A 141,109-nucleotide genomic window follows, 5' to 3' on the forward strand; every position below is an offset into this window, starting at 1 on the left:
AGTCCCCCATCAATGCTTGTGTTGGATCAATCAGATCAATTTTTTGGGGGAAAACAGAGTACCCGTCAAATAAAGGAGCATCAAGAGGAGTAAGCAAACATCCTGACAAAAAAAATAAAAAAGGACAAATATAGGTGTTAGGGAAGATTTACAAAATGGGGCGGGACTGCCTCGACAAGGGCCCGTAAATCCTAAATTCCCAACAACACAGGGCATTTGATACCCTTTACAAATGGATCGCTAATAATTCCTGGGATCACTGTTTGACTCAATAAAGTAGGCAGGCGATTAAAACTATTCCCAGGTGAGTTGTTGGCACTCAACCCCGAACCCCCACCCCCCAAGCCCTCCACCCAACCCCACCTTTCAACCCAAACAACCCGCCCCCCGCCCACCCCCCCTCCACACACAAACACCTCCCTCACTGAACGGCGGCCATAAAAAAAAAAGGCTGAGTGAAACTAGGAAAAAGGTTGTGAGTGGCTGTGGAGAGGAATGGAGTGACCAGTGGATGTCAGGTGGAGGTAGGAGAGGTGGGGCTGAGCCACCTCTGGAGGGGACACTTTATCTGACGGTGACTCCCAACTTCTCCAGCACGCGCATCCCCTTCTCCTGGTACTCTTCTCGCGTCAGCCAGAAGTTGTCCTTGTCTTTCATGATGTCTGCCAGCACAGCCCCGCCCAGGAACACCATGTGCTTGCGCCGAGGGGGGTCCTCAATCCGGATCTTGAATTTCTGCGAGGAGACGGAAAATAAAACGGGCGGTGTGTTAAGAGGAGGAGGAGAAAATGTCTATTAGTCCACCCCCTCTCCCTCTTACTAAAAATAGGTGCTAGATTGTCTTATAATTACAGGTTAGAAAGCCATCTCCCTGAACTAGAAGAAGGCCTTTCGTTGCAGATGCTGCAAATGGGCAATCATGGTGCCAAATCGAGTAAGAAGCGTCTTGGGGTGCCAGGAAAGCGGACAATGAGACATTATGTTTTCATCTCGTTGTCAAGCGCATGATTTAAAAAACGGTCCCATGACAAAGATAGTTACTCCTCACTGTTCGAGGCGAGTTCTTGACTCATAGCCCCCACTTGAGACAACACTGCCTCCTGGTGGCTCATCAAACCACTGCATCACACCCTTTCACAGACTTTCAGCCAAGTGTTCTGACAATCGCTATATACTGCAGACTGTAAATGCAGTACATACTCCGATGTACCTCAAACATGCCATCTTGAGATATACATGAGTAACATGGGTTTGGACAGGCGCTCGTGTTTGCCCTCGCATTCTCACCGAGAGCTTATCGACGTCTCCCTTCAGCACGCGCTCCAGGTACAGCTGTTTGAGCTCGCGCTCCAGTCGAGAGGGCAGGCCGGGGTACATGGTGGAGCCGCCGGACAGAACGATGTGTTTGTAGAACTCAGACCTGACGGAGGAAGCAGAAGAAGAAGGGGTGTTCACAAAACAATGCATCAACCAAAGAAGAATGTATAGGAGGACAAGATAAGAAAAAAGAAAAAGAAGAACAAGATCAGAGCAGAAGCATTGGGGGAGGCGTCGTTATTTCCACAGCCAATCGGAGGGCTGCGATATTTCCACATTAGCAACTGCTGACTTCTCCGACGGTCCAACAGAGGGGAACGGAGGCAGGGAGGTCAATCGCGAGATACCTGGTGTCGATATCGGCCGCCTGGATGGTGTTGAAGAGCAGCTCGGCCACTCCGACGCCCTCCACGTTGATGAGGTGGGGCTGGAACAGGGCCTCGGGGGCCTCAAACCGCTCACCTCCGACCTTTATCAGCCTGCCATCGGGGAGCTGGGGAAAGGAGGTGGACCACAGGGTCAGCCTACACGGCAACATCGCAACCTTACGCCTTCTTTTGCGTTCTCCTGCTTTCTATAAAGTCGATTTGTTTACCTTGAAGAGTAAACCAACACCCCGGTTTCACCTTAGCCCACGCTTTTATATTAGCAAAAAAATGCTTTCAGGTGAAAGGATGTGAGTAAGGCATTTTGTCATGAATATGCTCAAAGTGATTATCTCAATTATCGTACACAACCCTTACTTGTGATGAGGAAACAGTACCCTCAAAATGCACCACTATGTCCTGATTTCTTGTAACATTTTTAACCACTTGGGCCAAAAAGATATAGGATTTTACAACCATATATTTCAAGCAAATAATAATCAAAATCAAGACCAGGATCAATGTGTGGGAGTATTAAACATTAAACATAAGGTTTAAAAAAATAAATAAACATTTACAGGTGAAGTAAGCAAGACTGGTTTTAATGGACAGTGTTGTGGCTACCAAAGACAACTTTGGACTTAATTCCACCAATCTGAAGTGGCTTAAAAGTATGCCGGTAACGTATGTCTACGTTATCTGGCAAACGACAACAGACCAGGTTTGGACAATGGCTAGCTGGCTAGCGATAGTGAGGAGCTAGCCGAACTCTGTGGACGAAGCTCCTGACACAGAAGACCTTTTACAAAGCGTGACGGAACACTGTGGGAGGGGAGCATAAAGGACCCATTGACGGCTCTGAGTCTGGAGACCAGAGAAGGAAACAGAAACCAGTACAGCACGTGGCGTGGGAGTCTGGCCTGCACAGGAAATGATGTCAAGCCCGTGGATGGGCTGGGAGGGGCGGGTTGGGTAGAGCCTTTCTTCCAACGCTACAGTGGTGTTCCTTGTTCCGTCCCGCCTCGGCCCTGCGTCTCTAGACGATTTTGGTCAGGGGGGGGAAACGGGGAGGTGTGCTGGACCTCGCGTACGGAAAATTCCACTCCAATGGTTTACATCTCGGCGACTTGCGGCTCTCTTGCGGTTTACCTCGGAGTCGTGAAGGGATGTGTGCACGTGGTCGGGTATCCTGTGGGCTCCCAGAGCTCGCTGAAGGAGGTCCCTTCCCCACCCCTGGACAATGTGGTCTCCACTCCTCCCCATTTCCATTTTGACCCTCATCGTCAACCCATTGAGCCCAGGAGATGTCAACAGTTAACACCTAAACAAACTGCGTGTCAAGTATGAGGTGGTCCTCACCAGGGGAACAAATTGGAACGGCTACAAAGAGATTTTTTTGACCTCTCAACCTTTCCGAGGCTTCTACTGTAGATAAGTCGAGACAAGAATTTGAAAGTGGAAACCCCCCTTTATCTATGACCACCCCCCTGTTTGATAAGAGGACTGGGGGAGAAACCTAAGCAGTTAGGTGGGAAGGTGTGGGGTGGTGATACTGACCGTGTAGGACTCCACCAGCACGGTGGTCTCCAGGGCCAGCTTCTGCTCCTGCTCGATGTTGTAGCCCACGTAGCACAGCTTCTCCTTCATCATCCTCACCGTCTCAAAGTCAGCCGAATGGTTGAAGGCGTAGCCCCTCAACAACAGCAACTAGAGAGCAGTCGGATAAAAAGCCACAGGTCAGGAAAACTGAAAAGAAAAGGCCTTTCTTTGTGCTGCCTCGAAGAAATGACTAAGTGAAATTTGGTTGTCAGGGTTAGGTTTTAAAATGTTTCCATGTCGTTTTTTTTTTAATGAAACACGTGAAGGGAAGAGTGGCCAAGGAAGCCAAAAGGCGGCGACATTGAAGGCTGACCTTGATGAGGTAGCGTGTGATGTCCCTTCCTGCGATGTCCAGGCGTCTGGTCAAGTGGGGCAGCGAGAACCCTTCATACACGGGGCAGATGTGGGTGACGCCATCGCCGGAGTCCACCACCACACCAGTCAACAGACCTGAAGGACCACAACAACGGCCATGAGTACAACCCTAACCATCTTTCCCCCTTTATTCTGTACGATAACATTCACACAGAGTATTGCTCGGAGCCGATGACCATCGTGCGCAATAACATTCCCTTACACGACACATATTTTCCGTCGCAAAAACCAAGCACGCGTATTTATTATCAAACCGGTCTACTACACGACGATCGTGCACGAGGGGAAAATACGAGGTAGCTATTGGTGACTGCAAATTCTACTCTCGTGTCGCCGGTGAAAGGGTCATACATGAGGGTCACACACAGGCAGACTGTGTTCCTCCTGCAGCTGTGTCAGACAGAACCCCGTGCTGACAGACACGCACTCTAGTCAGCAGAGTCTTGGATCTTGGTAAAGAAAGATCACAACTCAATTGGTTATTTGATGAGGACGGAGGCTGAAGCTTCACTTTGGCTCACTTTGTAGTAGGCTCTTTAATATCTGCTCCACATAACTCAGGAAGGTCGCCTTTTGCGGTCTCCCGATAGGTTACCCGTCTTCCTTTTGGTGGCCTCGTTAGGCTTTCAATTGGTAAACCTACCTTGAGCGTAGAGCGTGAGCACAGCCTGGATGGCAATGTAAACTCCTGAGAACTGGTACGTCTCAAACATCACCTGCGGCAAGACAGAAAAAGTGTGTCAATTCATCGCAAAAAAAAAAAAATCAGTCAACTGCCATGGACACAAAAAGCATACACAAAAGGACAAATAACCCAGAAATCATAAACGTTCCTACAACATCTATTTTATACAGGTTTATAGTCTTTGAATGGGGTTCAAATGGTTGCCCAGGGCACCACGCATTGAGCTCCATATTGACATCCCTCTGAGGTTGGCCTGAATCATTTATAAACAGTGACTGACACCCACAGAGAGCGGTTGCTAGGGCTGTCTTAGTCAGAATACATGGCAGTTTGGAGATGTACCCTCCTAACCTATCTAGTGGGGTTTTGCCTAGTTGGCATCGAGAATGAGTGCAGTGAGTCCTTAATGTACCACACATTTCACTATACCCGTTAAAAGATTAAACACTTTGTAAATAAAAGAATAAATGCAGTGACAGAACACGTTTTAAGTGCCCACTGAGTGGTAAGTATATAGGGGTCATCCACCCAAGACATGGAATCACCGTTTTTGCTGATTCACTATTTAAGCTTCAAAATATCATTTTAGTTTTAGCACTAAAGGGTCTGGCTTGAGGAATTCGAGCGTTCCACAAAGTATTCCCCCCCAGCATGCACACTGATACATTTTGGGATTGCCGGTGCCATGTTCAAATGTCAAAAACCTTCCTCCATTTTGGGACGCTCGCGCCAATAAAAACGGTTCCGCGCGCTCACCTCGATGATCTTCTCCCTGTTCTTAGTGGGGTTCATCGGCGGCTCGGTGAGCAGGATCTTGCAGTTGCGCGAGTCGATGTTGAGCTTCTCGGGGCCAAAGGTGTAGTCCCACAGGTGTTTCATGTCGTCCCAGTTCCTGACGATGCCGTTCTCCATGGGATAGTTCACCTCCAGCATGGAGCGCAGCTCGCTGGCCTCGTCCCCTACCATCAGGTCCTGAAAGGAGCATGCGTCAAAGGTCAAGTTAGCCATAAAGGTTATGGCTTCGAAACGGTCTAAGAGACACAGAGAGTGGGCTGCAGACCGCGCTAGGCTCGACAGATGGATAGAGGATTAGAACACGGGGTTTGTCATGTTTGTACGTGCATCGCCTCAAAATACACTGCGGAACACACTTGACGCAATCCTTCAAAGAGGAACTAGATCCAAGCCTCAAAACTCACATGCCACAATACATGAAAGACTCAGGTCTTTTTGTGAATTGAAGTTAGTCAGCAAACTCAGCAAACTCCTACTTTAGTCCGACACCTCCTCACCTACAGGCAGGTCCCTCGTCTTGTGTTGTGTGGACATTAAGTATGTGATCGGTGTCATGAGGACAGTGGACTGATGCAAAGATTGTAAGGCTGTAAGAAACCATCATGATTTCCTTCTGCAATTACTGCTGTCCAAGCTGCAGCCCAAACTATTTCACATGTTCAAATGTGTTAGTCAAATGTTTAAAAGGAAATACAATTACAACAAATGGTTGGCACGACTGGGCGAGACGAACATAGAAGTAATGGTAATAGAAGTAAGTTAATGCAAAACAATCCACAGAGTAAAGAAAATCCGTTTAATTAGAGAGATGACAAGCTGGCTCCGCTCTGCCTCTAAAGAGCAGACAACAGAGCCTGAGAAACTGAAAAAACTCACACAAGCAAGCACACCCCATTCACACTTACCATCTTTCTGTTATTCTACCTCAACCATAGAGAGAGAGAGAGAGATAGGTGAAAAAAGGTCAAAAGATGGAGGAAGAACAGAGGCGCTGGGTCACCTGTGAAATATGTGGATGTGTGTGTTTGTGAAGCGTGCTCCACCTATTTGGAGATAAATATGCACTTAGCAAGTGAAACGTTTACGTGTAACAATATCCACCTCAAGGTCAGGTGCGAAATCTAGAATAAGTCAACAAATTGTGAAAACATTTCTTGTTCAGCGCGTGTTCCTGAGGACACCAACATTTGTGTCAAATACTTGACACAAATTATGGCTGTAGAAAGAATGATCAAATATAATTGTGAGGTGTATCAGAGTAACATGATGCATTAATCAAGTTGGTCTGAAAAGAAATCAACAGGGCATCTCTGGGTAGATGGTCGTTTTGTAGTCTAGCAGGTTTGTTCCAACATGAGTCCACGGGCAGACATTTGAGCACTTCCCTCCTCGTGGAGTCAGTACTCATGAATTGGGTACGTGTGAAATCAGAGATCAGCAAATTAATGACACTAAAACAATTTCCTTTCAAGGAAAAAATAACCCTGACTGACAGGAATGATGCAAGTAGACTTTAGATAATGGGTGCGAACACACTTTGGTTTTGAACACAGCTGGTTTGTAAGATCTGAAACACACACACACAGACATTTCTTCAAGTAGCCTATAGATGTAGCCTATGGATTCTTACCTTGATTTCAATGTTTCCCACTTTGGCTGTGGAGCGAATGATTGGCCTGCCAACCAACGCAGGGAATATGTGCTCTGGGAAGTTGGAGCCTGCATAGCCGCACTTGACAAACTATGATAGAAGGGAGAGAGACAACCATTAATAAAGTGTGATTGTCTTTGCTGTTTAAACTGCAGCAACCATGCACATTTGGATTGTCTTGGCCTTTGAATTATTTGATTGATTTACGGTTATATGTTAGGTCTACAAAAATATCCATTCCTTCCATCATTGACCAAACATCAGTGAATAAACAAGGAAAGGCAGAGGGAAAATTGCTGTCAACCTTTAGTCTTCATTATAACATCGCCTTTCAGACCCTTGACTCTGTGCCTAGACACATCAATAGTGCAGTAATGCTCCAGTCAAACTGGCCAGAAGTTACAAACCACTTTAAATGGCTGAGTGTCTAAAACTCTTTCAGGAAGGAGGGAGGTACAAAGCAGTGCTATCAGTTCCAAATCAATTCCAGATCTGCTTCATCTGCAGCATATCTGAGGGATTAGGTAAACCATACAACGCTTATATCCTGTATCTTCTAATGTATTGGTTATTAACTGCCTTTTCATATACTCAAATGTTTTAACATGTATATATTACTGCCCAAGAGGTATTGTGGACTTAATTATAAGTTATTAATTTAGTTTTAAAAGGATCAAGTTTAATTTACACAAGGATAAATGTTCGGTCATATCAATTTAGCTATAAATAGCCACCTGGTAGCTGCAAGATTTGAGCAAAAGGATGTAGACAAGACATTATGACAGCCCGTGTAGTTGGTGTCAATTTTGTATCCCAAAGGTGCTGACTATTACAACAAAAATATATATTGAGTTTACGTTTGGTTATTTTTATATTATTATTTGACAAAAGAAACCCCAATTGGAGTTAAAAATGAACCGCGACCGACATATTTATAAGCAATGTTCTGATAACTCCTTACATGGAAGAAAGATTTCTTACTTCCTCACTCTTGAAGTATAAGACATGCGCTCTACGATCTACAGCTTGAGACCACTTCATAGTAGCTCGTAATAGATAACACATGTGTCATATATTTCGCAGAGCAGACATTAAAATAACCCTTGTGTAAAGGTAACATTCTAACAATGTATAGGTTAATCAGATTGTATCCAAGTATTCAATTAAACGCCAAAGATGCTGTCAGACACTTCCTATAAGTTCAAAGGAGGTTCGACGAGGGCGGGGCTATTAAATCGACATCCTTTGTGAACAGTTGCTAGGTATTTATACTATAGGATGTCAGAAGTGTCTGTCGACGTTTTTATTTTAAAAAAATGCATTCGTTCTTTGTGTTCCTTAAAAATGTCTGTCCTTCACGTTGTATTGGTGAGCATTAAGCATGTGGTGACGGGCAAAGGTAGAAGCCTACGAGCTATATAGCTCGTGCTTCCGTTCTGAATAGCCACAAAGATACCACGAAGCCGTCCAGTTAATTCTACAATGTATCGACCATGGCACAATGGTGGCATTTAGGTGGAATTGATGGTGAGAATAGAATATAGTACTGTTTTGGGGGTGCCAACTACGATGGTTTATTTAAGGTATATCATCAGCTAGCCAGCTAGCTAGCAGGCTAACGTTAGCAGATTTCAGTTCGCAATGTCAGCAGGAGATAAAATCTTAATTGACAGCTACCCTTATTTGGATTTACAGTAGTTACAAAACAGTCTGATAGCTAACACTAATATGCATTTGGCCACATTCAACCTAAAACACAAACGCATATACATTCGTAGAGAATGCATAGCTAATTCAGCAGATGAAGCTGACAGACACATTCCTTTGACAACCCACCCAGTCAACACTAGCCACATAAGCTAGCTAGCCAACGATGAAATAGGCTAGTAAGCAATGTTACTTCCTGTTTCTGATCATTCTCATCTTCACTATCAAAATTGGCTGCAGATAAGCCGGTATCCACATATTATCATGACATACTGGGTTCTGCATAGGAACTTACCCCGGTTCCATTGTCGCAAACGACTACTTTTCTTCCCTGGCTGTCCATTTTTACGAATCCTAAAACCAGTAGCCCTCCTCTGCACAACTTTCTTCGTCAAGGCGGAAATCACCACCCGGCACTAAAGCAAAAGAGCTTCTTCCGGAATGTATGACACATGCCCATGTTGCACACCACCTGAGAGTAAAGTAGTGGCAACGCCTTTTTGTACACCTTTATGAATGTCTGCTTTCTTTGCCCAAATTTGATTACAAAAAGTACGCAATTTTGCCATTTCATTTATATATCTTAAATGTTTGTTTCACATTTTAAAACAGATTAGGCCTACTTCGAGGTGTTTTTTAAACAGAAACAGACAGAACATTTACGGTACCCAGTGAGTCAGTGGCGAACTGCTGTTTTTAACTTCTGCAGTCTCTCTATCCTTAAAACGGAGGGGATCAACGTCTTTACCATTTAACAAATAGTGCAATTTGTTTGGACAATTTGCCAACTGTAATACGTTTCTCACAACATATGGTTCCAAAACACTTTCTTATTATCTAACTTATTCCTTAAATATCCAGCAGCTTCTACAAGATACCCTAATTTGGGTTTACGTGTAGTAGGGCTGTGATTCTAAATCACACGATGTGACATTCATGACATTGTACTGACCCTGGCTGGTAAGAGACCAAGACCAAAGCACAGTTTCGTTCGATTGTGTCCCTGTGTAAGGACACTACAATATCCATGATCCTCTAAGTTTGGTATTTCCTGGTGAGCCTGGCAGCCATATTTGATTCGATTATGCTGTTCTCGCTGCGACAACCTAGCAAACTAGTTTAGTTGTTCTAGATTAAAGGCGTTCGTTTTCAGTGGATTATATATATATCAAGGTTATCAACGACAAAGCATAACAGTCCCTGAAGTAATAACTGATAATTGTGTTTAGTCAACGATGAATCCTGAATAGTAAGTGCCACTTTTTGGTGACGATGACAGCTTGGTTTTAGTGTAAGGTTGCTAGCTAGTGTAGCTCGCTAGCGTTTATGTAAAACCAACGTCAGCTGCTTTGTCTTTTTACAAAGATAATGTACACACTTAGCGATAGCAGCCATCTAATGTCATGCTAAATGTAGACCAATTTGACGTAGCCACATTAGAAGTAACGATTTCAGATTACTTTAATGCATTTTTATGTTAATACTTTGACCGATCAGTCGGAATTCGAGTACAAATGTTAGCTAGACCAGCTAGCTAACTACTAGCAAAAGACGCTCCTGTGCTAGCCTAGCATGTCCATAGCTATTGGTAAATCGACTTGCTTTGTTGATGTTTTGCTGTTAGCGGACTAGCCTAGTTTGCCAGCTGTCTGATGAAGTTGTTGACTGCTAACACAACTGGCTAGTCTAGCTAAGCTCAACTAAGTCATGGGTCTAAATAACTTAACATTTCAGGCTATTTAACACCACTACTCTAACTTTTACATCACATACGATAATAAATGTAAAATAAAGTGAGCTAGTTCTTAATCTATGTAGTTTTAGCTAGAAATTAAGCTCCAGGGGTAGAGCTCACTTTGTGACGTATTCGATTGACACACAGATCTCACTAATTTCTTATAATTGGACAGTTACCGTAGAATATAGACTATTTTAGCGAACATGATTAACTACTTTCATAATATATTGCGGTAACCTATTATGTAATACGCATAGAGTATACTTTATCCTGTATTTCTGTTTTAAATTATATTTGTTTGAAATGGTCATGGACACTTGGGTGACGAAATATGTGAATTATCTGCCCTGCTCTTTTAGTGACTATTTATTCAAGCTGCTTCTAATCGGCGATTCTGGCGTTGGAAAGTCATGCCTCCTTTTGCGGTTTGCCGTAAGTACTGCCTTACATGTTGTGTGTGTAACTAGCCTACGAAGTTCCACGAATAGATGAACTCATACTTTCGCTTTCCCCTCCAGGATGACACCTACACAGAGAGCTACATTAGTACTATTGGGGTGGATTTTAAGATAAGGACCATAGAGCTGGACGGGAAGACCATCAAACTTCAAATCGTAAGCAAACAAGGGAGTAGGGCACATTGATTGAGTTGTGTTCCCTTTAAATGACACATTTGGTTGTATTTTGTCTCATGGTGTGACTGATTTCCCTTTTCTTTAGTGGGATACAGCCGGCCAGGAACGGTTCCGCACCATCACATCTAGTTACTACAGAGGAGCACATGGCATTATTGTAGTTTATGATGTCACAGACCAGGTCAGTTGATCCTATTCTTTCTCTCACCCCCTCTCTCCCTTGCTCTCTTTCTCTGGCTATCTCTGTCTCTCTCCCTTCCTCCCTCTCTCTCCATCTGTGACGAGATATTATGATATTTTCCAAATATGTTTAGTAATGTGCATAGTATGCATGTTTACTACTATACATTGTGGATTTAGATGTTTAGGTGCTGAGTTGACATCTCATGTATTTCCCCCTTCATTTGGCGTCTCCAGGAGTCCTTCAACAATGTCAAACAGTGGCTACAGGAGATAGACCGTTATGCCAGTGAGAATGTCAACAAGTTGTTAGTAGGCAACAAATGTGACCTGACGACAAAGAAGGTGGTGGACTACACGACGGCCAAGGTATTGATCAAGCAGGCCGTAGGTGGAGGGGTCAGCATTTCCTGACACTTTTCCTTTGGTCTATTTATCCCTTCATCATCACCTTCCTTCCTTCATTCCTCTCTCTCTCTTTTCCCTCTCACCCTTTCTGGCGTTCTCAATGTCCTTCTTCTCCCCGTGTCCTTCGTCAGGAGTTTGCTGACAACCTGGGGATCCCCTTCCTCGAGACCAGCGCCAAGAGTGCCACTAATGTGGAGCAGGCCTTCATGACCATGGCGGCTGAGATCAAGAAGAGGATGGGCCCCGGTGCCACCGCCGGTGGCTCGGAGAAGTCCAACGTCAAGATCCAAAGCACGCCAGTCAAGACTTCCTCTGGGGGCTGCTGCTGAAGCCTCAACAACCCTAATGCTCTTCCACTCATCCCTCCCTCCTCCCTCCACCAACGCCCCCCACCCCCGCCCCACCACCCTTAACCTATCTCAAAAGTTAGCAAGCTCCACAGGGATAGAAAGAAAGAACAGAAATAGGGTAATAGAAAGTAAGTAAGTGAGAGAGAGGAAGAGGGAGAGAGGGAAGACTGAGTGACCTGGGTTGTAATTGTGTGTGCAGCCACAATACCAGAAAAAAAAGTCCCCCCACCTCCAGACAAGGTCAGCAATAGAACGGTAAGCCCATCCACAACTACATAAACGACTGGGCTTGTTTTGTTTTTTTACATACTAACCACGTACACACACATTCATACATATATACACACACATACATGGATACATATATACGTACAAATAATTCTGGCAACATTTGAATTCAAATTTTAAATGCTTATAAACAAATTATGAATGAAAGTTAAGTAAAACAATAATTTGCCCAACATGCTTCAGGTAGAAAAAGTCATTTTTCTAAGATGGTTATGTATTATTTCACCGTGATCAGCAGCATGACATGGACTGTATATCCTTCCAAGAAGAATTAGTAAGCACTTCAATTGTTAGCACATGCTTAACTAGCATCATGTATGTCGGCCCAACAGATCACTCACATAATGCATCTGAAATGCGCTCATGACGGAAGCCCATTTTGCGCACTGTCATCAGTCCAAATATCTTTTTGAGGGGCGGGGGGGAACATTAATGTCATTTGGTCCAGCGTCACAATGTTGCCCCCAATCGATGTGCCAGTGCCTTGTGTGGCAAGATACAATATGCCTTTGGCGCGCTGTGTGGTTGGCATATCCTTTATGCTTTATAGAATAGACTTACTAGCGACTTGCTCTTATTTCGTAGATGGGTTAATTTATGTGATACAGTAGTAGGAAACATTCCTGTATATATTAGCCAATGTGTTTTTCTTTGTCAGCTGACATCCATGATGCTACATTACCATGGGCTACGTTAGCGGTGTTGAATGCAGTTTGTTTTTTCCTTCGGCTAATGTGTCTCAACCAACAGCACAACAAAGATTCACTATCCAAACAACAACAAAAAAATCAAATCTTCAAACTGTATATATTTATACATATATGTAAGAGTTAACTAATCCTGTAGAGAAGCAAGTGAAATGAATGACATGACAAGTAGCTGGAATTCGTAATCTCCGCACGTGATCTGTGGCTGCGGACATGACATTTTTGTGGCACAATGTCTACTATTAAACAATGAAGGAGATCTTTGATAAACAATGGTCTCATTGGGGTTTCTTTCTATACACATACACACATTCTGAATGCACATTTCTCACATTGCGTAGTTTCTAAATGGAAAGTATTTTTAAACTGCAAGGTACAATGATCTTTGCCCTAGATATAGTCCCCACTAAAGGGTGCTGTTTCCAAGGTTTTTTTAATGTTTTTTTACTGGAACTTTTACTAGCCTGTTCCAACACATCTAAACTAAATGTTATTTTTACCTACAGTAACTTAACATTAATTAGTGGCTCAAACAATTATGAATAGATAACTAGTATACCAATGTTTCACTACACAAAACAAGCCAAGAGTTGTCAAACCATCTGGGAATCAGTTACTGCTGTGTGCCAATAGAGGTCACCATTAGCTCTTGTTGGCCTGCAGGCCTCAACATGTCTCTCATACTGCAGTTGCAGCACTTGAAATCTGACACTGAAGTTTACCTATTACTCAGTTATTCCGTTCCATCATCACACTTTGCAAACATCTTTTGGAAAGTACAGTGACTTTGCCATGTATCATTATTAACTTACTAATATATGAAGGTTTATGTTGAGATTACCATAAAGTGTTGCTGGTGGAAGTTATTGATACCCCCATAATCTGTACTGCATTTTAACCTTTGTGGAATTTGCATTGTAAAACAAACAAGTCTGCATGCCAGATCATCCCGAGATCGGTACACATTGTGTGCCAGTTTGATTAACATCTGGCGCACTCAACAGTGCAGTCGAGGTGGCGTGATGCCCGCTGCTCCAAATGTGCCCTGGTGTTACCCAACAGAGCCCCCTTAGACACAAGCACCCAGACTGAAGAAAAGGCACACTCTTAACTGCTTGGTGTGCTGCTTGTGCCCTCCCCCCACCAGCCCTCCATAATTATGTCAAGCAAGTATAGTGAAAAAAAAAAAAAAGCGATGTGAAGTCAGGTCCTTGTTCACCCACAGTCCTCTCTTTAGGCACAACCCCAATTTGCTTTTAAGTGAAAACAAAACATACATTCAGTCAGTCAGCGCAGACAAAGAGCTAGATGTTTTGGTGTGAGGTTTTAAGGGAGTGAGGGGGCGGAGAGAGGAGGGGTTAGGGAGATGGTTTGGAGCGAGAGGGGAGCGTGTGGGGGGTGGGGGGCAGTAGTTGGGCCTGTTTGCCGGCTTTATTTGTTCTCGGTTGCCGGGCAATGGAAGGGGGAAAGCATCTGTGACAGCTGTAGAGGCTGTAGCCTTTCACCCAATCTACTGAAGAAGCCCTGAAGGTAGAATACTAAAAGAGAAAAGGGAGGGTGAAGAGAAGGAGAAAGCAAAAAGGGGAGCTAGTGAGCCCATGTGTGAAGTTCAGTGAGAAGAGACAATACCCACTTAGCTGAAAAAGCAATCTGAGCTGGGTACATGTTTAAAAAAGATAGTCAAACCCCCATTATGTCAACGGTGACTTGTTCATCCCCTACTCAGCCAAGTAGCTTGTGCACTTGGTTAGAGCGTCGCCCAACAGTTTGTAGTTTAACATCCTCAGATTCTGTTGGAGGTGTCAGGGGGAAGGAGGGAGGGGGGGGGGGGGGGGGAGTGACACTGTGCCAAGTCCAACCAGTGAGAGTGCGCGCTGGCCCAGAAGGGTCCCATTTGGATGCTCGACACCCTCCCGAACAATAGCCAAGTGTGCAGCAAAGCACACAGTAAAGTCCTCTGTGGATGATTCAGTGTTGAGCAGGCTGCTCTGACAACAGCAGTCCGCGATGACTGCGTATGTTCCGGTCACAGTGGACAGCTCGGAGCATTATGCATCAAAACTGTGTTATTGTTCGACACTTTGGCCTAATGCTCAAGCACCCATGAATTTGAATCTGCATGACGAACGACGCCTGACTAATGTGAATGACACCTGTTCTTTTAAAACTAGGCTTCCTACTTATGTTTAATTCACACCTGTTTTTTGTTGTGTTTTTTTTTAGCTGATCTATATAGGTCGAGACAAGCAAACAAAAGAAACCTTACTTCTTGTGGTTCGTGATGGCACGAAGAGTGCTAAATGGTTTGACTTGAGTGTTTACTTAACCTACACATGCATATACATTCCCCCGGAGTAGTTACTCAGCCCGTAAACAAACATAACTCACTCCTGACTGTCACAATAGACTCAGTCATTATCTTGTCCTAGCTAATGCATAGCTAAACGGACTTGTAAAGTCACATCTCTACAGTGCGTCCTAGTTTGTTTTTAACTCAAATAAGTCGTCGTCTGTTTGCGCTGGAGATCTTTAACACTGTATTAAGCTAAGTAGTGAGCTCCAGGGAAAATATTTGTACTGTATTTCATGAACAATACATACTATCTAAATTACGGTCAAGTCTGTTTCGATTTTAATTTGGCTGCTAAACAAAAGACTGTTCTACTTTTAACCTTCATGCCCAACTTTCTAAAGATACACACTTTTATTTTCATTCCTTGGCCTGAATTCACAGCAGTTGCTTTGGTCAAACTAAATCAACAATAGGTGGTAGGACCAGGTAAAAGATAAAGAGAGAAAAAACACAAGGGGATTGATGGATGCTTGTCACACAGGAGCTAGGTTTAAAAAACACAGTCGCTCATTTTCTTATCCTTGTGTGGGCCCTTAAAATGTTCTCCCGGTGCAGGATGGAGAGGAGGGTGGGTGCAGGGGTTCTCAAGAGTTACACTTACATTTAGTCATTTAGCAGACGTTCTTATCCAGAGCGACTTACAGTAAGTATAGGAACATTACCCCCGAGGCATGTGGGGTGAAGTGCCTTGCCCAAGGACACGACATTTGGCCAGGAAATCGAACCGGCAACCTTCTGATTAATAGCCCGATTCCCTAACCTCTCAGCCATCTGACCCACTGAGTTAATTCCAAACCTCCGTGGCTCTTTTTTAATTGGAGTCTACATATCTGTACCAATGGAGGGGGAATTTGGGAAGGGAGCCTGCCTCGATTTCCGTGGCAACGTGATAAATAAAAAGAGTGCTTTGTGCCAGTCGAGCGTTTCTGTGTGGTAGAACAGGCACCAGAGGTCTCTGTGGCAGGGTCTCAAGCATTTACAGTCAAACTAACTCAGGACTTGTCGAAGATCAAACCAGTTCTATCTTGGGGAAATAAATTCACTCATGTTTTAGTCTAAAGTCCCCCCCCCCTCTCCTCATTTTCAGACTATGCTTAATTAAAGTTGCTTCCAGTTGCTTAATAGTACAACAAATCACAATCCACGTCTTTGTTATTGTATCCCCGTTCCTCCAGTCCAGTTGCGTACCACCAAAGTTGTTTTGATTCAATTGCTCTCGGATTGGTCGATTCAGAGGTATCCCCGAGACCTCCATTGATCCCTCAAGCCTATAAAGTCGTTTCCATGCGTAATTACAAGCCACGCGTAACAAGATGTCCATTTCCTGCAGTGGGACCTCTGATTGGGCCTGAGTTATGGTCCTAAAGCCCCTCTGTTCAGTCAGGTCTGTGGGTGGATGGTGAAACATGAGAAGGTGACCATGACCACGCGAGCCCCAGCAGAACTGTCTATCTGAACCGGTGCCAGGCCCAAAAATAGGAGAGAGGCTCTGGCTGTGGCAACCCCAATGCCCTCTCTCAAGACAGAGGATTCAGACCTGGCTGTTGCTTCTTTCCACCAGTGTCTGGCATTGTCACCTCAGCTGGTGTCCTTCACGAATTAGCAGGGGTAATTATCAAAGCACAGTTTGTAAGACAAGTCCAATTGCACAGTAGTTGCAAAAGCTAAACACTTCTGGCCTAGGGATTTGGTGGTACTTTCTTGTTACTCTGCACAAGCAAAACGAACAACCTTTGTCATCAAACTATTTTCCATCCAGCATGACTTAGACCTCAGGGAATTCCCAGCGGTTTCTATCATAAACGGTATTGCACGCTGTATCTTATGGGTTAGGATCTTGTATCTTCTGCCGTATGGGATGCCTCAAGAGCTGTGGATGATGTGTATCCTTGGTCACAGATGGAATCACCACATCTCCTACCTCTGTGAGGGGAATCAGCTGCTGGCTGGTGTTGGAAAATCCACTGCTTTTTATTCCTGCCATCTGGTGGCAATTATGTCATGCTCGGCCTAACTTGGGGGTAACCACCATACTACTGAACAGCTGCCTGAGAATGGAGTAGGATTATCACGTCATTCTTTCCAAACTGAAAAGTGTCCCCATACATTGTTTTTTTTTTATACGTGTAACCAGCCCTATTGAATGGCATTTCATTCTGTATTAGCTTCCATTGTTTCTAAGAAATGTAAAAAAAAAAAAAAAAAAAAAAAAAAACAGCGATATGTTGAATGATTCTGACTAGAGAAATGATATTAGACATGGGATGTCTCCTGATATTAGACATGGGATGTCTCCTGATATTTTGCTGTTTACAAGGCAAGTCTGTCTCCATAGGAGGAAGAATGGACCTTCTTCTATAGCCATGTTCAGTAATGATTTTAGTAAATGAGTTTAAATATCGATTTTGATGCCTGGATTTAGGTGCTACACAGGCATCTTGTAAATGACAATATGGTTATTCTTAAAGCATATAAGGCTTCAAGCTGACAAGGAGAGCTTGATTTTTAATACCAAGATGTCCAAAGTTAAATTGCTTGGATGCTTTGCATATTTGTGGTTGCACACTTGCAGTGGGTGTTGTTGGTAGGATAGCCTACTCGTAAGGAAGCCTTGATGACAAACGATTGTGCTGAATTACATGTTTCATATGTTTGGAAATATACGTTCTAAAGATCTTACACCGATTTCAGATTAAGCAACGAAAGATTCCAAGCAATTTTAATGCTTAAGGAAATATTTTTGTAAGTGAAGAAGAGGCGGATCTTATCGAAGTAAGCACAGTCGGTTGAGAACGTAACTTCACTTTACGTCATACTCAGTGCCTGCTGTTCTGTGAACGGTGGTGGTCGGTGACTGATCTCCTCGGCCTCCGGTAGCTCGCCATTGTGTCAAGATCCGCGACTGTCTGGAGAACACCGAGGATAATGCAAGTGTAGAGCGACAGGAAGAGTTCGATGTCCATCTTTCCTTTCCATATATATGTTCTTGGCGTCACATTGACCCCAATGCCGGATTTGAATCCCTTGCTGGAAGTACATGTGGTAAGTTAATGATTTCACTGCTTGTGCTACTGTTCACTCGAATGAAACATAGTTCGCCATAACGAAATGTTATATATGTTCAGGTCGCCTATATTTGAAGAAGTTAACACATTGGATTTTGTTTCTCAATTAACAAAAATATTTTGTCGCATTTTATCGCTGGGCTGTCTTGAGCATTCGTGTAACTGCACAAGCGCAGCTTTTGTCAGGTTTTACAGATATTGGCCACAATTACACATTATTACACTGTTAAAACATTTTCACACATCTGTGCGCCCGCAGTTTTCTCATTTCGAAACATTTTGTTAAGCATGGCCCCCAGTTCAGAGAGTGAACGTTTGAGTACTTTGTGGCAGGTGGCGGTGATATGGCGCCCCCCCATCACAGCCCATATCTGTGGCGTTTGGCTTTGGAGGTCGGGGGCAGCTGCTCTGACAGGTTTCGAGATGGGTCACCAGCAGTTCATGTTTTGAGATGATTAAGCTTGCCTTCGACAAAAATTCGAAACCGTCCGTTACGACATGCATACTAAGGCAGAAGTTAATAATGGATGTACAAGTGCAGACGGGTATTTGTGTGAATTACTGTATTTGTCTACTCACAGCCTTAGTCATTCCTGTTCACTGGAAGTATTTTTTTTTCTGACGGGGTGACAATGGTGACACCCACGCACACCGTAGTTTCGGTTTTTATAATGGACTCATGTTGGCCTACAACAACGACATGATAACTTGTTGGTGCCATTTAAACAAGGAATAGGAGGGGCCTATCACTAGTGCAACTTTGTTCACTGAGAACTGACGTCCATGTGGGTCTTAGTACAATTGCTACTTTGTGAGCATTATGTAAGGTAAGGCTGGGGGATGTTTTTTTCCCTCACATTTAAGACTTAACAATATGTCATAGTTGTAAGATATTGACAGACTTGTTGACAGTATTGCAGTATGAGTCGTCTTTTTTATGAGCCATGGATTCTGGAAGCGAAAGTATAAGGCTGAAAGTTATAGGGAACTTAAAAACCCACAAAAATAAAGGTTTACATAAGCCTATGTATGCATTCTCAAACTATTTGACACGCCTTACAGCAAAACAACTGTGGATCCTGCATTCTAACAGGAACTATTGACTTGAAAAGTGCCTTTTCCTTAGACTTTTGTAAAATTCAATTTTAATCTTTGGAAATATGGCATCTTTTTAACAACCTCAATCATTGTTAATTACTGACATTGTCAATGGAACATTACAAAGATGGCCAAATGACAATATACAGTAACTCTTAGCTAAGGGGAAGGAAAGCCTATTAAAGCATTCACTTTTAGTGACTAAAGTCCACCTTCCTTCAACCTCATGCTGGCTGCCCCAGTTTCCAGTAAACAGTGTTTGTTCCTTTTTTCATTTCTTAAAGACAAGAAAGGAAGTTGACCTAAACATTTCAGCCAAATTGGCTCTGAAAGCCCCTCCTTTCTGCAATCAATCAAACTAACTCACCATCTCCCAAACAAGTCCCAATAAATCAGGTCTACAAGCACCCACTTGCCTGCAGTAGCAACCTGGGCAAACAAAACCTAATGCCAGTCTGCCTGGCTTCTGACTGTGGTTTCTCGCATGACCAAAGCCTAACAGTGATCCTTGTCTTCTTTAACTGGTATGGATTATCCTCTTCCAGGAACCTTGGGGCACATTTAAAACAAAAATAAAATGCTTGCTCAGCCTACATGCAGGTAGTGTGGTAAAACGACTATTAAGCGTTGATGACTAATTCTCAGACTGTGCTGCACGGCTGTGTTCTGCGGGGTGCCACAGTCGCTTCGTAAATGTGCCATAAACAATTTCTTCGTCTTTGATCAAAGAGATCTACAGGCCACCTATTCTTGGTGACAAGGCCTGCAGGGCAAGAGATGGGTGGGGATACGGCGCTCCAACCTCCTTCTGGAGGAGAATCAAATGACACTTCACCGTCGTTCAGAACAGATGAAGCGTGCCAATGGAGCACTCCAGACGGGCTGCGTTAACGGCTGATTGTTGATATGGCGGTGTGTGAGAATGCACACGTTCCAGGGGTTCGAGGGACTTCACACAGGGACATTTGAAAGAGGTGTGCGAGTGCCACTGCTGTAAGCTGGATGAGGCCGAGCGTGGAGATGGGGCAGGGGACTCGCCATGTTGCAGTGATGGTGTTGTAATCGGACACCATTCCTTATTGTTTTGGTCAAAAGAAAGGTATGTGGCCTCCTTAGCTCTGATGCCGCTGCAGCCTTTCGCCCTATGGACAGCCAATGGCTGTCTTAACCTCAATCAGATTTTTCCCTTCTCTCTCTGTATCTGTATCTGTCTCTGTCTCTGTCTCTCTCTTTCTCTCTCTCTCTCTCTCTCTCTCTCTCTCTCTCTCTCTCTCTCTCTCTCTCTCTCTCTCTGTATCACTCTCTCTGTATCACTCTCTCTTTCACGTTCCCATCCTCACTTTCTTTGTTAGCCCTGTCCACTCTATTATCTCCATCCATCCTTCTATCTCCCCACCCATCGCCCATCCTCAGACAGTGTCAGCAGATGGCAACCTCGAAGGGCCCCACGTGTGAAAAGAATGAGTGAGCGGAGCAGTGGAGGGGGTTGGGGGGGGGGGGGGGTGGATGAATAATGCTTTGGGATCGGGGAGGTACATGGAAGATATGTCCCGATTTTTTGTATTTTTGTCAAGACGCCTACCGCTCCTCTCACACGCGCGTGTGGAACTCGCCCTCACCTTCACTTTCATCCCTAAGCTGCGGCACCAGCTATACCAGGCGGAATGGAGAAACAATTTGTTCTTTCTTGTCTCTCTACTCCAGCTCTCCCCCCTCCCCCTCATTCTCTCATCTGTCCATCCTCCCTCCTCCTTCCTTCCCTCCCTCCTTCCCTCCCTCCCTCCCTCCCTCACTGGCTCTCTGGATTCCCAGCTGACCATGTTCGTCATGGTAACAGGCGAGCGTGGATCTTGCCCCGGCAGCGCTTGCACTTCCTGTGTGTGTGTGTGTGTGTGGCCTAGGGGTATTTGGTGTGCCGTGCTCACAGTATTCAGAGTCCAAGATCAGTGTGTGAGTGAGGCTTTTAAATAGTCTCTCTTTCTCTCTCTCTCTCTCACACACACACACACACACACACACACACACGTTCACACTGAGATGTAGGTATGCAGCAGAAGAAAAATAGGCTTAGGAAACAGGAGTCCCGAATCTTGTCTTTTTCTCTGGCTTTCACAATGGCAGCACATTGCCCAACCAGTCAAGAGGCAAACTCTTAACAGCCTGCTCAGTTTGTGCAGTGGGATAGAATTACACATGGCTGAAACAAAGCTCTCCAGGAGAGGTGTGCTCCATCTTAGGTGACAGTTTAGCTTGGCCTAGTGTATGGTCTTGTGGGTTGTGCATCGGAGTATTATCTTTTACTATCTTCACTGTGGATTTCCCTCCTTTCTTTGCCTGAGGACACTTGACACAAAATGAGAGTGATAAATCACAGACAAAATGTGTTAAGTGTTGATTGGGGATGTTAAAAGGCTCCAGGAGGCAAGATGTATGATGTGATGAATGGAATCTTTATGGTGGTTTTTGGAGGAAATAAGATACAATAATCCATTGAGCAATGTTTTCACCTTACGTTAGACAGTCCACCTCTGGCGGCGCTGGTGTCTTTGAATATGCCCATATTTGACCAACAACTTTGAGGCGACGTCCATCGTTTGGACGGAAGCCGAACATTTCCTGTGCTGACATGTGTCCTGTGTTCTGATTGAGTCAAGTGTGTGTGTGTGGGGGGGGGGGGGGGGGGGGGCTGTGTCGGAGTCTGCCACCCACAAAGTCAGCTGACTCCACCTCACACGGGAGCCGGTCAGCTGATGTTCAAACCCACCTATCATCCCCCCCCACCCCCCAACACACACACGCAGTGTCAGCGGCTGTGCCTGCTCGACAGTCTCACTTTTTGTCACTTGTGTTGTTGAAGGAAACGGGCCCGACTTCCAGGAAACTTGTATGCCTCGCTATGAGGAACGTTAGATGTTTTAGTTCCACTAAAGCTGTTTTTACCGAAAAGGGCGCGTGAACAAAGGGGCTTTTCTCCTTGAGCTTCGTGTTGAACTGTCAAGATCTCTTTCCTATCAGTTTTCTCGGTAGCGTCTCACTTGTGGAAAACTCTTGAGGTTCCTGTAAATGACAACTTGAAATGTAACTTGACTTATATGCCACGTACTGTCTTATCTAAAGGAACGTTTTGATAATGAAGTGTCAGTATCAGTGACAATATCAATTTCAATAGTTTGTTGGTGTCTGGAAGGCAGCTGTAAATCAGACATGGGGTTAGGTCCTATTTGTCAAATTTAGTTGACTTCACTGTTAATTTCATAACATGAGGCCTTTATTTTTTATTCACATTATCCTGGGATGGCATATTCCCTTCCAGATCCCAATCATAACTTTGATCCAAAAAGTCACAAAAGGGTCAAAACACAAACTTTCCAAATGAGGCAAAATGTACAGCACTGTAGTGTATGTACTGTAGATATATATATTTTCCATTGTTACGAGTAAATGATAATTGTATCAAACTATATATTTGACTGACGATGCTCCTTTCTGGCCCACAGATATATGTTGGGTAACGGTGTGAAGCGCAAACTGGAAGAGGATGAGTTGGAGGACGGCAGGAATGTTCTGGCAGCGGGGGGTGGTGGACAATCTAGGGCGTCCTACACCCTCCAGCGGCAGACCGTCCTCAACATTTCCCTGATGAAGCTGTACGGGCCACGGACAGCGGCCGAACCGGGCCTCAAGCGCCGTGTCCTGATCAACAACATGATCCGCCGCATCCACAACGAGTTCAAGGAGGAGGGCGGCCTGAGGGCGCTGTTCTTCTCTGTGGCGCCCGCCACGCAGAGTGCCGCCATGGAGGAGGACGAAGGCTACCACGAAGCCCCGCACTCGCCCTTCGGCGTCCTCTCCTCATCGCTGCCCGGCCTGTCGCCGCTCGACTCCTGCCTGACCCCGGCCTCGCTCCTCGAGGACGACCCGCCTCTGTTTTTCGCCTTGCCGCCGCCCTCGCCCCACCCCGGCCTCCACCCCCACTCCTCTCCCAGGCCACCGCCCCTGCCGTCGCCCAAAGACAGCTTTGCCTCGGCCTTGGAAGAAATCGAGGAACTGTGTCCGACCTCGTTGACAACCTCCGCTACCTCCCCCTCCCTCCCCTCTCCCTCTGCTCCCTCACAGACTACCCGGGTATTGTCCGTGGGAACAAACATGAAGGATGAGGGGAAAGTCCTGAGCCCTCGGGATCCGAACCCGCTTATGCAGGAGGAAGGCAGCGCTGTGAAAGCCGCCGAGCCCCTTCCACCCAGCAATACAGACACATCGTCCTCCTCTGGGGCCTTCCTCACAGACTTTGCCCTGGACGACATTCTGTTCACGGACATCGACACCTCCATGTATGACTTCAACCTCGGCGGTTCAGCCCCAAACTCCAAAATGGCCCCCGTGGTGACTACAGATGACCTTGTCAAGACCATATCTACCTTTGGTGGGGGAGGGGGGAGTTCGCCCTCCCCTCTGTCCCAAAACCAGACGTTCAAAATGGACCTCGCTGAGCTGGACCACATCATGGAAGTGCTGGTGGGGTCTTGAGTGACAGTTTGATACACCAAAACAAAGGTCACCTTTCAAGGTTACAAAAAAAAGTCCCTCCCCCCTGTACAGTTTTATACTCATGTCCGTAAATTGTAAAAACAAAATATGTCATCATCTTTTCTTTTTTTTTTGGACTACACTGTGCATGCAAAACAACAAGCTTGCTTTCCGGAATGGAAAAACTGATTTTGAATGTATGGAACGCATTTCTTATTACTGTCTGAGTGCCTTGGAGTGTCAGAGTCCCACCATTCTGCTTTCAGTTTCTCAGCGACTTTTGTTTCCACAATGCAAACAAACACAGCTCACTTTGGAAATGCAGTATTTCTAATCGAGCAGTTGCATCCAAAATTCTAGGCTAAGGAGGGTGTTTTTGCATATGCAGTATGCATTATAACCTTGTAGCGCTTCAGTTAAACCAAGACAGTTTTAACGCACTTAATGCACTGCAAGCATGTGCGTAAGGCCGCTTAATATTTGAATTGGTTAATACATTTTGCAATATGGCTTAAATACTTCAATGTTGTCAATTCAACAGGCGAAAGAAATTGGTCATAACTTATATAAAAAAATATTTGATGAATATTTAGTCAGAAATAGATTTTATTAGTTGATACGATGCAAAATGTCAGACTGAATTCTCTTATCTTGATTGTTGAAGTGTTACTTTAACACTGAATGCTGTCGTCTACATTTTATCCATCGATTATTTTAAAAGTTCAGTTATTTAACTGAACTTTTGACACGGTTGTTGTCAGTCTATGCCTTATGTTTTTAATTCATTAGAATTTGATCAAAATAGGATTTCTACACTAGTCTCATTTTTTACAGTTCAGAATTGCCGCCAAGAAATTACAAATGGTTCATAAATTTTATTTGAAGTATTATGAAGTTATTTATTACCTTGCATTTACAGTGTACATATATTTATTCTAACATGACACTAACATTTTTGGGTTGTACAGAACATGGAACGTATTCAGCTAGAAATATAGACAAGCGTATAGTGTGTGTAATGACATGCTGTGGAACATTTTCTTATGTGGGAGAGAAATCAGGAATTCTTGGGCTTTACCGCTGACTTTGAATCTGTGCCTTGTTCTATGCAACATATATTCATTTGTCAAAAAAAATTATGTACAATGTGCATACTACCTTGATGCAATTACACTTTTGTAGTTTTATTTTCTACAATAAATTGAAAAGAAGGAATGTGTGCTGTAGTATTACTCCTGTGGAGGTGCAAATGGAACCACTCTCCCGATCCTTTGATTTAGCCAATATCTGAAGTTCACACTGTACTATGTTACCAAAACATGTATTTCATAGCTCAGTGATAATATTATTTTGAGTATGGTTTAGGGGTGTATGGTCTAACTTTACCACACCACTGAATTTCCCCATGTTGAGTTCCCAGAGGGAATTGTTGCCAACTCCATCTGTGTGTTATGTAGATGTTTTTGTGAAAGTGTCCCAGACACTTTGAAAAGTGTCATTGAATGCAAAACCGAGTTTACCTTGTCATAGTTGAATAACGACTGTTTGGTGGGTAAAATGGACATACAGTGAACCTCAAAGTCCATTGACACCTCTTTCCAATGCAAATCTCACAATTTGAAACTGCCGCTGTAAAATGGGCAGTTTCCAAAAAACACACAAGTTGATGTAAACTAACCAATCAGTGCGCAGCTCATCTAAATATTCATGAGCATGCCATAACAGGGAGAAAACCTAGTTTCATTTCAGGGCTATTTCAAAGGGTTGCTTTAGGGCATCCAGGCCCAGCACCCAGGCCATTTTCAGCCCAACCAATGTTACATACCCTATTAGGAGATCTTAAGGAACAGTGTTACATACCCTATTAGGAGATCTTAAGGAACAGTGTTACATACCCTATTAGGAGATCTTAAGGAACAGTGTTACATACCCTATTAGGAGATCTTAAGGAACAGTGTTACATACCCTATTAGGAGATCTTAAGGAACAGTGTTACATACCCTATTAGGAGATCTTAAGGAACAGTGTTACATACCCTATTAGGAGATCTTAAGGAACAGTGTGAAATACCCTATAAAATCATTATATGACCCCTTTAAAGATGTAAGATGGGAGATAACAAGAAATGCATAGCTGCTATAAATAGTCTAACGCAATGACAACAATGCCGTATTTCTCTTAAATTATTTTAATTTCTTGTGTACACTAAAAGTAAATTTACACACTTAAAGTCTGAAAAGAACCCGGGCATGCATGTTAACCTTTTTACAGGCTCATCACGTGATTCATTTTTTCCATAGGAATTTTCCCATACATTTTACAGTCCATAGTTTTACTGTACACAGTCTAAAGCCACAGTGAACTATGATTACATCCATTTCATCTTTACAATGTGCAAAATCCTCCTGGGAACAGGTTGAGTGGTACAACATAACAAATAGCAAGAGAAATAAAGAAAAGGGAATAGACAATGACAGCGAAACCACAAAAAGCACTTCATAACTGTAACTGAACACATGGAAGCAGAAATTGGTCCCATAATTCCCTTATGATGTACATCTACCTCCAATCAGCTACTGATGTCAGAATTCGTTCAGTGTTTTTTGTCAGTGGTTAAAACCATAAACATCCCTCTTTTCACCCCCCCAAAAAAGAATTTGAAGGAAAAAGGGAAACAAAAATTGATTATATAAAAAATACTAACACAAAATACAGCCAACTACCAATTTCATAGTTGTCGACTGACTGGTAATGGGAGGCTACAATTGAATCTCAAGTAACCAACAGGTGTACTGGGACAAACGCGCATTTTAGTGTTAGGTTAAGAAATATGGGTTAAAAATCTAGGCCCTATGTAAAATGACAAAAGAAAAACTAAGGCTATTAACACAATGGGGAAAACATTCAGCTGGATTTTGCAGGCAGTGTGGTTTCAAGTCATTATATATCTATGTATTTATATATATATATATATTTATATTTGTATAAGTATACATATCTATGTATTTATATATATATATTTATATTTGTATAAGTATACAAGTTGTATATATTCCATTTTAATTTATTTGACCTTTGCTTGAAGAACTTAAACCAGTGTTTCATTTTCCACACAAAGACAAACATGTATACACTCCCAGCACAAAAGAATAACGAAAAATCTCTAATAGTCCCTGATTACACATTATACATATATACAGATATACACATTGATTCTGCTATTATAAATGATACACCTTTTCTAGGACCTTGATCTATAAATTAACAAACAAACATCTCTGTAAATAATATTTTCACTCCTACTATTAATGCAGCTTGCTCACAGGCTTGGCCTGTTCCAGGTCTGACAAAGCCATTTCCCATATTGATGGACAATGTGATACAAAAAATTATGATTAAAAATCAACTGAAATAAAAAAAAGTTGAGAAAAAGGAACGACGGGTAAACGATGATGGCCACCGTAAAGTCAAAGAGCAAACGACAGGAAGCGACAAGGTGGTGATGGAGGAGGAGGAGGGCTTTTGAGGGAGTTTTGAGGGGGGAGGGGGGTCAGTCCGACATGGGTTCTGAGCAGCCCAGGGGTCTAAGCGTGGTGGGGAACATCAGGACTTTGGCCTGCATGAAGGACAGGTCAGGCAGACACGCAATCACCTTCGCCGCCTCCTCACTCAAGTTCTCCTCTTTCCGGGGTTTTCTGTTGAGAAAAGAAAACACGATTGTTGACCTGTGCTTCTAAACCATTTCTTTTTGATGCAAGCGATGATGTTATGGCCATGTTAAATAGATAAGTTATCTGGGCTTACAGGCTGAGATAGTGTAGGCTGGACTTTGGCCCTCCAGCTCAATGTAAATGTAATAGTAGTTAAAGTTAGGGGGTGCAAGATTGTGGATTTGGAAAAAAGGCTCCATCTAGTGTTTCAACATCTCAGCATAAAGATAGGGCATTTGTTTTGGCCATACAAAAACTATGCCTGACCCCTTTTCCAATAAAAAAAAAACCCCACACCTAAGCTACCACTGCATATCCCATATGCAAAGTCTGAGATAACTTGGACAGCAAATGTGAGGTATTAGACAACCAATCAAATCAATTCCATTGTACATTTCAGACCACTGATTGGTGATGTTCATTTCTCTCTTTGTCTACCGTAACGTTTCGCTATTCTAACGGACACCCACTTTGTTGAGGTGCTGGTTTTATCCATGGTGGACATAAGGCGGGCAAAGGCATCTGCCACTCGGCTTCCAGAGCCACTGGGGTCCATTTTGGCTGTGGTCAACTCATACAGCTCCGGGTCAACTCCTTTTCAAGCAAACACACAAACGCAGTAAATGTAATTAAAAAAACATTTGAGCAGATAAAATAACTTGTTGAAAGAAACTTTGTTTAAATTCCTTGCTCAGGATTAAATGAGTTGGCTACTGAAAGCCTCATGATCATGCCACCCCGTCATCCATGCATTTTCTTATTCCATCTGTTAGACCAACCGATAAAAACAGAATCGGCTCGATTTTGTAAAAAAAAAAAAAAGCAGGCAAAAGAAGAGTCAGTCCTTTGAAAAAACATTAATCATTAACAAGAGAAAACAGCAGAGAAAAGGAAAGGACTTCTGACCCAGCTCAAATACAACTTGCAAATACTTTGAAATATTTTCGGTGCTCGGTTTACCCAATCGGCACTGTCCAGAAAAATCTGCACGCGTGTGACAGACCCTCACGCACCTCAAATACTTTCAGGTATTAACACGTTATGTCATCCATGTATTTGACCCCGGCTGCCAGGGAAGAGAAATCCTGTGCTGCTGACCTGGGATGGAGGTGGAGCCGCTAGAGCCAGAGTCCTCCACGGGCCCAAAGAAATCGAGGTTGAGCAGAGAGGAGCCTCCGCTCGCTTGACATTCAACATGGCGGGCCGAGGCGGGAGAGGGTTAACAAACGGAGAAGAGTCAGAGAAGAGACACGCACATGAAGACATGCTGCTTGTCGAAGAGGGAGTTTAAGGAGGTGTTAATGGCGTGAAATGGAGCCTTGTTAATTACAAAAGTGAGTTCTGGAAGATTTATTGGGGGGGGATTGGTGACTCGCCGCGGATGGTAAAAATAACGAATGGTGATTTGTATTGCATAGTATGTCATTAAGAGGTTTTCAATATTTGACAAGTTCAAGTGAGAGAAAGGTAGAGGGAGTGAGATATGGTTTGGGGAAACAGCTGCTGTCAATGCAGTCATAAGGAAATGGTTGGATGAACAGTGGAGATGTCAAATTCATAGATGGATACTAACATCAATCAACTCAAAGGACTAATGCTCACCGTATATTACTAATTAAAACGTAGGCAATACTCCATCAAAAGTCACCCTTGGTTTTAATCACAAGCACGTCTCATTTTTTAATCGGTCTCTTTGATTAGACTCTTTATAACAATTTCATCAAGCACTCCACTTGACATTCATCATCTTTACCTTGAGTTACAGGAACTAATGAGCATAAGGAGTGACAACAAAATGGAGACTGGCAAATGACTGTGCTATGAAGATAAAGAAAAAGCCAGCACAGAAAGAAAATAAAGGAGTGGTGAAGAGAATAGACTGGTCGGACTCCTGTCAGGAGCCCGGGGGGAAACCCTTCAAGGCATGGGGCTGTGGAGGTGGTTCGAGGGGAGGGACCTACCATCCAGAGGGTTAGTAAGGCCACTGCTGCTCCAGTCAAACTGGACGGGCGGGAGTGTTTCCTGCTGACAAGAGGGGAATGGGTGTTGGCCGAGAGGAAGGTGGCGAGCGCTTGGTTATGGAACACAGCTAATCATCGACTTGTATATGTGCAGGGTATTGTGCAAATCTGATTTCCACTATAAATCCACTTTAAGATGAAGCTAAGCCTCACATAGAATGTGCTGTCAAAACTATCGTAAACGGGTTACTCTGTGAAAAGAACATACTGTACAGTATGTTAAATATACAGTATTTACACATGCCAACTTCCTTCACTTAGCCGTCATTTATATGTCATCATGGATCAACAATTCTAACATGCATGAGTTTGGCAGGTGAACTCAAATATCCTTCTCAACAGCGGGACCTTCGATCGTTTGGGCTACCTGCGCTGTATCCGGGGGACAGGTGCTTATCTCAGGGGCCACTGGAGGCGCTTGTGCTATGGATGCAATCATCTCAGCGGCCGAAATGGGTTTCACAGGTTCTTTGGTGGGTTCCAGCATGCCCTATGGTTTATAGAGAAAGACGGGGTTTAAAAATCAGGGTATTAAAAAGGGGTTAGGGAGTGGGGAGGACCAAAAAAAAAAAAAAAGAACAAAAGATTGTCATTTATTTTATTCATGCCAAAATGTTAGCAGACACAAATTATGCCATGCACTACTGGTGTTAACACACTAGGTATGAGGCCGGCTGAAGAAAAGTCATTTAATTAAATGATGGTTCCTTCCGCGAGATATATATGTAATTGAGCATTATATAACTTTGGTTAGTGAATATGTGTCCTACTGCAAAAGTGGGAGAAACAAACAGTTCATAGTCAGGCTCAACATACCGTTATTGGCCGGGTTTCCCAGATTCGTTCTAAGAACAACGCTCTTAGAGCGTTTTTAAGAAGCTCTTAGCGTTAGGAGCTTCTTACCGAATCTGGGAAACCCGGCCATTGTCAGTGACTGAAGTTAACGTTTTGAGATCAATAACTGATTAATTGACCCCTTGTTTTTGTCTTTCAATTCCGAGCAGGGAGAGTCTAGACACTGGGTTCAACTCACCAAGCTGGCAGCATACATGGGGACGATCACTGGCTGCTTCTTCTGACCTGTGAACAACTGTGGAGGAAACAAAAAAGAAAAAGGTACAGTACACATTACTAATAATCATCAATAACCTGCCACTAACCATAACCTTAGCGACTCTTTGATGTAGCCCAACAGAGTTGGTGTTTTAAATCGACAAAACCTTAAAAAAAGCCCACAGTTGCAAGGATTTATTTGGACAACGGGAGATTAAAACAATGCTCTTCTCGTTTAACTGATAAGTTACTACTTACACTGATGACTGATATTAAGATGTCCTTTCAGAATAGTTTTGGGCTGCACGCCAATGCTGAGACATTCATAAAATTAAACAAGGTCACAGGAAGGGCGGAGAGAGTGAATCTGATGACTGCCAGCACAACTCACAATGTTCCTGGTGTCGATGCCCAGAGAGCAGAGCAGGGTTTTGTTGCTGTGGGAGCCCCCCCACTGGTGCCTCAGACCGAAGGAATTGTGGATGTCCTGCAGCTGCCTCCACACGTCCCACAATCCCCTGCAGACGCGGGGCGGAAATCGGATTCGTCAGGATTCCAAAGCGATGGAGGACTAGTCAATACCGCCAACGTGACGACCCCAACTACAACTACCTCATACCCCTTTGTCACAAAGTCACAAACAACTTCCGACACGACCCGGAAATCGCACAACGCTGTGATTTGGACAGAGGTGATATCAAATGTTAACAGGGCTACCCGCGACGTGGATCGCGGGAAAAGATCTCGCTCACCTGTTATCTGTGGCGCTGCCCTTCCCATCCTCCTCCTGCTCTAACCTCTCAGGAGGCTCCAGACGGGTCTTCAGGGACAGCACCTCCTCCCCCACCTGAGGGACAGGTGTCTCTGGGAAGGTGGCCTGAAAGAGCTTCTCCAGTCGGCAGGACAACGACGCCTAATAATGGAACAGGCACACAGCATTTGGTCCTTTCTGAGACTTGACACGTTTGTCCTCTCCCATAGCCCCAATATGATCATATCTCCACAATGATTAGTGAGGATGGAGGCTTACGCAACGGGCAGAAATTGGCACTACTTTTAGTTAAGTGACCAAACATGCATTTCAATGATAAAGAGAAATTGTTTAATCTACTTGAGGGTGTGGAATACCCTGCCAGTTCACATTCCTAAGGGAGGGAAGGGGGGGAGAAGGAGGGCAGGTGTTGGCACTCTACTTCGGTTATAAACGTCATCAAGTGTGTCAGAAATTCCTTTCGAACACCCAGGAGCAAGGATGGTTGATTAAAGCTACATGAAACCTCAGCTTCAGTGAAAAGGAAGACGGTCCTCCCAGCGTTGCTCAAAAGCATTCCAGCTACGCAAGCCAAAAAACTCACCGACAGACTCTCCCTTCTACTGGCGTCATCCCTGATGGATGGAAAAGATGTCACAGCTCCGCTCTCTTGCCACTCGTCTTCGCTCTTCTCCGACGGCGCGGCGCTCTGCTCCCCCCCAAACGCAGCCCAGGAGTCTCCCTCCCCTTGACCTTGTTCTGGCTCGTGAAAGGCATTCCAGCCAGCGTCTGCGTCAGTGTCCCCGGCGACAGCGGCCGAGCTAAAATCGGCAAAACTGTCGCTGCCGGGGAAATCGGTGAACTCCTCCCTGTCCTCCGTGTCCTTGTCGACGGGAGGGTTGTGGGGGCTATCGAAATCGCCAAAGTCCTCATCGTCCCCCAGTTCCTGCGCGGGTACAGCGTTCGAGCCGGTCGAAACACAGTCTTCTTGCGTCTCGGGCTGTTCGAAATCGGCAAAACCCTGTCCGCCGAACGAGCCCACGTCCCCGAATTCTCCAAAGTCTTCGTCGTCCTCGGCCAGTTGACTGTGACCGACGGGGGTGGCCATCTCCTCCTGCAGGGGTGGTGACGGTACCGAACCTGTAGTGCTCATGTCCCCGTACTCCTCTAGGGCTTCGGTCGACAGCGGACGTCCGAACGACGTCTCCGTCTCCGTTTCGGTCTCCGTCTCGTTTCCGGAACTTTTCTCATCCGCTTGCTCTCCTTCCCTGTCTCCGCCGGTGTCTGGCGAAACTCCGTTCTCCTCGATAAGTGCCTCGTCTGACCCTTCGGAACCCATGCCATTCTGGGCAACAGGTTCCCTAGTGCAAAGTGCCTCTGAGCTTGAGGGCTCTGGTGCAAAGGCTATGTCCCTATCTTCAGTGTAGCCGTCCGTGTGAAAGACCCCGTCCCCATTGCTCAGTCGGTCAAGGGCCACGGCAGGATGAGAAATGGAATCAGGCCCCGGAGTGTCTGCGTTGGTTTCGTGGCAGTCTCTGACGATGTCCTCTGAGCCACTCTCCTGCCCCGTGTTTGAATTCCGTCGGTCGGCCCCTTCTGCTAGACAATCACCCCCCTCTGTGCAATCCGTGTTTTCACTCAGGTTGGTCGACTGGCTGAGGTGTCCTTGAATGTCTGCGTTCGAAAAAGCAGCGAAATCGGCAAAATCGTCTTCTTCCGGGCTAGGAGGGCACTCGTCTGGACTCTCTGTGGATGTTCCCTTCGGGTGAGGGTGGACAGCATGCTGTGAGGACAAGGGGATTTCCTGCACTTCGAAAGAGGCAAAGCCATTTGTTAGGACTTCCACGACACCGCCATTGCAATCCAAAGGTTTGTTGTCAGTTAGGGTATTCCTGTCAAGGTCCAGAGAATTCGAGTGATGGTTGGGTTGCGAGTGGTCAGCAAGCCTTTTCAGGTCCTCAGTGTTGACAGTTCGGTCAGAAGGACTGCCATCCCCTCCCGGCACAACCCCATTGGTCTTTGAGAGGTCTTCTGCAGGACCCCGACTTACAGAACCACAGCTAAGGTTAGATATAGCAACCACACCTCCGTTGTTGAGGAGCTCGGGCGGCGAGGTGGCGGTCAAGGCTTGGTTCTGGTTGAAGGTAGCTGGGGTGTCAAACTCTGTGAAGCTGACACTGTTGGGGACACCGGAAAACCCACCAAAGTCACCAAACTCATCGTCCTCTTCTTCGGCGCCGTCCTCCATAGGGGGTGGAGAAGATGAGTACATACGTATCACATCTGGCTCCATGGTCCTGAAGCAATCACACACGTCCTTGAGGTTACAAGTCCCGCTGTGAAGAGAGGGAGAATACACTTGTGTTAGTGTTCATATGATGGAGAACAGCTACAAGCAAAAATATCTTTAATTCCCTTACAGAATTTGGAAATGCAATAAAAAATAAAAATACACAATTTTACAGGTCAATTCTTGGAATACAATAAAGATACTGATACAAAAAGATATACCAATGACTAATCCATTGCAATCTGTGAGGTTTTGGAAGAGCAGAGGTCTCTTGATGGCACTCTTGGGACTTACCTATTACGCTTGTCTGTTGTGTTGCTAAGGGCTTAACTCAAATTAAATTACTAAGGCACTCTGGACTTAAAGTGGACATATTGTTTTCAAATGAACAGTAATCAAGTCCTAAGAGGGAAGTAGAAAACTTAGCAAGACCTAACAGAAAGTGATCCACTCTAACTGGTTTAAAGCAGAGAAAATAAGGTTTAAGGTTTTCTGAATAAAATCACATGCATCCGTTAATATGGGGTGATTGAATTTAACCCATAGAGGAATATTATAGTGGACCTTCTCTGTGGCTTTTCATGCAAATTCCAATGTTCCACTTCTGATCCTAAATACTATGGACTATGGAGCTTGATTATATTTAGTAAGTGCAACATTACCAGCTAGGCTACGTTTTGGAGAAGAAAAACAAATCAACGTATAAAAGGTTGCTGATACTGCGATTAAGCACCATATGTTTACCTGTCACACATTCAAATCCTTATCAGGTGCTAGAAAAAAAGAAGAACGAAATGAAACACTTATCCATCAGCTTTGGTGCCACCACTTGGTATGTTAGCTAGCTTAGCTATAATTAGTCAAGACTTCAAATTAAGGCCAATGGTCACGGTCTCCTGTCAGGTTGTTGTAATGTTTGACAGTTTCAGTTCAGACAGTAGCAAGCTAGAGCTAAATAGCTGGCTTTTGCTAGCTAGGGGAAGCTCCTACCTAGCATTCTGTGGTGTGCATTCGCAGTTATTACCTTTATCTAACTATGCATTTAAAATGTAGATTTAGCAACCTAAATAATCATATATTATTAAAATATTATCTCACTATTATTATGCTCACCATAAATGAAACCGGGTACTACAGCACCGTTAGAACTAGCTAGCTCGCAAGCTAGCCTGAACTGGCTAGCTTGTTTTCCAGCTAGGCCACGGAAAACACCTTACAGATCCAACACCAGCCCAGCCAGGATTGGACGAGGACAGCTAGTCTAGCTAGGCTATCTGAAACCTACTAGCTACAGCTATTATTACTGCTACTGCTAGCAAAAACACAACACAGGTCATCATTGCCCGCTCAACACACAGTTGGCTTCAGCTAGAGAGGTCGTCAGTCTATGGTTACAAATGTCAATTTCATTAATTAAGCCTACAACAAATTATGTCGTTATGTTTCTTAGAAAGGATTATACACTTTCTTAGCTATCCAATGCTAGTGCTAGCTACATTACCAAGTTTGCAGCCCAGTAACGTTAGCTAGCAGCTAGCTTTCAGGCTGTGTATCCGGGTTTGTTACTGCACACAAACACACAATTAATCATACCTTATTATCTTGACGCTTCATTTTCATGGCTCACATGAAGTAGACACTTGCTATAGAATGTAGATCATAGCCAGAGAAACATTACGTTGGGAAACGGTTTGCATTAAAGACAAAACTATTGTTGAGTCAGCCGGTTATGATGATCCTACTTTGCTTTCTCTCGTCAAATATTACCCAGCATGCAACAAGAGCTTTGGTGTGGCAGGCAGGACTCGCCCACTGCTTGCGAGGCATGAGACAAGGCAAGTCTTTATCGTTCAGAAATTGCAATTAAGGACCTAAAGAGTACCAGAGTGGTCTAAAGATCATACTACAAGGAGGGATTTCCAACTCTTTTGAATCATCATTAATCAAATCAACTTCACCTATTGCAGGTCAGTGTCTCATGTAATCAATTTAATTCGGGTTGCTGCAATATGTTCCACAAGAATTATTGCCAAATGCTTAAAAAAAAACTACTTACCTGCATTCTTAACGTAACGGATACAGCTCAAAATCCTACTCATTATCATGAGTTAAGAAGTAGCGATTAAACAGTGAAGACGACTGAATTACACATAACTATTTAATACAATTAAAATAAGACAAACAGATTGATGGGACAAGCCCCATGACAGTCACTTATTTATCTAATAAATAAACATTGAGGAAACACACCCAGTGATATATCATATCAAAGTCACACTATATTTAACTGTTTGCCTAACACTATTTTCTGACTGTCCATTGTTAGTCATCAACATGTTATCACAGTTGCTTACTTATTCATGAAAATACATAAATTGATTTAAGTCTCATTTGACCAGTAATTGCATTAAGGCATAACACAGACACAATAGCACCAGTACTCAGTACCGGTCCTAGCACATCTGGCGCCCTAGGCGACATGTATCAACATTTGGGTTAGCACACAATTAATGGATGCACTTGGGAAAATGCTGCCCCCCTCTTCATGCCGCCCTAGGCGGCTGCCTATGTCGCCTGTAGGAAGGACCGGCCCTGCCAGTATTTAAAAATGGATGATCTGGTTTGGACATTTTTAGTATGTACTTTCTGTCCAAGCCTTGTGAACTCAAGGCCATTCTGAATAAACAAAATCACACATAATTAGCTGCATGATTCAATGCTGTTTGAAGGGCTATTTGTTGTTGAAGTTTTATACTTTTAGTTTTGTCTCAAGATGCATAGGAAAACATTGCTTGCATGATCTTCACTCTAGTGAGGTCCATTCAATGCTGATTTTCTTTTTTTGATTCAACCCAGTTTGGTAATTCTAACACTCCCCTTGATCCATAATGTGTCAATTTCAGGGAGTTTTGGCACTCTGTGGTAAAAGTCAAAGAGCTGGTGTCCATCCACGAATATACGGAATCGCAGCTGTTCACAATGGATCTCGATCTGAGGTTAGAGAAGATAAAGTTTAAAGTCATTCTGTCTTTGACTTCTAAGAAATCCTCTGAAAACAGTTAATCTGGCAGTTTAGGTTTCCGCAACTACTTCTGTGTAAAAATTTTTTTTACAAGCAACAACTTTAATGTTGTCAAAGATTTTTGTTCTAACTTGTTTACTCCTCTCCTGTTTATTACAGGATTCGGAAACAGTGATGTAACAAAGGACACAAAGAAGTGTTTATACCCTGAACGGCTGATCCCCAATGAAAGGGAAGTAGGGGATGAGCCTCTCAGTGTCTCCCCAGGTGCCTGAGACGCGAGCCTGGCGCAGAAACTGGTGGTCCTTGAACCTGGCGCAGAGCTCCAGTGCAACGTTAGCGGGCATGTCCTCTGCTGTGCCACAGCCACATGTTAAACTGATGACAAACCTGAAGACCCACACAAGGTAAGTAGCTTATTATTGGGTGTGCAAGCTGTAAACAAGGCACAACCTATATTCTCTCTGTCGCATATATTTATATATTAATAGTATACAGTAGTAACTGGACAGGGATTTAATCTCAAAAGCCTGCCATAACTGCTTTCTATCTGGACTGCTTGGGAATCAATAGCGCTAGTAAAACGAGGTATATTCATATCATGACAATAGCCTACTGTTCGTATCTGACAATGAGTTAGACCTACTTGTTAGGGTGAGGATTCACAATTCCCATTACAATGATTTTCTTCCCTGGCCTCATTCCACCTCTGACACAACCTCTGAAAGGAACCGACTAGGCACAGACATATCACACACACACACTTTTTAAAATGTATTCCTTATAATCTATTGTGTATTGTCTAAATACAGAGTAGATATCTTGCCAGGATTTTCTCATCATATTCTTACCAGAAAATGTTTATCAGGAGAGATAGGTCTGCATTTATCCACTTTACTTCTGTGAGAATGTTCATCAGATACATTATTCTTTAGGAAATGAAAGAAAGTAAGAATACAACATTAGTTGGCCAACTTATTGATGTTTAGATAGTTATAAGCCTATTGGAAACTAAAATATTTGTTGCATTGGGTGGAAAGCACTTTTTACAGCTGGGACAATACACTGAGTCGAAGCATCTTTTATGTTTTTCAGATGGATAAACGCAAAGCTGCATCATCTGTAACACCTTTGCAAGCTATTCTAGCTACATATCCACATGATGTCCTGAGCCATAGCCTAACGGAATAATGACGGGAGGTAGGCTAGTTGTACTAAGTTGGACCACATTCCACTGAAAATGAGTGTCAAAGTAGCTTTGTCTCATCGGTGACTTTTGTTTTGAGCCCATGAGTTCCAAGGCACCTGTTTTTTAGACAGTTGTAATGGAAACCTTTAACAAATGTATCAGCTCTTTCAATAACATGGAATACGTTTAAACAAATATGACCTACTTACATTTGTGTCCTTCACTGTAAACCCTTCCGCCATCTTGACCAAGTGAATAGGCTAATTGCTCAGCTGAGCGGCGCTCAACGAGTTTGCGCTCAAGTCGGTCTCTTTAGATAAGTTTAAGCGCAGCTTGTTAGCCCAGGTAGGAAGGTGTGTCAGCAATGTGATGCTGGAATTTGGTATAGAATTGCGAAAGGAGGCTGTGTCTTGCCTGCTACCCACTTATTCTACTCCAAGTGCTGACGCAGTCAAACATTGTAATCCTCGTCGAGTCCCTACTATAACTAGCTCTGTTTGTTCTCTTTATTTTGTATTTTTTTCTCGGTCAATTACTGTGTAGATAGGCCTTGACCTCCAGCCCCGGCCATAACTTGGGAACAATTTGAGTACAAGCGAAAGAGGAAGCCATTATGGCAAAGCATAAAAGAAAGAAAATTAAAAATTAACATTATTTTGAAAACAAATATTGATGTTGTTAAACAATTTATCAGAGGAAACCTTGCAATCTCATTAATTACTTTTTTTTATATTGTCTCATCCCTTCAAAAAGAGGAATGGAGTCCAAATAATTAGGCTATAGCCTACGTGAAATAATTGAAATAATAACAGAGTTTCGGTATATTAATTTTATTAATAGGCCTTCTGAATTAATTAATATTTAGGAAAGATACCTGTAGGCCTATCTCTAAGTAAGTAGCCTATCCTATAATAGTAGAAGCTATATTGAAAATATCTGAAATATCAGGGCCTATTCGTCTGTTTTGACATAGATTGGTTTATGCAATTTCACTAAAAGAACACTAGATGGAACTATTTGTTAATTACGACATCCTGGCCCCATGCAGTAGGCCTACATTCGCACACAGCTATGCCTGCATGAATTATAAATGTGCTTGTCTCATTTATCCTCCTAACCATACAAGTAGTCCTTTATAATTAAGCAATGACAACCCTAAACAAATACAATATAGTGCAGGTGTAACCTTGGACAAATTACATTGGATCACACTTGTATAATAAACACATGCAGAGCGAAACGTCCTTCTGAACACAACATCTTAGATGGTCACTGTATTCAGTGACCTTGATGAGCCATGGATAAGATATCAGATAACAAGAGCACCTGGCTGATAGAAAGAGAGAGAAAGAGCAACAGAGAGACAGGCAGTCTGACAGACCAAGAAAGAGATGAAAAAGAAAGAAAATAAAGACACAAGGCAACCGGGCTGAGTTGTAGTCAAAGAAATCAGTCAATCAATACTCTGAAGATTGTATCTGCACATAACAAGATAAAGATGCAGATAGCAATGACAAACATAGAACCCACATATGTGGTTACTTTAAAAAGGCTGTTGCATTCTCAATGTCACTTTTGATAACGTTTCAATTTTGGGTCATAAATGAAACAGGTGTTTGGCTGGTCATTCAAAAAAAGGATTTGACAGTCAAACATATTGGTTCTTAACCAAAGTTGTGATAGTAACTTCTTTTTCTGACAAAACATATCTGGAATTGATATCAATTCACTTTTTGTCAATCTTGTCAGAAATGTAAGTAGGCTGCAGTTCTTCATCGTTGTGTCCCAGTGATGCTGTGTCAATAAGCAGTTAGTGTTAGGAAGAACCATTAAACACATAATTCTCCCTCTGCAACTTGAGCATGAGTAAAAGAGAACATTAAAAGGACATCCGGAACAGGTTATTAAACATCAGCATCATCCCGTTCAAATTGTGTCATAACCTACTTTTTTCCCCTTTCCTTTAACTCAACAAAGCTGTCATCACCCACACAATACAATTTCAACCCACATAGCCCCATGAAGAGGTTATTGTGCGGTGGATTCACTGGGATGACTATGCTAAAAAGCATATTATGCAGCTATTGTCTGCATTAGTTTTCCTCCCCCATCCATTCCAACTGTGCTGTTCAAAAATGAACTCTCGGGAACTTAGGCTACACCATTAGAACACCTTGTTTTTTGTTTGTAGGCCTACAGCACACCCAGGATATGTTCACGCACAAAGAATGTCTTGCATGCCTTTTGTGACACATCCACATTCACAATCCGCACTCACAGAACACACACCCTCATACACACGCATTCACACACTCTCATAGACTGAGGAATAGGCCACTATGGAGATGTTATTTGTGCCTTCCAAATTTGGGAGTTTAAACTGCGTAAACATAACACTGTTCATGGTTACGGTCTCCATGGCAGCATGACAACACTAGACATGGAACGGTCCAAACATTTGGCGGTCTGGAAATTCAGTTTTTGCTTGTCTTAGCAGTTCACAACATTTTTATTACGTAGCCTAATACCATGGAGCCAGCGCTGGATTATGTTCTTAAGGGTGTTCACAGGTTTGATATTGCTCTGTTAGTGCGGTTCATTTGAACAAGGTTGAACGCTGCCATCCGAACCTTGGTGCACACCAAACAATCGGACCTCTAGACTGCTTGAAACGTAGTGTCTTGGTCCACTTCCAAATGAATCATAAAAGCTGTCCAATCAGGTTGGGACCTTATCCTTACGCCTTATGTGTTTAGGGTCGGTGTTAACAATGAACCCTGAGCGAACCAGGAAAATGTAGCCTATACTTTTCTTTTTTGGTCCAGACCAAGAGAAAAAAGAGAACACGACCTTATAAGAACTCAACTCTGCGCTGTTGCTATTGGATAGCAAGGCCTATGTTTTTACGAGTCACACGCCGTGATCACCTCAATCAGGTTTGTGGACTGGGTGTGCAAAGCGCTTATTAAAAATAAAATAAATATTGAAATTAAATGTAGAAACGCTGGGTGCGCGGTTATGTGAAGGGTATGCACGCCGATGAACTAGGCATATCAGTGTGCCATGAGAGTTTATAAAATATCTAAATGCTGATGTAATTTAACTTACGCAAATGAAATACTGAAATACTGTTCACCTGCGTTCACAACAACTTTTGATTGTATTATTTATTTGCGCACACGTGCGTTTGCAAGTCTAACGAACTACAAAACCCATAGAGCGTTTCGAAGTGTTTAATGACGTAACCCAGTTTGCGGCGCCTGGCGCGTGTGTGTGTGTGTTTGTGTTTGTGTGTGTGTGTGTGTGTGTGTGTGTGAGAGAGAGAGAGAGAGAGAGAGAGAGAGAGAGAGAGAGAGAGAGAGAGAGAGAGAGAGAGAGAGAGAGAGAGAGAGAGAGAGAGAGAGAGAGAGAGAGAGAGAGAGAGAGAACGCGAGCTGAGCACCCATGCTACTGACTGTGTGATTGCTAGGTAAAGTAGAGTTTGAATCTGAATAGAACGCAAATTAATTGTCAGTTTATAATACATGCTGAACTATTGAGACTTAAAGTTGGAACACGCAGGAGCTGTTTTATGCTTTTTGTTAACCCCGGTGTTGGATAGCCCTAGTTCTGTTTCGTGCGAAACGATGCTTTCAGCCTGTTAGGTAAGTAGAGTTGGTGTTTAATTGTAGGGATTTCGTTTTCAATTTACGGGGAGCAAGTATATTGTGGGAATCCAATATGGTTTCTTTGTATGAATGCATACTTTTACCAATTATCATGTCCGTTTTATTCACTCGTAGACCAATTGAAAAATCATTGGTAAGTCAAAGAACAATGGCAATATTTCCCTTAGTCAGCAATAATGTTACTGATGTTGATTTTGTTTGATATCACATAGCACAGCCAAGCGATAACTTATAAGTATTTAACGACTTACTAATGCAATTGGTATGGTTGTCTTTGTTAGACCCATACAGCACTTTAAAATACGCGTTGAGCGCTGTTGGTTGTGTACTATAAAGGGGTCTCTCTTTCCCTTGTGCGGCTGACAAGCCGGTTTGGCTCGCTCAGGGAAAGCCCAGCTGGGGGCTATTGTTCCGAAAACATAAACTGATTTGCATGCATCATCTCGCTTGAGCATCTGGCTTCATGAGCCCCTCTTTTGTTCCCCGAAAATTTGCCCCATTTGTTCAACTGCCCAGTCACATTTATTGCAGGTTGTCGTTTGCAATTGTTGTGCTTTGTGTGTGCTTTATCATTCTCCATGACTTTCGTCTATACTGTATACTTCTGCTAGCATCGGTTGACGCTGCCTTCCAGTTGTCCTGAAACGCCTGACTGCTCCTTACTGTGGACTGCAACTGTGTCTGTTTATAAATAACAGCATCATATCACTATCCCCTGGTTTTCCATTCCTGAAATGGCCCAGATCTCCTCCTTTATTAAATCATGTCTGTGGTTGGAGTACTCAGAAAACCTGATAACATGCTCTCACCCCCTGGTATGACAGCATTTTCAGGAAGGATCATCTTTCACTGACATCAGTTATACAAGTGCATTTGTTTAAGGACCAAGCCTAGAGGATGGGTGTGTATTGCATGGCTTGATTGGGGAATAAAAACAATTGTGGGGTGACCGAAGGTTATTCAGTGTGAACAATGCAGGATTCCAGAGGACAACTATTGGATAGTATCAAGTTACAGTTCCTCGCTAAGGCAGTCAAAATGGGTACACGTTGAGTTAACAGCTTTACTTGAAGCACTAAAAAGCCACATTAGTACTCATTCATACTGTCAACAGTCTCACAAGGACCTACTTTGACTTACATTTATGAATGTTTATGTGCGACTTCTTGCCTCTATGGAGTGGTTCTGCGTATGTCCCAGTGCCTATAAAGGGGCTTCTATGTGTACAATGAGGGGTTTATTGTGCAGGTTCGTTCTCACAGTGTTTGGTTTGTAGGTTTCTGAGACTTGTTTGAGTATATGTGGAACAGAGAGTCACTGAACAAAAGATCCTGGACGTCAACTGACCGCTTAAACCTTCTCGTAATTAAGCTTGATGAATCAGCATGACGTTTTTGCTGGCATCCATTGCAGCTCTGTCCCAGAATAGGCCGTAATCCCGTCTACTTTCGAGGTCTGTCTCAGACTCAGGCTTTGCTAGAGTCAAGCAGCAAGCCCCTCTGAACTGTCTCTGGGGATACAAAGGCATTTTTAATTGTTCCTCTCCTCCCCACATTCCTTTCTCGGCTTCCGCCCCTCCTTTCTTCCCTCTCGTTATCAAGCTCTGGTCGATGTCTTTGACAGACTCATTCATGGGCAGCTCAAATCCACTGCCTGCTATCTCTGTCCCTCTCCGTCTCTCCTTGAACTTGGGACAGGGTCTGGCCCTTTCCGTTTCTGGGGTACAAGGAAAACACAGAGCTCGGGTGTTTGTTTAGTACCTCGGTTCACTCATTTGCACCAGGAAATTGCCCCCTTTGACAATTCTATTTAAGTAAAAAAAAAAAATAAAATTAAGAAAGAAGAGACATGACATCTTAACAATATAGAACCTTTTCCTTGAAATGCTTGTTTATATGTCTTTGGGTGTTGTGTGTGACTCTCAATAAATAATTAATGGGGGTGGCTGAAATTTCAACTACCATTATCCATCTGCTAGTTCGGCACAGTCCAGACGTTATTCCACGTAGTAAGACTAGCTGGCAGCTCTCCTTCTCCCCGCGATGCATACACTCGAAAAGCACGCCTCTCAGTTTAAATGAACTGGAAAGAGTCTGTCTCTCTCTTTCTCGATTTCCTTCTCTCTCTCCACTGCTCAAACACATTTTGTCCGTCTTCCTAAGCTTATTAGCTCAGGGTACTGACCCCTTTATGAATGGTAAGTATTGATGTGTGGTGTTTGGAACTGAGTTGGCCCCTTCCGTGATAATCTCTTTTTAGAGACGGAGGGACGGGCTGTAAAATTGGTCACTCACAGATGATAGTGACCCTTTTTCGATCATGAAACATATCACCTCCGACCTCTTCTAAATGTAGCTTTCGGACCTCAGTGAAGTGTTTGTAAGACCTACGCCTCATGGGACTTGGCCAGGATACATATCTGTGAAGAAAAGAACATTTGCCAACCAGCAAATACGGAAATGGGAACTTTGCTTTGTTAAGACTAGTTGTTTTTGGATTCACTGTCTTCCGGCACATGACACAGCTACGATTGCCTAGTTGTGTTTATGGGGGCTACTGAAGGATTTGTTAAGCATACACTTGCAGAGGCTAATGCAGGATTTGTGAAGCACCCTCTTGCAGAAAGAGCACTTGTTTTGTACACATTATTTTCCTTGTTGTAATGCTGCTTCTGAGTAAAACAGTTTGGTCGGGTTCTGTGATACCACAGACAGCCGTGAGGTTGATATTATTCATCCCAACAGTGGGACCGGAGGTTGTTACGTCTTAATCACGGGAGGCCTGGGGCGCACAAAAGTGCTTCTGTTGCGGAGAAGTGAAGTCACTTTAAAAGTCGTCCTCCTTGTCTCGTAGAGGGTGGGTCTGTACTAGCTGTTAAGCCTGCCCCATTATCCAGTTACAGGGCAGTGAATGGGCCTCTGTCCCCTGTAGTTAACTGGCTTTATTCATGGACGGGGAATACACAGAAAGTGTGACTTCGGAGGGTGACTCCTTATCGGTTATCCGGTTGGCATTATCTTGTCTTTGGATTATTTATTTAATTGCTTCTGTGGGGGACATGGTGTGTAGTGAGCAAAGGTGCCACATTGTTCACTGGTGACTAAAAGCGGTCTATTGACATATAGGCTGATCTGGTCTTGGAGCCTCCAATGCACAGGTGGCCAAGTCTCTGTGATGAGGAGGATGGTGAAGCGCTGGGTCATGTCATCATCTTGGTTAGCTCATTAAGACCACTGGTATGTGATCTGTGGTTATTCATAGTCTAGGAAACAATCTTGATACCATCCCTTAGCATGGTTGGTGAAATACATACGAGGATAGTAGATATAGGCCAGCTTGTGTACTCGGTTCCTGACTAGGTCTACCTACATAGAATAATCCAAACTGGCATAATTTGGGGTCTTTCTACCCAGCTACTAATGCTCATTCTCGGGAGACGACAGGTTTATTTTATCCCTGCTGCTAGTCTGATTCTGGCACGGCCTGCCGAAGGGGCGGAGCTGTGACATGGAACCTCAGAACAGTGGTGGTACTATCTCGCTCTTTGAGGTGTTGGCTGTTCCGTTTGGCACACAAGGTCACATTCACTGGCTGCCAGCTCTGTCTGACAGCCACGGGTGAGCACGGCGTGAGCCTCATAGGATTTATTGATCTAATAGCTCGCTCGGCAGGAAAGTCTTTGTTTGGTGTAAATAATAGCGGCTTGGTACTAGTTTGGATATTTTTTCGTTTGTGGAGCCTTCTAAACCTGTTTTTAACTCTGCAGTAGGTGGATTAATTGGTTAAATCAAGCACAATGTTTCATAACTGATATATTAAATATGCAGTTATTAGCCTAGCTAGTGCATAACTAGCAAGACAAGCGCTTTCTCAAACAGATGGAGAATGTCTCTGTTTAAAGTAAGAGAATGATATACAACCAATCTGAAAGAGAAAATGGTTGTTTAAATGTTGTTGAAACATTCTCATTTAGAAAAACTAAAAACGACTACATTGTGTCACCACTCAAGTAAGTGGCAGTACTGTCATAAACGCTCATCAGATTTGACCAGGAAGCATGAACTGTGATGAATGTAAAGGTGTAAGTGTTAGTTTATGGTGGCTCTGCAGTCTCTTCGTGTGTAGTTGCTCCACTGGTATGGTGGAGGTGTTTAACACCTGCAACAAATGTTGACAAACCAACCATACAAAGCCTGGCCATGATGAAACCTTAAGTGTGATTTTAGACGACCAAGAAGACGCCAAAAGAAGCTGATCTTCTGTTGATGGATCGACGCGCAACCTTCTTGGACGAGCGAACATAAGAGTGTGTCCAACATGTTGACAGCTTCAGAAAGGAACTGACGGCTAATTATTTTGAGTTTTGGAAGTATGAGGCTCACTTCCCCAAGAAACCCTCGCTCTCCTTCGATGAGATGGCCGTTTTCTCAGCTGGAACATCCTGGTCCTTGTTCCCCCAAGAAAATGGTACCCTCTTCAGCCCATAGCTAATGCCAAGCTTCCAGCATGTGGAGCGACTTTGAGAGGTACCCAAGTCATGAACTTTCAGAATGTTCTCCAGGAGCCTGACCTCGCCATTCCTGTGTGGGGCTTAGAGATATACGAGACCAGGAGCATGGCCAGTGAGAGACCAGGAATTGGATTGCTTTTCCTTCTTTGCTCTTTTATTGGCATTTCCGGCATTTCCTTTTTCTTTGTTCAGTCCTATTGCGGTCTCTGACCTTTTTGCATCAGATAATTGGTTAGACCTTTATCTAACTGTACCCCTACTATTAAGTCAGCCACTGGAAAGTATTTGCCATCTAATGACATCTGAATTGAAAATCTGTCAATATTGAATTATCCTGCATTTCAGAAGCACTAGACTAATGACGTAGAATGCAACACCGAATATGTCATTACTTACACAGGAAGAAGCATTCAATTAGCATGTCTTCACCTTTTACACCTGCATCTCAAATTATTCAGTTCTCACACTACTTTCACACACCATCATTTATAATTAGCAGGCAACAAAAAAAGAAAGAAATGGGAACTCTAAGACACACCCACAGATCTGTAACACACAGACAAGTATTGTCTTACTCAAGTGGGATATCTTTCTGCAGACACCCAAGGTGTTAGTTACCACCAGATGGTGGTTTCTGATTAAATCTAACAGACACATCTTCAAACGGTGATCTGTCATAACGAAATGAGGAGGACAGCCTGTTTCTTGGTTTCTTTTGCTGAAATGACTCGATTGTTATTTGTTGGCAGTAGTTTGACCTGTAATTGAGGCTGTTTGGGATCTTACATCTCTGTTGTTCTCTTTCCTTTTTAGTTTATTTAAACCTTTGTAGACACTTTTAAGATATTTTCCTCATTGCCTTTGCTGGCTGTAAAGAGTTGATAAAGTGTTTTAGTGTATTTTACACGTAACATCCCAAAATGCTCAACAATAACTTTCAAATGTCACTGGTTGGAGAGTAACCTTTTGTACCGCTAAAACGTTGTCCTGAATCAAAAGGCCGCAGAAGGCCAAATAACGAAAGCTGGGGTCACCTGAGGCCGATTTATGTGGGCCACACCTCCATAGCTGTCTGATAACTGTCTGGTCTGTATGCCAGGCGGCTGTGCTCACAGTAATCTCCAGATCTCCATGGTGACCTGAGGCCATAGCAGACCCTGAGAGGCAACAAGACCTATTAAGAAGCTGATTGTGGAAAGCATTTAAGCAGATGGCGGTCGAATTTCCATGGTACTTTCTGTGGAACTGTCTAGGCATTGACCATTTCTATTAGTCATTAAGATGTCTTAGCTCTTGAGTATTGTGTTGCTTACGGTTTAGTTTCAGCATCCTTCAAGTTTCAGGTCTTTTTGATCCCAAACATCAATACCCCTTTTCTTTTTCCTTTCCTCATGAAAAATGAAGGTAGCAAACAATCCTTCAACAATTGACTGATCACACACTCACCCAACCCCACTGGCCTGTTTGCCTTGCTCGCCCCTCACATGAACTCCACACCAGGTCCCAAAACAAAGCAGGGACGAGGGCTGTGTGTCCTACTTGTAAATACAAGTGTGTTTAAGCCTTTCTATGTTAGAGTGTGTTTGTGTTGGCGTGTCTCAACCAGCGGCGCGTTCCCGCAGGGCAATGAGTGGATTGGGATTGGTTCTGCAGGAGCGTATGGTCAGGGTCAGCAAGTACCTGGGGTCAGGGGAGCGGGGGGCACATCAAACCTCCACACACACACACACACAAAGCAACATTCAAAGACAGCCCTGTAGTATATCTGAGCTGAAAATGACAGGTGTTTGCACAAACATGTTTGCACCTCACAAACTTCCCGCCACAATGTGGAGAGCTTGCTCTCTGAACTCTCTTGGTTGTTGCAGAACTAAAGATTAGTAGTGAGCCTGTCTAGATGCGAGGGCTAAAGGCTTACCCTCCAGCGATAGACTTGAATGTCATCCTGTTCCTCCCAATCTGCTTCCTCCGTATTAGCAGTCTGTTGCTTCTGATACCAGTCCTTTAAAAAAGTAACTATGTGCGTTTGGTGACCATAAGAGTTAGCTTGTGTGTCTGTGGCACAGAGTCAGATTTGTGCATAGCACACACAGTTAGAAATCAATTTGTTTGTTGCTTCTGTTTAGTCAGTTAAGCCTTAATAACTAGCTTTTTCGTAAACTTGTTGAAGATGGGTGTTGTGTCTGCTGCCTGCCTTGGACGAATTTGCTGTTATGTTTTGTCTGCAGGTTGAGTGTGGCGTGAAAAGCGACAGGATGACTCGGCTGTGAGGATAGGAGACTGAGGACGTGTTAATTGTGGGAGAGCCCTCCTTCCGACAGCAGCACCAATGTTCTCCCCCGACCAAGAAAACATCTCCACCACGACAGCCTCCACCAAAGTGCCAGTCAAATATGGGGAGCTCATTGTTCTGGGGTAAGAGCAAATTCATTCCACATGGAGTTAAGTATGCAAGCTGAAAGCAAGAGTGAGATCCAAAAGAGGCAACATCTCTGAATTAGTGATTCAGGTGGGTTAAGTGACACTTAAAACCTCTTGTTACTTATGAAAGCTCTGAAAACACACAGAAACTGTGAAAACCTTTAGGATAAGACCTTTCATACGTTTATGAGTGGAATGTTCATGATTTTGTGTAAAACTAAAAAGTGAAAAACACTTTTATCTTTCTGTGTCAACCGCTCTTTGAAATTGAATGATCAATGACTTGACAAGCTCTACAGATCGTCATATTGTGAGAGGAGTTGTGGTACTGCAAAGAGTAGCATTGGCCTGATCTACATCATTTGATTTTGGGACTTGGTGTTTATTAGTTTTGAAAAGTGGAGCAACACCCCATCTAAATCCAGTTAAATGCACATAGACTTAACCACTGGGAGACTAAACAATCCACTGCTGCTGACTTCCTGATTTTAGAATGTTTATTCAAGCAAACGAGATTGTTTGGTTTGCTGTACAAAGGGAGGTTGTTAGCTAAATTGTGGCTTTCGTGGTGCTATAAGTATTCTTTTACTCTGACAAAGGCATTCCACAACAGAGTGATACAGTCTATGAAACCAAGTTTCTACTGTACATGGAAACTAAATAGCTGCAATTTTATTTTATTTTCGCTCTGGATTTAAAGATGCCAATTAGGGTGCAAAATGGCTCAAGAGCAGTTAACTGTTAATTCCCAGACCTCCGTATGCCTCTGTAGGTGGCTGGTGCATACTTTTATGAAACACAGGAAGCCCTTGTTTTCAAACATATCCCTGCTCAGTCAGCCACTCAGAGAGAAAAAAATATTTACATGGCCAGTTGCCAGCAGGGGTTGGTGACCAAAGATAACCTCATACTAGAAATGCTGATTGGGTGTAAGAGGATTGGGCATTGTTTTAACGGAGCTCCGCATGTAAATAAATGCAAAGCTGATGGTGAGTGTGACCCCATTCCATGAGGGGATTCATCCTTTCAGTGATAGACCAGGGATGAAGAGACCCACTTTTTGTCACGATTTGCTCTGAGAAATTACACTGCAGGAATGTAGCATGCATGTGTCTGTCCTAAATTAGACACAGACACAATTCTTCACATTTTTTTGTTTTATATATTTGGATTGATTATACTATATAAACATGCACACCCTCACGTAATACGAATATTTAATTCAAACATTTGAAAGATGACGGAACTCAGCTGCCCTCACTATATGCACTTGGACATAACTTTGGATACAAAATGTAAAAGCTAAATGTAATATAGGATGATATAATAAGATAGGAGGATCTGTGCCTGCATGGACGCTTGACTAAGAGGTGTGGTTGATCTTTTCTCCTCAGGTACAATGGCTCTCTACCCAACGGGGACAGAGGAAGGCGTAAAAGCCGTTTCTCTCTGTGCCGGAGACCAAAGGCCAATGGCGTGAAACCCAGCACAGTGCACGTAGCCTGCACACCTCAGGCAGCCAAGGTAACAAAGTGAATCCCAATAACACAGCGTTTCATGCATGGGCATATCTAGCCATTAGCCCTCCCAATTTTGTTTATAAAAAAAAAATCCTTTCTTATTCTAAATCTAAATGTGTTCATTTCTCTTTCTAAAACCCACTAGAGGACACTATTTAAAAGGACATTTTCACAAATTTATTCTGGGGGAACATGCCCCCAGACCCCCATAGGTTTGCTGGGTCACAGGAAAAATAATAGCCCCTCGTCAGCACTCGTCAACCCTTCTCGATTATAAACTCTGTAGTTGAGTGACAAAACACTGAAACAAAAGATGGTCCAGGTGTTCAATAGTAAAAAAATAAAATAAAGGATACATATGGTAACGACACAATTATTAATTATCGTCACACACATACATATTTTTCTCACTGTCTCCCTGCCTGTCATGATCAGTTTTTCACGTAAGCTCATACACCCACACACCCACACCAGCTCTTGTTTAGCTATTCCTTGCTCCCTAACACATATTCTTCTCTGCGTTTCTGCAGGCCATAAGCAACAAGGACCAGCACAGCATCTCCTACACACTGTCCAGGGCTCAGACGGTGGTGGTGGAGTATACTCACGACAGCAATACGGACATGTTCCAGGTCAGTGGACCCCTCAGTGACCACAAGGTTTGCACAGTCCACGTCTATGGGATTGTTCACTGGAGTCAACCCATTTTCAGGCAAATAGACTTCAATCTGTACTTCCATTCTGTGGCCGTGTTGCAGAATATTTGGAATACACTTGCTGTATTGACCTCCTTAATACTATACTGTATTCATGTTGGTGTCTCTTTTGTTTTGCACCTTATTTTGGGAATTGATTGTTAATTCTAAATCACCTCATCCTATGGAAAGGCATGTGTTTTGTCTCACTCAGCCAGAAGTTATGGCAAACAGATCTAACCAATTAGGTCTTAAGCTGGGGCTTCCCTTAACTGGTCCAGCAAGCAGTTTAGCCCACCATATGGGTGTCAGACATACACCATCACAGAATCTCGTCTTTTAGCTTCCACCACCCTGAGTTTCCCTCTGTCTCCTACCTCACCACACACACACACACACACACACACACACACGTACCCCATGCTGGATTCCTTAATTGATTTTGCCTTGTGTGTATAATTAGTCTTTCCACAATGCCATCACAATGACAACAATAGAACATCTTCTGTTCGCTCTCCTCTTTCTCCATCCCGTCTCCAAGTCTTAAGAGTTTTTCCAGCTATTACTTTAAATAAATTCTGTCCATAACGCCACTGCTAGCTGTGCTCCCATATTATTTTTATGCCTTTCTGCTTTTTGCCTATTTTACACACATCTTTTTATATGCTGCAGTGTATATGCTCACTTGGCTTATGGAGGACAAGAGTCAAGCCCAGTCGGACCCCAATGCTAGCTTTGGTTGTGGCATTATCCAGTTCATAGCCCTGCCCCAGTGGTCATCACTTGTTTCCTTCTACTAAAATCATGTACCTGATTATCCCTGACATAAAAGGTCTTGATAGGTTAAAGCACGAATAATGCAACCTTCAATGAGGTAAATTAAGGAATGACAAACTGGAAGTCATTCAAAGGGCAAAATGGAGATTGAATGTGCTCTGTGTTTCTCACAATTCAGATGACAAACTGGCATCAGTAGGTCTCAGGTTATCATTTCAGAAGAAAACAAAAATAACATATTTGTATCCAGCTAGATAGAAGCAGATACTAGAACGGATAGTTGGATAATACATTTTCTTTGGGGCGGCCCGGTAAATCACTGGGTAGGGCGCGTATCATAAGAGCCTGCAAGCAGCGTCCTGGGATTGATTCCTACTTGGGCCATTTCTACACGTCTTCTCCTTTCTCTCTCCCATACATCTCTAGCTGTCTCTGTCCAATAGGCCCCAAAAATAAATCCCAAAATGTATACATTCTTTCATTCTTTTTGTAAATATTTCTTTCAATCCTAAATGGAACGCAAGTTAAGTGAGACAAACGTTAACTAACAGCCTCCATTACCGTCTCTCAGATCGGGCGGTCGACGGAGAGCCCCATCGACTTTGTGGTGACAGATACTGTGCCTGGAGGTCAGAGCCACGGCGACAGCCAGTCGGTCCAGAGCACCATCTCCCGCTTCGCCTGCCGCATCATCTGCCAGAGGAGCCCCCCGTACACGGCACGCATCTACGCCGCAGGCTTCGACTCGTCCAAGAACATCTTCCTGGGGGTGAGGAACGCAAAGCGATGTGGAAACTGCTTGTTGTCCGTAGCTGTCGTTCCTTTTCGAGAGCGACTCTCTAGGGGCGAGACAGATGTTCCGGTTGCACACTTAAAATGCCTCGGTTTGTTGCATTTGAAAGGCAACAAACTTTGTTGTGGGTGTTTATTTCGAGTGGCTTGATGTGTTTTCCTCTGGAGAGAATTGTGAGCTTTTTTGGGCCCCTAAAACTCTGAAAACTCGTCCAGAACTTGGCTGATACACATCTCACTTGTCCTTCCAGGAGAAAGCAGCTAAGTGGAGGATGCAGGAAGGCCAGATGGACGGGCTGACGACCAATGGCGTGCTAGTGATGCACCCGCGCCATGGCTTCACGCAGGACTCCAAACCAGGCCTGTGGCGAGAGATCTCCGTCTGTGGCAACGTGTTCACTCTGAGGGAGACCCGATCTGCACAGCAACGGGGCAAGATGGTGGGTGGCTGGACGCGCACACAAACGAACATGTGTCCGTTCGGGTTTGCATGCATGGCCTGTATATGAGAAAGGGTTACAGAGTGTTTCACTCTATTCTGTTTCTTCGGCACAAACACGCATTTACGCAACTCATTTCGGTTACGCACACACACACATTTGCACAACTAATATTTGTGTGTGCAATCCATGCATGTAAAAAAGAGTTGGATATTGTCTAACTTGGCCACTATCTGTGGCTCATGACCTCAAGCACACAATAGTCTTGACTAGGTAGCTTATAGGTTTCCATTGTTACCGGTGGAGGACATTGAACTGCTCCCATGGGAAGGTGCAGTGCTGTGCTGAATAAATGAAACAAAATTGAATGAAACTAAGAGTTTCCACATTAACTTGCTGGCTAACACAGAATTGATGGTATGTAAACTTTTCAGCCTCATGAATTGATTTAATCGCAAAATAACATGCAATGTTATTTGACACATGACAAATCAAGTGCACCAAAGTATTTTGACTCTATTTGCACATAGGAACTGAGCCAGGACTCCCCTTGACTTTAGACTATACAGATACTTCTTGCAGTAGGGTTGCAACGGTCAATTAAATATGTTTACAGATTTTGGATAACAACTGAGAAATATGAACAGAAATGGATTTTCAGCAAATTACTCAATAATTTTTTGTAGTATGGTCTGAGTTTTGGCTATGCTGGTGGTCTATCGAGTTTCTCAGACGATGTATTTGTGTGTGTGTGTGTGAGAGAGAGAGAAGGAGAGAGAGAAAGGGGGGAGAGAGAGAAAGGGGGGAGAGAGAGAGCGCGAGAGCGAGAGCGAGAGAGAGAGAGAGAGAGAGAGAGAGAGAGAGAGAGAGAGAGAGAGAGAGAGAGAGAGAGAGAGAGAGAGAGAGAGAGAGAGAGAGAGAGAGAGAGAAATTAGAGAAATGAGAGAATGTGATGTCCTCATGATTTATATGATAGGTCTAGTGTGTCACTCGGTAATAACCCTGGAAGACTCAGACTGCAGAGCTTGAGTTCCCACCCTCTCACCTCCCCCTCACTGGAGACCACACAGTGAGCTTGGGAGAGCCAGTCTGGATAGGTTATATTCAGCCATGTTTCAAAGGAACCCCATTACTTAACTTCATTTTGGGTCCAAACTTGTGCACCACTTCACTTTGTCCGTTGACTTCGTAGAGTCCATCTATCTGTGCCTCTTCAACAACTCGGTCATTTATTCTCAGTAGTATGCGATCTGTAAGGAAATATAGTGTTAAGTAAATGAAGTGTGGTTTCTTCCCAAAATAAGAGGAACAGGAACAGACCCACACCCAACCGGGACACCCTGGAGCGAGAGAAGGAGGAAACGCTGGCAGCAGATAAGAAAGGGAGGGGGGGGGGATTTTGATGTTCAGCTGAGGTCAACGGGTTTAATCATTGCAGCTCTGCGCCTTCCACTCTGCTGTATGAAAACGTTGGGTAAACCACGGCTAAGACAACAAACCAAAGGCCTTTCGCACAAAACCCCACAGCGTCCACTAAGGCGTTTGTCACACACCCCAAACGAACAGCATTCCCACAGAAGCTGAATGGAGAACCTGTTAGTCTGGAGTTTTCTTCTCCTCTCTACCTCTCCCCCTCTCCCCCTCCCCCCATGTTCCCATCCCCCATCGCAAGATGTGGGTGGAAGGGAAAAGAACGTGTTAAGCGTTGCCATCTGCAGGACTGTGCCGGGTATTTTTACTGAGACAGAAATGAAGCGTCCTGCTCCATAGCGGGTGTTAGTAAAGACTTGCAGGTGTTTCAAGGTCTGACTGTCTGTTTATGTTTTTCCTCAGGTGGACAGCGAATCCCAGGAGCTGGTGGACGGCTCCCTTATCGACCTGTGCGGCGCCACCCTCCTGTGGCGCACGGCCGAGGGCCTCTCGCACACGCCCACCGTCAAACACCTGGAGGCGCTGCGCCAGGAGCTGAACGCCGGTCGCCCCCAGTGCCCCGTGGGCTTCAACACACTCGCCTTCCCCAGCCTGCGGCGCAAGGAGGTCCTGGACGAGAAGCAGCCGTGGGCCTACCTGCGCTGCGGACACGTCCACGGCTACCACGGGTGGGGCGGCCACCGCGACGCCGAGGAGGAGGACGCGGAGGAGGGTCGGGAGCGCGAGTGCCCCATGTGCAGGACAAAAGGCCCCTACGTGCCCCTCTGGTTGGGCTGTGAGGCAGCGTTCTACTTGGACGCCGCACCGCCCACTCATGCCTTCAGCCCCTGTGGTCACGTGTGCTCGGAGAAGACGGCAAGCTTCTGGAGCCAGATCCCGCTGCCGCACGGCACGCACACCTTCCACGCTGCCTGTCCATTCTGCGTCCAGCAGCTGGCTGGAGAGAGCGGTTATGTCAGACTCATCTTCCAAGGGCCCCTGGACTAGACTACTGGAAAGCCCATAGACTTCAAGGCTGTGATTTGACTCCCTAATCAAGCTATTGGTGGAAACCAGCACAAGCTTAGAATTTTCCGAATTTTCTTAACTTAAAATATTTTGGAGAGCTTTGGAATATTTTTGGGCTTCTACTTACAAATGAAGTGACCTTTCCAGAAGTGCTGTTACTTGTTTGAATACAGTTTAACTATATTTTCACAACATTATAACAATACAGAAAGCTACAGTACAATACAGGCTCAATTCTGAGGAAAAACATAATTAGCAATACAGTCTGAGGATGAATTGTGGGACTTTGTTAGTGTATTTCCAGTTAGAGCAGAGACTAGGCTACTTTGTAATGCTAGCTGCTAGTTTTTGAAGTGATATTGGTGAATCATAATGAAAATGTTTCACATAAGTAATACATTTTTGGGGTATGAGACATGAAAGTGCTTTATGTCTCCTGTTTCACATGAATTTCAACAAAGTGTCTTTACATCAGAATGTACTACTGTGCATAGCCTACGCATACAGAGAATGTTATACAAATTAAAGTGACATAGGCTTGCCCTCCAGGTATTTTATTCACGTTTGAAGTGAGGGGTGTGTCATAGGTGAAAGTGGAGTTAACCTTAATGATAATGATTACACTTATAAATGAGAAGAAATATGACATTATCCACATGTGCCGCTGATCAGAGCTAATGTACAGTATTTATGTGTCCACATTTTTTATCTAAACTGTCACCTTTATTTTAATGAAGCTTACTTTAAGCTATTCAGCTGTATCATTAGTGTGTTTTTTGACCAACTTGCACTTATATTGGTAAATTTCTTCCATTTTAATCATGCTTTACCATCTTCACACCCAGATACCTTGATGCAGGATGTTGAGTACTGAAACAGCCTACTATTGCAGCTGTTAAGCAGGATTGTGTACCAACTGGAAATAATAAAAGTTGTTTTCAATTGTTTACATTTGTACGAGTGACAGTTTTGTCCTTATTTATTAAAATGTTCTAAAAGGTCAGTGGTCAATGAAAAGGTATTTGCTGAAGTCTTCAGCCTAAAGAGTATCATATTCATGTGGATGAGGTCTAGATCAAGTATTTTTATGATTGGATTATATTTCAGAACAATGAATCTGGCTTTTACCAGTAGAGGGCAGTGGTAATTTAGATTGGTCACGATAGGCAGGGACAACCGCAAGGAAGAAGCCTTGCGCTGTGCATTATGGGCATGGAACCGGTGGCTTGATCGATTGTTTTTGCTTGTTCGTTCACAATGTTACCGTGATGGTGGATTGGAGTATCGAGAACTGCTGTGTTTCAAACAACAGGTACTATATATACATACGATTTGACTTGATATGTCAGTCTGGTGAAGAGGCCGGAGCTATCACTGCTGCAGTTTCTGTTTTGGTAGCTGTCAATGGCTAGTGAGCTAATGTTGGCTAGCTTGAGGTTAGCATCATTAGCGTCAATCAGTCTACGTGTAACCAGCTGGTGTAGGCCGCGTACTGCAAGTTTACCTAGGCAAGGTAATAGTTAGCTGGCTAATAACAATATTGCTAGGCTACATCAGACGCAGGCGTATTGAAGTGATCCTCGCGTTTGCGTTAACTAGAGCTAATATTGTTAGCGTAGGTTGCCAGTTAGAAAAGCGTTGACGGGTAGGTACTGTCTACTGTCTGTCTGTACTATGAAGAAGATTGCTGGCATAATCCCTTGTGCTTTTTCATCAACCCCAACATTACTGCCTGGGTTGGGACGGACAGTACAGAAGGCTAAAGGTAGCTGCACTAGTAGTAACGGAAGTTAACTTAGCTAACTAGCTTTGGTGATGATGATGGTGTACTCATCGACTTGTTACGCTCGGTAGTTTTCCAACTAAGCATTGATCATCAGATCAGTTGCATGGACCTTTGCCTAACCTCTTCGATCTATGTTTAGAAGGTGCCCGCCCACCTATCATCCTAATCCTCAGACTGATTACACAACAGACTGAGGGTCTTCACTCCCTAACACTAAGGCTTATCATAGTTTTAGTTAAATTGCAGCACTGTTTAGTCAAATCAGTCTTTTGGCCATGTGTGTTTCAGACATGCATTACATTTGACATTTAGTCATTTAGCAGACTTACAGTAAGTACAGGGACATTCCACCGAAACAAGTGGGGTGAAGTGCCTTGCCCAAGGACACGTCATTTAGCACAGCCGGGAATTGAACCGGCAACCTTCTGATTACTAGCCCGATTCCCTAACCGCTCAGCCACCTGACTCCCCTGCATGCAACCACAGTCCTTGTTTGAATTGTCAGGGAAATTACTTGTCGAATTGCAAGGTAAATGTCCCCAAGACTGTACTGCACACAGCGAGATAACCTCTAAGCTTCTAAGACACTAACACAAACAGCTGTACCTCTAACACCTGCTTATCCTTGCACTGATCAAACGTGTTTTTGCCACTTTTTAACTTCCGTCATCAAGTGTTTTTGACAAGTGAATGCAGCAGAAGGAACATCTTTATGTCCTCGTTTAAGTTTCCTTTAGTCTGAAGTCTTCAACTTCAACTGGGCGTATGCATACATTGATCAAACGCTAACTTGAGAAACAAGCCGTTTAAATCTGTCCTACCACAAAATAGTTGTGGATTCTAGCAGTGGGTAAGGATCTTTTTAAAAGCTAGCCTAATTCTAGTGTTGTGTTTATGCAAGCCTCCAAGTGTGGTCTGAAATCCTTGCTTTCAGTCGTTGACTTGACCCCTCTCAACCCCTCAGCTAGCCTCCCTGGAGGGGTGCCCCAATGACATGGCCTCCAGTCACAGCTCCTCCCCAGTGCCTCATCCCCGCGGTGGTGGCGGCAATGACGGGATTTACCGCAAGGACAAGGAGCCTTCCTCACGACACTACCGGCCCGTCCGCTCCCTCCCCGATGTGTGCCCCAAGGAGCCCACGGGTAGGTGGACCCAGCTACGTTTGCACTTGCTTTCAATAGCGTTACCTCTGACAACTGGCCCAGCAAGCTGGGTGTCTTATGTGAAGGCTGTTGACTTCACTTTCCATGTATTAGAAGCTTTTGTGGAGAAGAAAGGGGTTATTTTCTGTACTGTGTGTTCACAGTTGTGGATTGTCATGATGCTTACGTCATTTTTGTTTATGTATTGTTGCTCCCCTTTGTTTTGTATTGTTTGTTTAAGCCTCTTGTCTAAAGACAATGGGCCTCATTCTCGAACGCAGTTAAGAAGAATTTAAGAAGGAAATTCTTCTGAATTGGATTTAGGAGAACATTTGGCATTCATGAAAGTTTTCTCATTTGGGATTTGTTCTGAACTTCAGAAGACTTTCCGAACTCGAAATAGCAGTCGTAAATCGGCCAGAGTTGTCTCAAATGCGATTCCTTAAAAAACCACAAGGATCAAAGGAATCGCATTTAAGAAAACTCTCTGTGATTTAAGATTTAATAAAGTTATGAGAAATCTTTTGTGATCGCGTTCACATCAACTCTACAGACTATGGCAAACCGTTTGATCATTTAACCAATGAATTCTTGATATCCAAAATTTGAATTCTGAATATCAAGAATTGCATTTTGGATATCAAGAATTCAATTCTGGATATCAAGAATTCGAATTTTGGATATCAACAATTCATTGGTTAAATGATAAAACGGCCTGCCATAACAGACATCCTCGAATTTAAATAATTATAATAATTAACCTTGCTTAGTGTACAGTTGTACACTGTTAGATCCATTGGAGAACAATTCCATTGCTCATCTTACTAGTATGATGTTGCACCAATGCACCTGTGCACCGGTTGCTTTTCGCTTGGACATAACTTGCGTTCCTGTTGCTTTCCTAATTGTGTCGATTCTGACTGCACACGTTACTGCTGGTGCGTGCCCTTATAGGGAGCTGTTGGGGCGTGTATGTAATGTAAATTCAGGAGCACGAGGACGCGCTTTCAACTTAAGAAAACTCTTCCCGGGAAGCACATTTCCGAAAACGTGTGCTGCGTTGGAACACATTTTCAAGCGTTCATGAATTTGGCGGATGTCTTTTTCTTAAGTTGTTTTTCCGAAGCCCGTAAGAAACTATTCAGAAGAAACTTTAAAAAAAAGTTCGAGAATGAGGCCCAATGTTCTACCCCTATGGGGAACGACAATAAAGTTTTGAATTTTAAATATTTGAATTCCCCACATGCTCTTGCAGGTGAGGCCCGGGGGCTGTGTGAGGGCCCGTCGGTGGTGGCAGAGCACGACCGCTGGACAGTGTACAACTCTAAGGTCAACCTCCCCGCCGCCCTCAACGACCCTCGGTTGACCAAGAGGGAGTCCGACTTCTTCACCAAAACATGGGGCCTGGACTTTGCAGAGACCGAAGTCATGCCCTCCTTCTACCTCCCCAACATCACCAAGGAGCACTTTGGCCCCTACCTTCAGGAAACGGCTCAGGTAACAGGCGGCCAGGTTGAATTATTCAGTAGATTTGACAGAACCGGTCCAGCCTAGTCAGGTATCGGTTGCTCAACAGATTGACTGTTGTAATGTAGCTGGCTGTTGAAAATGCGTGGAATTTTCACTGTACTATTCAAGCTAGGATTCTTCCCTTCTTGGTTAGCTTATGTTTTTGAGATATCTTTTTTGGAAAATCTGAGATAAACATTGTGGTTTCCCTGACATGTAGAATGCATTTCATAGTGGACTGTTATTTTGACGGCACACTCGTAAGTGAACCACCGTTTTGTATCTCGACCAATCTTTAGAGGGAAAAAATCCATGAGCGATGCAGGAACATCTGTCCCAACAAGGATGACGTTGACGCAGTCCCGAGCATCACAAACAACCATGGTATGCATTATTGAACAGCGCCTCTGCCCCCGCCGCACCAACACACCACAAAATCCATCTCTTCTCTTCTGCTGAGTCATAGCTGTCTGCATGGGATCAGGTTTGGTCCCATACACTGAAATTACTTGATTCAACACCCCCCCCCCTCCCCTCCTTCCCCCTCTAGACAAATCAAGAACGGAGCTGGAGCAAGTTCCTAAGGTAAATGTCCCTTTTGTCACATTCAATGTCAACATTTGCCAAACCTTTCGCTAACCCAGCGCCTCACCGCTTGTTTGATTTGGGAAAATGACGTCTATCTCGCCCTTTACATCCGCAGCGACGCCCTTAGATTCTGTGATTTAGTCTGTATTTGCGGCAAGGTTTTGATGATTACCTAACCTTAATGAACGGTCTTTGAATAATAACGCGATTGATGCCTTCCAAAATGGCTTTTCATCCATTACTCGTTCACGATGTGTGATGTCATTCCCTTTCTCTACTTGCTTACCCATAATGCCTCGGTGAACCCCAGATCTTCATGAAGCCTGATTTTGCGCTGGGCGACCCCTCAACCTTCAACGCCGTCCTGCCGTGGTCGCACTTCAACAGTGCCGGCGGGAAGAACAGCCGCGACATGGCGTCGTCACGGTTACTTCAGGAAAAGGTGGGCTTGCTTATCTCGCCTTCTGGGGAAACTGGTTTCATAACCGAAAGGCCCATTGATGTTATATGTACACCACATACTATGTCATCTGGTGGAGAACATGTAGCCATGTTGGAGGACTTATCCGAGGTTGTACAGAGCTGCTGAGCAATTCTGATGTGAATTTCACTCCTCCTATCGCCTGTCTTGGGTCCTTTTGTCCCCCCTCTCATTATCTCTCATTCACATACACTCACTGACTCACTCACAATCTGTCTCTCTCTCTCCCTCTTCCTCTCTCTTCCCTTCCAGCTGAGCCACTACCTGGATGTGGTCGAAGTGAGCATCGCGCGCCAGATCTCGCTGCGCTCGGAGGCCTTCTTCCACGCCATGTCCTCCCAGCACGAGCTGCAGGACCGCCTGCAGGAGACGCAGCGCTCGGCGGCGGCGCTCCGCAAGCGCACCGCCGCCGTCCACCGCCTCATGTGCCAGGGCCCGCTGAGCGCCCTGCGCCAGGCGCTGTCCCGGGCCAACCACGTCAGGCTGCACAACAAGCTGAAGCTGATGGCCGCCGTGCACCAGACCCAGCCCACCGTGCAGCTGCTGCTGTCCACCTCGGAGTTCGTGGGGGCGCTGGAGCTCATCGCCACCACCAAGGAGGTCCTGCAGCAGGAGCTGCAGGGGATCCACAGCTTCAGGTCGGTCTCCTGGGGGAGGGGCTGGGGGACCTGGGGGAGGGGCTTGGGGACCGGGGGAGGGGCTGGGGACTGAGGGAGAATTGACAGGCCCCGTCAGGGTCATTCTGCAATAGGGTCTTCTCTGTAGGGGGACAAGTTCAGATATGGACATTCAAGTGTACCAAGTTCCACCCCCCCCCCCCTTGGCCACATTTCAACAGGAGTTGGATGTGTTTGGTATTGACCTGAAGGTGGAGTTCCTTTCGGTTGTCCTCTTGTCTGCATCTCTGTCTGTGTTGCTAGTGTCTCTTCTACTCTCTCTAATGTATGTTCTAACCCCCTCCCTACACACACACACACAGACACCTGGGCTCCCAGCTGTGTGAACTGGAGAAGCTGATTGACAAGATGATGATCGAGGACTTCAGCATGTACTCCAGGAGTGACCTCAGCCGCAGCCTGGAGGAGGAGGGGCAGGTGCTGGAGAAGGTAGGCCGATGCCCTGACTGTGCTCTAGATCAGACGCGCATGAGCCAAAATGGAGTCGCGCTGCCCCTTGCAATTCAACAAGTAAAAAAATGTCAACCTTTTTTAAATGTGGCCGTTGTCAAAGCACCAAAAGGATGTTGTGTTTGTCACAGGTGCCCAACAAAAACATGGTCTGTGTAAAGGTGGGTCGTTGAAACAGTCGCCTTGGGGTTTAGGAGTAAATCCATGAGTTCCAAACGATGACGGATGATTCTTGGTTGCCATTAGAAATAATTTAGTGGAGAAATCAATGTATCGATCCAAGTAATTGCCAAATAGCACTTGATTGTTTAAAATGATTCAACCACAAAATTACTCCAAGATCTTGCCCAAATTACTGGTAGAATCGTTCCTTATGGCTTTTTCTAACCCACTTCAGCTATTTAATTTAGCAGATGTTGCAGTATTCACAACTAATCTTTTTTTTGTGTGTTTGTCTGTGCTCATGGTACTGATATAGGACAGGCTAGAATCTCTGGTATTTGGCTTGCTGAGGCAGCGGAAGCTGGATTTTCTTGACATATACAGCGAAGAGATGATTCTGGCAGCCAAGAGCATTGTCACTCAGGTGAGAAAGCACAGCTTGTTCTACAACATATTTTGGCTTCACATATGTACATTTCGGAAAGTAAACGGTAGAAAGTGTATTGCGTAGCTATTATTTTTTATTGAAAACATTATTTGAGCCTTGTTTCAAACAACTACTCTCCAATTTCACAGTGCGTTATCGACTCAGTGTCTCATATTGAAGAAATTGACTCTGAAATTGTCAACAAGTGAGTACAAACATTTGCCTCTTGGCGTCCCTTACTATTTTCATGAATGCTCAAGCTGAAAGAAATGGCTCCATTCAGACTCTAAGGTGTGACCAAACAATGGCATACCATTTCAAATCATCCCTCAAGGAAAGTAAAACCTTAAAAACAAAAATTTGGGTGGAAAAAGAAAATGAGCTGGAATGCTTTCTTTTGTCACTCTCCCATTGTGCAAAGCGGTTAGACTTGATGGTGTTACGGCTTCCACGCATGTGCTTAGGGAAACATTTAGTGAATTTGTAATGTGCGAACGCGCTGGTTTTTCCAGGCTGGCTGACCAGATGCGCCTCATGACGTTCCCCCAGTGGTTTGAGCTGCTGCAGAGTGTTTTTGAGAACTTCATCCTCTTCTTGAAAAGAATCAAGGTGCACCTCCACTTTATTTAATTCCAATAGCCTGCAGGTAACCCATCAGGAATGCAGTGCGACACACAAATGGCTCCACCGATCATAAAATCCTCTTAAATATGTAACCAATGCTCAATGTATGCTAGTCTTTTGCATCTGTTTGAACCTAGTGGTGTGTTCCTGTGTGTTGGCTGGCAGGCGACACTGAGTGTGATCAGGAACGTGGTGCTGGAGGTGCTGGACAGTAATCAGAAGAGCCGTCTGCTAGAAAGGGGGGCGGGCGGGACGGCGGAGGCCCCGGGGGCCTTGCTCCTTCAGGGGGAGGCGGAGCTGGCCTACCTCACCCACGAGGGCATGTTCATCAGCGACGCCCTCAACCACACCCAGCAGTCGCTGGCCGCCGTGGGCCAGGAGCAGAGCTCTGCCGTGGGGCCCGGGTCCCAGGAGCAAAGCTCCGCCGTGGGGCCCAGGTCCCAGGAGCAGAGCTCCACCATGGGGCCCAGGTCCCAGCAGGGCCACTGTCGTACGGATGTGTGCGGAAGTGACTCGGCCTCTGGGACCACAGAGTCCTCCTCCAGCAGGGATCCCAGCTACCCTCCAGGAGGGGGCGCTGGAGTCACGTAGGTCTACACAAACACTCAAGTAGCAGTGTCACTGACTGACTTTGACCAATTTTACAACAATAATGGTCCCTGTAACACATGTGCCAAGGTCAACAATATTTAGTACCTGAATACTTTGTTTACTCACTGCCGGCTTTTTATTATTTAGCCTACTGAAACATGATCGTCTTCCCTCACCTTCCAGGTCTAACGAGGAGATGATGCCTACAGACCTGGAGCTAGGCAGGGTAGCCAATAACATCCAGGAACTGCTCTACACCGCCTCCGACGTCAGCCACGACCGCTGTGTCAAGGTCCTCATGGCCAGAGCCAAGGTAGGTCTAACCACTGGGGACGGTACAAACACACACCCAGCACGGCCCAGTGCACTCTGACCTACTGTCAGCTGAGGCTTTGACCGCGTTTTAGGGTCGGTTCCAATCCCTAATTGTCCTGCTTGGAAACAAGTTTTTCATTCGGTGGTCAGGAAAGAGTCAGGTTTCCCCACCATTTGCTTTAATGTAAATCAGATGGACAGGCGTAACCTTGCGCTCAGCTGCAAATCATTCTCGAAAACGTGTTTTTGTCGACTTAATTTTGATGGACTCAAGTGTTTAGTCTGCACCTTCCCTCCCATCTCTCTCCTTCCTTCCTCTCCTCCCCCCCCCTCCTCCCTCTCTCTCTCTCTCTCTAGGACGGCTCTCTGGAGCGCCTGAGCTCGGCCGAGTTTGTGTGCCTGTCCCGGGCGGTGGAGGGCTTCGTGAGGGACACGGAGGAGCTGTGCTGCCGGCGCAGCATGTCCTTGCGGGGGGCGCTGCAGAGTCAGGCCAACCGCTTCGTCCACCGCTTCCACGAGGAGCGCAAGACAAAGCTCAGGTGATGGAAGGTTTACGACCGCGAAGGAACGGGAAAACCGCTTTGGCTTCTGCACTAAGCTCACTGTGTGTGTGTGTGTGTGTGTGTGCGTGTGTCATCCTCAGTCTGCTGCTGGATAACGAGCGGTGGAAGCAGGCCGAGGTCCCAGCAGAGTTCCAGGACCTGGTGAACTCCATCTCCGACGGCAGGATAACACTACCGGAGCGCAAGCCCATAGGTACGCGGTGGAGTCCCTGTCGCATCATACTGGCTTCCAGTCTGTCTTGGAAGGGGGGGTTGAAGCAAACAGAGCGGGACATGACCAGACTAGCTTTTAATCTGTGTCCTTGCACTCCCCAGCCTCAGAAGACAGGAAGCCAAGTGAATACTTACACATTGACGGTCAGAAGTATGCCGTCGTCGGGTGAGTCCGTCTGTAGCTGACTCGACTTATTTGAACCCGGCCGACAGAAAAGTCATGATCGTTGCCGTTTTGAACTGTCACGTTCCTCTAACAAGTCTCTTTCGACCTTTGCCCGCCCCCCCAGGACTGTGTTGCTGCTGATCCGGATCTTTCTGGAGTACTGTCAGTGCGTCAACGACATCCCGTCCATCGCCACAGACATGCTAACCCGTCTCTCAGATCTCCTAAAGGTGAGATGCTACTCTACCGCAGGCTGCCGGCCTGTCTGTAAGCCACGGTTGTCGAGTCCACCATGAAAATGTAGCATGACCTAGCCTAGCAAACGAGAGAGCGCTGACTGTGGTGGTTTGCCGTCTGTGGCAGCACTTCAACTCCCGGAGCTGCCAGCTGGTCCTGGGGGCGGGAGCGCTGCAGGTGGTGGGGCTGAAGACGATCACCACTAAAAACCTGGGTAAGGAACCCACACGCTGTACTGTGTTCTAACCACCACACAGGCACACACAAAACATGCGAGTGCAGATTCCGAGAGGACAGTGTAGCGGCCAAGCTGAGGAGCATCCACACCAGAGCTGCAAAAACCAAACGAAAAATCTTCCGATTCAGAAAGCAGAAATTCGGTGTGTTCCACCCACCGAGTGAGTCCATTTCAAATCGCCCAGGTTTGCAAAATGAGCAGTTAATCGATCAGGCTGGCGACACCAGCCCGGCTCAGTGCCTAGGTGGGACTGACCCACGGCTAAACACTGACCCTGAACTGTTGACAGTTGTAGCAGCCCACTTCTTAGGCCTGAGGTGACGTCCCTCCCGTGTGCGTCTCTCCTCAGCACTGGCGTCCCGCTGCCTCCAGCTGGTGGTCCACTACATTCCAGTCATCAGAGCCCACTTTGAAACCAAGCTGCAGCCCAAACAGTACAGCGTCCTCAGGCACTTCGACCACATCACCAAGGTGGGCTGCAGTCCCAACAGCCGGGAACACACGCCGGCCTGGTTAGGTGGGAGAGGTCTGGGATTTCAGGGAGTGTGTCTTGCGTCTAAAATTGAATGGTGGTTTTACTCTTTCGGGCAGGATTACAACGATCACATAGCAGAGATCTCTGCCAAACTGGTGGCAATCATGGATAGCTTGTTTGAGAAGGTGCTATCAAGGGTAAGTTAAGACGCTGTGCTACGTGGACTATTATGATATTGACACTATTAATATGGCGATACGATATCAATAGTGATATTGAAATCTACACACTGTTCTACTCACTGGACCATTGTGATATCGGCATGTTTACCGTTGACTTTACATGTTTGTCGGTATGAATATTGACCCTTTTTTAAAAAATCTCCTGACAGTATGAAGTCAAGGCCCCCATGCCGTCTGTTTGCTTTCGCAACGTCTGCAAACAAATGGCCAAAATGCACGAGGCCATCTATGAGCTCCTGCCCGAGGAACAAACACAGGTAGTGGAGATTCGCCGCGTCGTCTCGCCGTACCCCCTGTAGGGGGAAAAAGCGTTCGAAGCGCACGTCGCAAACGCCTAACCACTTGCGCGTCTGCTTTGCACAGATGTTGTTCCTGCGGATCAACGCCAGTTTCAAAATGCACCTCAAGCGGCAGCTGGCTCGCCTCGGGGTGGTGAATGACGGCGGTCCACAACAGGGGTGAGTACTGTTATTGTAAGACTTGTGAGGAAGGGGGGGGGTCACTGTGCTTGTCAAGTGACTCCTCCATACCAAAGCCAAAAGGTTTAAATGTAATTCATGTCTTATCGAAGACACATATTTTCTCGATGGCGCGATCTTTCTTTGTCGTCGGACATTCAGCGACCACACTGACCGCCCCTGCTGTTGTCTCCTCTCCAGGCTGGTGGGAGTGGACATCGCCTTTTACACTGAGAACGTTCAGGCCCTGAGGACACTCGAGAAGCTGGACTTGAGCATGGCCGAGATCTGGGAACAGAAGAGGTGATGGCTTTCTGCCGCGTGCGAAATGACCAACCCGCTCCGACCACCACCACCACGCCGCCCGCCTTTGAGGGACTCAGTCAGCTCCTCAGGCGAAAAGAATCTGTACCAGTAGCTCACCCTCCTGGTCCTCCTCGCCTGCCTTAGGACCACGGACCTCACTGGCTGCAGGCCACCTGTAGAGGGCGCTGTCTGGGGGGTGGTGGGGTGGGTGGGGGGCGGGGAGAACTAGCAGAACTAGAACTAGACCGTCCTGCGACGTTGTGGGACCAAACCCAGAGATGTGCAAAGCTTGGGGGCTCCTCGCAGACTGTCTCTGGGGCCGAGAGACCTGGGATGCGTCACAGTGCCTCCTTTCCAACTGCTGTCACCTCATCTCACTGTGTGCAATTCAACGAGATGATTTATTATTACAGATGAATAAATTATGATTTACTGTCAAATGGGGAAGCTGGCAAGACACTCACCAGATTTTTTTTTGTTTTTTTTTTGTCAACTGCAGTAAACTGCGGGTGTCCTTGTAGCACTCGGCAACAAAAATGAAATACGTGGCCACTCCTTAAATGGGATTCAGACGTGTGTGAATAGAAATGCAAAGACTAATTTTAAAATGGCTGTAGTCAAGATTCTACTTGACAAGGCTCTCACTACTTAATCGCTTTAGAGAAGGTAGCATATTATCAAAGTTGACTAAGTATCTCTTAAAGTACCTGTCCTTAGTTGAGTTACATTGATCTTTCCACTTAATGGCTCAATTCAAAGCAAATCAAGCAGTCACTCTTGATTAAATAATTGAATTAGTCATCATGAACAATTCAAAATATAATATATATACACAGTATTACTCCGACAAAGCTGGATGCTTGAGCTACATCAAGCATGAAAATTGGCTGTGAATTCTATAAATTGAATTTGTGTTCCAAGTGACAACAATATAGTGATTCCTTAATGTTAATTGTATGCATGGACTTTTTGGTTCGTCTTTTCGAAGTAGCAAAGCTCCATCCCAAATAGTATCCTGTTTTCTGAACTGCCTGCCCCTGCACTGTGTTAGCATTGACACCTCATGCAAGAGGATCCAAGGGTATCAACAAAAAGCACCACCAACTAACTGCTGTCTTCTTCAAAAGTGCCTACTTTTGATAAATATCAAAGACGACACATCTGACTTCTTTACAACAGTGTACTGTTTGTTTTGAGTGCCTAATGTTCCTGTGTGCGTGCGTGAGAAAGCGTGAATGACTGGTGGGCCCTCATTGCTGCTCCGGTAAGAGATACATTACAAAGCGAGTGACAAACAATTCTGAGAGCATGCCTGAGAACTACAAATGTCTTGAATCCCAGAATCCTTTCTGAATAAAATATGAAACATGGAACTACTTTAGGATTGGCCTATTTTCTCAGCGGTCGTTCTTGTCCATCTGTTGCCTGAACTTCCAAAGCTGACAAGCTTTAGCCTGCCTCCTATTTTAGAACACGGTGTAACATTGGTAAGTTAAGTAGGCCTACAGTATATAGCTACAGTGCAGCTGTAACACGTAATAGTTGTGCTATTGTTTGTGCTAGAAATTTGAGTTGAGGCCATTTGTTTTCCTTTTGAGGCAACTTACAAACCCTAGAGACCACATAGGGAAAAACAGTTCTCACCGGAAGTTACCACAGAGATTTTTACTTAAACTATTGGCTACGGTTTTATTTTAAAAAATCATACTTGATGGGTTTGCTACATTGGTAACATGAGTTTAATATTAATGTGTTATGCACTGCCAAATTTCAACATGTGGCCAGTTAACAGGGTTATGAAGGTTTAACTGATGGGAGTGATCTATTTACAAAATGGGTGCAATGACTGCATTTTACAACACTGCCAAATTCTAATAAGACCAGTAATCTGACCTCTAATCATTGTCAATGATCCATGATTCATTGATTGTAGAGCGTCTGGAGTTTTTGTAACCTGTAAAGACAACATTGATCTAATTGTCCTTCAGTAAATTACAATTTACAACTAATGAAGCTTGATAAGGTGCACTTTCACAATATTTGACTTCATGCTTGACTATTTTAATCAGTTTGCATGTACACGGTGCAGTTTCTCAATTGATTATTATTTAGTTTGAAAAAAAGCCTGGACGGTCTACATTTCAACAAAATATAGATGACTGCTTACATTCTGTTCCGCAAGACAAGCAAGAATGTGTTCCACTGAAGATGGACACATCTTTAGCTTCAAATAAAAGCAATAATACATACCAAATGTTTAATCTGAAGAGGGTCTTTTGAAGTCCAGCTAGTCCTCACACATGCAATTAGATTGCACCTGTTCAGAATTAAGCACGTTTGCCTAACATAACACACAACGTATTACCATATCCAGAATATACATAGTTTCTAGCGTCATTCATTTTGAAGTACATGTATTATGTTGTGAGGCGCGTTTAAAAATGTAGGATTACAAATACAGAATATTCAAATGAATCAAATGCACTTTTATTATCATTGGAGACAGAGTGGTAAGTCAAACGTTGAAGCTCAGAACTGAATCACACAACCATGTAACAGCCTTAGAAGTGTAGCGTGTGATGTTGTACCCAAGCACAGCATTTGAGAGAAAGAACCAGTCCCCTTTAATGGGCCGAGACTAGGATAATTGTGTCAAACACGGATAATTCTTTGAAATCTGTAGGTCTCTCTTTCTGTAACAGTCTTTGCATTTGTTACAAACAAGCTCGCCCGTAGCCATGAGTCTTGTGTCTGAAAAGGTTCTGAAGACCTCAGTGGTCAAGGATGCGCAGGTTGCCAGATACAATCTTGTTTTCCAGCAATGCTCCGGCAGGAATATCAATCCTATCTCCATGATTGGCGATGATGATAACCGTGCCCTGTGAGAGTTAAAGACGTTCAATAAGTTGGTTGGTAAATGACTACACTATCACAGTATTACACAGATATATCCCACCTTACTCACGGTGAACCGGGAGACAATCTTTACCTTGAGAGAGACTTGCTTTCCAAAGGTGACGTCTCCTGACACTGTGAGATGGTCCAGTTCCAGCATGTCGGGGATGCTCTCGAATCTGGTCAGGTAGTCGTGGACCTATAAGCATAAAATAACAAAGTAAACATCGAAACTTGGCACGCAATCGATGACTGTGCGCAACCCATATCCAGGTACTCGGTAGCGAAGGCTACCTTGGTGAAGGAGCTGCCCAGTTTGACGTGGGGCGTGCTGGGGAACTCTCTCTTCTTGCTCATGGTGAGCGAGCCGGCGTCGAGGCTGTAGAGGTTGGACATGACCAGGAGCAGGTCGGAGGAGGTCTTGACGGGCAGGAAACGGCTGCGGGGCACGTTGACGCCCAGGGCGTTGTCGAAGCTCTTGATGGCGGCGCCAACGGCAGTCTCCAGCTGGATCACATTCAGGCCTCCGTCTAGAGTCTGAACAGGAGGATGCCGTCATATCACAGTTGTTTTGGGAGGGCTAGTCGGACGTGTGACGTACGCCCAATGAAGTTAACGGGCATCTAGGCTAACTGAGATATGCTAGGATGACCTCTTTGTCGCAATGGAATACAATGGAACCGAGAATGACAGGCTTTTAGTTCGCTGTATTTAAACTAACATCTATTGTCAGTCTTTGCCACTGTGGTTGTTGATAAGACTCAAATATATTCGTCCCCTCTCACCTTGGGATTGACGATGATCTCCATGTCCATGGCGTTCTGCTCGTGCAGCCTCTTGATGGCGTTCAGTGAGATCCACAGGTTGTTGGTGTTGAAGATCTTGAACTTGGTGACCGATTTGAACTCGTCCACGTGGGCCTTGGGCACCTGGGAGATCTCAAGGAGTCTCAGCTTGCCGTCATACTGGGTAAGAGTTCCGCCCTGTGGGGTACAAAGGGATGACAAAAGACGTGAAACAAACGGACTCTTTTACCCTCTGCAGGAACTCCCCAGACTGCTCCCACAGAGTTCAAGCATCTTTGCCACCCCAAATGGAAATAGAAACATCTGCAGGCATGTATTCAAGAGTGTTAACTTGATTTCCCTAAAGGCACAATCTCCTAGTCATTTTTCAGTATCCCTCAGTCCAAACTGATATCCTTCAATGGTTTGTCTCCTATCGTCTTTTAAACACCTGTAGTTCCTACGGTAGATCCACCTCCCCCTCTCAATCACCTTGACATCAGCCCTGGTCTTGTCCGTGACCTCCATGACGAACTCGCAGCGCTTGTCGGCTGGCTGGCTCATCAGGTGGTTGAGGATGAACAGGTCCACCGTGGCCCCCAGGTTGTCGATGTTGGACACAAAGATGTACTCCTTGCCCTCCGCTATGAGCTTGTCCAGCAGGCCGGAGTTGTAGAAGCTAGCGTAGATGTCGCCGTGACCTGGAGGGTACCAGGCCTCGCTGTTCTCCCCGGTCATGCTCATATCTTTGGCGATGGGCAACAGGGACTCCTTGTTGATGCGGGGATACCTGCAGGGCAGCCAGTAGAGAGGGCAAGGTGTGAAGGGAAGTGGGCACGTGTCAATGAGGAAAGAGTAGTCAGAGATATTACAATCCCCAGAGATTACAATTCGAGATTTATAAGAAAGTGTGTAGTAGTACAGCATAATGTTGGTCTTAAACACCCAAACAAATGAATGGGCCATATTCAAATATCCATACAGATGTGTGTAGATCTATGTACATGTATGTTTGTGGACGCATACACGTCACCTGCTCTGATTGAAGGTGTGGATCTTCACCCTGTGATGTGCGTATTTCTGCAGGATCTTCTTGGTGTCCTCGTCCGTATTGAAGGAGTTCATCAGGACCAAAGGCACTTCAGTGTTGAAGGTCTTGTTCAAGTGCTGAGGGAGGGAGACCGGAATAGATACACAACTTAACGTGTCATCGAATCGTTTTGCTGCAATACATCAATGTTTCGGGATCTGCTTACGCAGGAAGGGAAGATTCAAGGGTCAATCTGAGTGATTAAGGGTGCCTTTTTGAGCACACTACTCCCGAGCAGATGTTGGCGTCAGAGCTGGGATGGGGTGCTCTCTCGGGTTTCGAGCGTACCTCAATCTGCTGGACGGTGAGGTCCAGGAAGGTGTTTTCGTTGCGGACGCTGATGAGACTCTTGGGGCCCTTGCATCCCATGCTGGTCCCCAAGCCTCCATTGAGCTTGACCACCACCAGCTTGTTAAGACTGGCTGCCACGCTGTCTGGCAAACCCTTGGATTTGATATCTTCATAGGGCTGGATCTGGACAAGGGAAGACATTTCGTTGAAATGTTGGCAAAAAGGAAAAATAATTGACGGTTTTAATTATTCACCAAAGCACAAGGGGGCAAATCCTGTTTCAGCGATTGGGGTTTGAGAATTTTAAGTGTATTATTTAAGTGGTTATGCTAACCTTGATTAGGACACTGGGCTCAAATTGGGATACTTCTGTCAGTAAAACAGAAAAACATCCAGCATGAGTCCATGTCTTTGTGCATGCTGGAATTAAATAGAGGGCACCAAAGTTAGTTCTGAATAGAGTTTATGTGTGTGTGTGTGGATGGGGGAAGGGTTGGGGACACACTGGCTCCTGACTCTATTATGCAGCATTGCTACGCAGTGCAGCCATGGCGACAGCTGTCTAAACCAAGAGCTTGTGGAATTAAGCACAGTTTTTTTACTTGGAGACTAAGGCCCCCTGAATCACTCCTCGAGAAAGAGAGAGGCTGCAACACAGGCTCAAGTAATGTGTTTTGGACCTACAGCTATGTCCATTGTATCAAAGTAGACTTTATAATAGTAGTAGTAGTAGTAGTAGTTGTAGTCTTTGGCTAAATAACAGAGAAGACAAATGTGAGTCTGTTCAGGCAACTCTTACGCAAGGCTGTTTTCCCATGCTTACGTCGTTAAATAGCTAGCTGAGTTAGTGAATAAGTTGAAATAAAATGAAAATGTTTGTCTCTAAAGAACACTTCTCCAAAGGCCTATGTGTTATGTAACGTTCATCATTATCATCTGTGCGCAACATAACAAAAGGACCTTTCTGAAAGAGCGATTTGATGCTCAAAGTAAGTAACACAAGAACACATCATACAGATAAACATGAATTTCCTCCTCAATGGGAAAACAAGCATTTGTTTCATACAGCTGCCAAAATTCCCAGTCTTCACAAAGTACAGCTACAATACGGAGGTCCCTTTAGGGGGGTCACCCTGGGACAAGGAGAAGGGACATTGAAACCTTTGGCCTTTTCAAGCCCTGAGCAGCCTACCACTGAAAGGCTGACAGATTTGCAACATGGGGGACAAAACGAGACAGGGGTGAATATAGCCTATGTGCGTTTTACATTCACAACCTTACCTCTTCCGGCATCCAGTCATGGGAGCAACACACAATCACTCTGCTCCTCAAACGTTGACCCCTTCACTGCCTTGCGTCATCCCACCCCACTCTCTTCCTCTAACTCCTTCCCATTTACCAACCTTATCACATGCAGATAAATGTGTGAATAAGCGCACACATACACACACCTCTCCACGCCACACTTTCTGAGCTGTTGGAGAGAGTTGTGTTGTCAGCGTTGGCATGGTAACAAGCAGACCTGATCTTCCTCCAGGATAAAACCTTTTCATAAGTATAAACTGAAAAAAACCCTATCCCTCTCAATGTCACAGGTGGGAACTGAATGTACACTGGTTCTTCAATTCATCTCTGCATATTCCATAAAAAAAAGTATTTGTTTAAAATCAAGTGAAGTACCCAAAGGATTCCCTTGGTTGCTCTAGCTGTTGAGAATGGCTTCCTGGGAGCCTTGGTCATCCACTGGGACTTTCATTGCTTCTGAATACGTGATAAAACACTTGAACTCCTTAACTACAAGCAATAAGCCCAAAGCCTTCTTAAAGTGGACCAAAGGAAATCATGATACATAGAACACGATTGTGTTCATTTGTACCAGTTACAAGGCTGGTATTTAAATATAGGTGTAACATTATTTTCCTCGTCTGTGTGTTTCCTGGCAACATCATAATTAACTAAAAGTATTAAATAGCCTAAAAATAGGGTTAGGGTAACTTTTTTTAACATTAATTATATACTGGACTAGAGAGTGTGGTTTCATTGCAGTCATCACTCTTGCATCCCACTTAACGTTTTTGAGTCTTATTATCTGTACATGGAGATTATATTTATCAAAGCCGTTCAAAATAACAATAGAGGCTACAAAAAGGCGCCACGAGAGAAAAAAAGCACTGCTCCAAACAGACTAAGATTGCTTGGAACTCAATGATGGTACCTTTCCCCATAAGCAATCCTGTCAAGATGTTCAAGATAAGGTTTTGAAATTGCCAAACTCATGACCCAAATCGAACTCTGACCCGTGTCCCCTGAAAAACGATGGCACTGTTACGTTGCAGACGCCCCCCAGCAGTGTAACATACTAAGGTTGTAGTGCACACTACCAGAGAATACAAATGTCAGCCAAGCCCAACTCCCACACCCTCAAGGCTGGCGTTCCAATGCTGGGGGGGGGGGGTCAGGCTATTCATAGGGTTAACCTTCTGTGTGCTGGGTATTTTGGGAACCATGGGGTAGAAATGGTGTATGGGGGGGGGGGGGGGGTGAGACTTAGAGGTAGTGAAATGTCAATCACGTGATAAATGGCTTGGCACAGTCTTTATACACTCTGTTCTTGTATCTGGTTACCTAGATTGGTTCGGATTTAGAGGTCCTGCTTTCTATCCCTGTTACAGGCTCATGGGGGTTACAAACAAACTGGCACAGAACAAGTGACCATTCATACATAGACCCACATACAGTACATAGCCTGCTGTGGGCCTCAGGCCATCCGTGTGCGTTAATACATCTTTGATCTGGATATCTGCGGCTTTTTGGTATTGGGAAAGATTCATCGGACTTCAGGGTAGCTGGTTCATTCCTCTGCTATATGTCCTTTCCCTCAAACCCATACTGTTTCAAATGGCACACACTAGCTCAAACCGCTATCGGTGCTACTGTGTGTCCTTTGACACTGAAGCTTGAAACAGCCACCCTGACCCTCTTAGCTATGCCAATTTTCACCACATGCACCAATCATCACATCCGACCAGCATAACTCTCTTTTGTCTCACCATCACGCTCAGAGTTTGTTTCCAACTCACATGGTCCACTCAGCTGGGGGCTGATGGGAGGGGGGGGGTCAGTGGGGCCTATTCTGGCTGCGTGCCCGGAAAAGGGAACCCAACACTGGGCTCTCTGTCCAGGTCTCTCCCCAGGCAGACAGGACCACAGCACCCCCCCAGCACTCACCCCGGGGCGAGTGTCACATGACTACTCCCTGGACAGGCCCTCTGACCTGTCTATCTCAACTGGCTCAAAGACACCGCGCTGTTCCCCATCTGCTCAGCTGGGGAGTGGGGGGGAAGGGGGGCGGGCTGACTAAGAACAGAGCCATTTGGCCCAGAGATGCAACGACATACTGTTTCATACAGATAAAGACAGAGTGAGGTATGTGACCTAAAACAGTTTCTCTAAACTGTGTTCTCCTTGGATGAGTTATGACGATTCATGATTCATCCCTTGCACAAGGATAAACCTTAGGGTTGGAATCAAGTGTTGAAACTTCCTCGCGCTAGTATGACCTGAGACAGTCATGTCGTAGTATGATTAACGGCATAGATTGTTGGTATGTTATGGTATTTGGTGTAAAGTGACTCACCGAACCCTCTGGGGGTCTGTGGATCTTGGCCCAGTCGACTGAGGGTCCCTTTGCCTGGAGGAATCTGTGGAAGAGGTTTCTGAAACCCTCAAAGTCCTTTTTGGATATCTGTAACAGCAAGGTCAAAAGATCGGTTAAGAGTATAGACAAAACACATTCCAAGCCCCTTTAAATAGACATGGCCTCCTTATTGCATGTCTTTAGGATTTGTTACCTAGGAAGAGTCTTGATAAACAACACAGCCTAGTACAAGACAAAAACAGTGACTGAAGTCAAAACATCATTAAAAATGCCTTTTAAAAAGTCATCCAGTGTGGTTTAATAGATTTTAAAGTGGCCAACTTGGGAAATAACTGTGGAACCAGACTAAATAATCTCATAATGATGTTCACTGTCTTATCTTGTCTGTAACTGAGCGTGTCTGCTTTCATGCAACCGCCTGGCCTTTAATCTTCTCCTGCCCACTCCCAGAATCAAAACTACTGCCACCACCCTCCATTTGACCTCCATTTAATGGCTTTGCTGTGCGTTGCACCCCACAGCATTGGTAAACACCGCCAGGATAATGATTAGCACTCCTACCCAGTTGATGTGCTCTACCTGTTCCTGTGGCCTCTGGGCTTCATCTTGTGTTTAATTGCACAGCCCCCCCCCCTCTACATCTACAGAGAGAGATGGAAGCCTAACTTTTAATTGCTTTTACTCAGGGTGCAGGGTGACATTAAAGTCGGAGTGAACTACCCACACCTTCTGCCGAGAAATGGCTGGCTCAAACCTGTGATTGGTGCTGCTGTTTTATTCTTTTTTGCATGCATCAGCAACCTAAATACAGCCGTTTAACTGCTTACAGAGGCAGATGATGAAGTTTGTTCCATTCAAACAAATGAGGTGTTTGTAAATAGCACTTCTTGGATTGGTAATTGGAGTACGGCTCACAAACTGGGAAAGATCCTATTGCTTTTTGACAGCCGTGAGAAAAGTATGGACGTAACTGAAAACCTCCTGTGCAGAATAAACACGATGGGGTAACAAGACAAACAGCTGGGAGGGAACCCAACAGCAAGGCAGAGTCCAAGTTGAGAAATCGAAACGTATGTAAGTATATGAGAGAGACCCATGAAGAGACCCATTGGTCATTCACCTTCTCAAGGGTACATTCCAGGGACCAGAGCACATCCTCCCTTTTAGCAGACGTTGAGTGCTACACGTACCCAACCGAGCCCACCCCCAAAACACTACATTGTAGCACTAAGTCCTCTCTCCGCTACTGAGCTCTCATCGAAGACAGCCCTCTTCGGTCACATGTTAATGCGATTGAACAATAAAGTTTTCTGAGTCGTAAGAGATCCCCAGACTAGCCCACCTCTGCCTCGGCACCCTTGGTGGTGGCCCCTAGCTTTTCCAGCTCCTTGTGCATGGAGCTCTCCAGCTGTTGACGCATCTGCTCCTGGAACTCGGACATGGCTCCTTTACTGAGATCTGTCGTGAGGGAGGGAGGTGTGAACGTGAGAGGACAAAAGTGGGAGGAAATGGGAAGGATTTCGTTTAGTTTCCCAACATAAGAAACAGGACAGGAGAAAGACATTTTCAGTTGTGTGTTTACGCAATCTATCTTATTAATGGCTTTTTGTTTCATTTAGGAGGACGTTTTTGAGTCTGTTTATAGCGTGTAAATGCAAAGCATGAATAAAACTTGTACAATTATGTAAATTGTTATCTCCACTATGTGATTATGTCTGTGCTATATTTTGCATCCCTTTAAGAATCCACTCGAGTCCTTGAAGATGTTTTTCATTTCACATAGTTTGTTGGTAAACCTTTTCCTTGTGCCATTTCCGAACTTAAAAGTTGACTTAAATACACATTGACTCAAAGGCTCAACTCAACACAATAACAGTAAACTTGATTACAGAATACAAGCAAGCACTTGACAGCTTTGTGTGGATGAAATGCAATTTCCATTAAATTGCCAATCATGGTGTTGTGTGACAGTGAGAAAACAATCAGTATTCGTCTCACGACACAAAGGATGGAAAAAGCTGGAAACTAAATTAAAGTCTGAATTAAATAACTTTGTCTGTAAATGTCAAATAGAATAAATTGTTATGCGTCTGTCTACCAAAAACATATACATTGAATAGTTACTCTTATAATGCATAAATAATACTACCCAATAGAACTTACCAGCGGCGGTAAGTGACATCTTGGGATATTAAGATAAAATCTTAACCGTAAATGTTTTCTCGTAAAAACACCACACAAAAAAAGTCCTGACAATCTTCGTATTACAGTGTAATATTGGGAATAGAGCAAATCATTCCGAATGAGATGCCCAGAAATAAGTAGTCCACGAAACAATTCGTCACTCCATCAGTTGCAGAAATGTAACGTTTGCCCACGTCTCCTAGGGGTGGACTGATGCACCTATGCAAAGCATTGCCAATTTGTTTGCAGTTTGCGCTGTTTGGTCGGTATTATTTGGAAGGCAGGAGGCAAAAGGGGGTAATCATATAAATACATATTTTATTTATAAAGCACGCCCCCCCAACACGTCACAAATATAAAGGCATAAACTGTATTTGACGATTGTATGGGGTTCCACAGCACTGTTGCATTGCCTACGTGAAAATGATCCACCCCTTAATGACAATGCTGTTCGGCCGTTCCATGTTGACTTTCTTCATTGTCAAAGGGGCGGTAGCCTCGGCCATACTTAAACAGTACAATCAGCACACTCCAACACAAGGTGCAATGGGTTGCCATGCTGTTCTCTGCAAGATAATGTGGCATGGGTTGTCAAGCCAGAATATGTTGCTTTTAACAACTTTCCTTTACATGGCAGCATATTTCCACAAGAAGCACGTTCTCAAGCAACATACAAGTCAGCGGCCGTTAAATTGCATTGGCTACCCACCTTACACAATTATTGATGTCCTTAAAACTCCAAGGACAAGGTGCTTGGTTACTTTACCTAGTTTGTTTTCAGACAGTATTCTGTCAGACAAATTAATAATTTAAAAAGTGCGATTTCCTCGCTTTTCTCGTTCGTATTTTTCTCTTTTACACAGGCTCCTTGGACCACTTCTAGAGGTTATGGCAAGCATTTATACGCCCAATTAAACACGGAAATGTCGTACTTGGATTTTTGACGTGCCGGTGAGAGACAGCATGGATTGGTAATCGTGTTAACCAATCAAATAATGTAAAACCATGTTTTGTCCAATCAGAATGTAATTCAGGTGGGTGGAGCTAGAGTCGGTAATCGGTCGGTAAACTTTTTTGAAAGTTGTAAAGCTGAAATTGTCATCTCATCAATGTAATTACTAAAATAATCGATTATTAATTTATTTGCAGACATTACAGGCTTGGGTTGTCTTTAAACCGTTCACTACTTGTTGCCCATTTTTATGTTTACTTAACATTGCCCCCGTGTGGTGACATATCACTGCGCGTTACCTGTAGTGGAAAGTTCAAGCCTAACTACGAATGTTTATTTAATGCACAGCAAACATCTTAAATACTAAATATAATACCTAACAAAAGGGCAATTACCTTTCAAAGGGAAAAAAATATTTGCATTTCAAGTGTCTTGTTAAGTTCACTCTACAGAATATGCTGACAGTTTTGTAGATAAAATGCAGAAATCTGAGGGGCTTGAACACTAAATGATCAACATATATATTACTCTTATTTTCAACATCAAATACTTAAGCAACACCATTAATTAACTACAAATCAAGGCTAAATTATTCACAATTACATAGGAGTTTCTTGTCTTCGTGTATAGATGGATATAGGTAATTTATTAATCCCCTAGAAAAATGTGTTGTTTTACTTATTTATTGTTGACTACAGTAGTTATTGTTTCAATAGCTTAAACTTAAGACCACTTAAAAAGCTTGAAAATTGAAGTTTAAAGACACGGCATCAATGATCCACCAATAACCACAGCAAGTTTTGTCTTTGTTTTATTGTTGGATAGAACGTTCCAATACACGTTCTGGACAACTATTGTGCGTTGCCATCTACCGAAAGGACATTCTTCAAGTGTCTTCCTACAAAGCCAAGTTGCGAATGTAGTAATTACATGAGTTAATCTCCAACTGTTGGACCACACACACAAACACACATACATACTGGGGAGGAAAACACACAAGAGGCATGTAACGGGACACAACAGTGGAAGGACGATGAGGTTGTTTTTTTGTTTTTTTTACAGCCGCGAGTCAGGAGGTTTCTGGGTGTCTAAGTGCTGCTGCTGTGCGTCTTCGGGTGGTGCCAGTCACTGGGACAGGAAGGACAGGGCGGTGTCTCTCTCCTCCACCAGCTCGGCGGCGGTGGCATCCATCTTGGCGCGGGAGAAGTCGTTGATGGGGAGCCCATCCTCCACTGTCCAGCTCTTGTTCTGTGGAGAAGAGGACGGGAGGGTTGAAGAGGGGAAATATTAAAGGAATCCATTCCTGGTAGGTTGTGGTTGCAGACATGAAATAACTGTTTTCAGCTTATAAAGATTTGGCACTATACATTTCATTCGCACTACTTCAGCGCAGTGTTAAAATTGTTGTCCCCCTACTAGTCATTTGAAGCCTACCTTGATGTGGATAGGGAATGAGTAAATGAGATCTTCAGGGATTCCGTAGGAGTTTCCACCAGCATACACTCCCATGGAGATGAACTCGCCCTGTTTGACAATTATTTACATCAGAAAACTGTTCATTCCGCTGATGAAAATTCAATAGAATTCAATTTCGGCATCATATACGATTTATGTAGTAAAAACTAGAACAAAGCACCCGTTTATACTGTTTTTGAAAGTATACCTATATTTAAGTAAATAAAATGTCTTCTTATAACCACAATTCATATTTTTCAAAACCAATCACAGATTGGTTCTTCTTCGCGCTGGGTGTGTCAACTTCTGGTCTTTGTTATACCAAAATGCTACCACACCACATGCCTTTACCCCAACTTAACCACTCTACCCAAACTTCCAACCCCAACCCGGCCCCCTGACTGACCTCACGAGTGCCAAACCAAATGTCCCTCATGTGGTCACAGATGGCCTTGGCCGCAGACATGGCGCTGGACAGCTTCCTGGCCTTGATGACGGCGGCGCCGCGCAGCTGCACTGTCTGCAGTCCAGGAGAGGAGGAGGAGAAAACATGGAGTGAAAAGGGAGGAGGGTGGAAGGACCAGGGAGACAAAAAAAGGAGAGGGGAAGGAGGATGTGAATAGGGGGTGAAGAAAGGCAGAGGAGAGAGAGAAAGGAAAAAAACGAGGGGAGACGACAAACCACAAAGGGACAGGATAGAGAGAAGATAAGAGAGAAAGCGTATCAGTGACTCCCATCGTTACAAACTACAAAGAGAACATGACCCTGGACCATGATCGCTCATGACCTCCCCTCACAGCGAAAGCCCAAAGTTCAGATCAAGAGACGAGTGATAATGAGGCAAGAGTAAACACGTGAGTGATAAGATACGCAGGTCTCTGAGGAAAACATCAACATGTCACCTACGGGACCTCGTTGCACCAGTTAAACATTTCAATTGTTTGCATCTTATTCATTTAGCAGATGCAATTATCCAAAGTGATGTACAAATAGTGCGTACAGAATGTACAGTAGAAGATCAAGATTCAAAAGGTGCATCGTTCTAAAATATTTCAGAAGAACGGACTCGTTTTGATCATCAGATACTGTAAGTATAACAAAGAATACTGTGATGCTTTAGATAGGTAGAGCATTTTCCCCACGTACACAGTGGTCTGGTCTAGCCAGAACTAGACTTAACCCGACAAACTAGGCCAGTCAATGATGTGAAACTCACCGAGATGAAGTCTCCCTTCAGCCAACTGTCGTCCTTGACCGCGTCAAAGGCGGACACCTCCTTGCCATGGATGTTGACTTTAGCGTGGTGGACATCGGGATACTGGGTGGACGAGTGGTTTCCCCAGATGATGACGTTCTTCACCTTGTCAGCAGACACACTGCAGCGCATCGCCACCTACAGGCAGGGACATGTGCAGCTGTTATACCTTCTTTTTCACGTTTTTTATTTATTTTTTTAACCGACATACATGAAACTATCCTTAAATATTTACATTTTCTGTGCAGAAAACAGGCATAAATCAGTGTGTGTGACCCATATGTACCTGGGAAGTGGCCCTGTTGTGGTCCAGGCGGGTGAGGCAGGAGAAGTTCTCCTTGGGAATGGAGGGAGCAGACTTGGAGGCAACCAGGCAGTTGGTGTTGGCTGGGTTCCCCACCACCAGGACCTGAGGGAGAGCAAGGGGAGGGCAGAGGTTTGAGGGAGAGACTGAGGAATTGTTCTTTCACAACAGCATCTATGTCCTCTTATCATGGAAGAGAGCAGATATAGATACAATATCTTGACAAACAAACCAGATTTAGAGCCATGTATTCTTGTGCACTGTGTGGATTTAGACTGTACAAGGTACACTGGTTTATCCACACGTTAGAGTGTAACTGAATTATTTGTGATTTTTTTTGTGCAAATAAAATATGGCACTAACATTGCCATGGAAAATGTCGTTTTCCTGACAGATCCTGCCTTTAAAATAGCCTAAATAGCAGTCACATAGACGGACCACATTCCGCTATAAATCAAGGTCAAGCAAGAGATCAATTTAAAGGGATTGCTGGGTCTATGTCTGGCTGTGTCTCCAACAATCGCACACCATGCTCATGTGCCAAGGAGACTTGGCACCAAAGGCACTTAGAACAGTTATCGGTTGTCCATGTTCTCTTAACTGTCTTTGAAAAATTCCTAAAAAGAAAAATGTCTATCCTTAGCCTCAGAGAAGGTGGAGAGGAAGCCTTGTTGGTCACGTGACGTAGGGTTGCGTGGAGGACCATGTGACACAACTGAAAGTATGTACACACTACACATTCAGAAACTTTGATCCCCGGCTTTGCAATCTAGCCGTTGCTCACTAGCTTACAGCTCTGCTATGAGGGAAAATCTGCCTCGATATGTATGCTAGTGGACGGGTGTGCATTGTAACATCATGAAAAGGCCTGGAACCAAATCTTGAACCATGTCAATTTGGTTCGGAAAAGCAGCCAAAGCGGTTCATACTTTATGGTCATCTTAGGAGAGATGTGGAATCCATTTCACTTCCTCTGGGTGCATTCTCAGCACTAAACTCATCAAAACTCTCAGATTCCAACCAAGCCCTGACCTTAAAAGCAAGAAAAGATGAAGAAACCTTTAGCCTCACTAAAATGCTTCAATGATCCCTTAAGGCCTTTGATAACCATAGCTTCCGGCTAAACCTGTTCTTTGTGGTACTGTTGTGCCTTCATGTCCTTCGAATATTTATTGACCGTCTCAGCAAAACACAGGTGCAGCGGCCGCAATGCTGCAGTAACGTCTGGGCACACAAGAGGCAGGCTGACAGACAGGCGGTCACCTTGACAGTCTTCTTGGCATACTTCTCCAGGGCGGCTCCCTGGGTCTTAAAGATGGCCACGTTGGCCTTGAGGAGATCCTTCCTCTCCATGCCCTCCTTCCTGGGCATGGAACCCACCAAGATGGCGGCGTCCAGGTCCTTGAAGCCCACCTCCACCTTGTCGGTGGGGATGACCTCTGTGGGAAAAGGTGGGGTGCGGAAGAAGGGGAAAACTTGTCAGATTTTCGATATATGAGTTGTATTGAGAAGTCCTGCATTGCGTTTGACACGCATTGCCCTTCTACTCCCATAACCCCTCTAAAGGAAGGATGAGGGGTGTGTATGAGACTCTTGAGTATGTTGACAATGCCATTCTTAACATATTACATTACAACCTATTTACACAACGAGTCGACTAGAAAGTAATTTAAGACTGAATAGAGAATAGAGTCATGCTTTAGTCAAAGCAGAGTATAAATGTTGAAGGTTACCTCTATTGAGCCTAATGGTAATCTAAATGCAGTATAATCACGGAGGTGAATTAATGAGATGGGATCTCTCTTGGCAGGAAGCCATGTTAAGGCAATATTCCACATTAGGCCTACGTAAGGCATACTAGTATCAGGGGAATTCAGTGTGTTGTTAACTTAACACACTCAGTTCAGTAGATTTAGTTGATAAGTGATGTTGGAACTACGGCCACTTTTTTAAATTATTACCATCATCATCAGAATGAACTTCAGTCGGTTGCTACTCATTGGTGCAAGTGATACCAGGAAAACACCGCCCCCCTATTGTTGTCCCACCACTTCCAGCATTGGTTGGAAATTCCTAAAGGGCCTTGAAAATAGACCAATAGGAGGCCTTCTTGCCGACACTCCCACAAACTTCCACTCCATCCATAGCATTTTTAAAATGGTACAGATGGGGTGAGATGATCCACTACAGAAATCATGCCCCCCCCCCCCCCCCCCCCCCCAAAAAAAGAACTTTATGTTCCATGTTTAAGAAGTGCATGTGTTCTCACTCAACAAACTAGAACAGAGTTACACACACACACACAACTCACCCTTCAGGAGGGGGAGAGCACAGTCCTGCAGCTCCATCACAACCCCCTCCAGGACTGGCAACATGGGAGGGATGTCCAACAGGACCAGGATGATAGGCTAGGGATAGATGATGCAAAACCAGTGATGACTGTGCAATGGAAGTTTAAACCCCCCCAGTGTTGGGCAGCAAATGCATCCATGTATTATTCAGGCTCGTTCTTATGTAACAAAGTTAGAGCATACATATTACAACATCCATCTGCTTGGTTTCTGGAGGAAAGCTGGTTTGCTTGCAGTGTGTGCTAGCGGTTTATATAACTGTAAATCAAGCTTACCTGGTCCTTGCCGAAGACATCTCCCTTGGCAATGCTGTACAGAAGAGAGTAGGCAATCTGTCCTGCAGCGCCAGTCACCAGAACACGGATTGGGTCGGCCTGCAAAAAAAGGACATTGGAAGGAAATTGCACCATCCGAATGTCACACACTGCGGTGTTGACCTACATTGCTGTAACTACCTAATGAAGCGGCAGTAACTGCATCAGACCGCTTTGTTGATTATGTATTTTTGGTATACAATTTAAACACCCACACTGGTCGACAGTTGCACTTAGCACAATGGTGCATTAGCCTACAACAGCATTATCACTCCCCTGTTTTGTAAATATATTAATATAATGGGTGTAGCATTTAAATTGCAGTTTTTATTTTTAGTAGCTATAATTCTCGAGAGTCCATGCAACTTGAATGAATAAATGTATCAAAGATGACGATGCAATCTGTAGCGCATACCACGCGCCACTGTTCATTGTTTGTAGCTAACAAAGGTGACAACCGTAAAAACAGCAAGCGTGAAACAGTGGAAACATAATCGGTTATTTTGTAGTACGTGAAAAGCCAACTGCTGATAGATTCAACCATCACATCGAATTCTCACTACGCAGTCAACTAGCATCATTAGTTCCTTCGAATATAGCTGGACAAAAGACAGATATCTGGCCTTCAAAAATGTATGAAGGGTAGTGCTACTACTAGGAAGCCAAATAGCTTCAATAAAAACCGGTACAGTAAAGCGATGATTCTAGCAAGCTAGCTGCGCTCTTTCCAATGTCAAACATTAACTAAAAACAGCAAATTGGTAGACACAAAGGAACAATAGTTTCGTGAATTGCCTCTTTTTTTTATTTTGGCCCTCTGAATACACCTTTAAAATAAGTATCATTAATGCATCCATCTTACCATATTTAGCTTAAGACAGAAGATCTTCCACGACAACAGAAACTACTCTCCCTCTTTGGACTAGACAGAAGGGTCACCTCTGTGCTTGCCTTGAAATATCGTTCGAGAGCAGCACTGGATGTTAGCCTAGCCTGGGATCTGTAGTTGAATGCTTACAAATGCAGGTCTTTTTGTCCACCCTACTCGAGAAATAGAACACATTGCCCATAAAGACCCGCTTCAGCGCTGTCGCTTAACCACGCCCAATGTTACCATCTAAGGAAGAAGGTTCTAAAAACTGAAGAAAAAAAAGAAAAGGGCATCGTTCAAAATATTAACATGCATCCTTTACTGACGCTTAGGGTTGTTCAAACAGCATAAAATATCAATCCACATATTGGTTACTCATAGCCTGTTAAGTTAGAGGGAAAATATATTTAACACAACTTTTCGATCAGCCACAAAAAAAAGTGGCATTAACATGTAAAGATAGTTTTTTTCAATAGGATTTACATTTACATTTACATTTATTCATTTAGCAGACGCTTTTATCCAAAGCGACTTCCAAGAGAGAGCTTTACAAAGTGCATAGGTCACTGATAATAACAACAAGATAGCACCACAGCATTGCGGGTAGTCAAAAACAAGAAGTACATATTGTGAACAACCAAAAAATAGTGCTAAAGGGAAGAAACCATAAGAGCATGTAGTTAAACAAGTTAAAATTACACAACATTAATCTCTAAGTGCAGGTGTACCAGTAGGAAAGCAATAAAAATAGGATTAACTAAAATAGAATACAACAGTTTAAATCAGCTACCACTAACCAACAAGAGCAACAGTCTAAGCAAGAGTCATTGTGATCCTTGAGGAAACTAGCGTTGGGTTCAGCAAACCATTCCTAAGTACCATTGTACTCCCGGAACAAGTGCGTCTTGAGCCTTCTCTTGAAGGTGGAGAGACAGTCTGTGTCTCTAATGGAGGTGGGGAGTTGATTCCACCACTGGGGTGCCAGGCAGGAGAAGAGCTTGTGCTGGGACCGGGCGGTCTTGAGAGGTGGGACCACCAGGCGGTTGTCTGAGGAAGACCGTAGGTGGCGGGTGGGAGTGTAAGGCTGCAGGAGAGACTTGATGTAGGCCTATTCCATCTAAACAATAACAATCCAACTAAGAACAGATACAAAATTACAATGCTATTAATGGTGACCTCACCCTCATTGTTACTGTAACTGGTATTTGTTCCTCCACATTCCCTTATCTTATTTTTTTTTTTTACCAATCCCTCCCACCCCCAAGGTTGAGCTGTACACATCTGCCAGGTCACCAGTCTGCCAACATTGGACCTAGTCTCCAAAGTCTCCTATGATGGACCAAGCAGAGTTCCCAGTCCTTTTCTGCCCATACCTTGTCGACCTGTGGTGTTGTGCTGTTCATATGCTTTCCAGCCCTATGGCGGACCACTGCCTAAACTGGCTGGCGCTAATGCGGGGGGCATACTCTTGATATCTGTTTCACCATCCATTTGTAAATGTAATTTCCATTTCTGCTCTGCGCTGCATAACCTTATAACATAACATTGTGTCCAGTCTATGGTCTGCACCACTCTGTGTCACCAACCGTCTCTGGAGGAGGGGATCCCTCATTGCATTGCTCCTCCAAAGGTTTCTTCCATTTTTCTCCCTGAGTTTGTCCTTGTCCTCTTCTTTGAAGGTTTTTTTGCAGTTCTATGGGTGTATGTAAAGCTCTCTTTTCATTTAAAAAGGGCTATACAAATAAAACTTAATTTGATTAATTCTCCATAAAACACTCCTACTGAAGATGCCAGATCATTGGTTCTTGCAATGTGCAATAAGTGACCTTAACAGAAATGGTCTACTTACTGCAACATTTATTCCATGCTAGGAAGAGATGCTTGTTGCCCACCTTTTACACATAGCTGATTGAGATAAGAAAAGGTGGAATCCACTTGTATACATAGAATTGCATTTATGCCTAACTTTGTCACCATGAGTTAACATTATGCATATCTAGGGAGCGAAAACTGTTGACTCCCCCCTTGTGGTTGCACCCCTAGGGTGCACGGAGCTGTCCATGGTGCTAATCTGCAATAGGCACCCCTGTCCTCAACCAAACACTATCCGACCAGTTGGGGTAGTCCATGAATTAATGATGATAAGGTCACACTGCACCGCTGTGGACGTCCGTATACATAATGAATCAGAGGGCTTAGAGCTTGATACCTTAAATGCCGACTGTGATATATGTATTTTAATCTACGCAATATGCATTCGAATGCAAATGTGATCTAACAAAGTGTCTAAATAATGCTTTATAAAATGTTATGTTAAGTGTTTACAAAAAGAAAACAATGCGTATGACATGTTGACTTTCAGACAGGTCTATGCTCGAGTAGTCAAGGAGGACAGTCTTACCTGCGATGACGCCGCTTGCACCACCAAATACATTCCTGTCAACAAAGTTAACATTGTGAGGACTTGTGTCGCTCCTCCTGTGTTATGAGTTCAGTCGAATGTTTGAGGGTAGCCAGCCAGGCAAGTCAGAGACTCGGGTACCGTGAAAACGGTGCGATAACGTCAAGAAACGTGAGCCCCGAGGACAGAAAACGATCAGCGCTATGCAGTTATACCTGCATCCGGTCTCGATCACTCTCACCCGGGGAGTCACCCACCCCGCTCAGTCACAAGCAGCGCAGTCTAGTCCGCTAATAAGCTTTAGTGTACAAAAATAGAATGACTGCACTGTAATCTTGTGGTGATTGATCATAGCACATACAATGTAGTAACCAAGACTGGACATGGGGTGGGGGAGACATGTTTGGTGACATCGCTACACCCGTAAGCAGTGTATGAGTCACATGAGGACATGATGATGGCATATACAATTGCAGTTGCAGTAAGCCTAGGCATGCTTGTACGATGCGCCAAATGTTTTATCTCGACACATACTGATATCCGTCAAACAGTGGCGGAAATCTGCTATCAATTTTGGGGGGAAAAATTATATGACACTTTCTCAAGAGCAATTCCTGAGGGGGACACCAACGTTACTGCTGTAACACATAGCCTACATTGTAATATGTTAAATTTATAGAATTAATATTATTCAAATTTCCTTATGTTTACAGTGATTTATTGGGGGGACATATCATATTTTTCCCAGGATGGGGGGGGGGGGGGGGGGGGGGGGGGGATCATGTCGCCCCTGTCCCCCCCCGGGATTTCCGCCTATGCCTTCAGATCACAATCCGTTCATGACAGAACTGTTGATGGAACTGTTGTTGATACTGTTGTTCTGTTTAGCGTTTTCTATCTAACTCATTGGTGCTCGTTATTCAATGTGGTTATTTAGTATGATCAGTGTCCATAGAAAAATGACTAGGCATACTAATGAATGATGTCAGATTGAGAATCGAAGCATGATCTGAAACCAGACAGCTGGTCTGATCACCTGTCAGTCACCCGCTCGATTTCAACAGTGTACCAGCAGAGGGCGCTACTTGCATGATAAAAAGTGGATCACCCTGAAACGGCTGTAAATGAAGTGAAGAGCCTATAATTCATCTGTCAAGGCCAATCTGGAAAAGTTTGCTTTTATCAAAATTCAGGATATTTCTGATGACAAAATGCACGTGAATACACTCTTACCTGTAAACTATCCTGACATATTTTATCTTCCAACAACAAAGTAAAGACATTTAGGTCATATGATGCAAAGGAAATGCAGCTGACAAAATCAGCATGTCTTTACTTGTTATGTCTGAATTCACATGGGGTTGACTGTGAGTCTTGACTGGAAGGTGAATTTTGGCATTCCTTCCACAGTCATTATTTGCCCTGACAATGCATGATTAGGCAGCCTTGAGTAGTTTGCTCAGCGGGTTTCAACCTGCCAACCATCAGTCAGTCAGTCATTGTGTGTGTAATACGCTACACACACAAATACAAACACACACTCAAGCCTATTCATAGGCAGAAACCACTCCAATCACTCATCAATATGGTGGAAATATTAATTGTGAGTTGTTTTTAATGAGTGGGTTTTTCCTCCTTGGCCTCCTCTCCAGTGTTGGCAACTGATGTGTTAACAAAGCACCATTTCAAAATGACTGACAAGTCATGTTACCTGTAGAACGACGATAGAGGCATGGCCTGGCTTGTTTACCACATCTCTCATTACTCCCTGTATTGTTTGCCCTCCAAAACCCCGGTTTGACCTGTCAGTCAATGAGACAAGCCCGAGGAGAACTGTGGCCTCAGTTGTAACCTCCCATTCACTCACGCACATATCCACACACACGCACACATACACACACTCACACGCAGCAATGTACAAACAGATGCACAGGATTTCTGACATACGCAAGTAAATATTATGCACCAAACACGTTGACCTACATACAGACACGCTCATGCGCCTTAAAGAAAAAACAAGTTTGTGAAGTAACAATTTCCTGTGGCCTCCACTGGCGGTAATTACCCCACTCAGTGAAGAAGTCTTTCAGCAGCAAGCTTAAGCTGACAGAGTAGGGGTGGAATTTGAGGAATGTGGTTTTCTGACCACTGCACTGGATATTAGCACAAGCTTTCATTGCTCGACAGTTGAACTTATATGGACAAACAAGACTTTTAGCAAAGTCAAACCAAACTAGGACTGTTTACGGGTGCAACTGGAGGCTAATTCTTCTTTTGACAGTTGTTTGTTATGTCTTACAAGCCTTTTTATGTGGGGATTAAGAATATTTTTGGGCCTCTAAACGCCACAACAATGCCAAAAAGATATGCCAGACAACAGACAAGGAGGGCGATTGCATCAACAGAGACAGTTACCCTGGGTAAGAGCTTTGGGTGTTAGGTACTACTAAGACATGGTGCATTGTGGGAGTTTCTCTTGACTCTGGGTTGAACTGTGGCGTCGGTGATCTCACCTGCGATGGCCGGTTATCTCCACCCCTGAGTGACTCAGATAGCAGTTCCACAACAACTGCCAGGACAGGACAGTCAATGTCTTCAACGCCGCCCCTATCAACCCAACACGGGTCCGCCATTTCGGGGCCTCCCCAGATAGTCACACCATGGCTGCAGAAACTCTTATGCAACATGGAGGCGGCTGGCTTTGTGTGCTGTCTCCATGGGGTGACTGTGAAGTAGTCAGTGACCATTGCCATTAATGCAACAGTCGATCCATATCTCGGCGAGAGTAACAAGAACATGGAAACATTCCGAGGGGGATTTGGAGAGTGGATCTGGGAAACAAATCGAAACCAAGGATTAAAAGTGCGGGGACATTCAGATGGTCTGATAGGCAACCTGGACAAGCAGACACGGTCTACCACCTCGGTCCTGGTTGTATTGCCTCACTGCGAGTTTCTGTTGTATGTCCTGAGCACTTGCGGGTGATGCATTTGTGGCATGTTTTATTAGGATGGCAGCGAAGGCCGCCCACACCCATTTTTCCAGAAAAGCATTAGTCACTTAGCAGTTGTCATCTGAAACCCTGACGAGCACCTCACTGGCTCCTCAACCGAGCTGGCAACCTGTCACTCGACGAAGAAAAACCTTGTCGGCGTTCCAACGCTTGGCAACCCTATCGGATAATTAAGAGCGGTCACGCCCCACAAACCCCTCCCCACCCCCTCAACCCCCATCCCACCCCCACCCCTCTCGCCTTCCTTGGCAACTGTATCCTCTCCGTCGCCTCGTCTTCCTCTTCTTCTGCCAATCACACTTATTCCACCATCTGCCTGGGATGGCGCTGATAGAAAGTGCCCTTAAGTGCTGGTGGCGAGCCAGCCTTGTTGTCTATATGGCCTCTAATGGTTAAAGGTTTGGATGAGAGTCTAAGGGGAACAGATTCTTCCACTAGGTGTTCTTCAGCCCAGAGCATCTTTGACACAGAGTCCGTGTGCACTGAGACAAAAGTGAAGCAATGTGAGGAATTCCGGGTCTGTCGGACTGAATCAGAACTTTGCGTCGGTTGGAGCGTGTGTGTTCGTGAATGGTGTGTGAGTTCTGACCTTGCTCAAGCATTGGGAAATTCGATGTTTCTAAATCCGATGACATCTTCTTTGATGGGAATTTAAATGTTGCTTTATCTCGAGTTTGGAGATGTTGCAATGATTATGCAGACCTGAGATGACATTGGGAATAGGATTAATGGGGTTTGATAGGGCAGTCTACAAAGCACACAGCTTGCTGGTACTATCAATTTAGTGACATTATTTAAGCATTACTGAACTAAAACTATTACGGCACATCAATAACATGTTTTTGTAGAGGGTACAAAGCTCTTTTATAAAGCTAAACCTACAGTCTATTATTACAGTCTTTATTGATTGTTTACTGTAAAAAGCAGTGGTCAAGCTTTTGGACACAGACTAATATACATCTCGTGTTCACAAAATATCTACATTATGGATTAAATGTGCATATCTATTGACAATATAGAAGAAAAATTATCTACACATATTTATCCCAAATTAAATAAAATATTTACTTCCATTGTAGTATTCAGGATGGCCTGCTATTGTCAATATAGAAGAAAAATAATCTACACATGTTTATCCAAAATTAAATTAAATATTTACTTACATTGTAGTTTTCAGAAGGGCCTGCTCTGTGATGGCATAGTGTAATACTATACCATAATACACATCTGCAGAAGGACTCAATTTTATTTTGTCAATTAATCACTAAACAAGGAGTGGAAGGGAGTCTCCAGTTAAATTAGGAAATTGTTCTGTGTGTCTTTGAATTTTAATTATCTAGCAACATACCAACATTGCACACATAGCCAAAAGGACATTGCACCAAAGTCACCGACAAGGGTTTAAGTGTTAGTTGACAGTTGACCCTGTATAGACTTTTGCAATTACGGTGTAAAAAAGGAAAAAGAGAGGGCTAAAACTGTTTCCTTGTGGGACCCCACAACAAAATCCTTGTCTCTATCAGTTAGAGTTAGGGTTAGCAGGTACAGCTAAAATTAAATATAGTGCTATGGTATCAAAATACTTGAAGATTTTGTTAACCTAGCATGTACACTATTTATGTACAATTGTGTACAATGTGAATCCACTCCACAAAAACTGAAACAGCAAACTTTGCAAACACAAAATGTACAATCACAGGAAATTAATAAAAATATACATATTGTCCTACACAAGAAAGATAAAACAGTGACTCTGTTAATCCTACAACCACCTCTCAGAAGGGAAGGTTTTAGTACTACTATTATTTTGTCTTCTGTCACCTGGCCCTGACTAATCCTCTTTTGTGTTCCTACCTCCGGAATGAACTTTTCAACCCTTCAACTCTGATTCTCTTCTGAGGGACAAGGCCAGTCCTTCAGGGGTTCTCAGCCTCAATGACATTTCTAGACAGTTGTTTTTCTAACACACACACACATGCAGACACACCCACACACACACACCTATACTGTCATGTCACCTCATGCTTAGCCCCGTGGCCATGTTGGTTATGTAGACTGTCAATGAACTCTGTAGATGACAGACGCGTATGTCCACTCTTTCATACAGGGTTCACAGAGTCAACAAGGATAGTCAACAAGGACATAACAATTCAGCAATTTAGCAATCTTCGGCATGCGTTAGTTTGGTTCAAGCGGATGCTTCTAGAGATATCGTGCGTTGAGCTGAATCAGGGAATCACTCGCTTACACGCACGCACACATGACCTTATGAACTGCGTGGCGCTTATGTCTACCTATTGCTGTCATTCAGACACACATTCTTTTCGCTTTCCCTCCTCCCTTCCCCCCTCTCTCACTGTCTGTCTGTCTGTCTGTCTGATTGTGACGGTGTCCGCCCAGAGCCCTGGCGCCACTCTGTCCCCGTCCCCCACCTCAATGGGAGCCCTGCGCCACCACGACTGTCTCCTCCGGAGAGCATTGTGTCCCCCTCTGCTCCTCCTCAGCCTCTACTTTCTCTCCTTTATGTCGCCTTTCTTCTCCGCTCTCAATGGGCGGCTACCCCGAGGGCCACAGCGACAGCGAGAGGTGAAGAGAGAGGGAGAGAGAGAGATAGAGAGAAAGAGAGAGAGAGAGAGGAACAGAAAAAGAAAGGAACAAAAAGAGAGAGGAACAGTGATGTGTAGGAGAGAGGGAGGAACAGAAAGGGAAGGGAAATAGAGAGAAGGACAAACAGAGAGAGAGAGAGAGAGAGAGAGAGAGAGAGAGAGAGAGAGAGAGAGAGAGAGAGAGAGCACTGTAACTTTAAACTAGGAATTAGTGTGACGCAAATTGGGGTTAGATGTCAGGTATATCTCTGTTATGGACCAAAAAAGTACATACATCATTGCTGCCAGGTATAGACCATTTATAGAGGACATTTTGGTAAAGATTATTTGTATGTCAGTCAAAGCTTGTTGGCTAAATTATGCTGCAGGCACGCAACAAGAACACACATAGGTGGCCTAGAAGGATCCGCCTGGGCTAGGTCGGTCTATCAAACCTAAATGCATATGTCATCCGTCTTCGTCAGACTGTTTATGTGTAGCATTATCGTTCAAAGATCCAGCATTCCTTTAGGGTATGTACCAAAGGTCCATCAAAAAAAGAATTGTTTGATGATGAGTGGCAGTTAGACTGGGCATTCTACAGTACTGTCTGCCCCTTGGCTCATCAGTATTCATTTTGATAGGAAACATTGAGTTTGCTTTGGTAAACGTTGGTATCGCGAAAACAAGAACGAATTTGCCAATGGTTGAGGATGTGTGTCAAAGAAGGAAAGGAACTGTTTGAACTTGTCTGACTATACAGACTCTTGCATCGTAAAAAATATATTAACTTTCCCTGTTTTAAGTCTGACAGACAAATAACAATCAAGTAAAAGTCAAATAACATTGGTATTGTATTGGCAATGGTATTGGCTTTTATATGTGTCTACTTTGCCCCCCATGTCTCTTTATACCCGTTGTGCTTTAAAAAGAGAATGTACACAGTTAGTATTCCACTTTATGGACTCGTTTACTCGGCTGTGGAGAACCACAAAGACCCAGGCCTGAAAAAAACAGGAAGAGTTAACAGAAGGGAGTGCAAGAGGAATCCGTTCACTTGAGAGTGCATTGATTCATAGTTACCACTAGAGGGAGTTCCTGGCACTCACATTGGCACACGACACCGACTGGGGTCCCCCAATCCTGAACAGGTGCCCCTTCAAAGTCACAATGACTCTCTGTGCAATCCTTTGTACTAACCAAACTACACCATTGCTTGCCTTAGCATACCTGAACACCACTTATGTCCACTGTACACCACAGACTGGTGCTTACCATTTGAATTCTTCAATGTGGGGATTGTTGAGAAATGTAGTCATGTTAATAACGTTGATCTTGGTGTCAACAACTTTTTGGACCAATCCATGTATGAGCCAATCAGGCCAGAGAGATCTTATACAACATGTGCGTGTACCAACCCACACTGCATCCCTGCACAAGCTTGCTCGTTCACAAACACGCTCATACAAATACACACTGCCGTCTAACTCCCCCTCACAACACACAAGCGTCTTTTGTATTCCATGCAGCCCCTCCAACAGCAAGGTAATCCCAGTCATAACCAAGTCCTTGCCCTGGCCCAGAACTATTTTCTGAACTAGACTGCTTTCTACTGAGCAATTCTTCTCATCATTGCAATCCACTGCAAGTTCTTCACAGTTGTCCTTGTGCCACAATCAGGAGTGTCTCGTTGCGGAAGAAGAACATTGTGGAATCATGCCAACATCGAAGAACTATTTAAACAACAAGGACATTTCGATGCAACAATATATGCCTTGTTACTCACAATGGAAAAATGTGCTTTCCTGGGAACCTTTTCTGTTTCCAGATTACCAACCAGATTATTCCAGATTATTTCTGACACGAGATTACCAACCGTCTCGGACGAGGGCTCGGGTCGTCATTCCAAGGAGAGGCAGCATCATTCTATCTATCCTTCCCACACAAGTTTAGGGGTTAAAGGGCAACCAAATGCAGGGAGGCTCTCTCTCTCACCTCCATACATCCACTCAGCAGTGTGCGATGACAGACAGGAGGGTAGACGGCCCAGGTGAAGGGCGGGGTCAAGCCTGCTCAGCATCTGAGAGGCACAGAGCCGTCTCTTTCGTCAGGCTATAATATACATATCACACCCACAGCCGACGCATCCTCATGCACGGCCACGACCCAGCCCATTGTACGGAATGGGGGACTATGAGGAAATGAACCTAATTTAATGGGGGATGGATGGATAAAAAGAGAGAGAGAGAGAGAGAGAGAGAGAGAGAATGGCTGGAAATCAGCTCACGCTCATCCTAATTAATACATAAAGGCGCGGGTCGGGGCCCTTAACGTCCCATCAGAGTCGGAGCATTATGGCGGCGTAGTTGGGCCTTTGTTGTGCCACAGACGGGGGAATATGAAAGCAATCTGTCCTGTAGCGAGGCTGGCTGCAGAAGCCCGGCCCTGATAAGGAGACCCCCTGGCCTCCCCGCTAGTGTTTGGTCCAACGGGCTAAGCTTCGCCTTTCTAATCCCCTCCCAAGAAAAAGAAAAAAAAGTGCTTTGATTATTTGCTGACCAATAAAGCTGGAACTGGGGTAGAGGTGTCAGGGAGGTTGGCTGGTTGAATGTATGGGGGGAGGGAGGGAGGGCCGAGGGAAGTGTTGATTGGGGCGTTTATTGGGTTTGCGTTTATCAGTTTCCGTGATCTGGCCATCGGTTAATAACGTGCGAATCGAGTCCGGGTGTCCATACTGCCTTTGGTTCTTTGTGTCGGTCGTTTCTTTTCACTCTCTTTCACTTTGTCTCTCTCGCTCTCTTTGCTTTTATCAGCGTAAAACAACTACTTCAAAATGGAGGGAGTCTGAAAGGGCCTAATCCTGGCGTTCGGAGAGGTTAGGTTCAAAGGCTCTGGAGGTGCCACTCAGATTCGGGTGGTTGGCAAGCATGACTGAGAGCAGCAGGTAAACACATCCATGACTGGACTGTAACCATTGCCCCAAAACCTATACTAATGATATGGCATCACAAAAATTCACAATGCAAATGACTATTTGGGTTTAGGAGAGATATCATTTCCCCCTTTAACTATGCAAAATTATTCCCCCTTTCCCAATGTGGAAGTGGAAAAAAATAATAAGATGTGAAAAGTAAAAGAGAGGAAGAACAAATTAATATATTTTGGCATCCTGCTGTATATTTAGCCTGTCTGGGAAGCACTGGGGATTTATTACAGTCTATCACCTTTTTCTTCACTTCAGGAACATTAAAGTCCCCTACCCTGCATCTTCCTCTAATTAAAGTGTTTGTTGTCACACTCAGATCCGTGGTGTGAAATCAAGTTAGCAGTTTATGTAAGAGCCATGGAGAAAATCAAACACTTTGTTCATCAGAAAGACAGGGACTTCAATCACTCGGAGCTCGTATATATGTTCCCATTGTTGAGTTTGCTATCTGCATGCTAAGCCAATTTTCTACTTAAGTCTCCCGGCTTTAAAAAAATGTTATTTGGTTCCATATGTGGTCTTAATTCTTACCCCTCACTGATAAGCACAGCCATGGCAGACAGAGAAAATATATGCCCAATTATAGAGGAATTTAAATTCCAAATCGTTCTTGGGAGGACCAAATAATAATGTTAATAAAAAGTAAAGGGAAAATGTATTTTGAGGTGCGATGGTCCATTCCAAATGCCAGAACCCTGTTCCCTGGGGACCACTGGGCTCAATGATTCAATGTGTTTAATACTCAAACTCTAGAGCTTGGAGACAAAGAGTGAGAAAAATGAGAAAATTGAATGCGTCAGTTCACTCGTGACAAAATCAGAGGATTTTCTCCACATCTATGACTATTTTGTTAATCCGCACATTTCCAGCATTTACACTTTTGAATGTGACTTTAAGCCATGAAACATGCTGGCATAAGGGGTTACCAGAAAACAAAAGTCGGTTTGGTTAATATAGGCCATTGATATCACTAAATACCACTATCAAGTACATCATCCAGCTGGGTCGAGGCCTGTGCATATGTAGCCAGTTGGTGTAGTAGGCAACAATGGTTCAAGACCCAGGGATCCGGACAGGGGCCCAAGCCAGCTGCAGCTGGCCAAGCCAAGGCTGGGGCTCTGTGTCAGGGGCAGGTGTGGCTCGATGTGGACCTGTCTGGTGCTCTCGTGTCAGAGGGGGTAGGCAGACCTGGCAGAGGCCTGGTTCTCTGTGGTTGCCGTCAACATAGTGCCACCTGGCCCCGTAACCCCCCTTCCAACCCCCCTGGGGGGCCACAGGATCTGGTCCAGGGGGATAACAGAGGAGGAAAAGAATCCAATTCCTTATCCCGCCTGGCAACTGACTTAATTCCATTTTTGGCAGCCTACGACGAGGCTGTCGCTTTTTTCCTGCACTGCCTGCAGCTTTCCTCCGGCACCCGGGAACGTCTGGTTTTAGGATAGACGCATTTCTTCGAAAAGGAATTCCCGTTTAAGGAACATTTCACAAAGTTCCGTGTGATAACTTCTCTAAGGGTTTGGAGGGAGGGGGCGAGGGGGGTGGCTCCTGAGGGGGGCCTTTCCGGGACCCTGTCATGACCGTCCACCGATCACAAGGTGTCTCCTCTGTCACCCCCCGCCCCCCCCCCCTACTCCCCTTCCTCCAACTTCAGCCCCCCTCCCCCCAACTGCAGTCACCAAGCCCACATCACAGGACATCACAAAGATAGCAACAGTTCCAGTCCACTCCCCCTCTAAGGGCCACCGCCGAGCAGGCCAAATTGAAAAGGTGGGGCCGGGGCCCTGGACCATGAAAGAGGATAGAAGGGGAAGAAGAGGGAGAGAGAGAGAAAGAGAAAAGAATGGAGAGACAAGAGACAGAGGGGCAGCCGGCCTTAAAAGGACCCCATCCCGATCACTTAAGAGACATGAGAGGGGAGAGGGGGAGAGAGTGACGAGGGGAGAAAAAAAGAACAGAGAGACAAATTATTAACACTCCCGCGGCCACTTTTAAGACAACAAGGGGGTCGGGGAGGGGGGGGGGGGGGAGCAGCGAGAGGGGCGCGGTGGTGCAGAGGGCAGAGAGGGAGGAGAGCACTGACGTTTCACCCAGTGGGCTGCCCTCTCCTTTAATTAGCCACCGGGCTAAATGAACCCCCCCCACCCCACCCCCCCAGAGACCAGGGTAGACCAGGGGAGAGGAGAGGGAGGGGGGAAAGGGTGACCCCATTCTTGCACTGTCACATCTCCTCTCAAATACTGCGCAGGGTCGGTTAGGTAAACCCAAAGGGTTGCCCCCATGCGGAGTCGCCTAGTATGCCCAGTCCTTCATCCGATTCTGTTGTTTTCATAATGAGACAATCCAAGGAAGTGTTTTCTGCTGAAGCGACACCGTTCTTTTGGCGAGATGAAAAGGGGGACCGAACGGAGTTACCGGAAAGCAGTGTGTGTAAGGGTGGATGGTTTGTCCCTTACGACTTTCCTCAGACTCGGACTAACGATGACATCCCATCACGTGAATGACGTGATGGAGACCGAGACCTACTTAGTGGCTCGGACTGGAATCAGTCCTTCAGAGAGAATGCGCGCCATGTAACAACATCTTTTCTTTCATCCCTTTTCATTCACTAGTGGCTTGTGCCTGCGGGCAATGACACCGCGTCATAGTGAAGGTCAGACATAAAAGGACTGTATTGCTGAGTCAAGGGCATTTGTCCTTGATATGAAACGTGTGCGTGTGTGTCTTTTTGCATCTGCATATGTGGGCCTGTCCATGCATCATGTCGTATCCCGTGGTGAAGTCCATATGTCACTGCACTCTTTCAAATGGATTCAATTGAACTGAGATCTCATCTAGATTGTGGGCCTCGAGACTTTAATTCTTTATTTTATAATTTGCTCTTAATCGCCTTCCTCTAAACTAATGATAAGAGCAGATCTCTCCTTAGGCTAAAGCCCCTCATTGTGAGCCCTTAAAGCTCTTAAATAAATAAGATTAGTGCATATCCCGTGTTACATTTGTGAATAAAACCAGTCATATCTGATCTGCTTATGAGCTGCATTATCGGCGTCCTCTCTAAATGGTCCGAATCGTGCCCATCTCATCTCTCCTCTCCTCTGTTCTTCCATCACTCCATCTCTATCTTTCTCACATCCACTGGTGTCGGTGTATTCAGTAGAGAGCACATGGATCAACTGCAATGCGACTGATCATTCTAGTGGGAGATGGATGGCAAATAAAGTATCACGTCCCAGGGGTCTTAGAAAGAGTAGACTTGTACCTTCCCTGGTATTTTTGGACTTACTCAGTAGCACCATACAACACTCTCTAAATCTGAACTCTAAGGCTAAATAAACTCCCATGGAGAAATGAACTGACTAAAACATGACTTCCCTGAGTGAAAATATCCAACGAGGCCATATAAAGGCCGTCAAATGTATTTTGGACATATTAGCTGCTGTCTTTGGTGCCTGGCCTTAAAACGCCCGTGTTTATTTATGCTTGGCCAGTGTTAATCCCAGGTGCATTGTGTTGCGCTGAGCTGTCCGTCAAACTGTGACAGCAACACCGAAGGGCACCTCAAACCTGGGCTCTCGCACGCGTGTGGGGACATGCCACAAAACACCACAACAAAGTCTACCACAAACAAATAGATTCCTTTCTTTGCCACAATTAGTCATATATCATCAAAGTGATGGTAGAGCTTGCGCACCAAACCGAACGAGATACTGCCTCAAGATTTAGGGAGAATGTGTCATTATTTACTATAAACATTACCTTCTTGGATGAAACTGGTGTCAGTTAAGACAAGTCCAAACTTCCCTTGAGCTGTATATTTGAAATTCTAGCTTCTTCATCGTTCAGATTAGTATTAATTTTATTCTATTTATCTTTTATCCACAGCAACAAACAAATACTTAAATAGCTTGAGATGGCTAGTTTTGAGAAATTAGTACAATATATAGTACTTACTCAAGGACCTATCCTCGACATCTCTGCTAACAAGCGAAATACGCCACACGTGAATACGTATGTAGAGTTCTGTGTAAGCCTGAGTGAAGGCCCCCTGCATGAATCTATCTAGCCTATTCATTGACGGAACAAGAAATTGTGTTGGCTGAAAATAAACAGGTGTCTTTTTTTCAAGCAATAGCCAAGGTGTATCAATGTTTGGAAATGGACTTCAATGCACAGCTCAGCAACATTTAGAGTGCTCACATTCCCCATAGCACTCCAAGACTCAAGTTAATGGGGATCGCCTGTAAGGCACTGGTATTGAAAATGTTTTTTTCTTTCCTTAAGTGTTAATCCTTGGGAAACTTCCACCCGTATCGGTTTGTTTGAACCGAGCCACTGGCTATCCAACTAAGCACGGCCCCCAGTCATCTGAATCATTAGATTAGGCTTAGGCACGGCCCAACAAAGAGATTCCCTATCGCCATTTGTTTCAAGGAGAGGCCCTGGTTTAGCTCCCAGATCCTCAGAAGTAAGAGCCACTTGGAGGCATTACTTCCACGCAGGGTCTCCTCCATGATCCACTGACTCCTGTGCGTTAAACTTTACATGCTGCATTCAGTAACAGCTGGCCAGATATCTGTGGTCAAGGGGATGTTGACTTGGAAGCCCTCGGATCTCATCCAAGCGACATCCAAACCATGAGTAACTTGTGTTTCCATTTCGATAACGTTTTTTAACACCCTGAAACACAACATGGGCAACTCGCAGTGTCCCCTATTGTCCTCATGCAATCTCTCATCCTCGCTTTTTTCTTTCACAATGCTTTTTCCGTCGCTGGCTGACTTGACTCGTTCTCGAGGAATAACGAGTTGGGGAATATTCATGGCGGAAACCTCCAGATTTGCTTTTTAAGTAGCGGAGAAGCCATTTTGTATGAGAAGGAGTCCTGGACATGTCAGGGCTGTTGACAGTCTGTGCTCAGGATTAGCGAGACCGCGGCACGGCGATCCCTAATCCCCCACTGTATCGTAATCTATTTACCCACCATGCAAAGGGGATTTCCATATGAAAATATACACAAGGAGCTGTATACTGGAAGTGCACAATATCAGAAGCCATGATTTGGCTTTTCCACCCTTTATGTGTTTTTTTTTTTTTCATCTCTAAAGCAACACTGCTGGGTGGTTGTGTTTGTGTTTAGAGAGTTGTGGGGGAAACGGGATGGTCCTTTGGGGCCTCTCTTAGAAAAACATATTAGAAGTGTAGAGGATCTTGTCAATGATCAGCATTTGGTTCTGACAAGAGCTTAACAATGACATGGTGGTTGAAAAGGAAAACAACGTACTCTAGTTCAGGCCTGCAGGACGTAGGCCTATTTATGTTCAGAGATTTATCATCTTTTCACAGCGATTGCCTCTAAAGAAGCACAAAAACGTAAATTTCTTCTCATACCATAACGTATTGTCCTTATTTACTCTTGACTTAAAATCCACTTCTGAACCGGTCACACTATTTAGCTTTTTATGGGGCACAAAAAATATATTATATTCATGCAAAAGAAAATGAAGTTATTTCCAGGCCTATTTGTGGTGTGAAGTACAACGCTTCTGAGAACCACCCCAAAAAAGTGAAACGTTGACGATTCACCGATGCCTGATGGCGGCCTACAAACTCATGGCCCTAAATCTGTTGTTGCTGTTATTCGAGGGATGACTGTTGGCTACAACCCGTATACCCATCCCATTTCTCCAACCAGACGGCCCTCCTTCACACTCAGCCTGACAGACAACATCTACACATGCAAAAAGGTTAGACGGCTGTCACGGTTCAGGTCGCGGACGCCTCCGCGGGCAGGTCACCAACAGGTTTCGATGCAATCAAGGAAGTAGCTTTGTTCGCATTGGCCACGTCCCCACGGTGAATAATTTAGGTGTGGGACAGGAGCCGGGCCAAAGTGCCTTGTTCTTATACGTACATGAGTGCCTACTTGAGAGGTTATTTTGAAGTATTTCTGGAGCATAGGCCTGCTCCTTATTAGGAAAAGGAAGCGTATCTGTCGGAATGAACTTTAGCCAAGGGCCTGAGGTTTGAAATGTATCGTGCAAGTCGAAGGAGATGTTTTTACATGTGCAGAAAGCAAAATGCACGGGAACACGTTCATCATGCTTTGAAAGTGTGTTCCACTCCGATTTACTGTCCAGGATGATGCCATAAAACATATAAATACAAAAATGTACCTTTGATATACTTGATGCACATTTTAAGTCTATCAAAAGATATGATAATCAAATTTGGCTCATGAAGTAGATCTCAATTTAATTATGTTATCCTATGTCTCTCATGGGCCAAAAAGATACACCTAAACAATTTCAATTCACAGCGCAACACACAAGTTTTCAAACAGCATATGGAACTGCCCACCCAAAGGAGCTGCTGTCGTGGTAACGGGACATCGAAAAACAGATGTTTGGGAGATGAGTGTTCAGCAAAATGAGCAGCCTTGATTGCCTGAACATGGTCATAAATTAGCTCTTCCTTGTTCAATGCAAATGTGATAAATCCCAGACCTGTTTGCGGGAGGAGGGGAGAGGAAGGGAGGCTGCACACTGGCGCTGCCCAGTGGGATACAACCCGGGCAAACACACGCCGTGTAGGCTGCTCCCGGGCGCCATGTTTACCTAAACCTGTTTGTCCAGCTGGTACACACGGGTGTGGAACACCGCAAGAGACGAGATGGCTGTTAATTAAAAGCGTGATTTTGTCCCTTTTTTCTCTTAGATCAACAAAATTATACATTACTGTCAACATGCAAACATAAATGCTGGGATTCCAATGTACATGTTTGCTAACCTGACCAGCTCTGATTGAAGCTCTGTGGGGGTTTGCCCACTGAGATTATATCACAGGAGAATGCAACCTGAGCAGGAAAATAGCTGGACTTTCCTGCATATGATTTGCCATAAGCTTCTATATTGCATCAAATAGTTGGACACGCCAACAGACAATTGAAATTATGTTAATTAAAAGTACAAAACAAATCAGTGCATTTTCTCTGGAAAAGAACCCATATCTTATAAAACAACTTGTATTTTAAAAACGAGAGTGCCTCAAGCACGTGCTTTAAAAAAATATATTGTTGGCCTATTACTTATCGACATGGATCTGGACTTGGATGTAGGGTAGAGAGATGCCAGTTCTTAAATAGGAGAGTGATTGCAATGAGTGGATTCCAATTCCCGTGCTTGATGCAGGGGCATGCAAAATGAACAGGTCAATTAAAGAAAGTTTAGTCTTGTTCAAAAACAATTTGCTTCAAAGTATAAAGTCTTCTTGAATTAGATGTATGTAAATAGGAAAGTGCAAAATCAAGCGTTCAAAGTTTTCTGGGGAGCAACCACAGAAACTTTAATGAATCCCATGTTCGTTCTCATGTCTTGCAAAACATGACAACAAAAAACTTTGCAACGAAGTGTTCAATCGTGTTTTCAGCGAATCTTTATTATAAAGACACGAATGTACATTTGAAATCTCAATGGAATACTGACATTGCGTGTCTAATTCACATTTCTTTGTAAAGAACAATAGCAAAATATTTGACCTTATAAACAAGTGCTGCAATTAAACTTCCAAAATACAACACTACAGTCCGGACAACGAGTTATGAACAATATCCAAGTTGAATTCAACATAAATTGGAATATCAGCAAAATGAAGAAAAAAAAACAATAGCAGCGTCATGATTTATTAATGTCAAGTCTGATATGGGTGAATCACAATTGTGATTATTTCACTAGACGTTTTATGACAAATTGTGATGCTCTACTAATTGAGGGTCAATAAGAGTATTTAAGCAAAATCCAAAACACGCAGTTCCTGCTCCAACGCAGAATAAGGGGAGGGAGTAAGGCCTACATGAGTGGAGCTCAATAGTGGCTCATTGTTTCAAAAATATTCCTTGTTGCCCCAACTATGGGTATCTGATTCAAATTTACCAGTAAGGTTGTTCTAGCTATAGATGATTTATTTCTAATGGCAAAATAAAACACAAGGCCAAATGGACATGTCATGTTATCTGTTTTCTTACACGTTAACTTAAAAGGGTCCTGGTAATTGTCTCTACATAACTTCTCAACGTTCGGAAGAGAATGCTCTTCAAAAGAATACAACAAAAACAAGAACACTTCTTTGAAAGGGAAAAAAAGAACAAGTCACAAGACTTGGAATCGCCAGGAGGCCTGGTCTTTGTAGTCCAAGCAGTCTGAGGCATTGAAGTTGAGTTTCCACGAGGAGGCCGCTGCGGCCGCCGCTGTTTGTTCTTTGTAATCCAGACAGTCTGAGGAGTTGAAGGCCAGGCTTGGCGCACTGTAGGCCTGGTGGTGGTGGGGGTGATGGTGGTGGTGCCCTGAGGTCTGGCCTATGTGATGATGCGGGTGGCCAGACATGGAGGAGCCCGTCATGGGACTGAGCTGGTGCGGGTGGTGGGGGTGGTGGTGAGAGTGCATGGGGGCCAGGTAGGAGCTGCATTCCACCCCTCCGAAGTAGGAGCCTGAGGCTGCGGCCGGGTAGCCCTGACCGTAGGCCGCTGCCGTCTGGCTGTAGGACACCGGGTATGAGGTGGTTCCTCCACTGGCCGATACGGACCTCTGCATGCAGGAGGCGCTTGTGGGGGGAGTGGGGTCAGGCACCGGGGGAGGTGCAGGGGCCGGGGAGATGGGCGCGGGGCTCCAGATGGAGGACACAGGGGCAGTGACGGAGGAAGAAGCGCTCAGGCCTTGGCCTCCGTGGCCCGACGTGTTGGAGCCGGACGAAGCCGAGGAAGAGGAGGAGGAAGAAGAGCCGGTGCTGGACACAGCCGGAGGTGTGAACTGGCCACTGCTCTCTGACCCGGTGCTCTCCCTTGCCGGAGATGACTTCTTCTTTGCTGGTCGAACCTTGGCGCTGTTCCCGCTCTGCTGCTGCTGGCGGCACTTGGCTCTTCGGTTTTTAAACCACACCTGAGGGACAAAGGCATAGAGGTCACCTTCAGAACATTTCATGTGAGACAGGTCAACGTCACAATCCAGATTTATAATAACATGTAACCTCTTTGAAGTTTAACTTGCAGGAGAACAAATTGACCTTTTGGTTTTTAAATTACAGTAAAATGCCAGCACAGAGGTAAAAAGGATCAGTAATTAATCAAAAGAGAATTCTCGATTTGAATTCGGGAGTTTTACATTCCAAGGTCATGCCAGTAAATTGTAGTGATGATCTCATTGACAGCCTCTACCTGGGCTGGGTGCCTACTGCCCTGTCTACTGTGTACATTTCTCAGCTAAATTGCTGAAACTGTAGAGGGAACGGCCATAATTGCCATATAAGCCCGGGAGAGGGGCGCTAAAGCTGGTTACATAAAGGCTCTCACGCCAGTTTCAAAAGAGGATTCAAAAGTTCAAAGGATTGTCCTTTTAAGTGATTACTTTTGTAAATTATTTTCTAAATAATAAGTTATATGTAAATGATCATAGACCTCGAGTCCAGTAATATAACTAGCTAATGCCATAACGAAATAACTTTTCACATAATGTGATATTTGGTTCTTAAATAGAGCTTTTTAATAATAAAAGGCAAACAAATTTCACTACAAACCTGTACTCTAGACTCTGGCAGATTTATTTTCAATGCAACCTCTTCTCTCATGAATATGTCCGGATAGCGCGTCTTTGCAAAAAGGGACTCCAAAATGTCCAACTGAGTACGCGTAAAAGTTGTTCTTTCTCTCCGCTGTTTCCTGGGATTACCTGCAAAGGAACACACTGTCAATTAAAAGTTCTCAAAGCATTTCGGTCCTACAACATCTCACGAATAAATATAGTAGGCTAATATTTGTCAACTGACGATCCTAACTAAATGCTTTATAAATTATTGGTTAAGGGATATTTCAGAAATGGTCAGTTCTTCTTAAGTCTTCAAAGAATATGTATTTTTCTTTGTGCAGACTTATGTGTCCAAACTTTTGACTGGTAGAGGAGTACTCCAATACCAGGCTGTGGGCCTAGTTCGACAGACTATGTGTATTTCCCTTACTCCTTGCTTACCTGGATAACCCACGGATGGATGCAGAAGGTCCATAGTCGCTCCACTGAGCCCCAGTCCGTTCATGCCGTACGGGGCTTGTTTGAGGTATGACATCATGCTAGAAACGGACACGGGGAAACCAACGTCAGCGCGAAAAAAATCGATTTCCCCGATGTTGCAGTCCGTCGAAAGGTCCCTGTGTGGAGAGGCATGATGAGTATAGGCCATAAAATCACTTGTTGAATTAAGATACAGTGCAGCCTTAACATGCTAACCAGGGCAAATCTAGTAACTTAAAAGGTTTTCGAAATGCGTCAGGAGTAGATGTAAAAATAAGACTATTAGACTAAGACTAAGATCACAGGACATGAAGATCACAAGACATGATTTTTCTTACATCTGGAGTATCAACAAGCAAAAGGAAAAGCCTATTCTGGCAACTATTTAAAAAAAAAACTTGACACAAGTAGCCGCAAAAACGTTACTGATAATTATTTGGAAATAATACATATAAAGTTATCACGCCCCATAATGGCAAACAAAATGACACATAGCCAATTGTGTGGCACGTTAATCACAATTTCTCCTAATTAATCGAAAATGGATTCTTTGAACAAAGAAATCGGTTGGTTACCAAAATCCCAAACAAAGTATGACATGACGCGTTAACATGGCTAAACGATATCCAATTATAAACTCGGGTTGCAGTCATCCATCACTACGGTAAAGAAATAATTACGGGTGAAATCTGTCGGTAGTCGTGTGTTAATGCCATTTGACACATGACTTATTATGGCCAAATTAGAAACCCTTGTTTTGATGATGGCATTTAGCTTTAAAAACAAACAGCCTACATTAGGCATCATGTATTAATTATTGGACAATTAATTACTTGGATCAATAGGAATTGCCCCAATTGAGTAACATTTTAAGGGAATGCTTCAGTCACGGCGGCTTACATAAATCAGGTCATCAAGGACTTTCCAAATAATTAAACTACTAATTTAGCACATTTTATGGCATTAGCAAATATTTTTCTACTAAGTGAGGAAGTCCAAATATTTTGGCCTTTATTACATCAACTTATTTCGATGCTATGGGAGCGTTTAAGACGTATCCTAAATGGTATACTTTTTACCATGTTGTTTGATATTCCAAATGTTGGGCCATAGGCTATTGTGGGCCTATACACTGGTAAATCACATCTTGCCAACCCGAATATAAAAACCTATATGGAGATCTTGCACTCTGCAATTGTGCCATATTAAATATGTGTTTTCAACTAGTACCGCTTTATGTAGCTATATATGGTATTATACGATGATATTATACAATGTATAAGCCTACAGTGACACATTGTAAAGTTTTGATTTTTTTCTCTCTCCACCAAGCAGCCCCTGATGGCATACACACAATCTATCTGAATAAGCATTTACATAATAGGTGGGGGTCGTTTAGATAGTTATTATGTAAAAGTTGAGACAAATAGGTTTGGTTATTCACTTCATTGGGTAGCAACAATCAATATATACCGCCTTTAAATAGACCTACTTGGGCCCACGCTGAGGACACGGACCGGCTGATGGATTTTTATTGAGGCGTAAATACGTGGCTGTATTTCCATAACCGCAGGAAGGAGTTTAAGCAAATGTAAATGGTTAAAACTCTGTGCAAATGAACTCCATTACAATTCAGATTAGACCTCCAGGGAGACAATTAACAGAGCAGGTCTTATCAGCAAAATAAATTAACAACACCCCAAACACACATTTGGTCCCCATTTTTCCAAGGCCTCAGAGCTTTGCCCTCCCAAATCAAAGTGCGCCAACCAAACTTGAAGTGTTACTTGCATCATGTCTACAATATACGAATAAAATGTTCAGTAACTTATAAGATAATTCTCGCATTAAATCTATAGTATACTCTTAAAACGAGGACGACTGTTTTGAATGAATAATTTACCGATCATTTGGAAAGGATCCTACCTTGCGTAATTACGCAAAGCACGCCAAAGTTAAAGATCACAAATAATAGAGGACAATTTCACAACAAGTATGGTTTGACAATCCAAGCACTATCAGGTGATTTACATAGGCAACATGTAGGTAAGGTAACATGTAGGTAAAATAAAAAAAATATCAATAGAACCCATAAAAAATATCGAAGAACTCACCTTATCTTTCGTTTTTCGTCGTTTGTATTCCCTGTCTATGTGTTCAAGTCGAGAAGATCCCGTGTATTAAAAATATCCACATTAAGAAAAGTCTTGAAAACGAGACAACCAAGGTGCGTACACAAATGGACGAGTTCGTGCCTGTATATGCACACTTAAAATCAAGTATATTGCAACTGAATGCCCTTTGTAATTCGAAATTAATGATTCGTCTTAGAGGAAAACTTCTGCTTTGAAAATCCAAAACAAAATCAAATCAATTGCATCTTTGCGTCTTGCACTATGGTAAGTTGGTTGCCAATGTTGACGGATTGAGATTGATCACACTCTCATACCCTACCCTTCTATGAGCGGTGAGATACATGCCGAACCGCCCACTTCATCCAATCCCAGCGCCTGTACGTCCTTACAGGCGACAGGAATATCCAGTCAATTGCGAGGGTTGCAAGAAGGCCCCTCCCCTGCAAAAGATAAAGTAATACTATACCACGTGAGCGCATGTAATTGATGAAAGTCGTTCTTAGCATAGATAAAAATACGAAACTTTCACTTTGTTTTCTGCTTCAATTAGATCTTTACTTTATTTTTGCTCATTTTGTTTTGCATAAACGAAACAAATCAAAGAACAGTTTACTGCATCTGGACAATGGAGAAGAAAACCGGCCTGCTTCTCATGTTTATAGACTTTTAGAAAAAAAATTGGCAACCATTCTAAGAAATTATGCACGTCATAAAAATGTGAATATATATATATATATATTTTGTTTTACAATGCTGCAGACTACAGGACAATCAAACCTAATGGAAATGTGTAAAATGCAAGCTTGTGCCATTGATTGCAACAACGACAAGTCTTGATCAATAAAAGCCGCATGTTTCATATAGGCCTACTGCACAACTTGAAGTAGTCTTACAAATTTGTAGCTTTTCTAAACACTTTCTGGAGGCTCTGATTTAACCGTGTAATATATGTTCATGAATATTAATGATGAGATAATCCTAACTATGATTTCTATTGCAAAATAGAAGAAGAGTTCAGTCTAACTGGGCCAATCTCTCAAGAAAGCTCTGACATAAATGTTACGATCAATTTCAGTGCCCTCAATCAATGTTCTATTATAGTCCTGTGTAATGGTGTAAATAAGTTCTATTAACTGTTGACAATTCACATTCACAATTATTTTCTGTGAAAACATTTCTGTACCCAGCTGCTTGGTCAAAAACTGTTCCATTTGTTGATGTCTGAAAATCAAATCAATCAGAGAGCTGTTAGAACCTGAACAATCGCTGTGAAACAAACATTTTAGAAGAAAATAAATGTATATAAGTCAAAGCAAAATATTTAAGAAGCATACTTTAACGTTTTAAATTGCCCCCTACATAATGTTATGAACGTTTTACAACATTCCAAATAATTTGGGTTTAGAAAGCTGATAGCTGACATTTTAACAGAGAGTCAAAAAAGTTTGAAATTGGAGCAATGGCACGGCGCGTAGGCCTTTGAAACAATACAAACTCTTATTTCCTTGGCTAATCTCACAAATTTGCGACAACCTTTGTAAGGTTCGGCCACCACACAGGCCTGTCAAAGGGGATGTGATCGATTGCATGTATCAAGATATCAAATAACAACGCCATTGTTGTAAAGGTATTGGGGTCTAATCCCAAATTGCAGTAGAATTTTCTTAATACTAAGCCCGTAAATCCAGGGATCAGCGCGTCTGAAGAGGTGGGGGTGAACATTTTGTCTTTTTAGCTTCTAGGATTGGAGAGGGTCGTGTATGTTGTCGGTGCTTATTAAAACGATGATGCATAAAGTCCCAAGCTGTCAGAAAGCTTAAACTGGAGTTGGTACTCTCTCGGCCTTTTTTAAACACTCAACTGCTGTGTCAGGTTGTCCAAAAATCCTTGTGATCAACACCTGTGCAGTATTAGCGACTGACTTCAAAGTATGAACATCTGCAGTGTACAAGGCAATCCACCCTGAGAGAAACGTGCCCAGGTAGGCTGTGTCTAGCAACACGACAACACCAGCACTTGACTCTGTGTTAAGATAACGCTATTTGTTGTGTACTTTTTTTGTTTTGTTTTATATTGACTTCATCAAGGATAACAGACGCTAAAAGGATTTTTTCTTCTTTGGATGCAACAAAACGTGTTGCATTGCCCAGCGCTGGAAATATTTGTATATATAGGCACGTACTGCGGAATTGGGAGGTCGAAGACGCACTTTGGAATAATAAAAAAGGGTTTGTTATGCACGATTTTACAATTATTATTTTCAGTTTTGTGAAAATTGTAGCCTATTATACAAAAATAGTATGTCCATGATTGCAGATCCTGTTACCTTATTTAAAAATGGGAAAATAATGGCTTCAATTGTTTTTTCTTTTCTTCTATTGATTCATGTAATTTAAAAACAGTATTCAAAATCTACGCGTACATCTAATAATATCTAGCCAACTACTGTATGTGAATATGGCATTCAGGCCATTCCAGAAACATTGCCAAAAGTTGTAATTAATACACTTTTCATTGAGGCAGGGCAAGGAAAATTCATCCGATTTCCTCAATTCATAACTGCATTGTTGATATACATATGGACCCGTGCCACAGTTTCTGTCACAGCTAACCAGAGAGAAGACTACACATGTCAAAACGTCTTTGAATATGATATCTTATGCATGAGAGTGCTGTTATGCATTGTAGCCATCTGTGCCATCTAAAATTATTTTACATTTTGGTAGAAAATTGTGACCTTTCTAGGACCATCTTAAACCACAAAATCTCAATCTGTTCACTTAATAAGCAAAAAAATATCTTATCTTTAAATCTTAAATCCTTAAACCACTTGGTTTAAATATTGACATAGGACAATACACATTTCAATATATTATAATCCTGAATATTTCAAATTACACTTAATCTCTCCATTAAAGTTAAACCAAATATGAACATTCACAAATGTGGAACTTCAAAAACAATTATGGGCATAAAAAATAAAATGCATTTTATGGCATTTTGTATTCAACTTGCTCATGTAGTATTGTCCCTTTATGACTCAAGGATGTTGAAAATTCAAAGCACTATTGCTTTGGTTAATTGGTTTATTACACAGTAATAGCATGTCTAAAAGCAAACAAGCACTTTTAAGTTAAAATAACAACAAATTAAAGGCTCTGATGTCTGTCTCACATTTGTCCCTTGTGCAGAAACATTATAAAATGAATCCAAGTAAATGATCAATTATTGCTTAACCCTTCAAACTAAGCATTTAAAAAGCACATTTAAGACGAACAAATAACCTATCATCTTCCCAACTAAAATGAGCAAAACATTGTAAATAAAACGTGAACCACGTGACCAGCACTGCTGTTACTAGGGTTGACGTGTGGCTGGTGACTGTAAACATGTGGAGCTCCAGCATGCATGGGGATGTACTGTACCTTACACAGAGCTTGTGTTTGGGTCTGTAATATCACCTGGCTCCTGTACAATGGAGGTACAAGCATCAAGTCCCCACTAAAGACTCTGAGAGACGCCACCTCTCACGGGTGCACTGGGAGGTCACGTGCTGACAGGTAGGCCTGCTAAAGATACAGCTGTTCTCCACACTGCCCTGAAGCACAGAGCAAAGAGGATCTCAAACGGCCAAAGACAGATTGAGACATTGTTGGTGTACATCTGACCTCAATATGGATGTACTGGGTCTGGAAAGGATAAACCACATCTAGGTATAGACCACATATAGGGGAATAGCCCACATGAGACTTGTGGTTAATAATTGATGAGGGGCAGAGGTTCACATGTCAGTCTGCAATAAGTACAGTTTGTATTTCCAGTATTGTTATCTTATGTAGTTTGTTATTCAGTGTAGTCCAAATGACACTAATGTTTGGGACGTCATACGTACAATTCCCCGCCATAATCTCCACGTCCTTTCCGTTTATTTGATTTTATTGTAGATAACTAAAACAGCCAATGAACTACTTAACTAACCTAATTACCTATTAATTAATCGTATCTGGTATGTTATCAAAGAATGTGTCTCCACTCTCCAGCCTCAGAATGAGACCGATTTCCATTTCAAGTGTGAAGATGGAATAAATAATCGATCGAGTCTTTGATTTTGCGACAGCTAGAGTGGATGAACAGGAAGAGGAAATTAAAATAGGATTATTAGTCACTCAGTCAGTGTCAAGTGCAGAGCACTAAAAACAATGCATAACAGTACATGTGTAAAGTCAGACAGAGCTAGAAAAGAGACAGATGTGGGGAAGTGAGAGAGAGAGAGAGGGAGGGAGAGAGATAAGCCAGGGAACAGAGGGGAGCATGTAGCTGTCCGTCAGAGGCCAGGCCGCCCCGCCCCTCTCATTAGGAGGGTAGACAATGAGGAGGAATGATGAGAGACACGGCAGAACAAATGAGGAGCAGGAGGGAGAAATCAGACACCAGCTTTGAGATGCCACAGCCACTCACCCAACCGACCCGACCCAAGCCACCACACCGCTCCACCTCCCTCCCCCCCCCCCGCACCCCCCGCCCCCCCCCCCCATTGCAACCCCCCCCAAAACAGAGGAGAGAGGGGAGGGGGCGGCTGAGCAAAGAGTAAGGCAACTTCCAATCCTTTTAGGATTATGCCCCCCCCCCACCCTCCCCCCACCCCTCCTCTCCCTCACTCTGTGTCTTGCTCTTTCACTCTACTGCCCCCGGGCAATCACGTTAAAACTTGCATGGCCAGTGCTCATTCAGATATCCCTAACAATGCGCACCAGTGGTAACCATGTGAGCGTTGGCAAGCCACACAAGAATGCACAGGTTCAGTTCCCCGTGACCCTTCATACGTGGAAAAAAAGAGGAGAAAAAATATATATTGAGGGCGACACGGCATTTCTCAGTTGCTTGGCGGAGGGGAGAAAAAGAGTCTTTAAGGACTTATTTTGACGAACATAAAACTAGGTTAAATCTACTCGTAAGTGTTTTGGAATGGGCTCCGTAATGATGCATATTCAACTTGGCTTGTCACTACCCAGGAAGCATGGAAGCCTGTGTATTTTAGATGTATTGTCATGTTCCAGATACCGATCATAACACATGCTGTATAATTCGTTTTTTATTCCAATTTGAAATGTTTAAAGATGGCTTTGTGAGTTCTGTGATTGGGAAAGCACCATTTCTAAATGAGTATTTGCTCTATCAATGTACAATGAGGGTGGATTCGCTTTTAACTCTGGGGTTACCTGTTTAACAAAGCAAGGGGCAAGATCAGACAAGACAGGATAAAGAAAGTGAAAGAAAGAAACCTGAGTCCAAAGAAAAGACTTGGGCAGAACTAAGTTGATTGCATGTCGATGCACCAGCAACATATCAATTGTCTTTCCAATGTGAATGTGACAAGTTCCCAAAGACTGGAGTTGCTTGCAAGAAAAGGAGACCGCAACACAATCCATGCAGATGTGTAAATGAACACAAAAAAGTGCATTTGAGCAGATGGATGAAAAAATAGTTGCAGATAGTGCCACCCCCTTCCTTCCCTCCCTGCCACCCACCACCACCCTCCTCCACCGTAGTTTAGGATGGAGCCAGAGAATTGCCACCCGGCCTTATCTACAGTTCCAGTCAACTAGAAGCCCTGAAAGAGTTTGCACCATCATCAGAGCTGGCCATTTGATAGGATTCTGGCACTGCACCTAATCAATCTGGGGGCATAGAGCTGCCAGAAGACCTGTAACAAAGCTCAAAGAGCCTCACAAATAGCCTAGTCCAGGGGATAAGCCCCTGCACAGGATTACATATTGATTTTGAACGTATAAAAAAAGCTTATCATATAAAACCCGCGACGGACTACAAAAGTAGGGGAGTCTATGCATGAATCCCCCCTTTAACAGAGAAGCATCAACTTTCAAATACGGAGAGCCTGAGCATGAACCAAAACATAAAAAATGGCGGAGGAAATCAATGGCAGGCATGGGGTGGTAGAGGATTGTGGGTAATTCTAGGCAAAGGGGTCAGTAGACGGCTCGTGTTGTCATCAAAACAATATTTGGTTTTGTGATTGGGCATTCAGATTAGAAATATGTTAATTTGTTTATGTACCTGCAACACAGGAGTGGCTTGGCTCTCTCCTTGCCTGGTAGGTCTCACCTTCACCTCTTTGCACTTTCTTTATGATTGACAGCTCCCCATCAGTCCCAGCAGTTAGCCACAAACACACACACACACACAGCCACAGTGGGAGGGCAGATGCTCGCATACACAAACAGTTACACACACTCGCACACACCGTCTCCCCCATCGGCTGTCGGAATGATAATGCTGATAGTGTAGGGAGAACCCATATGTTTTAGGTATTTATTTTGCATTTTAGACCGTTTTGTGTGTGTGTGTGGGGGGGTGAGGGGTCTTATGGGGTTTGGGAACAACCGCCCGCCACCCCTACCAAAACTGTGTAGTCGAAACAAACAGTGATGTCCTTGGGACGAACGAAAAATTACAAAATACAGCTGTTCCCTCTCCATCAATAATCCCCACTTAATAATCAGGAGATTAACTGATATCAGGTGTGCAGATGACTGGCGGGTGAATAACAACAACTACAAATTTGGGACGTGGAAAAAAAACAAGAGTGTGGAGTCCCCTAAGCCAAGTCCTCCCCTCAAACTAATTAAAATTGATTTATTATGGATCGGGTACCTTATCAGGTGCATGAGGGAATTACCATTGCGAGCCAAAGGGTTCTGGCAGGTCGCCGTCGAATGGCAAAATCAATCTGTGTTGAGTGACTGTACGGAGCTCCATATTGTGAAGAGGACACAGTGACTGGGACCTAATGTTATCCTGCTTAAATGTATGCAACCTATCAGTTGATAATATGTAATCCTTTTAAACGTTGAAAGCAGAATAATTCTGAATAATACAATTTGTATTATTTGACTTCTTTCATTCTGTGCCCGAAATGACATATCAACTTCCAAATGATTCTAAAGAGTGAAACATGAGCAAAAGCCAAATGTTGACCGACCATGCAACCATAATCTTATAAAATACACTATTATTAGCATTGACTACCTGCTTCTTTATGCAAACTGGATTGAATACAGAACCTTGTTGAGGCTCTCCAGTACATGCTTGTTTCTCCCTGGGCAACTTGGAAAAGTTCATCAATATGTTAATGACTTAATCTTTAAACACTTAAAGAAACCATTAATAAACATTGATTTGAACACTTGCCACCAGTGACTTGCATTAATCCACTGCAAAATAGCAGATACACAAACTGCAATGGAGGGCAATTTAGGTAGGATTACTAAAAGCAACAGACACGGAGGAAATTGATCACACTTTAACTTTCAGGGTTAGCGACAAGCAAATTCATCACTTCACTTGATGGTAACATGTATTTTATTATTAACTACTAATACACTTGATTTTTTGCCATTCTCTTTTACCCTTTTAAGTGAAGATTAAAAATAATAACCTTCTTTGCAAGATAGGCCTACCATAGTATACATCTCAATAAAAGTTAACGATTACCACGACTTTTAGAATAACTGAATGTGAGATCAATGGCATGAGTTCTATATTTACTGAAACCCAGCATGTGAACAGAGAAAAATGTAGTTTGATTCAAATAAAGGATTGGATCGAGGCGGCGCTTGTTTGTCTGCTTATAATTGGCTGTACGCTCAGGACGTTAGCCAACTGTGTATTCCATCAAACAAACAACGACATATTCAAGACGATGCCCAAGTCAACAAACATCCAGGTATCAATTCATGGGGGATGGCATCTTGGATTACTGCACCTTCTCAAGCAGGTGTAGAAGTTGTCAGGGCACAAGGTCTGTTTATGTTTTGCTAGAGCACACATGCCAACACACTGGAAGGCACGTTTAGCAAAACCTTCTCTGTCGGGGTCTGAAATATACCTTGAATAAGGTTTGTAGTTTTGACCCCTGAATAAAAGTTGAGTGTCACATAAAATGGGATAAAAGTATACAATTATAAATATATATATGAATTATTATAAAAAGATGTACGACTGTTTTTTGTTCCTGTTAACACTGTTTGATTAAATGCAATAAAATATAATAAAAGTGTATCGCATTTCTGGCCAATTGTTTTATTCCAGTGTGACAGTTGTCAACGTTTTCATGTTATTTTTATTTTTTACTGCAGTTCAAACCTTTGTGCCCTCCACAATCCCCTAGTATAGGTTGAGCATATATCACAGCGCATGGTGCACTGGTTGGTGAGGACCAAGAATGTCCCCAAAGGCGTTCACGCTGACCGGAGTGAAGTGAGCCTCGATAAACAAATAAGATTAAGATTACCATCGAAGCCACCGCTATACCTTAAAAAGATAAGGCTAATGAGAGTGGCCAACGGTTTCAATTGTATTACTTCTCATCATCTGCTGATTAGAAGTGTGGGCCTTTTGTGAATTCATTCATAAGGATGGAGGTTTGGCATTATTTCTACTGCTGCTATCAAGATGAAGGTTGTTTTGCGTTCTTTATTTTTTTTACGCACGATGTGTACATGACAGCTGCATCATTGTGTCTGTGAAAGACAAGATGAACAATTGCAAAAACACAAGTCTTGCGTATTCATCCCCAAATCCAAAATTTCCTGTTTGGGTTCACTTTCTTAGTTCAGATATCTTGAGGATAACACTTACCTCTAAACCTAAGATGTCACAAAAACCCCACATAAATGGACTTTAAGCCCTTGTGTTGTTATAGTACAATTTTTCCTGTTTGCTTTAGATAACAAATCTTCAGTTGACCCTGAGGGTTAAGGGAGCATTACAAATTAATCCTGGTTTTAATAAGTCTGTCTTAAGCCTGGGATCTTTACCTCAAAAAGAAAGAAAGAAAAGGGGGAGGGAGAAGAAAGGGATCGGAAAGGAAAAGAAATATATTAAACCCTGTGATCACAGCCAGCTTTTCTTGTTTGTTATCCCTCCGTTTTCCGTTTAATCCAATACTCACTAATCCAATTTGTCTATCAGGGTTCGACCCCTAACTTCTCATCTACGCTTTTTTTCCCTTTCCGTGGCAGGGCGTTTGAAGTGACCACTCATTTTGCTGTCTAAGACCCGTCAAAAACAAATTGCAGACTAAGGATGGATATCAAAAGTGGAATGAAGGGGAGGGAAAAGAAATGTAGAAATTGGAGAACGTTAGCGTCTCATGACGCAAACATTAAGCGCTTGTTACGGACATGTTGTAGCTTCACCCTGAATATGCATGAAGAGACATAATCAGATCTGGAGCAGTCATCCACTGAAGGAGAATATTGGGAAGCACAAAGGGATTGATTTAATTACTTGGAGTGGGTCTGTGCTTTGGAGCCGTCTTGTTAAGAAGTGAGTGAAAAGGCTGGCAGTATCCTTGCGCTATTTTTGAGAGGGGTTTGGGGGTGGGTGGAGGAGGAGGGTAGGTGCAGATGGTGGGGGGGGGGGGGGGTCTGAGGTAGTCCAGCTCCTTAAGTCACCAAAACTAATCTAGGGTATAAAGCACTTGTGATTGAAAAGGCCTTCATTGATTGTGAAATGGACATAAAGCTTTCCCTGTTTTTTACGCTAACCTGTTTAACATTTATCCCGGTTCTGTCCAATTACTTCCTTCAGTAGTGCATAATCTCAGTCGTCACATAATCTCTTAAAAATTAAACTTGAATTGATATGGTCTTTTTCATGGATGCTCTTATTTGCAAGTCTCGCGCCATGATGAATTCTACTGGGTGTGCAACTGAAGACTTGCAGAGAAGCACTGTGCCCCACTGCCTATACCCAGCCACACTATAAACAGCCATTCTAAAGCAAAGGCGATGGTGTTCCATATCAACAACCTTGGTTTGCTTTGAATGACTGACACCAAATGCACAATTCTCCTTGGCCCCTTTTGCACAGCGCAACTAATTTATAAGGGGCTAAATGAATTCCTTTCACTCATATTTTGTTGTTTCGGTGAAGATGATTGCTTAATTCGTAGCCTTTCCCCGACCCGACATACCCTCTGTAGCTTTTGGCTTTGTCAAAGATGATGACAAATTCAAGGGCTTTTAGTAAAAAACAGAGCACTTGAGATATGTTGAGGGGCTAAATGTGAGACCCCTAAACAGAGCTCACCTGATAGAGCTCTGAGAGGTGTTTTCATCAAAAGGGACCCATTTTTGCCACATAAACCCAGACAATGAGGAGAGGAGACCAGATTCTAGAGGCTTGTACTCAACAGGCACCGGCAACAACAGAGCCCCTTAATAATCTCATGACAAAAGCCAAAAGGCATCATCCTATTAACCAGTGTGCCTCTGCTCTAATATGAGCTACTGCCCAGGAGCCTTTCATCGGGCCCAGTGCTATAAAAGGAGAGTCTAAAACAGCCAGCGGGAACCTAGGCCCATTCACCTTTCATCTGGGAGGCTGTTGTTTGGTGACTATAGTGGAGGCCGACTCAAGATGTTAGTGATCTCATTACAGTGCTTATGAGAAACACCCTCCAAATTTGAGCATCTCTCTTTCCTTTATTTCACTCTTTCTTTGCGCCCGGCCTAATCTGGGAGAGATTCTCCCTGCGTTGCCGGCTTTGGCGACGTACAGCCAAAAATCGATCATTGCTTTGAATCTGCGAATATGCCATTTTTCCTGAAAAGTTTACTCATCCATGCCCCCTGTGGCACCTTCTTTATGATCTTTTCTATTCGGGAGCGGAATATTCAAAGGGTAGGCACGGTGAAAAGCGGAGGCCCCCGGCATCACAAAAAAACGTTCGGATTTCTCATTTAGTTGTCTTTATGCTGCTAACGCCATGTGGTCCTTGAAGGTGTTGAAAACATGGGAAGCGCCGGAGGGATCAGAGCGCTCTCATTAGCATCAGCTCAGAATTGGAGTGGTCAGGCTGTATGGTGAGGCCTACTCCTCTGCTGGGTCCAAGACAGCAGCCAGTGGTGCTCCCTTCTCCTCATTGTGCTTTTGTGTCCTTTCAACAACAAGAAAATGTTGGTGCGTCGGGTTGTTTTCCTAGGGCCGAGGTGGCCAGGAGGATCATGGGAAAAAAAACAATAACATACTTGTCTTCCTGTACTTTGACTGCGGATTAACAATAAATTCCTTTCATTTGTTTCAAAATGAAAATCAAAATTTGTGTGAGAGAGCAGGGTAAGTTCTTGGCACATTTAGTCCAAAAGGCCACAAGCCATTTGAAGAACATGACATGGCATGCATTTGAAATGGGCAGAGTAGGTGAGGCCACAAGTCTTACAATGGACTTGGATAAACATGAAATGCTGATGTTAATTGTTTGGTAATGTTAACTGTTAAGCCTAATTTATACTTATGTCGCCGACACTTTTGAAATGGTCGCCGACAAAAAAAGTGTCGCTCAGGCTGCTGCACTTATACTTTGGCAAACAGTCGCCTGTGCTCAAGGTTCGTGTGATGTAAACAGAATCATTTTACCGTTGCATTCATAGCTATGGTTACATTGTTAACGCTTTGTAGCCTAAGTGATCGATCAGAGAAACTGAAAATTTAAAATGTTCACTATGTGATGACATCAGCGCCAGTAGAAATATCTCCTGGTAGGAGACACTTCCAAGCGACGGTTAAAAGTGTCGACCGTGACGTAATTTCTGTCGGCGACCTTTTCAAAAGTGTCTGCAACCGAAGTATAAATGGGGCTTTAGCCTAACCACAACTAGCCCCAATCACTCTTAAACCATAGCAGAAAGTTGCATTTGCAAGACATGAATATATTTTACTTGATACCCAACGTTTTGATATTCGTTAAACACTTATAACAATCTTGATGACGTGGTAGAATTTTATGATTAACAAGCTGAATGGTAAAAGCCATTTTAACAGAAGTATCCAAAAAGTACCCGACTGCAGTAGTGTAATTTTCAACATGACTGATTTAAATCTACATTCATGAGAAAGACAGGCCTCGTAAAGCAACATTGCCAGGAGTCGTTATGTTAACCTTTTCCAGTTGTAGTGAAATGTGAAATGGATAAAGGCCTCAGTGGATAGGTTTATCTTCTAAATCCTGGTGGTTGGCCTTGCTATCTTGGACAATGACCCTGAAGAATGTCAACAGCTCGTTTCCACCAGAGCTGGGGAGAGTCATAATCTGCTGTTGCTGCTGTTCAAAAGCCCATATCTCAAACACTGACTAAAAACTTGGCAATAGCAGTTCGCCTGGTCAACACTGATTGCTCAAAACACATTTGATAGGAAAACATTAGGTTGAGGCTTGACTGAACTAGACATATGTCTACAACACATGCAGCCGGCATTGGTTACACAATCTCCCCATTTGTGACTTAAGTTAACAGGTCGGACTCGAAAACACTTGAGTATATCCAGTCTAAACAATGATCAAGTACATTATGGACAGATCAACAAATACTGTATGAAAAATATTTTATTATGTACCAAATGAATCCACAGAACATCCGAGAGAAAGCATAGAGGAGTAGACAGAAGGATGAGCAAATCCAAATCCAATCCAAAAACACTTCAAAATTTGTCATTAGCGTCGGGCAACATCCTTTTATTACCGAGTTTATCAGAGCAACCAGCCATAGGAGGGAGATTCATGCACCCTTGAGCACAAAGACTCAAGTTGTTCTACATTTACAGAATCATTTAACTTCTTTAATTATTCTTTAAATTACATTTGCAAATAAAGTCTCTGCCCACAGTGGTTATGCATGGCCTGCAAAAGAGCAACATTTTTAATGATTACTTTCCACGTCCCTAACTAATCTCCGAGGGACAAGAAATAAATGGAAAAAAAGGGGGGGGGGGGAATTTCTCTTATGTGCTACTTTGTTGGAGGGGCCATCAGTCGACAGTCACATGGACGACTCCGGACCAGATGTTGCAGAACTGACCAACAATTGGGCCTAAAATAGAGGGGGGCTGGGAGGGGGGCTGGCTGAAGGGCGGGGAGGTTCGAATAAATTAATTGCTAATTTCTCCGTCTTTGATGGAATTAGGCTCACCCCTTTCCCCCATGTGCTGTGTGAATGTCCATGCGTTAACCGTTTTTTCCCCCTCCTCCTTCTTCTTCTTCTTCTTCTTCTTCTTCTTTCTCTCTCCCCCAACTCTCCCCCTTTGCTTTCTTGCTGGTTAAGGGCCACCCAGAGGAGAGCGAGTGATGCAAAACCGAGGAGTAATCCCTCTGTTTATCTCGGCTTCGAGGCTCGGCCCCAACCTCTGCCTCTATTATCCCACGGATTTAAGGCAAACTTTCATTTATTGGCCGGCCTCCGTTCTCTATTCCAACTCTTGTTGCCTGAGCTTGGGATCCCCCCCCGAGCCTCTATCCCAATGTGAATGGATTTGCATAGAGCAACAATGCATGTTGCCGGGGCACTGATTAGTCGGTGGTGGGACGGCGCTCCTCATATGCGTGGTTTGCTCAGGCAACACATGGCCATGGAAGAATGTGGCCTTCGGGGGGGGGGGGGGGGGGGGGGGGGGGGGGGGGGGGGGGGGGGGGGGGGGGAAGGAGCAGCACCTGCGTGACATGATCCGGCCCTGCTGACGACCCGGTCTCACCCCTCACCTACCACCCCTGTCCCCCCCTCTGTTCCATGTCGATGCCGCTAAATAGACAGTGGCGACTTTTCATCGACCCTGTCAACTATGATCACTCGTCGGACAGATAGCTGTGGTCTGTATTTGTATCTACCGCTGGACAAGCAAACGTGTATTTGAATGTACATATCCACAGCATGTGGATGTTATGTGGGCCCTTCTCAATACATGTATACTGGTGTTTCATCCATGATGAAGCTCGGGGAGATACGAGTGGTCCATGGGATAGCGTGGGTGTGTGGACAGCGACCATATGTTCTGTAGGGTCCTTGGTGAGAGGCTATAGCCATTGAATCAACAGTGCTCCAGTTGAGTGTTGACAGAACGGTGGGGGAACACAATGTAAAGATGGGCCCGCAGAGACCTGAAAGCCTCTTCACCTGCAGGCAAATAAGACCACCCACCCCCACATACACATAAATGGGCCTTATCTTTCTCGTATACACTTCCCATGACAGTCACAGGAGGAGCAGAGAGAAGCGAAGGGGCGGTTGGGTGGGGATATCTATCCTACTGTCTTTGAAGAGGCTAGGGGAAAGTATAGGGCATGGGACTGTGGGTGGGGAGATATGAATGGAAAAATGGACATTTGTTTTTCCCGAAGGAAAAAAAAATGAGGGAAAGGGAAAGGAAGAGGAAGGAGGAAGAGGGTGGAAAGCAGAGATAGTCCTACAGTCTGTTGACAGTACCAATTCTCTTTGCATAATTGGCTCCACCTTCCCCATTAGCACCGGCCTGTTTGGCTCCCCAGGGCACGTGTTAAAACAAATTTGAGGAGTGTCATATCGCACGCGTTTCAACAGGGCCGACAGGGTTAGCCTCACATTAGCTTAATGAATCAATCGTCTGGGCTAAAGGGTGTGCCAACACCATTAGTCTATGGCAGGCCTCCGGAACAGTAATTCCGAATGGGATTTTCTTTCTTTTTTGATGAAAAGCACAAGCCCTTCTCAAATCGAAGATGTGACTTCCTAACCGCTTATCTTATAATCAATGACCCATTTTAACAAGCAGCATAAGTGTTGGTTAAAATATAACCTATACATACAAGTTTAACCGATTACAATGTTTTACAAATTGAACCAAAGACGTTAAAATATAAAAAAGCAGGTAACAATGAATTGGCTATGTTTGTGTTTTACGTTGTACTCTAGTCATTCACAGCACTGTTTCTATCCATTGTGTAACCATTCCTGCCTTGTGGATGTTCCCCAGGCAAAATACACATTTGGATAAAGGAAATAACAATTGCTTAAGTCAATAGAGAGTGATCATTAGCAGGCTCCCGGTCATTGACAAATAACTGATATGAGTGTCTTTATCCGTTTACATGTCAATGGGCCCTTCAATGGACTGCATAGCTAAAATTCTATTACACTGTGGGGGCACAGATTGTAAACTAAATGATAATCAATTAGGCAAAGTTCTAGATCCTCCCCTACCAGAGGATAAACTGTACACCTTGTCTCAATCAAATTGGTTCTAAGGTGACATAGTGTTAGCCTGCGTAATGCATAAGTAATGGTTACATTCCCAAAAAGTGGATAGATAAGACTTTCTTGATCCCCATATGGGAGATGTTGGTGTTTCAGCAGCAGAGAGACATGCAACAGATAGAGGTCGCACAACTCAAATAAGAAAAGAAAATCCAATGATGAATCATAATTGTATTACCTATTACTTTGATACTCATTGGTATTCAGTTTGACAAATTGCAATTTTTTTGTTGTTGGCTAAGAATAAAACAATTTTTCTAAGTAAGCCATTTGTCAAATGCATTTGTTAAAGATTGCCAATGACTGCATGTAATTGGATCAAGCTCATGTACTTGACTCAATAAACATAATAACAACATATTTGGAAATCCACAAGAGCAGTGCTAAAAATAGAAATCCGCTGACATCAATATTCAGAGTAGAAGCGGAGCGGGCTATGGAAGGCCAAAATGATAAGGATTGACCAGTATATCAAAATATCAATATCATTCTCCTCAGCTAGCTCCATCTCCCCCAAGCACCCAAAACCCCCTCCTCAAACGCCACCTGCCCCCGTACCCTAGCTACAACCCCCCTACCCCCACCCCCTCCTATTCCTCTAAACCAATGCTTTTTATCTGCAGATTTTCAGACAATGCCTGGAGGATCTCGTTGCCTAATCTTCCCAATCCCCCCCATCCCTTTATCCCACTGTTAAAGAATGTTTGAAAGGGTGACACCGAAACTAAAATCTTTTTATATAAAATAAATCTTAGCAACATCTGGGGTGACAAGAGGGAATTAGACAGAGAATTGGCAAATTAACTAATAAAAAATTTCACTGCAGATAGTACTTTTTACCACTGCTTTATGTGTGAAATTATGTCAAAGAAAGGATAGCATTTACAAGCAAATTTTGGGGGCAGATTAATGTTTAAAAATTCGTATTTTGACTCTCTAATGGGTTTCAATGTAACAAATTATATAATGTTGTTTATTTTATTAATTTCAAACTTAGAGCAAAAAAAAATCCATTTTATTTAAGGTAGAAATACATTAAATTACTAGCAAAATCTTAGCAAAAAAGGAACCATAATGAATTCTCCAAACTATTTTAATACATAATAAAAGTATTTTGTCATTTTTGTCAAGGTAACAACCACCTAGAAATATTGTAAAATCCTACCAAAATATACAATATGTTCTAACAAATTACACTGTTACCAGCACTTCACATCAGAGACCCTCACTCACTCAGAACATGGGAAGGTATTATGTTTAAAACACTTAATTCTTCTCCCACTTTTGAAAGATTATACTAGTTATCCCATTAAAGTTGAGTAAAAATGCCATTCTTGTGTCTTTAAGCTCTTGCATAGGAGGTCAATAAGACTATGCCTCTGCTTACAAGGTTGGTCCGGGTGTAATCTTGCCGAAGTTACATTAATTAAATGGTAAGCTTCTTTAGCAATACGTTCCTAAAAGAACTTGGCTGATAATATACTTAAAGCAGGGCGCGGGCTGTTTGTTTCAAAGCCAGCAGACATTTAACCATGCGTCTCACGCACTGCGGCTTAAACCTTTGGCTAAAACCAGGGGCTTGACAAAGAGCACGCCGGCTGGCACAAGAAGTGAATTTCAACTTATCAAAGCAAAACATATTTGTGCCCAATATACTTGATGTACATATATCTGAAATTCTGTTTTTGTTTTGAATGGGTTGATAAAACTCTGCAACAATCCCCCCCCCCACACAAAAAAAGAACTGAGAAGAGTCCCATCAAATGCCAAATGCTCCATAAACATCCTAACTGAGTCTTTGAAGTGTACTTCTCTAAAAGAATACAGTATTCATCCAATTCAAATCCTTGAGATAATGTGTGTGTATGTGTCTGTGTGTGTATGTCTGCGTGTGTGTGAATAGACAGGTCAACATTAATTACATTTAGTTTAAGAATCATAATTATTAGGCCTAATATCTATAATTCTATTATTCAACAGCACTGTTTTTCAATAACCCCTTCTGAGAGAATAGCAAGTTCATTAAATATACTACAGCACTCAGCGCTCTAGTGAACATGGTTATGGCACAATGGTAATTAACAGTAGTTAGACAGGGAATTCCCTAACTAACAATTAAGAAATTTAACTACTACCTATTACTGATTATTATAGAAGGCAATAAAAGCAGTAAACAATACAATAAAAACCAAAGTCCAAAACCACACTCAATTAGTATTACTGTTTGAATCATTATCACCCAAATCAAAATCCCTTCTGCTGTCAATGTCTTCAAATGCATTACTACAAGATACAGCTATGAGATTTATATGGTGTGGAATTTGTTTGTTTTCCCTCCATGGAAACTTTTGAATTTCACTGATAATGAACGGACAGTATGTCCGACTTCTCCTCGTAGTTTTAGTTCAGAGCCTACCCCGCATGGCAGCACCCCCTGCCTGGTCTCTCTCCAAACAGCCTCCACTCCCCCGCGGTCTATCAAATATCACCCCTCACAAATCAATTTTACACATGATCGCCCCCCTCCCCTCCTCACCCCGCCCCCCCTGCCTGCCAGCCCCTCCCCACTAATTAAGTGCCCAAATTAGCATATATATGATATCAATGGTAAACATCACTCTGCTGGTAATTCACAAACGGTCCTGGATAATAGGAGGGTTGAACACCTATTAACCCTCGGCCAACAGCACTGGGGAAGGCTGGGAAATTCCCTAACCTCTCTGCTTCTCCCTGAGGATACCCTTGAGAGTCTGGTATCATTTGCAATGGTCAATGAATCTATGCGTCTTGAGGTAATTGAACATGTGAATTACATATCGGGACTGAATCAATCATCCTGCATGTAGGAAAATGTGTTTTTCCTTGGCAAAAAGCACAACAAATAATATGCCTAATAGTGTTTTGATAGTACATCAGGTTCAGGTTAGGATGCATGACTAATGAGGCTAGCAGCAGCTTGACTCAGGCATTTATCAGGCCCAAAGGATCCAGCAACACCACCATCTTCTCTCCTTAGCATAGGAACAATCACAATAGGGGGGGGGGGGGGGAGGGGGTAGTTCTACCCATGGCCTTTCCACAAGCCTATTCTCTTGCCTCAAGGGGAATTGGGTGGGTGTGGAAAGGGGAGTGTTGGGAAGGACCCCTCCCTCTCCTCATTCCTCCTGGGGACAGGGAAACTGTTTATCCTCGCTTAGCCAAAAACCTCACAAAGAAACATTAAAGGCCCTAAGACATGGCATAGAATTGGACTGTGAAGAGGTGAAATGTATAGGGGATAGGAGCAACTACAGTACATTCAGATGGACATCCATCAATGAGCGGTGAAAACAGCAACAAAAACAGCTGGTGAATGAATTCACAATTTGTTCTTGTTGAAAGAACAAGGGAAACAAAGCATGTGCGCATGCAGAGTCTGAGCCAGGGGATTCGACACCAAATATTTATTAAAATTCTCAAATCAATTTACCAGGGCCCTGCAAGGCTCTGCACACAGACACACGCGCCTGTCCTTGGGGTCTCATCACCTAAATCCTCCCTTTACCAAAAGGTCACGGCCAACGCAACTGGGAATAGGATCCAGTTGACAGGAGGCTGATCTGTGGTCAGTTTTGCTTAGACCCCTAATGGTTAAGGTTAGGTTTAGGGAAAGGGTGTAAGCTGATCCAAGGTCTGTGCCTTCGGGCAACTCCCACCCAAAGAACCTCAACTGCTGCTGAGCAGTGCTGAGGAGTGGGATTAGGCCTGTTCATGGGCTTTACTGCTCTTTAATCTCTAATCCAAAACCATAATATACACTGCACCTTCCCTTGCAGTCACTCATCGGAATATGAGATAAACCCAGAGTCAAGCACTTGGGTGTCAGAGGCCACTCTAACAAATGGTATTTGTTTAAAAGCCCCCAAAGCTTCCTTGGAGTTGATGGTTCAAGCAGACATGGAACTTGGCATTTCCAATGGTCGACGCAAAAACCAGGGCAGATCATCGGACTCAATTGGGCTTCCTGAAAGTCTTCAGATTAAAGCCGTTGATGAAATTGGACATACAAAAGAACACGTCGTCTTGTCTACGCTAGTGAAACGCCACAGTTGTTATTGTCCGGCCCCAAGGTGTCAAGACGGCAAAAGGACTCGCTTGTAAGAAAGTTCCTCTAAGAAACAACAGCAGTGTGAATGTCCTTGATTACTGGAAGTTCTTGGTTAGGTGGTGCTTCAGACAGTCATTCTTGGACCGCTTCAGTCCAATCCACCAACCATTACCATTTGGTTCGGTTTGTTTTGTTGATGTAAAGCAGCAAGTGGTGAGCCCTCACTTACCCAGTGTCTGTGGTGTGCCAGCCTGACAGACCAGAGTGTTAATGGTGATTGATGGCCAGTTAACGATGAGCGTCGATCGCGTTAGAGGTCGAAGTAGAATGGACAGGTTATTGAGGTCAATGACTGTTTCCTTTACAAAGAACTTGCTCCGTGACAACAGAAACAACTAATTGACAAGCTGATAAGTGTTACTCAATTCACAAGATAAAAGAAAATTGACTAAAAGATAGTTTATGAGGAATTTGACTCTCCACTCTTGGTCTTCATAATGGTCTTAATCCCAGGGCATGGGGCTGACCAGAAAACATGACAAATAGGGAAAATCGAAGTAATTGGGAAGACAGGACAATTCTTTGAATTGAATTTAAACAGGACAAGTCATGGATAGGAAGATTGGTCGTTCTTCTGTAACACTGATTTGGTCATGGGTGAAGTGTCATTAATCCCTCTGTGTGAGTTTAAGGGATCCCCACTTCACCCTAATGAGCTAAACAAAAATGGCTGACAGAAATTCAATAAACATGCCCATGGTCCATTTAGTGTCCAGAGTGATCCTTCCCCACAAAAATGTCAAGAGCTATTCGCAATAATGGCCAGAAAACACACCAGAATAATACTATCAAACTCAGTTAAATTAAGCTGTAGGTAGTACAAAACCACAAAAACCAAACCACAAAAGGACACTTAGCATAATGTCAATTTTGTTTTTAAACGACCAAACAGATGTGTGTTTCCTGTGTTAAACATGTGACACGGACCAACAACATTGATTGTGATTTCTGGTCAGCGATATATTGGATTGTTTAACACGGAAACAAAAACAGTTTCTTCAAGGACGGGTTGAAAAAAACGTTAACCATCAACGTCATAACACGATAAAACAAGGAACCAATGGAATTAGACTTTTTCTAGAAAGCACCTTCCTTCTTGACTGAGAGGCTTTTGGAAACCTTGTTGAAAACTGAAGCAATCTAAGTATCTTTGGCGCCTAAACAATGCAAGCAGAGAAAACTAATTAGGTACATTTCACCCATTTCCATGTTAATGTTTTGTTTGTTGCCATTGTTTGGCCACACAATGGGCTGAAATGCTAATGAGAGAGTCCTAATAACAGTGTCCTAATGGGAGTCTGCTCACAGCTATTAGCCCAGAGGCACTGGTGCTGCCCTCCCCTCGGAGAGTAAGGCTTTTTTAAGGCCTTACTATCTGGGTCTTGGCGGAGGGCAGGTTACAACGCATAAAGAGAGAGAAACCCAACCGTAAACAAACCCCTGTGCCTCGCAGGGGGGGAACCAATGGCACAGGTTCATCTTTTGCGATCAGATAGGACTGATTGTGCATTTGTGTTTGAGTGTGTAGGGGAAGAGGGGATTGTAAGCGAGACAGAGAGAGAGAGGGGAAGAGAAAAACGAGTGCGGGAGTGCGTGTACTTAATTCTCGCTTATCACCATTTCCTTACTACACAAACACACACACCACCGGTTCTTACTGGTTCTAAGACCAATTGCAAACATGTGAAAAGCTTATCGCACACACTTTAAGGACAGTCAGCCTGAGATGACACTTACCTGAGTCTTCAGATTGCCAGGTCCATCCATTACCTTGTTTCAATAGAAAAGAAGTACAGATAGTTAATCTGCTGAGACAATCCTATTTCTACAATTTGCACAAACATGCATCATCATCAAGTACATCATTAGCCTGAAGTAGGGATCTGATAACGGGGCAAATATATTTGGTTCCAAAAAGAAAAAGGAAAAGAAAAGGGGCACATTTGAACCACATTTAATGAAACGTAAACAGAAAAACCTCGTCAAATGGCTCGCGTGCGGCAAAATGTCTGGCCCCTCCTCCCCCCGAGTTTGTAGAAGAGAGTTTTCTTACGTGGTCGTGGCTGTGTTGCATGCGTCTCTATTGGAAACGGTGGCCCCCGCACCTCCGCTGAGGTGTCGGCTTGGAGAAACGTGACGCCTGCGTGGCTAATAAGGTGCTAATCCCAGGCCGCCGCTCCCCCCCCCCCCCCCGGCCCACGGGGGCGTGCTGAACACCGAGGGAGAGGCGCAGAAAGAGAGGGGCGCCGCTTATCACCGCTCTCCAGACAGTGGCTCCCCAGATCAATGAACGCGCGCCGCGATCAATGCATCTGATAAGGAATTAAGACGGGAAATAAACTGTACACGTTATCAGGGGGGAACTCGGTACATGGCCTAATTATGAGGCGGCGTGTGTGTGTGCTGATGATATGGCGGGACGGGTGGCGAGAGGCGAGAGGGGGTTCTGAGGCTAGGTAGACAGGACAGCCTACAGGGGATTCAGGCATGTACCTCATGAGGGCCCGACCCAACGGTCTTTTAGAGGTAATTTGATTCTGAATATGACAGGAGAAGAGATGCACAACAGAAGTCTGAGACACCATTCAAAAGAAATGAAGGATAATAAATGACATTGGAAAAAGTGAATTCCGTGCAAATTCACAAATGGGCTCGAATGGTTTCCTTTCTGCAGGAGGTCCAATACGTGGATGAAACGTCCCACAGTATCTACAGAGGGGAGGAAAAGAAAGAGGGGCATTTTGATCCCCCAATCGGTGAAAAGGTCAAAGCGAGAAACCAAAATGTTCCCATGGCCATCCCCGTAGTTATCCCAGTGGGCTGGCGGACGGGCGGGAATGCAAACACGTGCTCTCGGCCTGACGACTTGATCAGTGCCTGCGGTTCGGACGAGGGAGCCGTCGTCTCTCCGACGGCCTCTCCGTTTGGCAGGAAGCCTTTGATCTGCCTTCAAACCAATTCGCGAGCATCAACTGACGGGGCGGCACGAAACACCCAGATGCCCGAGCCCAGAGTCCCCGACGAAACTATGCAGTTTCATTTAGGGTAGATTCCTCAAGAGAGAGAATAAGGGGGGAGGGTTCGGGGGAAGGAGGAGGGGGGGCGGGGGCAGAGAGCCAAATACACGCCTCTAGAATGCTGAGAAAGACAGAGAGCCGACGGTGACAGAATATGAAACTGCATGCTTTAAGAAAATGCACCACTTAAGTAGAAAAAAAAAAAATTGCTTGACTGCCTTTGAGAGAGGAGACAGGATAATAGGGTCCTCGGTGTGTTTGTTTGCACCCCGGCCCGACCGGCGTGTGATGACCTGGGAGAGGTCTGGCTGCCCTAATTGGCCTGTCTAAATGAGGGACTTTCAAGCGAGCAGGACAAACCAATAGAACTGGGCAGCTTTTTTTCCCATCACTCATTACTTTATGACAACAAACTATTCCAATTAAGATCACTGAAAGGGGAGGCACAAGCACGGAGAAATGGGGGCTGCTAGATGAACACGTAGAATAAATAAATGCATATCAAGTTTTTAAAACCTCGAGTCGCGTTGGAGAGGGACATGTCAAGTCACGCTCTCGAAATGGGAATGTGATAATCCCAGTGAGGTCATATGCAGCAGGTGACATTCGAAAAAATGCCTTGTGGTCTGAAAGAGAGCAGAGAGAAGACCCAAAGGGCAGGTGTCAATTTGTTTTTGGAGCATTTCTTCCAGACAATACAAAAAAAGGCGGTCCGACAGGGAATGGGCGATACTTCAAAGGCTTCTTGCATAGCCTCACCAAGCCCCTCACCCCAGCCCCTTTTCTGACAGCGAGGTCACTGTCAACCCTGACAAGTCACCATTCCACCATTAAGTTAGGGGGTGGAGTTGAGTGTGTGTGTGTGGGAGGGGGAGGTTGGGCCTGTCGTCGGTGAAAATCAAACAGAGCCCAATTAAACTGATTCTAACATGCCAGTGATCACGAGGAGCCTCACCTGGACTGGCGGCCCTCTCTCGCACATGCCTTTGCCTCCCTACCTCCCCCAGACCCTAATTACCCCAGCCAAAAGCCTTGGGAATCTGCCGCTCCGATGTGCTAACAGCCCCTTGAGCACCGAGGGCAAATTCCCGTTTGGTCGAGGTCTTCAGAGCAATGTCAGCTTTGCATTTAATAAGGGAATTTTGAATATCAAGACGTTGTCGGGACCGGCATGAAATAGATTGATCTGTTGCGTTTCACGCAGCGATGATGCATTCTCGATGGATGGTCAGAAAAAGTTAAAGATTTGAGACGGGTGGCCAACATTTCAAATGACGGTCTACTAATTACCCCTTTTCTCAGAGCGGGGGGTCTTGACATTGCACGGGAGTCCGGCTTTGGTGTCTGTATAGATTATGAAGCCCACCTACAAGGAATGGCTGCAGAAAAGTACAAAACAATTAATGCGCTTGCGCTCCACTATCAAAGGCATCTAGAGAAACATTGGACCCATATATGGGGAGAGGGAGGGAGGGGAGAGAGAGCGAGAGAGAGGGCAAGTGAGAGCGAGAGAGAGAGAGAGAGAGAGAGAGAGAGAGAGAGAGAGAAATTAGTGTAGTCACATCAAAAGGGTTCCGAGCAGGAGTCTGGTTAACTACAATGGGCCACAATTAGCATGGCCCATGAGGAGCACATGGTGGGGGCAACCCCCTCGCTGCGCCTGTTTGGGATACACACGGTCCGACTTTAGTTGTAGTCTGGAGGAGGGCTTTGACAGATGTTCTTTAGGGCTAAATGGTCGGGCCTCATAGAAGGTACAGTGCTCCTGTCATGGTATGGAGTCCTGATTTGACCTTTGGGATTGCGTGAGCGCCTTACAACAGGAGTGCATTTCAATTAAAGGAGAAACGTGGTTTTAAGAGCAATGGAGTTTCTTAAATTGAATTCCTGAAGCGGTCCTAATTGCCCTGGATGCATCCTGCACACTGCCGCAATAGTCCTAAGCAATTACAGTATCAAGAATGAACAGTACCGTTTCTTCATTCACTGTTCATTTAAACAAGCGGTCCCTCCGACTGTAAGGCATCTTAACATTACTGCCATGTGTTATTTCTGATTAGACAGGGACCAGTCTGGTGCCTTAAAATATCATTATTTTCATGTTCTTGTAATAAAAAAGAAATATAGCCCTCAAGGCATACTTAGTCTAAAGAGCGAACCCTCAATGGAATAATGGCTTACGAGAAGGCTCATAATGACAAAGGTCATATGTTCATTTCCACGTATAATGTCAAACACGCTATTAATTGCATGTTGCTTTGAAGCCTTATCAAGTCTGGATTAGAAAATGGGAATCTCTCAGATCGGTTTGTCTAAGCCTGGTGAAGAAGACTGAGACTGAGAGGCTGAGGGTGAGGTTCTTTCCCTGGGAGCTAGGATTCTGCAATGTAATCGTGTTATGCCATAAAAAAAAAAAGAAAAAAAAGAAAGAAATCCCAAAAATCGTGTTGCCGTAAAACGCTCACGCACACATCGGAATCATGATGCAAGTACACCGTGTGGTGGCACACATCCCCATTTTATCAGACCATAAATAGCAGTGAATGCTCATCTTTTATTGACACTGATACAGGAGTCTTACAGTTCAGTAGCTTTGGGAAAATCAAAGGTGTGTAGATGGTAAGCTGCTGGCTAATGCCCCCTGTTGGTCACCCAAAGTCATTTATGTTTGAGGGGACCATGTCAGGAAAGGGAGTAAATACTAAAGGTGACACCAACAGGCTGAAGGAAAAGCATTTTTTTGTGTGTGTAGTTACGGTCTTGCCCTGTGCTAACTCTAACAATTTTACAATGTTTATCTGCTTTCACAATCTATAAGGAGTTTGCCAACCAAATCACAGCGATGTAATGCCCCAAGAAAACTAAAAAAAATGAGGTCAACCAAATATAGTAAAGACAATATTTTACTGTTCACATCCATAATATTACATTTACATTTACATCTATTCATTTAGCAGACGCTTTTATCCAAAGCGACTTCCAAGAGAGAGCTTTACAAAGTGCATAGGTCACTGATAACAACAAGATAGCCCCAAAGCATTGCGGGTAGCCTGATTCGAGGGAAGGAACCTCAATGCTAACGTTGAAAGATGATGGAAGAATCTCAAGACCAAAAATAGTGAGAGGGTCTCATGAAGAAAGCTATGTTGAAAGTATTGGTTCCTTACACCAAAGCTAAGAGCTCGACAAGCTGACCAAGGAGTTACAGCTTCAAACTGTTTGGATCTTTTAGCATATTTCCCCTCACTGGAGCATAATTTGAGAGAAATCTCCTCAAGGTTATGTGGCGTTTCAAAAAGAAAAAGTGTCCCCTTCATTTTCCGTTCAACTGAGGTCACATGAACTTAAACAGTATCAAACGTAGAGAATACTCTCTCACAAATGTTCTCCCAGAAATGCACACACTGCCTTGTAACTAATACAGCCTTAATGCCAATTTACTGTATAAAAAATACTCTTGTAAGTGGTCATAAGTAATGTTTACGTTTATGAATAGAACACATTTGGATATTTTGTCATTTCAATGCGCACCTCGTTACTTAATGCAATCAGCTATTAAGCTGATACTGCACGTGTGCAGTTATCTGGAGAAGATGACCTCATCATCATAGTGTTTATGGATCACTGGACCGGTGGCCTTGATTTCTGCTATTGAATTATGGGAAATTCATTCTTTTTATTGAAGGAGTGGCTTCCAAATCCAATAAGAGCCTCAGCACTCCTCTGGCACACTTTGATGAGACACAAAGTATGGTGGTAGGTTACACGTGTGCCAAACGATCGCACTAGCCCACAGCTGATTGATGTTTTATGTGTCATACAACAAACAGCTTTAATTGTGACCATAAAAGACCAAGAACTAGAGGGTGAAAAATATTTGAGCTGGTTTCATGCACATTGAATGCCATGTAGGCCTACTAAGAATAGAAATAATTACAATTTAGGAACTCATGATTTGCTACCAATGCAAAGTTTAATGTACAACACCAAGTCATTATGCTACATTGTATGATACCCATGCATATGACCCCAATCTCTGGAACTGGCTATGTCACTATAGTTTTTATGAGAACTGAAACTATCCTCATTAATGATGGAATGAAAAGTAGACACCTCTGATGACCTGTCTCATTTGTAGGACATTGTAAGAATTAGTTAGGCATGAAAATGTATCACTGAGCGCATAATAGCAATCCAACAGTACAGTGATATTGTGTACACATCATGTCAAAGGATAAGAATGCATGAAGCACTGTAATGGATTAATGTTGACAATCAATCAAATGTCGATCTCTGGGGAGCTTTATGTAAGTGGGCAAAAGTCAGATGAAGGATCCGACAATACCCTCATTCGGCTTACCCCCCATTCATGAAAACTGATTCATAAAGAAAAGGTCAACTCATGTCTTCTGTAGCAGCAAGAGAAGGAGCACTTGCAGTAATTTAATTAAAATGTGATAATGAGCACTTCAGTTCATGAGGAGGCTAAAGCCTCTTGGGTTAAAGGTGCGGTGTGTATTCCTCTGGATGTCTCCGGCCTCGGGAGCAGGATTGATCTTTGGGGTGGGTTGCAGAAGAGGCTAGCCTCCCTTGGGCTTAAGGGCCACACACCTGTGTGTGCGTCGGGGCCGGATAAACCCAGATTAAGCTAAAGTTACCCGCTCTCTCCCTGCAATGTCATTCAAAACCTCAACAGCGACCACGCCGGGGACAAAGCGCCTTTTGGGCCGTCCTAATAAACGCCATTAGCTTTGAGACATCAAACATGAAGGATTATGGGATTTTCTGGCAAAAAAGATGGAGGGTCCGGGGGACTCCCTCACTCAAGCGTCCTTTCTCTCAAGAGATTACGCTACAATTTGTTTTCCTTTTTCCGCCATTTTGTACATCCCTCCTCTTTTGCGGATTCCCAAAAAGATGTACAGTAATCCTCCTGCAGATGAAACTAAGGACCCACCAAAAAGGAAGATTACACAGGGCTTTGTAAATCGTTACTATACTCATGCGCGTGGGTATTGAGGTGATCTTTAAGCACTTCACACGTGAACTGAGAAGGTAGACACACATCAGATGTACATCTGTATCCAGTTCTTACACCGCTTCTGTTTACTGAAAACACCAGTTACGAAATATGAACACTACCGATTCAGACACTGCTCTAGACCCCTGAAGTCAAGAAGTGGATTCAAAAGGGGATTAAGCTGGGGGGAAAAAACTTGTGATGAATGACAGGAACCGCCACGTCAATCGGACATGCCCTGCTTCTTTGCATTTACACAAGGAGGCACAAAACTGTGTTGAAGGGGCTCTTTTATTCTTGAAGCCTGGGAATTCCTCTTCTGTGAAGCAGGTGGTTCAGAACCAGGCCAGGGAATGGAATGATTCATCCATTAACCTCTTCTTTGACGCTCTTTTTTTCAAGAAGTTGAAGCATTTTTCTGTAAAGTGGTGTCCTAAAAGAGAAAAGAAGCCAAAGTAGGAAAAGGCAACTCTGTTGGCTGTTATGATTCCTATGTCAAAATATAGACCACCCTTCATATATTTGGAGCATCTCTGAAAAATTTCCAGATCACTTACCACAAAAACAAAAGGGTGAAAAGGGTACTGTTCAACAGTCTGAGGATTATTCTCCTAATGTTACATGGATTAGCAGCAGCCCAACCTTTGACTCTGTTAGTGAGGGCCTGGACTTCTGACTGAGGTAAAGCAATGATGACTTAATATAAAGCGCAATTCGGCTGAGAATCAGACGATTGCACCTGCTAGCACAACAAACCAACTTGTAGGCCGCCACAGTGCAAGGACTTGGATGGCCAAAGCTGACCGACAGAATGAGAACAGATGTCCCTTTTGGCACAATGGAGGATGGAGAATTCAACAGCGGATGCACAAGTCTGTCTGAGCTCAAAGATCAACATGTCATCAAATCAAAACGGTTCTAATGAAGAAATAGGATTCCGTTGTGATTGATCAAAGGCTGGGGTCTGAGACACAGCGCTGATCCTGCTGTATTTGAGCCGATATGAGAAGTAGCTAAGCTGAACTGCTATAATCCTAGGAGTATGATGGACGGATCTTTTACTTAACCAAATACATCCCATGTTCGTACATCTTGTAACCTATGGATTAGATAGGAGCTGCAAATAAATCAGATAAGGATATTACCTGCTGATATTATCGGCAACAATGAAACGGATGAATGGCTAGGGTAATAATTTAATGTATATCTTCAATAAGGGATTAGCCATTTTTACAATCCTCATTTTCAACTTCTCCCGATGACACAGCTTCTCTGGCGTTTTTAGTTTTCCTGATAATTTCGCTGAAAGCCCAGGTTTCTTTTCTACACACACACACACACACACACTCTCTCTCTGTCATACACACACACACCACTCGCAAGCACAGCCTTTAGGCAGGTGAAGGCATCAACACCCAAGCCACGTTCAGAGGAGGTTGCATCTGCCGCTCCCCTCGCCCGATGTTGCAAAGGCCTCTTCTCCCTTAATCCTCTTTGACTTTATTCATGCAAAAGGTCATCTCTGATTCTCCAAATGGAGAAGGTGATGGCTGCAGCCGGTCTCCAGACAAGACACAAAAAGCATGGTAGTGCCTGGAAGAGAAGAGGGTTTGGGGGAGGGGAGGGGGGGAGCGAGGGAGGGGAAATCGAGCGGAGGTGGTGCCGGTTGTGCTTTTTAAATGTGTCTGTCAATGGGGAAGTATTATTAGGAACCTGGGCCATCAAGCAGGCCATTTGAAAAGGAAAAGTGTGAAACTATTGGCTGCATTGTGTTCCACATGATAACAATTCTGCCCGTGCACAGTGACATTAGGATGCGCACCAAAGAGAGGGAAGTAGGTGGGGACGCGTAGCAGAAGAGCGAGAGGAAGTTGAAGTGCAAAGAAGGTGGACAAAGGAGAAAAGGTCAATTCTAACCAGAGACAAAGCACTAATTAAGAGGAGCCAGTCCACTGCGTTCACATGGAGACCATTAAAAAGCCTTCACCTGTCATGAGTAACCTCGTGTCTAGACTTCAGAACTCCAGTGAATTGTACAGAAACACCACCATTGTTCCACTTGATGAGTTTTGACCAGGCACTCGGCTGTGGGTTGTGGACGCCCATCAGCTTAGGCCAACAAAATGGAAGTACCATGAGATTGCTGACAGTGTGAAACAATGCAAGGGGATTCATTCTGTACAGGAATGTACAGGTCAGGCTTCAAAAGAAACCCGAGCGTGAATACCAGTTCAACATGTTACCGCATTGTTTTTCTCTGGAGCAGTTGCTGCACGATTACATTCACAGATAGAGGCTTCGGTTTCCTAACAGTAGCATCAAATAACAGCTCTTTGTCAAAAAACGGTTCCAGTTTCCAACAAAATTCTTTTCTTTCCCCTTAAAGCGCTGTGCGCTTTAATCGTCAGTTGGTGTAATTTGTCCTCGCCAAGATCTTTTCACAAATACGCGGTGTCCCTGTTTGCCCATTTTATTTGCTCGTATTGTTGTCTTTTTTTCCCCTTCTTCTTGTCTTCTTCTTCTCCCTCTCCCTCTCTCTACTCGTCCCTGCCTGCCTGATTGTTTGCAGTTTAATCGCAGCTTATTCCCGGGCCTTGTTTCCTTCCATGTGTTTTCATTTCATCCTCGCCGTCTCTGAGGGCTTGTTTTCTGTTCGTGCCATGGCTCTTTTCATGTGTCCCTCGCCGGCGGAAACTAACGCTTAGATACACAGCGGGAAAGAACAAAACAAACAGACAAACACCAGCCGCAGAACAGATGCAGAGTGACTCCGGCGAATTCTTCCATCTCTGTGTGACATTGGAATGAAAGGGGGTGGGGGTGGGGAGGCTGATGGATGGTACGCCTGTGTATCTTAATGAATGTGGCTCAGTACAAAGACGAGTGGTTTTGAATGAGTCTGCGATCCGTACCGACCGCGTGTACGGATAGAGCAGGCGGACGGTCGGCCCACTCGCGGGGATGTTGTCGTGCGTCCGCACCTTTAGTAAGTTGCCACCTGAGCTGAACAATCTTATCGCTGCACTTCCAGACCCAGAAGCGCAAAGGGGACTCCTGAGGGCTTCGCTAAACGTGGAGGCAGGCCTGCGGTGGAGTGAATGCCAGGCTGTGCCATGTACCTCGCCGTGCGGAAAGCCGAGGCATAGATAACAAACGAGAGGCTCACTGTGCCAGAGGAACTCGGGATGGAATTAGGAAAGCCATCCTGGTATAATCAGGGAAGTGAGGGAGAGGAGGGAGGACAGGTGTGTCAGGGGGGGCTGGCTTTTATCGCACAACCAGGCACATTACAGAGCCTGGGCCTAGCAAGGCCTTTCAACTGGTTGGCAAATTCGAAGAATGGCGGCAACGATCGCAATGATAAAATGGCATTCCACTGTTCTGTCGTCGCAGAGGCACTTGACATTTCCGTTGACATTTGAGCCCCTTTGAATCTGCTTGAAATTGTTGCGTTTCATCTCAGCGTAATGCTACACTTTAGAAAGCCCATCTTATCTCCAAGATTATGCAGCAGTATTATACAGAGGTATTATTCAGTGCTAATAGTGCATGTAGATACTTCACAAATTATTACAAATGCATCACATCACACATAAGGAGGATTTGGCCCATCACTAAAGGAATACTTCAGAATATGCAAATTCCCAAAGAAGAATTAGGGTTTAACAGATTTGACTCACTCAAACAATGACACGCCTCTTTTCCCAGGATGCAACTGTCCGTCAGAGTGTGAGATTAAGGCTCTGGGTTGTGACAATGTGTTAAATGAAAGAGGACAATAAGACACATCTTTCATTACTGGGATATGACTATAAATGTTTTTTCTATTGTGTCCCAAGAATGATTAAAGCCTGTGAAGGGGAGGGGCCGGGGGGGGAAAAGGCCAGGCATTGCCCCTTATAGATTAATTCCGTTCACTGCAATTCCAAATATATGCCATTGGTTACATTTCACAGTATGGTTTGAATCCATAAAACACCCGAAATACAAACAAACATGGATGCTGTATCTTTCCAATCAAACACCAAAACAATTTAACTAACTAATTAAGCCTCTAAAACACCAACAGGAATAGGGCATCATTTTAGTCCTAATAATTCAATGAGAACCCTAAACTGAAGGGTTTGCTCTGTAGAAGCAATGCCATGGGACACTAAGTCTGGTAGACCGACAGATGTCCCAGTATTGATCCACAGCTGCCGGGGAGGAGGGAGGTGTCAGTATTGTCAAAGGGGAAAGAAAGGGTGGAGGCTTGGGAGGGTGCTCTGTGTAGCCCTATGCTCCAAAACCCTTCTGTCCCATCAGTGGCCTGGGGCTATTTTGAAAGCGTGTTACCTAGAAATGTCAAACCAGTCAATGACTCTAACTATAAGGTCCTGTAACCATCTGTTAAACTTACTCACTACTATGCTCCTAAGAGTCAGATGGCTGAGCGGTTAGGGAATCGGGCTAGTAATCAGAAGGTCGCTGGTTCAATACCCGGCTGTGCCAAATGACGTTGTGTCCTTGGGCAAGGCACTTCACCCTACTTGCCTCGGGGGGACTGTCCCTGTACTTACTGTAAGTCGCTCTGGATAAGAGCGTCTACTAAATGTAAATGTAAATTGGTTTATAGTTTAAAGTACACCTTCACTTAAATCATACTACTCCGACTTGGCCATCTTTCTTCTCCAAGGCACTGTGATATATGGCTGCACTGGGAGGTGGATCCTGGTGGATTTTGCGGTGCATTGGGGCATGTCTTGACTTGCATGGATGGGTTGGGTGGGGGGGGTTGGGAGCAGGGGTCAGCACAGTTCCTCCTATCTAGATTCAATCGCGGTTCTGAAAGCGGCCCGTCCGTAACTGGAGTCACCGTTCTGTAGAGGATCGCTCCGACTGTAGCCTTATCAGCGGGGCCAGTCCACTCTCCTCCACCTTGGCCTCTAACCAGCGGCTCACAGCCCAATCACACTTCACAGGACTCGGCTAATAGAAAAATAAATTGGGGCGGCCAATTCCAATACAATGTGCCACGAGAAGAGAAATAACTCCTCCTGCCTCTGATATCATAGCGACACAACACTCATATCGGGTTAATAAAAATCTATGGGATTATCACTGAACTCATCCTGTTTAGAAGATGCCAGGTCAGCATTCCTCCAACGCGCCCATCAGGACAGGCAATATGGCCGTCTCCCCATGAACACGCTGACACACACACACACACAGTTCTCCTGTCATACTACTCCACCAACTCTGCCCCGCAACAGGCGGAGCAATTCTCCCTATTTCGCGCCTATGCGGTGCATATCGAAGAAAGGAAAACCAGCAACACGCGGAGCAGAGTGGCAGAATAGCTGGAGTCCCAAAATAAATGTTGCCCAAGACATTGCCATTGCCTCAAATTCGACTACATGTAGGGCAATAAAGCTAAGTTTGACCATCCAATGGCGAAGCAGCGTTACAGGGCGAACAAGCGACCACCCAAG

At 44.0% G+C, this 141,109-nt stretch overlaps 10 protein-coding genes and 1 long non-coding RNA gene across 16 annotated transcripts; 5 read left to right on the top strand and 6 right to left on the bottom strand.

Moving 5' to 3' along the window:
* Window positions 1-384: 384 nt before the first annotated feature.
* actr2a (actin related protein 2a) lies at window positions 385-8,930 on the bottom strand. The gene is made up of 9 exons (XM_047043520.1): window positions 8,790-8,930; window positions 6,767-6,877; window positions 5,098-5,313; window positions 4,300-4,372; window positions 3,595-3,731; window positions 3,240-3,389; window positions 1,665-1,810; window positions 1,288-1,420; window positions 385-735 (listed from the first exon to the last, which is right to left on the bottom strand). The coding sequence occupies exons 1-9, from the start codon at window positions 8,835-8,837 to the stop codon at window positions 565-567; spliced, it is 1,185 nt and encodes a 394-aa protein (XP_046899476.1). The 5' UTR covers window positions 8,838-8,930; the 3' UTR covers window positions 385-564.
* Window positions 8,931-9,557: 627 nt separating this feature from the next.
* Window positions 9,558-13,073, top strand: LOC124483201 (ras-related protein ORAB-1-like). The gene is made up of 6 exons (XM_047043521.1): window positions 9,558-9,743; window positions 10,592-10,664; window positions 10,751-10,846; window positions 10,953-11,048; window positions 11,285-11,416; window positions 11,587-13,073. The coding sequence occupies exons 1-6, from the start codon at window positions 9,730-9,732 to the stop codon at window positions 11,782-11,784; spliced, it is 609 nt and encodes a 202-aa protein (XP_046899477.1). The 5' UTR covers window positions 9,558-9,729; the 3' UTR covers window positions 11,785-13,073.
* Window positions 13,074-17,735: 4,662 nt separating this feature from the next.
* LOC124483634 (SERTA domain-containing protein 2-like) lies at window positions 17,736-24,832 on the top strand. Its single transcript, XM_047044157.1, has 2 exons — window positions 17,736-18,195; window positions 22,814-24,832. Exon 2 carries the CDS (start codon window positions 22,818-22,820, stop codon window positions 23,841-23,843), a length of 1,026 nt encoding a protein of 341 aa, XP_046900113.1. The 5' UTR covers window positions 17,736-18,195; window positions 22,814-22,817; the 3' UTR covers window positions 23,844-24,832.
* Window positions 24,833-27,184: 2,352 nt separating this feature from the next.
* aftpha (aftiphilin a) lies at window positions 27,185-35,430 on the bottom strand. 2 transcript variants are annotated; one of them, XM_047043790.1, is made up of 9 exons: window positions 35,262-35,430; window positions 31,983-33,714; window positions 31,380-31,540; window positions 31,019-31,145; window positions 30,608-30,664; window positions 29,942-30,064; window positions 29,515-29,575; window positions 28,024-28,147; window positions 27,185-27,538 (listed from the first exon to the last, which is right to left on the bottom strand). In XM_047043790.1, the coding sequence occupies exons 2-9, from the start codon at window positions 33,669-33,671 to the stop codon at window positions 27,394-27,396; spliced, it is 2,487 nt and encodes an 828-aa protein (XP_046899746.1). In that variant the 5' UTR covers window positions 33,672-33,714; window positions 35,262-35,430; the 3' UTR covers window positions 27,185-27,393. The 2 variants fall into 2 exon arrangements, with proteins under 2 accessions (XP_046899746.1, XP_046899745.1); XM_047043789.1 differs by having other exon boundaries at window positions 29,515-29,578.
* A 34-nt stretch (window positions 35,431-35,464) lies between these two features.
* LOC124483370 lies at window positions 35,465-36,940 on the top strand. Its single transcript, XR_006957823.1, has 3 exons — window positions 35,465-35,635; window positions 36,572-36,664; window positions 36,850-36,940. It is a non-coding gene; the product is annotated as an uncharacterized LOC124483370 (long non-coding RNA).
* Window positions 35,834-38,353, bottom strand: LOC124483369 (galectin-related protein B-like). The gene is made up of 5 exons (XM_047043791.1): window positions 38,089-38,353; window positions 37,542-37,619; window positions 37,337-37,425; window positions 36,897-37,080; window positions 35,834-36,659 (listed from the first exon to the last, which is right to left on the bottom strand). Exons 1-5 carry the CDS (start codon window positions 38,119-38,121, stop codon window positions 36,516-36,518), a joined length of 528 nt encoding a protein of 175 aa, XP_046899747.1. The 5' UTR covers window positions 38,122-38,353; the 3' UTR covers window positions 35,834-36,515.
* Window positions 38,354-41,258: 2,905 nt separating this feature from the next.
* LOC124483579 (E3 ubiquitin-protein ligase pellino homolog 1-like) lies at window positions 41,259-56,088 on the top strand. 3 transcript variants are annotated; one of them, XM_047044080.1, is made up of 7 exons: window positions 41,259-41,348; window positions 48,286-48,472; window positions 49,873-50,002; window positions 50,529-50,630; window positions 52,042-52,239; window positions 52,514-52,702; window positions 54,536-56,088. In XM_047044080.1, exons 2-7 carry the CDS (start codon window positions 48,387-48,389, stop codon window positions 55,118-55,120), a joined length of 1,290 nt encoding a protein of 429 aa, XP_046900036.1. In that variant the 5' UTR covers window positions 41,259-41,348; window positions 48,286-48,386; the 3' UTR covers window positions 55,121-56,088. The 3 variants fall into 3 exon arrangements, with proteins under 3 accessions (XP_046900036.1, XP_046900035.1, XP_046900037.1); XM_047044079.1 differs by having other exon boundaries at window positions 41,262-41,523; XM_047044081.1 differs by lacking the exon at window positions 41,259-41,348 and adding an exon at window positions 43,433-46,073.
* Window positions 56,089-56,308: 220 nt separating this feature from the next.
* vps54 (VPS54 subunit of GARP complex) lies at window positions 56,309-68,167 on the top strand. Of its 2 annotated transcripts, XM_047044120.1 has the most exons (24): window positions 56,309-56,453; window positions 57,892-58,069; window positions 59,325-59,566; window positions 59,878-59,962; window positions 60,129-60,163; window positions 60,477-60,608; window positions 60,900-61,285; window positions 61,627-61,753; window positions 61,906-61,935; window positions 62,253-62,360; window positions 62,513-62,568; window positions 62,876-62,972; window positions 63,153-63,574; window positions 63,762-63,891; window positions 64,251-64,432; window positions 64,537-64,649; window positions 64,772-64,835; window positions 64,960-65,065; window positions 65,199-65,286; window positions 65,660-65,781; window positions 65,902-65,982; window positions 66,177-66,284; window positions 66,391-66,485; window positions 66,687-68,167. In XM_047044120.1, the coding sequence occupies exons 2-24, from the start codon at window positions 57,922-57,924 to the stop codon at window positions 66,790-66,792; spliced, it is 3,063 nt and encodes a 1,020-aa protein (XP_046900076.1). In that variant the 5' UTR covers window positions 56,309-56,453; window positions 57,892-57,921; the 3' UTR covers window positions 66,793-68,167. The 2 variants fall into 2 exon arrangements, with proteins under 2 accessions (XP_046900076.1, XP_046900077.1); XM_047044121.1 differs by lacking the exon at window positions 61,906-61,935.
* Window positions 68,168-69,256: 1,089 nt separating this feature from the next.
* On the bottom strand, window positions 69,257-78,619 carry LOC124483635 (UTP--glucose-1-phosphate uridylyltransferase-like). Of its 2 annotated transcripts, XM_047044158.1 has the most exons (11): window positions 78,404-78,619; window positions 77,674-78,260; window positions 76,853-76,968; window positions 75,490-75,597; window positions 71,850-72,035; window positions 71,505-71,638; window positions 70,964-71,261; window positions 70,472-70,669; window positions 69,981-70,223; window positions 69,781-69,885; window positions 69,257-69,670 (listed from the first exon to the last, which is right to left on the bottom strand). In XM_047044158.1, exons 2-11 carry the CDS (start codon window positions 77,690-77,692, stop codon window positions 69,563-69,565), a joined length of 1,515 nt encoding a protein of 504 aa, XP_046900114.1. In that variant the 5' UTR covers window positions 77,693-78,260; window positions 78,404-78,619; the 3' UTR covers window positions 69,257-69,562. The 2 variants fall into 2 exon arrangements, with proteins under 2 accessions (XP_046900114.1, XP_046900115.1); XM_047044159.1 differs by lacking the exon at window positions 77,674-78,260.
* Window positions 78,620-79,444: 825 nt separating this feature from the next.
* LOC124483630 (malate dehydrogenase, cytoplasmic-like) lies at window positions 79,445-85,294 on the bottom strand. The gene is made up of 9 exons (XM_047044148.1): window positions 85,188-85,294; window positions 84,287-84,385; window positions 83,972-84,068; window positions 82,924-83,099; window positions 81,643-81,765; window positions 81,318-81,494; window positions 80,508-80,621; window positions 80,081-80,170; window positions 79,445-79,894 (listed from the first exon to the last, which is right to left on the bottom strand). The coding sequence occupies exons 1-9, from the start codon at window positions 85,188-85,190 to the stop codon at window positions 79,772-79,774; spliced, it is 1,002 nt and encodes a 333-aa protein (XP_046900104.1). The 5' UTR covers window positions 85,191-85,294; the 3' UTR covers window positions 79,445-79,771.
* Window positions 85,295-103,673: 18,379 nt separating this feature from the next.
* Window positions 103,674-108,756, bottom strand: LOC124483546 (homeobox protein OTX1 B-like). Its single transcript, XM_047044039.1, has 4 exons — window positions 108,348-108,756; window positions 106,195-106,370; window positions 105,746-105,897; window positions 103,674-105,111 (listed from the first exon to the last, which is right to left on the bottom strand). The coding sequence occupies exons 2-4, from the start codon at window positions 106,289-106,291 to the stop codon at window positions 104,326-104,328; spliced, it is 1,035 nt and encodes a 344-aa protein (XP_046899995.1). The 5' UTR covers window positions 106,292-106,370; window positions 108,348-108,756; the 3' UTR covers window positions 103,674-104,325.
* Between the last annotated feature and the right edge of the window lie 32,353 nt (window positions 108,757-141,109).

Source organism: Hypomesus transpacificus, chromosome 21 (genome assembly GCF_021917145.1).
Source record: "Hypomesus transpacificus isolate Combined female chromosome 21, fHypTra1, whole genome shotgun sequence".
In the NCBI taxonomy this organism is placed as follows: Eukaryota; Metazoa; Chordata; class Actinopteri; order Osmeriformes; family Osmeridae; genus Hypomesus; species Hypomesus transpacificus.

Excerpts from the sequence above, each read along its gene's own strand:
- LOC124483634 (XM_047044157.1), top strand. The coding sequence starts at position 22,818 with ATGTTGGGTAACGGTGTGAAGCGCAAACTGGAAGAGGATGAGTTGGAG.
- LOC124483369 (XM_047043791.1), bottom strand. The coding sequence starts at position 38,121 with ATGGCGGAAGGGTTTACAGTGAAGGACACAAAT. Across the intron at positions 37,620-38,088 it reads TTACAGTGAAGGACACAAAT|AATAATGTATCTGATGAACA; the intron begins GTAAGTAGGTCA and ends CATTTCCTAAAG. Across the intron at positions 36,660-36,896 it reads TTGGGGATCAGCCGTTCAGG|ATCGAGATCCATTGTGAACA; the intron begins GTATAAACACTT and ends CTCTAACCTCAG.
- aftpha (XM_047043789.1), bottom strand. The coding sequence starts at position 33,671 with ATGGAGCCAGATGTGATACGTATGTACTCATCTTCTCCACCCCCTATG. Across the intron at positions 30,665-31,018 it reads GCATCGACACCAGGAACATT|TTGTTCACAGGTCAGAAGAA; the intron begins GTGAGTTGTGCT and ends TTTCCTCCACAG. Across the intron at positions 29,579-29,941 it reads GTCCCCCGGATACAGCGCAG|CAGGAAACACTCCCGCCCGT; the intron begins GTAGCCCAAACG and ends CCCTCTTGTCAG.
- LOC124483635 (XM_047044158.1), bottom strand. Across the intron at positions 72,036-75,489 it reads ACAGACCCCCAGAGGGTTCG|ATCCAGCCCTATGAAGATAT; the intron begins GTGAGTCACTTT and ends TCCCTTGTCCAG. Across the intron at positions 70,670-70,963 it reads AGACCAGGGCTGATGTCAAG|GGCGGAACTCTTACCCAGTA; the intron begins GTGATTGAGAGG and ends TGTACCCCACAG.
- LOC124483546 (XM_047044039.1), bottom strand. The coding sequence starts at position 106,291 with ATGATGTCATACCTCAAACAAGCCCCGTACGGCATGAACGGACTGGGG. Across the intron at positions 105,898-106,194 it reads TCCATCCGTGGGTTATCCAG|GTAATCCCAGGAAACAGCGG; the intron begins GTAAGCAAGGAG and ends GTTCCTTTGCAG. Across the intron at positions 105,112-105,745 it reads TGCCAGAGTCTAGAGTACAG|GTGTGGTTTAAAAACCGAAG; the intron begins GTTTGTAGTGAA and ends TTTGTCCCTCAG.
- vps54 (XM_047044120.1), top strand. The coding sequence starts at position 57,922 with ATGGCCTCCAGTCACAGCTCCTCCCCAGTGCCTCATCCCCGCGGTGGT. Across the intron at positions 61,286-61,626 it reads CAGGGGATCCACAGCTTCAG|ACACCTGGGCTCCCAGCTGT; the intron begins GTCGGTCTCCTG and ends ACACACACACAG. Across the intron at positions 63,892-64,250 it reads TCCTCATGGCCAGAGCCAAG|GACGGCTCTCTGGAGCGCCT; the intron begins GTAGGTCTAACC and ends CTCTCTCTCTAG.
- actr2a (XM_047043520.1), bottom strand. The coding sequence starts at position 8,837 with ATGGACAGCCAGGGAAGAAAAGTAGTCGTTTGCGACAATGGAACCGGG. Across the intron at positions 5,314-6,766 it reads TGGGAAACATTGAAATCAAG|GACCTGATGGTAGGGGACGA; the intron begins GTAAGAATCCAT and ends TGCTCCTTTCAG. Across the intron at positions 1,811-3,239 it reads TGCTGGTGGAGTCCTACACG|CTCCCCGATGGCAGGCTGAT; the intron begins GTCAGTATCACC and ends TCCTTTCCCCAG.
- LOC124483201 (XM_047043521.1), top strand. Across the intron at positions 10,665-10,750 it reads GCCTCCTTTTGCGGTTTGCC|GATGACACCTACACAGAGAG; the intron begins GTAAGTACTGCC and ends TTTCCCCTCCAG. Across the intron at positions 11,049-11,284 it reads TTTATGATGTCACAGACCAG|GAGTCCTTCAACAATGTCAA; the intron begins GTCAGTTGATCC and ends TGGCGTCTCCAG.
- LOC124483630 (XM_047044148.1), bottom strand. Across the intron at positions 83,100-83,971 it reads TGCTCTCCCCCTCCTGAAGG|AGGTCATCCCCACCGACAAG; the intron begins GTGAGTTGTGTG and ends CTTTTCCCACAG. Across the intron at positions 81,766-82,923 it reads ATGCCAAGAAGACTGTCAAG|GTCCTGGTGGTGGGGAACCC; the intron begins GTGACCGCCTGT and ends GCTCTCCCTCAG.
- LOC124483579 (XM_047044080.1), top strand. The coding sequence starts at position 48,387 with ATGTTCTCCCCCGACCAAGAAAACATCTCCACCACGACAGCCTCCACC. Across the intron at positions 50,003-50,528 it reads GCACACCTCAGGCAGCCAAG|GCCATAAGCAACAAGGACCA; the intron begins GTAACAAAGTGA and ends GCGTTTCTGCAG. Across the intron at positions 52,703-54,535 it reads CACAGCAACGGGGCAAGATG|GTGGACAGCGAATCCCAGGA; the intron begins GTGGGTGGCTGG and ends GTTTTTCCTCAG.